Source organism: Leptosomus discolor, chromosome 9 (assembly GCF_034619465.1).
Source record: "Leptosomus discolor isolate bLepDis1 chromosome 9, bLepDis1.hap2, whole genome shotgun sequence".
Taxonomy (NCBI): domain Eukaryota; kingdom Metazoa; phylum Chordata; class Aves; order Leptosomiformes; family Leptosomidae; genus Leptosomus; species Leptosomus discolor.
The window spans coordinates 13,238,431-13,349,899 of record NC_141399.1 but is presented as its reverse complement, the minus strand read 5'-3'; the positions used below and the strand labels follow the sequence as shown (position 1 = coordinate 13,349,899).

The following is a 111,469-nucleotide window of genomic DNA, read 5'->3' as shown; positions in this document are numbered from 1 at the left end:
GCGTCTGAAGTGGACTGCAGAGGGAGGATCTGGACTCGTGCAGACATTGCCAGATTGGTTTCACCCCTGTCTCATTTCAGACTGAGACCCACGGTGCCAAAGCCTAGGAGTTTGTTCTTTTAAACCAAAGCATAGATGCTGCTGTAATCCCATCCCTGCGGGTGCTGAGGCGCTGGGCACAGGTCTTGGGATGGGACTGAGGACACACGCATTGCTCAGCATAGCTCATAAGCACAGGAGCGGAAGAGATGCTGTGTGCTCTCTGGCTCAGGTGCTGAACGTTGTAGCCTTCCCTCTACTGTCCTCTTCCTCAAAACCTCCCAAGGTCTGGGAATGATGGAGTTTCATGCAGATATCTACACCCAGGAGCTGAGTGTTTCCTCTTGTGCCTAGAAGGGTAGCAACTCCAAACCTTAGATTTCCATTTACAAAGTTCAGAGGAGATTCAGTAATGTACTAGGAAAAGTCAACAAGTAAAAATAATAAACACATGCTGGTATCAAAGCATAGTACCGTGAACTGAAAGGTTTCTACATGCACAAGTTCAGGAAGCCCCACTGACAGGTCTGGAACAGGAATCTGAACTGACATTACCAGCCCACAGCAACTGCACGTGTTCATGACTCCAAAGCATAAACAAAACCACAGATACCTTTGCTACACAAGAATCAAAGACTGTAGCCAAGATATTACAGATATATCATGTTGAAGGAAACAGGATGAGTGCTGGGGGGCTAAATGGTCAGATACCATAACTTTCTGTTATTAACAGCACATGCTGCTAATTTACAATAAAATCAAATACAAAAGGTGTTAATGGCCTTGAGGATCGAAGATGTCCATTTCCAGAGCACATGAGCCTCTGGTAACAATCTTTTGTTGTCCTAAGATATAGCACTGTCATCTTATATAGGAAATACTTTACATATGGATGCTCTGTCCCCCTTTTCACTGCAATGAAAGCGCACTTTCATTTGACATCCCCTTTCGCAAAGTGTACTTCTGGGTTAATTATTACATGCATTAATTCAGCTTAGGAGGAAAACCAGTGAGTGTGTTTGCCTGCACTAGAAGGTATAAACTGTAGCAGAAACTGTAAGAATTAAATAACAGAAAACAATTACAAACCAGAGGCAAATAGTAATGAATGTGGTGCTTAGTACAGAAAGACCCACGTGAATCCATGGTATTAGGGTGCAACACTGTGCAGAACTGGGCCTTAATTTTGTTGGCCACTTGGTGCTACCACAGTATATATATATATATATATATATATATATATATATATATATATATATATATACATATATACATATATACAGGAGAACAGTCCCAGGAGGGAGCACGGTATTTGGTATAAGGTTTCTGTAAGACATGAAGGTACTGCCTAACACCTAAAGCAGGATGGCAGCGTATCTGCTAGAATTCTCTTGTTGTTCCATACCATAATGCTTACTTTTTCTTCAACGTGCATTTTGCACTAGGGATACTCTTTACTTTCTCTAGTACTATTCCTGATTTACTTCAGTGTGAACACAATCAGAATCAAGCCTCCAGTTAAATAACTAATGCAGCTGTTTTGCTGAACCAGCTTCCTGGCTGGGAATGAATCCAGTCAGCTGTGGATAACAAACACCAGTAATGGAGATTTCAAAGATTTCATACATTAATTTTTTTTCTTAATATTTGCAGAGTTACTTCTCTTACAAAATCTGTTAGGCAGATGTTAGGAAGTAATTATTGTACGTGAATCAGGAAGAAAACGCACATCTTACACTGAACATGTGTGAGCGGACTGAGTAAAGAAACCAAAGATAATTGAGAAAAAAGCTAAAATATATCTGAGCAGAATCTGCCAGAATTTGCCACGGGGTTATAAGGAAGAAATGGCACAAGGCAAGCTCTTCTCAAGAGCCATATATTCATTGCATACCCAAAACAACAAGCTGGCTACTTTTTCTAGCAATAGCAGAATTATGCTTACCATCCACGAATAGATGGAGTTAGCTGGGCAGGTACAGTCTTCACTTTTCCGGCAATTAAACCAGTAACCAATGTGGTGGACGGAACTAAAACGTTGCTACATACACCCTCATGCTCAAATATCCCAAAGTACCCTTAGATCACAGCACACATAGATGTAAATAAGACCGATCATATGAGCTAAAACTCTTACCTCTGTGTAGAGAATTATTGTAAATTTTGTATATAAGTACAATCAATCTTCAAGTGATGGTGGCAGCAGTAATAACATCCAGGAGATTAGCATAGAAAGCAAAACTGGAGAGAAAATTTTGCCCTGAAGAATGTAGTTATCCAGGCTGTAGTTTTGTCCAGGACACCACATCCCCTATACTTGCAAATCTGAGTAATCTTTAATGATGGAAAAAGTTACTGTTTCAGTTGTTGTCTGCATTTAGCCTGTACCTGGGGCTAAACTCTTAACAGTTGCTCTATCACCCGACAACCCCTCACCAGCCAGGAAGGGGAATCGGGAAAAAGGAGAGTGCCCATGGGTAGAAGTGAAACAACTTTAATGAAAACACCACCAATACCAACAGTGACATACAGAGCTATGCTCAGCCCAATCAATACCCAGTCATCACAATCAACAGGAGAGCAGTCCTCAGTAGAAGCCAGAGGAGGAGCAGGAGGGACCCCAGCAGGAATCTCCCAGGAGCTCCCCTTCCTCAGCAAACCTTCCCCCTTTACAATGACCATGACATTATGGGATGGGCTACCCCTGTAGCTCACTCAGGTCAGCTGCCCTGGCTGACCCAAAACTGCCAACAGCCTGCCTGGCATGGCTGGGCTGGGGTTCCGTCCCAGCCAAACCAGGCCAGTTATTCACAGTGCTCTGACAGACAGATTTTGAGATGAGATGGGAGTTAGTAATGGTGTAATTGGGTAAGCAAAATCAGGAGCATTAAGAATGGATTCTGCCCTTAGCTTGCCTCCAGCATTGAGCCCTACTTTCCTCTGCCCTGATTTCCTCTCCATAAAATAACAATTTTATCCTTCCTTTCCAAAGTACTTTGAAATCTCAGGTTCAAAGTACTAAATTAAAATTAAATAAAATATCTCAGTAAGTAATAATAAAAATACTGAGTGTCTTTTATGGCATTTTCTATCACTAGCAGTTAATGCACTTCATAGACGAGGTTGGTATAATTACCTTTACATTGCAGTGTGGCTGCACCAACTGAGGCCAAGTAAGGAAATGATTCACCTGTACCATGAAAGCTCCCTTAAGATGACTTTCAGGGCACAAAGTAGACCTCCAGATTATGCTGATTTTCACATATAACATCAATTTAATTCAAAAAATAAATTGCACGTCAGTAACTGTGGTCCTCTAAAATTCCATCTCAGTTTTTATGAACCTATAAACAGTATAAAAAGAAATGTTACAAAAGAAGCCTTTAAAATTACAAACCAGCCAGGATGTTTAATATTTCAAGTCTAAATTACAATATAAAACCTCATTTTGAGAAATGCTAGGAAAGCATCAGGGTTGGGTGCATTTTAGAACAGCATTTGTCATAAAAAAGAGCTTGAACATTTGGGTTGCCAAGGCAGAAACAACCATCACAGACACATTTTACCCTTATGGGGATTCATCAAGGTTGTGCAGTGCAGCTGTTGTCTTAGTAAAAGAAAGTATCGGCCCCTGGCTGGAAGAAACAGAAACATAATTATGTTATGATGAGCTGGAAAACATGCAAAGAAAAATTGGAATGCAAAGCATGATAAATGATGCTTTGTCAATTGCAAAGCAGCAAGAAAACCAGGCGGCACAATAATAACTCTTCTCCAGTCAACGCTTCCAGTTTGGCTACCAAAATAAAGCACCACTCTAACCACGACAGAATAGCTGTATCTTTTGGCTGTATTATTCAGCCTTGATAAAATGGTGCTGGTTTGTAAAGTGGATTTTGCAGTCATTCTTGGTAAATAGAAATGAGAAAAAGAATGGTCAGGTACTTCTCAAAATTGAGACCATAATTCCATCCAGAGAAAATGTATATGTTGTCTTATTCTTATTTTTATGCATATTAAAATTCAAAGCTTAGTACCTTTTCCTTTAAGATGCCTTTTAATTACATTTTCTACCACAAAAACCCTGTTTCTGCTGAGGTGACCAACATTTTATCATAGTAATAGGGCTACATGCAGTTGTATCACAGTAAAATAGGAAATGCCATCCCGTAACAGACTCATTAATCTGTCTGTCCTCACAGTGACAAGGACAGGATTTCCTTTTGAGTGCTGCAGCAATGGGCTTGTCCAGGGTATAAACCACTGAAGCCTAATGTAGTGATGTGAGCGAATCCAGAGGGAAAATTGGACTAAGTGTATACCAGCACAGGAAACTTTTATTTAGAAACCAATACTGGGCCGCAGAGATAAAAAGGTACAAGTGTTTAAAGAAAACCTTCTTATGATAAAGGGGAAAATGATTTTTAAAATAGTAATAATTCATGTGGAAGGGGAGTTTGGTAGGGCCGAGGCGCCCCCACGCTGTGGCTGTGCCCTCTTGTGCTCAGGACCTGCAACACATCACTGCCGTTGCCACAAGCTGGGGGCTTGTGCACCTGAGAAAATGCACCAGCGAGCTGTTTCCTGCAGCACCCAGTGCGGATCAGCTCCCTTGCTGGGACACTGCTAAGGTTACACAATTCCGCACTTTTATAAAAAAAACATATCTATTCCCAAGGCAGAGTTCTTCTCGAGCAAGAGGGTTGCTAGAATAACCATCAACTTCCCCTCTATAGACAAAACTGTACGGCAGAATTTCCACTTTTCGTTTTGAATTTCCTACCTTTGGAGGATGCCTTTTATGTATTTCATATTAAGAATGCCTCAGAATATGGTATTAATATTCTTGTGGGGTTTTTAATTTTAAAACTCAAATGAACCGCCAAACAAAATGTGTATTGCTTCTGTAATTAAAAACAACCAGCTCTCAAATTAGCATCTGAGTAGGATGGGTCATCTTCTATATATCAGTTTAAAGGACTGAAACCTATGTTCAAAGAGTGTATTTTTAAGTATGTATTTTTGGTCCTGTCAAATAAGGCGCACAGGCAACATACTAATCACTTCACTCATATAGCTACAGTTTGCAGTCACAGCTTTGTAAGCAACTTCTAATGACAGCATGATTTGCAGAATTTCTGTTACCTACAAAAAAATTAGGACTATATTTACCACTAATTATTTTCATTTACATGGTAAAAATACTTTATTACTTGACTGTAGTTTGCATCTAGGGGTATTAAACCACTTGTAGCTTAATCTAATAATTCTATTCCCACTGATTAGGGAAAGTAAAATTAGTGATGGGCAACAAATCAACAGAAGCCTGCAAACGATTTCTGTGATGCTCAGATACTCCTGCGCTAACCCTTCAACCTTTCTCCATTTCGCTCGGCACTAATTTGTGAAGAGGTACACGAGTCTGCAGAATCGCAGACCAGTGCCAAGCTGGTTATAATTTCTCCTGGTATTGTTACACTTAACCTGATCAATAAAATATTGCCCTTTAACATTTTCTTCCTCAATCCAGTTTGCCTGACACCAAGTTTATTTTTTGGCTGCAAGACTTTAAGATAGACATTTTACAGGAAAACAAAAGCGGTTTATCCTAGCCCTCGCTTCTGTCTCATCCCCATACATGTCTTATTCAGGAATACCAACAGGCAAGCAAAGGCAGGTTACACAAATAAGAAAAGGTGAATGACTGGACTCTGGCTAGAGATTAAAAAAAAAAAAAATAGCTGAAGAGAAGGGCAAATCCAAAATAATGACTCTAAAATGACAGCTTTAGTGGCATTGGCTTCTTTGCTTTTCACTTGATTTTAATTCTTCCTCTTCATGCTTCATCTCCCATTGTTTCCCATGTGCTCCCTTGCTTGTCTGGCTGTTGCTCTCTCCAGCTGCTCCCTGACTACTGTAACTTCAGCATTTTTCTGTTGGAGTAGATTCTTCCATAGCCACATGCTTCTCAGATATGTTATTATTGCGTCCTCCTCCTCTATTATTTTTTTCCTCCTTCTTGTCAGTAAAAGTTCTCTTTGTAGTCCTGGCGAGCAGAATCCCAAATGGTTTAGCACCCACACCCCATCAAATCCACTTCTCAAACAAAAATAATCCTTTGCAATTTAAGAGCATGGTATCGTCAACCAGAGCAGAAGGATTTCATACAGTCTGTTTGCCTTTGTATGCCAACAGGATATGATCCATTAAAAACTCATTTTGTGAATGAAAGCCCAACAACAAAGAAAATCCTATCTCATTCCCTTACCCCACCATCAGAATTACACACCAGCCCTCTATGCTGTCTCCTGTCCTTCCTACTCTCTCCCTTCTCTTCTGGGTAGCCTGTTCTCCTCTCTCCTTGCTGTGATAACAAGTTTTCATTATGTGTGTTTTCTCTGTCATTCCAGCAATTGATTCTTTTCCTAAATTTTGCCTTATTTGAGGGTTTAAACCTTTTCTCTCCTGTGGGTACCTTGCGGTCAACAGAGACACTTAAACTAAGCAGGGCTCAGACTTTAATAAACCAAACTCCTTTCCCTACAAGGCTTAAGCAATTACTGAATCAGTGTAAAGATTCACCAAGTGTATTTCTATTTTTTATTAAGAAGTTTATTTAGCTTAAACTGTATTTCCAAAAGTGTATTTCACTCCACTGAGACAGGAGAAGATGTTACAGTCTCATAAATACTGCATGCACAGACATCCCTTTGATTTCTCACAGGGAGCTAGTATGCAGTAATTGCTCTGCTAAAGCCCTGTATACTGTTTGGATATCAGCTAGGTGAATTCTTCAGACCCAATCCAGTTTTCTCAGGTAGCTTTTCATTCATGGCTTAAATTCCATAAAATAATAAGGTAACTAGTCAGCAGTTGCTTCTCATTCATTTTTAAGATGTTATCACGAGATGGGGGAGGATATGCTGCCTATGAGAAGAAACATCCTCAAATTCCTGGGGGCTCAGGGAAGGTGGGGAGAAGGGGAGGAAGGGATAGCTGATCCTCTGCTCCTGTGAGATGGTGAGAATCTGGGCCTGGCAGAGACTGTAGGTTGGACCACAGTCCTGCTGCCTCCAATATTAGCTACACAGAGGTTAATGGGGTATCAAGGGGATCATATATCTGGACTGACCAGGGCAGGTTCTCAAAGACAGGATCTCACCCTCATGTCCCAACAAAGGTCATTTTCTGTGAGGTGCTATTTTTATCCTGAATTTTAGGAAGAGATTTTTTCCTTGTCTCCCCCCACCTCTCTGTGGCCCTGGGAACTCAGACATTCCCAGCACCACAGCAGGAGAGAAGCCTGTTCCTGGCATCAGGTTTCATGGATGACTGTAGGGAAGCAGTAAAGTGTTCCTGGCAGATAAATTGTGAGCAGGGGAAGAGGCTTCTTCCCTTCTTTCTCTTTTTTTCTTAATCCATTGTTATCTGATCTGTATCCTTTAAATAAATATATATGCCCTTGCTTCTTCCAACTCTGGAGCTGGCTTGTGATAGCTCTTTAATTCCACCCATCCATGCTAGACGGCAGCTGGCCTGGCAAACTGTACACCTCCAAGTGCAGCTCCCAGAGCTTTGGTTAAGACCCCATCTGACCTAAATCTCACTCATTACAAACAAACATAAATGTTGGGTTTTGTGGTTTTTTTAAACAATAGCAGTTACAGGAATATGTAATTTTGCTTTTGCTGTTTATAACACAGCCCCCCCCGGGCACTTAATATAAATGACACCGTAAGAGGAAAAAATCTGGGTTTGATTTCCTTTTTATTTTTATATGGGTCATCTCTGAGGTTTGGCATTTATTGTTATTATCGTTAGCGTATATTTCTTTCCTTTCCTCAGCCTTTGTTCCCAGGTTGGGACTCAGTGAGTACATTGCCTAGCTTTAAAAAATATTAATAGCTGCCTCTTCTTAAAAAGGCCTGAGACCTTTAAGTATATGAAGGCATGTAAAAAATCAAGTTTATAATAATATCCTGATGAAACATAAAAGACCTGAATCTGTGCCCTTAATCTAAACAATTTAAAAGTGCTCCATAAATGCTAAGCACTTACCGGTATTAAATGACAAAACCCAGTATGGGGATGCCTTAAGGCTGGGAAGCTATTTTAACTTCGGGGAACCATGCTGTGACAATTTTTATAAGCAAGTATCATATACCATCAAACAGCTCTCCGATTACACTGTTTCATTGTATGTGTTGGATATCATCTGCAGTGATTAGCTGTGCTATTAGACTGTGTGTGTATAAATTATATACTGTATTTACAAACTGCCTTTACCACGAATGAGGGGCTTGGGGGCTCCTCGTCTGAAAGCCTCAATCTTTCCTTCGTGGCTCCCAAACCTGAGGAGCCGCGTACCCACCCGCGAACCGTGGAGTTAGGATTTGGGACTGTACAGCGAGCAGTTCGGAGCGGGGCAGCGCAGGCGGCAGCACGGCTCCACACCTCCCCCCCCCCCCCCCGTCCGTCCGTCCGTTCCGCCGGTAAAAGCCACCCACCCACCTGTGCGGCCCCTCCTGCGGCCACCGCCCGGCACCGCGGCTCTGCCGGCGGGGAACTCGCGGAGGCTGGGCCGGTGCGGACCCACCCGCGGGCCGGGCAGCCTCGCACCGCCATCGCCGCCGCCGCGGGGAGGGGGCGCCGCCGCTTCGCCGCCCGCCCCCCTCCAGGCGGCTCGGGGGGTGGGGGCGGGGGGGGGGCACCGCGGGGCCCCTGCGCTCCCCGCCCCGCCCGCCGCTCCGCCCTCCCGCCGGGCACCGCCGCTCGCTCGGCGCCCAGCCCAGCTCCGCCGGGGGGGGCAGCAGCGACCGCGTCCCGGGCGCGGCACCGCCCGCCCTTCCGCCGGTGCGCACCGGGCGCCCGGCTTCGGCTGCGCCGGCGGGGCGAAGCGGGGAGGCTGCCCGCGGCGGGAGGATGCGTGTGCGACCTGGGACCGCGGCGGGGCTCGGATCCCTCCTCCTCCTCCCCCTCCCGCTCCCCGCCTGGCCGCGAGGGGCTGGGGAAGTTGCGCTCACAGGCGAGATGGCTTCGCAGCGGGGATCGCTCTGAGAGAAAGGTCTCCCCCTCCCTCGCCTCCCCCCGTCGCCGCGGCCTCCGAACAGTAAGTGGCAGGAAGGAAGTAAAGTTGCAAACAACCTGCAGCGGCAGGAACTTTCTGAGCTGCTCCAGCTGCATGTGTTCAAGGTGCCTTTGATGTGTGTGCAGCAGCTTCTGGAAAGTGGACTGCAGCTTTCCCACTCGTCAGCCCTCCCTCTCCCCCACCCTTCCCAACCTCCCCTCCCACCACCGCCACTTCAGCCCACACACGCAATTTGTTTGAGAAGGGAAAAAAAAAAAAAAAAAAAAAAAAGTGATGAACAAGAAGTGGTGAATTACCCAAGCGACTTTCCTCAAAGAGCGAGCGAGCGGGGAAGAGGAGCGGCGGCGAACCCCGCGCAGCCCGCCCGGTGCACCGGAGCCGCCCGGGAGGGACCCGCCGGGGGTCGTGGGGGCTGCGTGGTTGGCGGAGCGTGAACGCATCTCCGCAGCGAGATGCAAAAAGCCTTATCTGCTTGCATTTGACTTGTGATGCCGGCTCCTCACTAGAATGCAAACCCGTGCACAGGATGAAAACAGGTTTGTTGCAAATTCCCCTGGAAATGTTTCATTCCCCACCGCCGCCACCTTCCTGCTGGAGATGTCAGAGAAGATCTTAATGATGACACCTCTGCTGCGTACCCTCCGCTGTTCTTTGGAGATGTTAAGGCAGAGATAAATCTTTTATGCAGCTGTCTTTTCATATCTGTAGCGGTTGCTGCACAATCTGCACTTGATTGCAGCTAAAATATTCTTTTTAGGATCCGTTTCACAGAACGATGCAAAATAAACACAGATGGGAGAAGTCGGGGAGAGAAAGCTGTAATGAAGTAGTGATGGTGGATTGATCTTCCTTCCCCCCCCCCCCCCCCCCCCAATGCCCTCCCCCAAAATGTGATCTTTTTCTGAACACAAAATGCTACATTTCTGTTTTAAAGCAGTAAAGATTTGGGGGGCTCTTTGGCTGGGGTTTTGGAGGGACACTTCCATCAGTGACTTTCTTGAATGCCTGCACCTGCCAAGCCTCTGTCTTGCCTTCACCTGTTCTAAAGTATGTCTTGTTTCTTCCAACACCTTGCAGGTCATTCTTCCAGAATGCCAGAGGAAAGTTCACCAAAACGGAGTCCTCAAAACATCCCGTACAAGGACCTGCCCCATATCGTCAATGCTGACGGGCAGTATCTCTTCTGCAGGTATTGGAAGCCAGCAGCAGCTCCCAGGTGAGCACTTTCAAGCAAGTGTCCTTTTTTACTATCGGTGAATAAGATTCTATTTGTGTAATTATTATTTATAGCTTGAGTGGCATTACAGGGCTGTGTGCGCGGAGCTTTACAGAGCCACTAAGAGAGATTTCTCTCATCTGAGAGAGCCCCTACTGTAAAGACTATATTCTCCAGAGGTTTACTCACTCAAGTCAGCCATACAGATGTAAAACATGGATTACTGTCATGTCATGCACAGCTGGATTGGTTGGCAGTTCAGTGTGCTACCGAGTGGCACATGCAGGTGGCTGATGCCTATCAGCAATAAACAACTATCTTCAGACTAGTAGCACAGCCAGGATACAGGCTTAGGGGTGTCTACCCTTTTGTATTTTCTCAGTGTCCACAAATTAAACATCAGCATCTGACTTCAGTTTCAACGGTAGTAGCCAAAATCTCAGGGCAACAGGCGGAATATGGTTTGACTGCATTGCTTTTTGACTGTTGTTTGGGGTTTTTTTTTAATTATTTATAGTTAGTAAATGATTTAGGGAGCTCTTTCACCGGCAACTACAATTTCAGAACTGACCTCAGTCATAAACACGGACAAGGAACCAGATAGAGAAATTTCTGTAATGTTTTTGTCTTAATTCAAATAATCCCTTTACTGTAATAGCTTTCTATGCTGATTGTGTGCTGATTATGATCTGTTATAGAAAGCTATCTCTGTTCCTCTCGTAGTTATGGTCTTTCTTCTTCCTCCCAGTATTTGCTGGCTTGGCGTGTATTTATGCTACCACTAGTTATATAAGTAGCTACTTCATAAAAATCTGGATATTGTTTTGTTGTTTTCTTTTTCGGCAAGCCAACAGGAAAAGCTGTGTTGATTTTTTGCAGGAGAAAACAGTCACAGGAAAAAGTTGTTCAAGCTGTAGCAGGGAGTTAAACTTTTTCCTTGACCACCCAACAGGTTAGACATCACCCTGTGTCCAAATCAGCCTGCAACTGCTCTGAGGGATGGATATGGGTCCAGGTTAGCTGGCCTTGGGTTTTATGTCTGCCAAACTAAGAGGCAATGGGAATAACATAGAGCTGGGAGGTGGGCAAACACCAAAGTACGCTGTCCCCAGAGGGGAGGACAGTGCAGCCACCCCAGTATAACTCATTGCACTGGTTGAGCTGTAGGATGTGGGTCTTGGTTTAAGATCACCTGGTTCACAGAGCATTTTATAGTTACTTCTACTCACTGCCTTTCAGAAACAAGGAGGAAAGTTTTTGCTGATGATGCTTTACATAGTCTTTGCACCAGCCTGAAGATTTCCTCTACAAGAAAAAAAAATGCTATCGAAACAAGCTTCTCCTGTGAAACCAGGCTGTCTCGTATTATAATGCTAATTAATCATTAACTGCCCACAACGTTCTTCACCCAGTTGTGGAATGGCTTTCTTTTTTCTTGTTTAATTTCTTAGCTGATTAGTAGTGAGTTGATGGGTCTTTGATCCAGAAGTGAAAGGATGATAAAGAGCTGATAAAACTTGGTGTCTAAATCCTCTGGGTAGTTAAATTTTTAGGGCTCTATGCACCAAGCAGTTAATTGAGAGTGAGCTTGCCCTAGTTTTGTGACAACAAAAGTGGATGGGATCAGTGTTGCTCATTTACAAGTGGTTCCTAAGTGGGTGTGTGCGTGTTTGCGTTCGTGTGTTTGTATATAAGGAGGGGGCGTGCTGTTTATTATGAGCTCTTTTTGCATTGTTATGTATGAGAGAGATGGAAAGTGACTGAATAACAAGTTAGTGCCTGTATCCTACAGTCAAGAAAGCTCTTGAAGTGCTTTGATAGGCAAACCAAAAATACATTATTTTTTTTCCCCCCTCTCACTTCTCATAAGTAGCTAAGCTTTTTCTGCTTCATATGTAGAAGCTCAGCAACTTTCATCTAATTTTAAATGTTCAGCAAAAGTGGTCTATATATATATATATGTATAGTGAGAGAAAAAGACACACCTCAGGGGACTTTTACAGGCCTGTTACAATTTATTCTATTCCAAATACTGAAGGCGATTCTTTCAATCTTCCAACTCCATTGTTGATTCGGGTTCAAATCTTAACGCTAATGAATGACACTATAACGGTCAAACGGTGGGATCTTTCGTTGATCCATTATGCATCTAATCCCAGCTAGGGCTATAGCAATACCTCTTCACTGCAGATGCCCAAAGGTTATCATTGACTTGTCTTCTATTAGAATAGAACTTATCATCCCTGATCCCTCCCCCAGGGAGGGGAAAAAACGGGATATCTGCCAAAGGAAAAATTTAAAAAGTAACCCTAGCCTGGGGTTGAAGAGCATACAATGGCTAGGCAGTCTCTGAGAGTGGGGCTGACCGACAGACATCGCCCCTTGGAGCTGGTGCTTGTCTTTTTATCTCCTCAAACAGACCCGCAAAGGTGGATAAAGGCCGTGGCAGACTAATATACTGTAGCATTTTTATTTTTTTCAGAACGATTTGTTGGAAAGATGGGGAAATTTTGTGAGGCTCTTTTACTTTGTGCTGACAAATATCCAGCCTCTGATCCTGTGTGGTGTTGATCTGACTGATCAGCCCATACTGGTGCACATATGGAAGCTTTGTTGTAAGTGCCACCGAGGCCAAGGTTGTCCTGCGAGTGAAAGGCACCTATTGTGAGTTCCTCAGCAGGGTCCGCTTTGTTTCGAAGGGGGATTTAGGTGATTACTTCACAGGAAGCTGACACACAAAGGCACTCAGATGTCATAATGATTAGATGGGGTAGATAGAGTAGGTACTAATGGGACTAAGGAAGGAGAGCGACAGAGTTTTCCACTTGTTTTTCGGGTGGGAAGTCACTCCTAGCAGCAGAGCTGGGGACTGGATGTTGTCTTCTATTGCTGTCTGCTGGCAGCAATGCAGGTGCAACTTCCCCAGCCAGCAGCCCTGCAAGCTGCCCAACTTGTTGAGCCAGTTTCATCTTAAGATGTAATTAAGTGGTCTTGTTGAATGGAGCAGGGAAGAAAAAGCAGTATGTTCTGGTGTCGTTTTCATGTATTGTGCCAACAGCAGGATTTGTGGAGCATGAAAACAGGCAACTCTTTGGCACTGACTGCTCACTAGTGAGTGCAAAGCTTAAGATCTGGGCAAGGCAGCGTGTTTTCAGGACCATGTAATGTTGTTTGGAGGAAGTAAATTATTAGTGTCAAACCAGATTGATCTCGTGCTTATAGCATGTCCCAGTAGCCGAGGAATTCCTACTTAATGGGAAAGCAGTCTTTGTGTAAACAAAAACAGCGGCTCCATGCAAGGTTAAAACCTCTGCCACCACCCTGGGCGGTCTGAGTCAAAATAGGAGGTGAGGACTTAAGAAACCACGTTCTGTTCCCAGCTCTCAGACAAAGCTGCTAAGAATAGAGGTGGAATGAGGAAGGGGAAGGAAAGTTGGGAGGAGAAGTCAAGACATTTCCTTTGAGGCCCCTAAAGGGCCAGGAGAAGTATAGAGATGACCTTCTTTTCCTCTCTCTTCTGTATCCCCATAGCCTTTTCTGGAAGCTTCAGCTGTGCCTATCACTGCCCAGATAAGCAGAAACAGTTTGTTCCGGGGCACTTTCAGCCCTTTTGCTTTACCTCAAATAAACCCTGTGAGATTTATTGACCCAGAGGGGTTTTTTCAAAGGTGCTAATAGCCTGCAGCCACCATTGACTTCAGACAGAGAAAGTGATGCTCAACTCTCTCCCTGTAGATCAGCCACTCTAGGCTGGACACTTGAAGCTTGAGACACTTGTAGTTAGAGGATGCTTTTGAAAGTATGGGTTCCAGACATCCTTGTATCTGAGCTTCCTCATCTATCAAACAGAACTCATTATCTGGGTAGTTAGCATGACGCTTGTGTGTCTCTCCACATAGTGGTCTCCAGGTGCACTTAGATGATTACCAGCAACTGAAGTGGTCTGCCTGAGGAGGCTGCCTGAAGCAGAGATGCATGTGGGTCACAGATGTGTTCCTGCCTGATTGTTAATGTACGCTAAAATAGGTTGGCTCAACTTTAGACATCATGACCATGGTTTAAGTGAACAGAGTTGCAATTGTCTGAGTAAACAGTGCCTTTGTAGGAGTTCTCTCAGTTCTACACCTGACACGTGTGATTAAAACCACAAAATTAAACAAAAAGCACCCGCTTTTCTATTTACTTTTTAAAATTGTTTTACTCTTTGAAAAATGCCTGTCATTCATTCTGACTTGTTAGCAATGAAAGGCCAAGCCAATAAGGAGAAAATATATCTCTCCCTTCCCAGGGACTTTGCAGAAGTGCCTGTGGTGCAGAAATACAAACTGCTTTTATATTTGAACTGGCCCTTAAATTGTGAATATTGCTTGCTGATTTTGGCACCTCATTACCAGCATTTCCATGGCATTTCCAGAAGAACAGCACAGCTCCCAGCATGAGCAGATGACAAAGTTGAATTTGACTTTCAGAGCCTTCCAAAATGAATAAATAAATAAATAAACCAAAGTGAAGTCAAAGGAAAGGGAATCAAGTCACTAATTATAATGTCTTTAATTGTGCTGTGTGGTGTTAGTCTCTAGAAATACTTAGAGGAATTTCTAATTCAGTGTGACTCTTGAAGAACACTTTTGTTTGTACTAATGAGGTCACCTTCAAACTAATGCACAGGGGTGAGATTTGTATGGTGCAAAGTGACTTGTGTCAGCACAGTTTGTTGTAGGACAAATTCAGCTCCCTCTGTGTGTCTGATCACATCTTACCCAGTGCAAAGGGGAAATAAAAGTTATCATTGTCGAATCAACATTCCAGCCTTTGCTTGCTGCATTGCTATTGCCTGAGTTTCTAAAGCCTCCCTTCTATTCATCAGCCATGTATGTGTTCCTTTAATGCCTATGTTCTCTTTGCTCCATGTGACTGTCTTATTCACTGTGAATGGGGCCATGCTTTTATGATTTCTTATGCATTTCCAGAGGATGGGCAAATTAGCAAACCGGCTTCAAGTAGGAGAGACTCTGACAGACAGGAGAGCAGCTTGATTCTTGCTGTAGATATTTCCAACAGGCTTTTTTAGTAGGATAATTTTTTTTCAATCTCCACAGGAATGTTCAACAGAAGCAAATCTGCCTTTTATTCCACAGAACACAAGGAAAAAGGCAAATAACAAAGCGAGTAACAACGGTAATTAAACTCTTCCTTTTGCTCATTGCGCTGTTAGGATCAGCTTCTGAGCACAAGTGTACAACCGTGTGACATTGGGGTGTCAGAACAAGGTGACTTTAGGAGTTCCCTGTTGTGAATCTCAAAGCAGTAAAATTTCATCCTGGTCCTGAGACAGCAGCAAAGGAAGCAAAATCAGTGTTGGTTCTCAGTGTGCCACCTGATGAACTCTTGGAAATGGTGCTGTCCAACACGGTGGATATCAGAGGCAGAGGTAGAAATAAGAGAAAGGAAGAAAAATGGTCTTGAGATTGTGTTGAAAAACTCAATTTCTGCTCATGATTCTGCCAGAGACTGAAGGCTAAGCAAACCTTGCTTCTCTCGTGCAAATGGCTCATTTGCTTTTAATGGGATTACGGATGTGGTGATCAGTACTGGCTTTGTACCATGACCCTGATGGATCCCCTAGCTGGTCACTCAGCAGTTAGAGCCCTGCCTGTCCCTCCAGGTCTCTTTATCCTGAGCAGACCTTGCACCTGCTCTCCTCTCAGATTGGTGCTTAAGTTTTCTTCAGCTCATCAAACTGGGAGCACTCTAAACCAGTTATTTGTTGGCAGTGATGCAATAGTTGAAGCAGACAAACTCATCAACCTGATCAGGGTTCCAGATGCAAGAGCACTTTACTTCAGTAGCACAAGAAATGTGTAGATTTAGACAAAATAAGAAAGCGAGCTGCACACATTTCCTTGCCTCAATTTCTTCAGCACTCTTGAACATCCCTTGGGAACAGACAGCAGCTCTTTTTGATCACCATGAATACATCTACAAGAGTTGGCTGGTATAGTTGTACTGGCTAGAAGAGGGTATTTTTTCTAGATGCCTGTTGCAGAGGAGTTGGCCTGTGTTTCCTTGCAAGTTCCCTTCAAGCTGCTGTGGCTTTGGCTTTTCAGAGCCAGAGTGAACATCTGATCTCTTTGTTCTTCTAGGGAAACTGCATTGTTCTAAGAGCCGTCCCTACAGACACATTTGGCTGAGCTGCCTTTCCTAGGTTCAGGTGTGCCATTGTCCTACTGTGCTTCCACTTGAATGGAAGCCATCAGTGTTTTAAACCTCCTATTGTCCCTTATCCAAGAGATGTGACACAACCCTGATAGCAAATGGCTGAATCTCCTAAGTATCCAAGGAGATAATATTGCATCCTGACCATGAGATTCCTTAAGATATGCTTAGGCAGGTCCCTTACCTCATCACACCACAGTTATATTCTTAACTATACCCATATGTCCCTGCCCTGTACTCCACCAGTACAGACATTCTGGTGCTGTGTCAGTGTGGCTTATTACCCTATACGAAAGAAATTAGCAGCACCAGGGTAAGTAAAGTTTTTCATCATTAAAATAGGGTTTCTTCTTGCAGACCAATAAAATTTCACTTACGTTTGCTGGAACAGAAATACTGGTACAGCAACCCCAAATACCAACCTTGGGCTAGTCCCAACCATAAAGATCTCCTAAAGCAACCAGACCTGGCAGAGTCACTGAGTGGTGGTGTCAGGAAGGCATCTCAAAGCTGAGCAGACTCACTGTCCAGGAAGTGGCACCAAAGTGTGGCCTGGGGGACAGGCAGGGAGCAGCCAGTGGAAGCAGTCCTGGTGACCGGAGCACTCCAGTCAGATTTGCCTGCCTCTGAGCACACTCCTATGGGCTGTCCACATCAGCTAGGGCAGGAGAAGGGATGGGTCTTGGAGTGTGCTGTACTTGGGGATGTGTTTGTTTCTCCTAGACCGGTGCAGTATGTTTATGTCCAAAGGGATGCATTATTTCTGCAGTAGCAGCTGTGTAGCTAAGACCAATCTCCTAAGACCTTGAGTAACACCAAACTTTGTGAGTACTTCCACTGGAATGAAAGAAACTCCCCTTCTGCATGCCAGACACTTGCTCTCCAGCCAGGAGCTATCTTCATTTCTGTTTGGCAGGCGTTCACTTGGTGATGGGAGCCTTTGAATCCTCCCATACTATGTGATGGCAAAGGCAGCTTGCTGGACCTAGAAAATTTAGTGTCAGAAAACCCAATAAAGAAGCGAATGAGGAGCAGAGAACAGGCCAAACACATTGTCAAGACAGTCATTAGGCAGTGACACAATGACCAGTGATTTACAGAATTGGACCCTTAATTTCTCTGTGCTTTTGTTTCCTCATCTAAAATAAAGTGTAATCATCCAGGCAAGTGATATAAATTGGGTCTGGAGCCCCTAGATGAAAGTTGCCGGAGAAAGTAAGTTATTCCTTGAGGTTTGGTGGTTGAAGAGTGCTTGATGTTTGAAGAGAGATTTTTTAAAAATCTACTAAGTGGTGCATTAGTTGTTCTGTGCTGTTCAGCTGCAAGTAAATTGTGTCAGCAGCAATCTGTTTAAAGAAAGAAAAAAAGAGAGAGAGAAAAAAAAAAAAAGGAAACAAAATATTGACAACTGGGCTAAAGCCAAACATTCAGCAGTAGTAGTGTAGTAATCGTTTGCTCCAGTGTTGTGTATAGATGGGTAAGGAGAAAATGTACAAACTACTATAGATTTGGTAGTCAAGAAAGATTACTGATCTTTTTCAGCCATCTGACCAATGATAAAAACGGCTTGCTCTGTATGTTTTCTCTCTTCCTTGATCAAGCTTGAAGCTTGCAGAGTGAGGGAGTAAAACTTAAATCTTTGTCCTTTTTTTAGAAAAGAAAGTTGGTTTAATTTGCTGTAGGTGTCAGCAGGTTAGCTAATTCACCAGCTGGCAAGATGAGCTTATTTTTATAATTTTTCAACACATTTTTTACTTTTATTTTTCAAAACTATCGCAGTGAGGTTTCAAATTCAACTGTCAAATGCCAGAAACCTTCAGTGCCTTAATTTTCTGGGCTAAAGGCATGAGGAGTGATGAGGAAGCAGTAAGTAATTAAGTTGCTGTAGAGATAACATCTAGCTGACTTAATGGTTAAGCTTTTTATTCATTTTTTCAGTTTTGTGTGAGAACTAGTCTACAATATGTGGAGTATTAAAAAACTGCATTTTGAGCAGCATTCATAATCTCATTTTATTAAGAGGGTATTCAAGCAATCAGCATTCAGCCATCCTCTCATGATTTTAGCAAGGAGCACCAAGCATCTCAATCCAAGTTGTCCTGAAAATGCACAGATCATCTCTCTGACATTATTAGCTGCCCATAAATTCATTAGGACAGAAAACTTTTTAAAAATTTACTTTTTCTTTCCAGTTTTGCTGTGGCCCCATGTGCATAGCACAGGGCTGGAGCTCAGGGAACCCATGGTGACATTTTGACCCTGCTGTTAAACTCCGCCTGATTGCTGTAGGGTCAGGTTTTGCCTTATGCTGTGTGTCCATCCTTGCCTCTGGCATGCTGTGTTCTTATGGGCAAGGCATTTTACCTCTTGTGCTTCAGTTTGCGTGACAGTGGGAGGAAGAGTTGATCCTTGCTTGGGACAGGCTAATGGATCAGAGGACCTCTTGAGGTCCCATTCGTCTCTGCGTTGTGTGACTACAACAAGCCTAGTTGCACCCTTTGTAAAGCATTTCGGATTTTGTGAATGAGGAGCGTTGTACAAAAGCCAGCTGTTGTTATTATTTATGCTGTTTATTTACTGGCCACATTTCTCAGAGCTGGGGAATGGAAAAAAAAATCAGTCAGCAGATTCACTTTGTTTATGTTCAATTTCAGTTTCAGTGTTTGGGGAACGTTGATTTGTTAAACACTACTCCTTCCTCTAAAACCTCTAGTTTTACGTCGGTGGAAACATTGTCTCATTCTTAACATAGGTGTACATTTCTCTTTTGAAGCATCATTTAGGGGTTCTGACCGTCAAAGGTTTGCTTCCTACTGTGCGTGTCCTCCTGTTGCGTTATGAAAGATGGTCAGATCCCTCAGCAGAGCTAAATGTAGCCTCAAGGCTTATTTACACATTGCGAAGCCCAGGACCTTTTCAGCCGTGCCCCTGCTCAGGCTCCCCGCAGCTCTACAGGCAGTTAGCAAAGCTTTGCTGCCCCGTGTGCCCCTGCCAGCTCTCAGGCACCACGCAGGGCACAGCCAGGGGTGCTCCCAAGCCCCGTCCCTATCTCACAACTACAGAACTGAGGTCTCTCGTCCTCCCCGTGTCCCACATGGCACATGCAATGGTTCAGCCCTCATCTGGGAGCTCTATGTCTCTGGTGCTGTGAGCAGCCCCGGTGTTGCGCTGCAGTGATATAGCTGATGAAGCTCTTCCCATTCCTGCTGCAGGCTGTGACAGATGCACCCCTCACATGTGATCCAACAAATGGTGTCTTGTAAGTTGGCAGAAGAGAAACGCAGGAGGAAAGACAAAACATCTTCCCTGCTGCTAGCTCAGACATCAACTCTTGACTCTTTCTTTGCTGGCAGTCAGAGGAGCTGGAGTCAATCTGGCAGTGGCCAGGTTAATAACTGTGGTATTGAAAGCATTTGCTCTTGATATTGCTGAAGCTTTTTAAAAACGGTCAGAAATATGTGGTACTTCTCAGTTTCTGGTGAAGCACTCCACATAAAACACAGCGTTCCTGCAGCAGAATAACAGCTTGTGGTTTAAATAAATGTTGTTATTTCTGCTCTGCTGTAGGTGTACATGTATGTTTTGGTTCAGTGACTGCCAGATACTGTAAATGAGTATTGATTTCCTTTTCTATTTTAAGCATTTCTGCAGAAAAGGCATCCCACATGCCTTTAGCTTTCTCTGCCTATACTTAAAGTGATTGCAGCCAAGGATTTATCTAACTAAATACTCTTATTTTATTGTTACCACTCATCCTTGTTTTAGTAGTTGCACCCCAAGTTGGTCAGACCCACATTCACCTTTTGGAGTTTAAAGCTGTTAAATCTAGCCCTTTTTGAGAGCAAATCAACAAGACAGTGTTTAAAACTCATAGCAAGTAGTTCCTTATTCACATTAGTGTAACAACCCTCACTGCCATTGGTGAAGCTGCCTTGGTGTTAGAAATGAAAGAACGTTTTAGGAAGCAAGCCTGCCATAGCTAATCACTGAGTGAGATTAGCTCAGCGTGGCCAAGAAATAACACAGACCTGGATTTGGCAACTGTAGGCTGAAGTCTAAGTCATCTGTAGGTAAACCGTTGCACCTCAGCTGCAGTTCAAATTTACTTTGGTTTAAAATGTGAATAAACATTTCAGCCTTTAAAGCACATGTTGCAGCGATCACTGTCTTAACAGGATTCCTGTATCTCACCTTTAACTGCTTACACTCAACTTTCTTTCCTGCCTCAGGTCTACAGCAAACATGGAATAGTAAATTAATTGGAACATGCTCAAAGCTTTGGCAAATGCTTTGCCTGTGACATTACTGATTTCCCAGAGGAGTAGCTGCTGATATTGGTTTTGACAGAGCCTGTAAAGCTTCTCACTGCAAAGATTCCTCTCATAGCTGGGCAAGGCTGAAGTGCAGCTCTGGGATGTGCTGAGATAAGATTATTCATTGGAAATTAATGTGCTTAATCTCAAAGTATGTTAAAATATACATAAGTGGTTTATGATTTAGAAACCAATCCTTGAGTTTCTGTCTTTGGAATTATGGGATAATTCCACTCTGGATTTTGGAAAATCCCACAGAAAAAGATTGCCTACTTGGAGACTCAAGTCATCTGTGACACCTGAACTTTTTAGGAGTTCGTCAGTTGGTTAAAGATAACCAGTTAAGATCTCTGCCGACACAGAGGATTGCAGTCAAAAGTGGATCAGAAAGGTCAAAGTGTGGATGGGTAATCAACTCAGTGCAGGAAGTAACCGAGTGTTCCACATTATGGGTGGAATTGCCTGCTTACCAACCATACTATCAGGTCTAAGTATGTCAGGGAATTGAAGTTTTGTGTTTTGCTTTAAATCATCACCATAGAATTGGGAATTGCGGTCAGTGCTTTACTGAAAAGTAATAATATCATAGTCTCGAGTTCACAGAACAGGTAAAGTATCATCCCCTTTCTTGCTCCTTACTTATTCACAGCTCTCTTCCAAGCTAATGAAGATTTGCCCACATAAGCCTAAAATACCTGATCAAAATTGTGCTGTTTTTATTGCAAGGAATGACTTGGAAACACTCTGACCACCTTGTGCCAGATGTGTGCTTTTCAGCTTCTTCCCTGCAGAGGTGCTAGGGTGATGAGCTGAATTCTTCCTTTAATAAATTTTTCAATATTGCTTGTCATGAGTTGTCTGTGCCATCCACTCCCTGAAAAACCAGCTTGAGACTGGAGGTGATTAGAGCCATGGCTAGAGTCTAAAACGCGGACAATCCCGTTTTTAAGAAGCCTTGATTTTGTGGGGAGACTGTCCGTGGAGAACCCCTGGTGAGACCAGGTTCAGACCACTAGTGATGTCCAGCTCCTGCATGAAAAATACCTTGTGGAAAAATGTGAAGTCAGAAAAAGTCTGCAGGCTTGTCTTGGAGGACTGTAGGAAACACTGCTTAACATTTAGATGTAGTATCCTGTGCACCACTTTATGATTTGTCTCAAACTGTAAGCAAACATTTGAAAATAACCGAGCAGGCATATTACCAAGAATTAAAAGTCACCAAGTACTTGTGTGGACCTAACCAGAGGGATGGTTTTATTAAATAAAGTGATTTCTGTGATTTGAAACCTACAGAGCCTCAACTAGAACTCGTTACCTTGATACAGGGATACTGCTGGCTAATTCCAGCTTCTGTGCTATGCAGAAAGGTGAGATTAAATGGTCAAAATGGGGCTAGGATGCCATGTAGGGAACATTCTTGCATGGCTTGAGCTGATCCCTTATTAAGCACACCTCATTCATTTCTGGGAAGCCTGCTTGGTCTTTTAGCATTGAGTTGGGTTTGTCAGGCTATGAATTTATGGCAGCAATAAGCAGTGACTTGGCACTGGAACAGGTACCAGTGTTCTGAATATGCCGAGACTACAAGTGAACTCAGTAAGGAGGAACTGGTTTTGCACAGCAACTTTGAAACGGAGGGATACTTTTGTATAAAAAAACCTGCTTTGTTCAGTGAACAGGTTTAGTCCTGAACTAGTGAGTAGTGCTGAGTTTAAGTGATAGTGGCTGTGCAGAGGAAAGCTTCTGGCCCTTTAATTGCAGCTTTCTCATGCTTTCAAAGGACAGTCCATCTAATTACACAAGCCTTTCTTTTTTCCAAGGCTTTGGCTCACCAGGCAGTGCCTGCATTTTGATTTAAAGAAGAAACTGCTACACGACTGGCTAACCGGTTATTTTTGTCCCTTTGGAAATAATTAGAGGTTCAGTGCAAGTCCGTGAAAGAGGAGGGAGAGGTCTGCAAAAACTGTTTTTGCTCTTACTCCCCGTTCGTTGGTTCTCCATTGAGAATTGTGGTCCTGCAGCCATCTTCCATCTGCGGTGGCCTTGCTTCCAAGTGAAAATTAATTTTTAATAAAATTAACAAGAAGTATCTTATTTTTCCTGCTTTCCAAGGGGATCTATGCCAGAAACTCTTTTGCTTCTTTGAATATTCTCCCTCCAGACCTTAAAGCTAATCTAAAAATTTTGTGATTCTAGATCAACTTGAATTTTGCAGCTGATGTCTTCTGTTTAAATAATGCTTTGCACAGTTTTCTTAGAAAGACACTGACTTCTTAGTGCATTCATCCTTGTAGCTCCCCTTGAGAGATACAACCTCCATTTTGTCTCTCTTGTAGTCTTTATACCGAGGAAGGGCTGAATCAGAGCAAAGTACAGAACCGTGATGTCCAATTCCAGCCTTACTCCCAGCCAGGTCCAGGGGCAGTTCTGCCCGAGCTCCCCCCCAAGTCATCCCTGCCTCAGTCCTGTGTGTGTGGCAATGCCTACACCTTGCTTCTTTGGAAACAGAAGTCATAATTCTTCTTTCAAGGATTCCCGTGCTCTGTAGAAGGACAGCAGCAAGAGGAAAACGCAGCTCCAAATCCTTGAGCTGCCCATGTCTCCGGAGAGCTTGTCTGCCTTGCAGATTCAGAGCAGCAGGTTTGGCAGTCAGTTCTGCCGAGGAAAATCCCATCTCTGATATCAAAGAGGACGAGTGTCTCCCCGAGGCAGTCCCGTGTAACCCTAGAATCCCTCCTCCTCAGTTTTATCCAAGAAAGGGGTGGGAAGATCCAGCCCATGAATTTTAAGCTACACACCACACATTTCACCTCTGATCTTAGCCTTGTGTCCCCTAAAATATTACTTCAAAGCTTCCTTGAAACAATATACAGCTGGTCTCAGATGCTAACGTTGTAGAGATTTTTCCAGAGCTGTGCAGTTGCAAGGTTCCAATAATTCCTTCCCTCCCACCCCCACCTGATGTTTCCTTCAGCTCTTTTCCCTGTATTAGACCACTGATGAGTTATTCTTGGTGAGGGCTTGCTTTTCGAAGAGCTACAATAAATCACTGTAAGCTGTTTCTCTGCATTGTTTTGTGCTGGCTCTAGCTAGATCCTGTTGAACCTTTTGTCTTGAAATATATCTGTACTACCCAGTTCTGTCTCTGCTCCATTGATTTATGGTGTCTACACTTTCTGGTGTTGTTAATAACTTACCCATGTTACTCCTCCTGAAGGTCATGGCAGTTCTCAAATATCCTCCTAACTCTGTGCTGAAGAGGGATTGTGATTTTGAGATGTGTGATGAGACCAGGCTTGCAGACATGTTGCAAGAGAGTTGCTCATGGAAGCAAATGCAGATTTTAAGACTGAGCCCTAAGTCTCTGTGATGTTAGATGGTAGGATTAACAGCAGTTTAAACTAACAGCAGCCCCTTTGGACAGGCTTGAATGAGAACTTCCAAGCCTGAGTAAACAGGGAAAGAAAGTAGGAAGCAGAGTTTGCTGGAGAGGTTAATTTTTTAATTGTCAGTTTAGGATCCAGACAGGAATGAAGCTACTGATTCTACTAGACTAGACCGAACCACATCAAACACAAATGTGCAGAATCCTCAGTCCCCACAAGCTTTAGAAAATCAAGCAGAAATTTTGTAGTGTGAGCATAGTGCATGGTCCTTTGACATATTTTGTGGTGCTTAAAGGTTTTTCACAGGTTAAATTACTACATTCTTCAACTACTACTTACCTCAGTCTATCTGGAAGAGGTGAATTCCTCCAGATTTGGAGCTCTGTGAGATATTGATGCTACATAGTCTGTGATATTGAGAGAAAGTCGATAGAGTCTTGACTTTTTCTGAGTTACTTTTTCTCCTGAATTGGGAAAAATAGCTATAGAACTGCTAATTTAACATAATGTTGTTCAACTTCAATGATAGCTGAAAAAAGAGATGGCTACCCAGATTAGGGACCTGCCTGGCAAAGCTATGGGCCAGTAGAACAGAGGCTAAGAATGCATTTCTCAAAAAAACTGAGCAAGAGAGCAAGCAAAGCTCTTGGATGTAATGCCTCCTTGAAACATGGCTTGGAATTGGGAGCAAAGTCTTTGCTTCACGCACCTTCAGAGGGCCGTAACTCTGCATGTTTCCTAGAGACGGAAGGATGGCATGAGCGGACACACCTGACTCCACCATAAATATTCCTGTCTAACCAGAGTCCCCAGGCTGAACTCTTGTCTGACTCCATAGGTCACAAGCACGCACAACATGAGAGAAATAGCTGTAGTTTGTAATCCCTGCCCATTTGTAATCCCTGCCCACGGCCCAAATTTTGTCAGTGTTGCTACGGGACACAAATCAGCTCAGGGAAAAAAAAAAAAAAGTGCAAAAGCTGACTCAAAAAGCAGATACAGACACATCCCTCTTCAGGTCCCAAATTTCAGGTCTTACACTCAAAGCAAGAGGCTCAAGAGCCCTCCAGAGAAAAAGTCACCATTAGTGAGCAAAACAATTCGTTCTTCATTAAATGTTATTGGAAATGATTAGCTCAAAATTTAAAAAAAAAAAAAAAGGGTAATCTTGAACCAAATACCAAGGGTAGAAAATTGGAATGACAGTTAAAGCTCAACAAAGTTACAAGTTGCTTAATGCATAATGTTATTATATGAAAGATAACTAACCTTCATGATCAGCAAGGACCACTAACCCAGATAATACAAGCATGCATACCTTTAGTTGATTTTCCATTATAATATACTTTGGAAGCAAAATATACATACATGACATTATATTTTTAACAAGTTAAAAAAGTCTGTGAGCAACTATCCAGTTGCTTGTCCAAAAATGCCAGCAGTGAAATGTTTTGGATAAATAAAGGTTAATTGTTCACTGTGGTTCTAAGACCCAGGCTGGTGCCAACTACAAAGGAACTGATAAATCAGCTCAAACAACACAACAAAATGTAAACTTATTTTCAGCAAGGCAATCATTTTTCTGGCAGGCTACCTAACTCAGAGCTTTCCTGTCAGTTTTTAAAAATTACTTTAGGAGTTTAGTGTCAAGTATTCAAAACTCCTGAAGTCAGATGTTCTTTGTAAGAGCTGATCTGGTTCTGGTAATAGCATACATAAAAACAAATGAAAAGTTTAGTTGTCTTCCATAGGATAGCATGGTATTAGCTTAAGTTGCAAGGGCTTGATTCAGAAAGCCATTTCTGCATGTAATTAAGTCAGTCCTTATGCAGGACAGCATTTTGTAAATCCTTTTTAAACTTTCATCTTGTACGTTGTAAGTCCTACTGACTTTCATGAGTTGAAGAAAGTTTCCTGAGGTTAAACAAGTACTTAAATATTGTTCTGAAGAGGGATGCTTTTGAATGGGGTGGAAAAGATTGCATTTTTCATATATGCAGTCACAGGAAGCTTGTCTTCAGTTCTTTGGTCTACTCCCAGTGTTTTGAGTTATTTTCTGGCAATAAAAGAGCACGCACGGGGTCCCACAGATATAGCTCTGTCCCCCAAGGTCACAAGATGTTAAAATCATACCATCCCACTCACAACCTTCCTCGTCTAGTTCAATTTCAACATGATTTTTGTGGAAAATAAAGCAAGAACACGGATCATGCCCAGCAGGACCCGAGTCCTGAGTTGTGTTTCTGGCCTGCCAGATTTCATAGCGCAACAGCTTTCTGAGTGTCATTTCAAGGTATGTTTCTTCTAATGACAGAGCCCTGGTTTGAAAGGGCCCTTGCTCATTTGCGTAAGCCCAATGCTGCATTTATTTTCCTTACGGTTGTTCTCATGCAATTGATTGTGGAATTACATCTCTAAACAATTGTCCTGGCATGGCAGAGGTGGCAACACGTCCCCAGCAATAAAGACAGGGAGAACCTCTAAAACTGGCTCTTGCACCTGGAGCTGAATTCCTTCCCTGTGAAGCTGCTCCCCACACAAGGAGTGAAGTATTAAAGGCTGTGCAGTTACAGTGAGAAATATGGAAGGATTGTGAACAGATAAAGCTTAGATCATCGTGTGACCTCTCTGGCAGGACAGAAAGACAACGTGTTCATACGGGTTTGTGCACACCGCCTTTGCGCTGCAGCCTGGCCTCTGCCACTCCTGGCCTCCCTGATTCAGGAGAGGATCTGCACGTTCCTCGTACCAGCTGCGTGTGGCATCGCTGTGTATTGCTTGCTCAGCGAGCTGCAACTGCAACGCAGGAGGGACTGATACCAGTCATGGGTGACCAGCACGGTGGAGATGTGGGAGCAGGGACTGGTCACTGGTATATAGCATCACCTCCTGATGCGGGAAGCTGTGCAATACCAGGAGGCAGAAGCCTGCAGTGAGGCAGGAGGAGGAGGTGATGACAGCTATGGGAAGGGCAGGGATCTGTGAAAACTGTCTGTTGCTTTTGCAAACATCAGTGGATAAACTGGTTTCCTTTAATAGCCATAATTGTTGTTGCACTAGTTAGGTGACAGCAGGCACTGGGATGCTTACTTATGCTCAGCTCCCACCTTGGCTTTGTGTGGAGGCACACCTGCTGAGTGTGGGGAAATCATGCTGTTGTGTGATTAGGTGGTTTCCTGAGCAGATGCCAAAGCAATCCTATTTTGAGATGTTCAGCAATTACAGTTCCACCATCCAAAGCCAGCTGAAGTACCCGAAGATGCATCAGGTTTCCCTGCTTGCGGTTAGAGAGACCAGAGCCGGCATGGGTCCAAGGCACAGGTCAGTCTCCACCAGAAAGCTTTGCAGGCTGGGCACGATGTTTTCTACGTGAGATGTGTGAGTGTCCAAGGATTTCACCAGTGCAATTGCTAGAGCTGGAGGTGAAGAAGTTTCTCTCCAGGATCAATTTGATAACATGGCCAATACACAAACCTCATTTAAACAGGATTTCCACTGAGGTCGTGTACAGAGGCACAGCAGTCCTGCAAAATCTTAAAGCCTGCAGCGTTTCTGTATTAATTTTAAACGACTCTGTTGAAAGCACTCTCTGATACTCTGTTACTCCAGCCATTGTGGTAGGAAAGAGCAGGCTGCGATTTGAGAGCAGGGGTGTCTGCAAAAATGTTTACATACAGTAAAAAACTGCTGTCAGTCAATCTAATCACTCATATTTTCATGCCAGCTTACTAGTGAAAATATGTTGAACCATGTATTTGTTATACTGCCTTCAGGTATTATTTGCCAATTCTAAACTTGTTTTGTAATAGAAGATTGGAGATTAGGTGAAAGAGCCAGAAATCCTTCAATCCTTGCTTGGATGATACTCATACTAATTTCAATTTTTCAAGCTGTTCTGTTTACTGTATGGCCCCTGTGCTTAGACCCAAAAGCTGGAGCTAAAGGGCTAGTTTTTAGTCTGAGGCCACTCTCACTTTATGAAAAACAAAATCAGCTACTGCTGTTTCATCGTAACAGTTTGGAAATTTTACTCCTTATTTATGACTATTGATAGGACAAAACTTTCAAAAGTATGTGAGTCTTCTTGACAGCTACTGGCATTAGGGCTCTTAAGGCACAAACAGTCTCAGGAATCTTATTCAGTGTTTTGCAGACAAACAGTAACCCAGATCTCTTCCCTGTGGTGTCCAAAGGCTCAGTTCTGCAATGCCTGGCAATTGTGCTAGATGAGAGTAGAGGTTGTAGGAACACCTTGTGTCTCTGAAGCATTGAGGTTTTTTCTTTTCTCACTGGTTTCACAGAAGATGAGGGGTCTGAGCATCTAGCAGGATGCTGTCAGGCAAAGTCGTGGTCTGCATCAGTGTGAATGAAAGCAAAATTAGGGCTTTGCTGTCAGGGGGAATGAAATAACAGCAAGAATTTCCTGGCAGAGATCTCTTTGCTAGCTCCCCATTAGGTTTCATTCACTTGGTGTATTTCAGTGCATGCATTCAAATAATATTTCTCTAAGAAATGAAGGGCTGTATTTGGTCAGCTGAGTTTCACCTTAATCTCTGTGCCTAGTCAGCAGGAAAAAAATACATGTCTTCTGAAGAGTAACTGAGGGCTTAAGTAAGACACTGAGCAGGGAAGCTGTCAAGAGCCAGGTAGTAGGAGGTATATGGCAGAGAGACTTAGCCTGGCTGAGTCTGTTGCATATCAAGGTGCTGGGCACACAGGAATTTTCTCTCACATTTCCTTAGTTTCTGCTTCGGCATCCTGTGCATGCCGTTCACTGCTTGCTGTACTGCGGAGCCCGGAGCCTGCAGGTTAACAGCCTGGCTTTGCTTCACCCCCCACCTCCCTGCTGCATTTCTGAATGTTTGGCAGGTCTGCCAGCCCCAGACTTGGGGACTGTGGTGTCTCTTTAGGTGACCCAGGACGAGGGCTGAGGTGCCAGACTATTGCATGTAGGTGGAGGCAGAAGCATTTGGATGATGCCTTTGATTTTGAGGGCAAGTGTAGAACAATAACTCTCTCTTCCAGCACTGGCCACAGTGTCTCTGCTGGGCTGCCTACATCTAGGAGAGGTGGGGCACGTAAAGCTGTGATGCCTGTTCTGCAGAAAGTTAATATTTTCCACTGTGGAACGAGCAGTGTCTCCATTTCTTCAGTATTTGGAGCTATAATAATAGAACCTGCACTCTGAAAATCACGCTGTCTGGCAAGTGCATCGATAATTTGACAAATCTATTGATGGGGGAAGATGACAAGGAAGAAGTGACTGCTCCACACTGATTGTTTTGAAACCTTCAGTGATACTAAAGAACATTTGTAAGGCATAGCAAGTTAAATGTGCTACATGACCTAACCTCACCCTTGCTAATTAGTATTAGACAGATACCAGAGCATCTTTGCATTGCTGCTTTTGTGTTTACAGTGTGCTCTGTAAAATCCTTCTGGTTTCAATGGACGCTCTTTCAAGTTGTCTAGCATGAGCAAATACTTTGAAGCAGGTGCTAATGAAAGAGCTAGAGCAGGAGTTTCTGCATCATACAACATATTTTTTAAGTTTAAATATATTAAGATCAAAGCAGTTTATTGCAGTGAATACACTGTCTAAAAAGGTATTCAAAATCTCAATCAAAATAACGTTGAGGAATTCAGTGGATGTAAATGGCTGTAAATGGCTGTCATTATTTTATGCTGTCAGCTCATTTAATATTTTGCTGTTAATGCACTGAAAATGTCTAACTTGTAGCCTTCAAGCTGTTCTGTGGTTGCTGATGTTGCAATGACATGGTACTTTTAAATGAACAAGTTATGTTTACATTGCTAAAGCTGGATTTTACATAGTTACCTGTCAAATTCAGCAAAACAAATGTAATTTCATTGCTAGTTCTATAGTTCTAGTCTAATTCTGTACAAACTTTGCCCAGTAAAAACACTGGGAAGATTCATTGATTCATTCAACTTCAGTCACTCTCACCTTATGCCATTCCAGTAAAAGTAAAGTATCATTGGAATCTTGAAAAATAAGTATTTGCATGTCTTTCAAAAAGGAGTGTGTATTAGACTGGGCTTTTTTATGATCCCTGTCTGTAATCATACAATGGCTGTGTAAGAGTCACTTTAATCACCAAAGTGAAGCAACTGTTTTGGGGCAGAAACTGGAGTGGTAAAATTACCAGAATTGGGGTCAAAAGATAACATTCCAAACTCCAGCCAAAGTTCTGGACTCTGCTTGAGACCTGTCCTTTAGCTGAAATTTCATCTTTAAGAGTGCTCCATAGCACCAGACAATATTGCAAGTTATAAAGATGAGGACAATGTTTCTATTTGAAACCATGGAGAAATACCAGTCCCAAAAATAAATCAATAGCAACACTCACAGTGTAGGAGCAGTGTAGATGCCTCAAGCCCAAGACAGAGTTATCCAGCTCAAGGATTGATGCTGATGCCCATCTGCATCTTCAACTTGCAGCAGACCATGGTGACAGACAAATGGGAAATGGCAGTGTCTCTCCTATGAACAGCTGACTTCCATGTGGTCTGTGCTCCTACCACCTGGTGGAGACCAGGTCAATGGTAGTTCAGGATGGCAATTGCTTCCCCTCTGTTCAAGTCCACCTCAACCATTATATACTTGCCTTGTATTTTCTGATGTCTGAAATGCTGTTGCTAAATTGAATATGCTGTTTTTACTTGCAGCTCTGAAGCCTTTGTGGGTTGATTGCCAATTTAATGATTTATACCTTAATGCTCCATTTAGGGCCCTTGTGTTTATCGCTCATGGAGCTGGGGAACACTGCGGCCGCTATGATGACTTGGCCCAGAGGCTGACAGGACTTAACTTGTTTGTTTTTGCCCATGACCATGGTGAGTAGCCTAAAACAGTACTTGATTTACAGCAGCTCAGGACTTTACTGAAGTAAATGCCATTAAAGCTACTCAGCAGTGAGAGAAGAGTCAATAAAATATTTACACGTTGGCATAAATGAGGAAGAGATCATCTGTTGCTTTGTAAAGATCTGCATATTGAATCTGTAAAAAGCTATCCCTGTTTACCTTGAGTTTTCCTCAGCCTTGCCCTTGACATTACTGCTGGTGCTATTTTAACCTGTCTGTCAGGTTCTCTTTCACCTGTCTCTTGGGGGATGAAGAGGTATTGTCCACTGTGGAAGTGGGACTAGGAGCCATTTCTGGTGGCTTCATGGTTGATGTCCTAAGTGATGCCAGAGGGGAGGCTGAAATGACAGCATAGCTTTCATATTCCAATACAACTAGACAGCTGCACCATTGGAACGTGGAGAGGCATGGAGACATCACAGACCTTTCTTTGGACACATCTCCACAGTTCAGCAGAGACACCAGAGCTGGCTGTACACACCTCAGCTCTGATCAGAAAGCAGCCTGAGTGTATGCAAGGCTGTGATACCACAGCAACACCACTTCAGCCCTCAGCCAGTAGGTGTGGGAAATGCTGTGCCATGTAGACTTACTGTCCCAGCCTCTGGCTTGAAGATCACTGCTCTGTGCTCTGTTCTGTGGTGTAGATATGTTGGGTGTCACCAGATCTCTTGCAATGCATGAACTGGGACATGCCGATGACATATTTGAACCACCTATTCCTCATTCTTCGGTAGCCTCCTGTCAAACCTGACTCGTGAAACTTCATGATTTCTTGTGCTTGGAAGACTTTGCTTTGTTTTTATCATTGCAGATAGCTGCGTCCCTTCAAGAGTCACTCTAGATATTAGCAAAGTGAATCAATGGCATTAATGATGGCAGTGGTCAAAAGGAAAGGCCAAATTCTGAGCTGACAGGTTGAAATGAGATCAATCTCAGTTAGTGTAAATCTGATCTCCATTTGGCACACCATCCACTGACATTGGAAAGTATACTGCAATACATTGGAAAGTGTACTGCAATTTACTTAGCTGAAGCTGAGACTCAAACGTGCCCCTAGATCTCCTCAAAGTCTGAGCTTGAAGATGCTGAATGCATGCGAGGCATCGCACCATTTAGTCTGCAAGAGGAAAGGCAAAACCTTGTTGAGTCCAGGTAACCATGGCTTCCCCTTGCATTTGCTCTCAGGACTCCCTTTCAATCACAGCACTGCACTGATGTGCAAAAATGAACCCTGTATTTTCCCTGAAAGAGAGAATACATAGTCCTCAGGACAGCTTGCAATGAAAATAAATAAAACTCATGTGATTTTTCTGGACCACTGACCACATGCCATATTCAGCGCTGGCTTTACAAAGACAGTTGACCCATGGAGAAGTATCATTGCTGACCACATGAGTCTCTTTCTCCCTATATAGGCATAATATTTCTAAGTGATTATTTATTAATTTCTATAAACTTCCGAGTTGAACGTAGGCTAGCAGGAGTCTGCAGTAATCCCAGTAGAAAGTATCTCCATCCCTCTCTGTTTATCTGTATGGTGTAAAGTTCATGAGAAAAGCAATGGAATAGGCCACATGGTGTCCAGTCTGCAGCTGCTGTTTGTAGACTACAGGCAATATATACAAAAAGTTACTGAACTCTGGGACACACAAGCAATTTGTTCAGAGCCACTGTGAGCCTACGAGAGACTGTGGTTTCTCACTGTGCATGCTTAATGTCGTGCCTTAGTTTTAAGAAGCAGAGTTAAATAACAATATTTGAAGCAACAAACCTAGAAGAAATGATAAAACATTGTATTTATCGCGTGGATTTGATATGGAGAATGCCTCTTCTGTTGATGGAGAAGGGCCTTTGGGATGAAGGTTCCTGTCAGGCATGTTTTGTGCTGTATAATGAGACAGTAATTTGCTCTCTTTTTCCTTGAGTATCTTTTTGACTAGAGAAGCATAAATATTTCATATTTTTTTTTATAGACTGATGTTGCTGGATTAATTTGTTCAATTAGTACAAATCTGTTGGTCAGGCCAGTTAACAACTCCATTCTCCATGTTTTCTTATAAACTCAGTTTGGTTTTCTTCATCAGCAATGGGGAGAGGGTAGAGAGGAACATGAAAGCAGAACAGTGGAAACAGTTGTGTTACACAAAGAGCTAACTTAGCTGAGCCTAGATTCACTGTAAATTAGAAAGACAACAAACATATTTTAAGCTCAGTAAAATAATCTTTGCAACTAAAGAGGTAAGCCGTGTGGATAAACTTTGTTTGATGGAGTACAGGTTACAGCCTGAGCTGGATGCCGGTGAGAGCTGAAGGACATAAAACATTTCCATTGCCAAATTTGCTCAGATCAGACTGGGAAGTTTATAGCTTTCCTCCACCATTTTATATATTCCAAGTCACTGCAACAACGTGTTGCCCCTTGGCATCCCGTCCTTTGGATATCTTTGGGTAATAGTAATTATTCAATTGGTTAGCAAAATAATTCTTTTCTGTTCCCCATCTCTTAGCCTTATAAGCTTGGCGTAGATTTCCTGACCTGGACATTTGTTCTCGTTCTGGTATTCTCATGGATAAAATTCCCAATATAGATGCATTATCTGTGAGATTATTAATGCAGTTCCACAGCATGGCTAGCATGATTTCCCAAATGAGTTGGGAAGTTACTAGGGCTGTAGTATGAGTGCCTTGCCTGATTTATATTGTGTCTATCCTTCAGTCAAAAGAAGGAAAAATTATTTCCATTTATATTGCTGCATCCGTAGAAACTCACACACTGGCTCTAAATCTTGCCGAAGGCTGCTCTGCTGCACCGTTTCCTGTTATGCAAGGCTTCAGCAAAAAGGTTGGCACTTCACAGAGCAACAGTATTCACCCAAATTTGTGTCTTAGTATTGCCCTATATAAGGTATCACTGGCTCAGTTCTCTTAGTATGTCAGGATTCATACATTTACTCTTTGTGGTATTTCATAGTAATCCCAAGACTGCTGGACCTCATAGATATATATTAGAAATTTTCCACAGTGGTGGTAAAAATTTAATTCCAGAAGACCTCTTAACCCTATCTTACATCTAATATTATGAAATTGCTTTGTTTCATATCAATCCCATGAAAGAGGAAGATGGTATTTCTTTGTAATACAGCATTTTTTTTCTGTGGTCTCTTATATGGTGTTTGTAATGGGCAGGTAACTATTTCCCATGATTTCTGTGTTTATTTGGCATGCAGCTTCATGAAGGCAGAGTTAAGGCTGCTGGGATGACCTTGCTGTGCATTTCTGCAAGCTTTGGGTATTTTGAAATGACATCTCACTTTTTCAATTTCTTTTCTATATTACTATTATTTTATCATAGCAACATTCTGATGACAGAAAAAAGAGGCAGACAAACATATTAGGTTAGTTACAATCAATTTAGGGAAGTCCTCTTGGAAGGAATACCCATGGGAGAGTCATCAAACTGGAGTGATATTGTAATTCTTCAGTCAATCACAGGCAGATTGCAGCTCCTTTAGTTATAATGCTGTATTTTAGGGATCTGTGAAGCTGAGAGCCAAGGAGAATGAGAATAAAGGATAGAGAATGTGGCTTTGTTTTCTCGTACCAAGCATTTTCAGTTGGTAAAGCACATGATGTTCCAGCTATGATCATCTCTCTTCCTATAACATCTAATTTGCTGGGATCTTACTCTCTATGATTGCGTTACATGGCCAGAGCCCACAACAACCGCAATTTTGCCGTCAAAAGTACATGTCAACTTTAGTAGCAGTTGCAAGAGCATTTCCAAGATGCAAGGGCCACAAAATGTATTTACTTCTGTCTTACACTTTTTAACAGTAGTGACACTGGCCCTCTTTTTCACTTGGACTTGCTGGTGCTTCTTATGGGTAAAGTGTGTGTCTTATGTGAAGACGAGGAAGGTGAAATACTTAGCCCTAACCTGGCAGCAGTTCCTAGCCCTTAGATTTGCGTGAGGACAGTCCCTCCAACCTCCCTCTCTCTCCAGGCAGAATAAACCCTCTACCTGTCCTGGTACATGGAGACCTCCGACTCTTTGACCCACTTTGAAGCTGTTGAATTTCCCACTCTGGAGTTATGTGTAATGTCAGATCAAAGCAGAGAGAAAGGTTGCAGCTCCAACAGCTTATTTGTATTCCTTAGATGTTTCTAACTGAAGTTCAGCTTTCTTTTTCAGCCCTGCTGCTACTTTGTGTGTAGTGAGCATTTCTGATGGGTTAGCAGGTCCCTCTCAGACACCTACTAGTGCTCCCTATTAATTTTCTGTTTCCTCTATTTAGTCAAGCCCTGATTTCTAAAAAGTAGAAAATAGTTGGAGCAGAGATTTTTAAATGCATCAAATATTAGCTGGTTTTGTTTTGTTTTGTTTTTTTTCCAAGTGATTACTATGTTGTTCTTGCAACTGTTAAAAGACCATTTTGTTGATAAGAACAGAAGGCTTTTATTTATTCATAGCACTGGGAAGGATTGATCTACACAGAAAGGTTAAAAAGGACTAAACATGGTCAAACTGGGAGGGGGAAATGACTAAGAAGGATGTCAGCATTAATAAGAGCAAGAATTAGGGTAGCACTGCGAGTAAGAAGTAACAGCTCATGCACACCAGCATGAGGGAATGTTCCTGGAAAGCAGCGCTGCCTGATGATGTGATGAGGCAGGCTTCAGGGCAATCTCCAGGGATGGAGTCAGGAAAGCCTTGGCAAGCATTATTCGGAGCTGGTTTGCTCACAGAGCAGCACAACTGTTCCTTGGTGGCTGTAAGCAAGGCTGGGTGTGGGCCTGCTTACCCGTAGCAATCTGTTCTCTTTCTGCTTCCTCCGATTGAGTCTACCTCACTAGAGCAGGAAAAGTTTAAAGAGCTTTTCTGCAGAGACATAGGAAAGAATGGCACTTTTGTTTGCATTTCTTTTGACAGGAGGCTTACAGTGTGTTGTGGGCATTTTTATTATTTTTTCCCAGAGAAGGTCTCCTGGCCTTGAGCATAATACGTGAGCATTGCTGGGAAATAAAATCTTCCATATGCACTGCTAGAAATAACCACGGGTATGGACACATCAGCATTTTCAGGAGTGCAAAATGACTGTTCTCCCCAGGAATCCTGTTCTTATTCGTGCCCCCCCCAGCAGGAAGAACCTCCCACAGAACTGGGATTTGCTCGCACGTGAAGTTGCAGTACCTGAGTCGTAACAGCAGCCACGCTCTGAGCAGTTAGTCTACTGCTGATGCACTCATCCTTAGATGCTCTCCTTGGCTGGGAAAGACAACATAGCACTAGCTGTGTACCTGTACTAGTGCATCCTCTTTCGGACTTTTTCTGAGGTGATGAAATTCAGGAGAAATTCATAGTGCTGTCCAGCTCCATGCATAAATACAGGTCCTGAACCTACTGCATGCCGTAGGCAGAGCTCCTGTAGTAGGGTAGTGTGGCTGGCAGGCAGTGAGATCTGCAGTCGTGCAAAACCAGAGTGTTTCCTGCACACAAGTGTTGGGGGGCGGGGCGCAGAAAATGCTGTTATGATTCACAGACTGGAGTGGTGACTGCAAGGGCAGCAGGAGAGTCATAGCCCATCTCTCAGGTTGATTTCCCCTCTTTCCCAGTGTATTTCCTCTGTATAAAACCCCACTCTTCAAGAGTCAGAAAAACTCTTTCTTTTAATATTTTAACTAACAGTTCCAATCTGAAGATTCCTAGCCCATTTATGTTTGTCGGATGAAGACTGCTGCGGGGGCATTTGCTGCTGATAGTTTGTTAGAATTGCCAAGCAAAGGAGGAAGTTCTTCAGAGCTTCAGATTAAAATTTGCAAGTACATTCCCTATGGGGAAATTAGCCCTTTTGTTCTTCAAATTATGTCAACTTGCCTGTCTTTCAGTCTTTAATGCTAATTCGTTTGGAGTGGAGAGAGAGCTGCTCAGGGATGATTATTAATCTGTCCCACCATGAATACGAGTCTGTGGACATAAATCTTTGTACATATAGCTCTGACAACTGCTTGATTGAAAGTTCATGACAGAGCAAAAACAACGGGAATATAAGGGAACACTTAAATGATTCTTTGACCCTTGATCCGTGTTAAGTGTCATATGGACCCATGAGCCCTGTCTGGAATTCATCCATTCTCCCCTTCTAACCCAGGGGAAGATTGAGCCGTAAACATGGCTGCCATGTCAAAAGCAGGCAGTGATATCTGCTACATGGCATGTGGGCAGAGATAGAAACTGAGGGGATATATCAGTGAAGAACCATGCTGGTCTGCCCTACCTCTCATGTTCTCTCTTGTAAGCATCTGCTATAGGTTCCTCTTGAGAGGGGGATCCCGAAGGAGATCTTTGGCCTGGCTGGCAGAGCATTGCCAGTACTGTTTTATCCCTGTTTTGACTCCGTATTCAGTATGGTCCCAAGCCAGCCTAGCTGTCCCTTCTCCAGATGCTGGACGAAGGTAGCTGTCAGGCTTATCTGCCTTCCAGGGCAGTGGTGAGGAATGTTTAGCATGTGTGGGGCACACAGGAGGTGAAACCACAGTGCGTAATTACAGGGTGAGAGTTCAGACACTGCAGTACACCGTGTAATTCCTTAGGCAGTGAGAAAACTGTAAGAACCAGGAGCAAAGTCCTCCTATAAAACAAATAAGTAATGAGTAAACTTACTTCTGCCACCCTTTTCTAACTCTGTTTCAGTTGTGGGGATTCTCACGTAAAGTAGGGCTACGGTGCATGCTTCTCCCAACACAGACGTGAATTATAAACTTGAGGACCAAAAAGCAAGATTATCTCAAGATGAACTGGGAGACCAGCCTGCCTGCCACCAATGAGCTCCAGCCAAAGTGAAATCAGTCGCTTGTCACCTCCAGCTCTCCTGGAGTGACGACTGATCGTGTAGCACTGGATCTCAGAGCAGCAGTGTCAGCTTGCTAAGGAAAACAGGTCATTCAGTTTGAGCCTCTCTGAAATTATAGGCAAAATGATTCATACTGCTAAGATGCAGCTTACCCCATGCATTGGATGAGCTCTTGAACACGCTCTTTCAACTACACACTCTTTCAGTTGGACAGTGTATTTCCTCTTGCTTTCTCCCAGATTACTGCGTGGAGTTGGGCTCTGTTGGTGGTTGTGAGATAGTACCTCCCAGAGGGGCCACAGCTTGCGCAGGAAAAGGTGGTTTGGATACACCTCCTACAACACAAAGATGCTGAAATGTGCCTATAATTGTATCAGAATACAGTGTAGCCCAAGGGGAGTATCCTGTGGCACAACAGGCAATTGTAAGTACTTTGAGAGGAGTTTTATTAAACAGAGGTGTGCACACTATTATTGTTATTTTTGAGAAGCTCATTGCAGACTTCTGCAGCCCAGTCTTGCTCTGGTGCAGTCATCTCAGTGGTCATTCTGTCACTTTAGCGTTTGCGCTTCATTCACACTGTCCTGAATCTCTGCAAGCACCACCTGGCATCTTTCAGGGTAGTAACCATTGTTTCTGTTGGAGGAGAGCAACTACACAACAGCAAGAAAACACTAAGTGAATCATGAAAGCAAATACTTACAGTGTCTCATGCTCTAGAGGAAGCCACAAGCTGGGACTTGGAAATGCAAGTGTGGCTTTTATTTTGCGTGTCTTGTGAAGGCAGATGAAACAACGCTGTTGATCCAGGAAGCAGCTAAACCACACCAAACTAAAAGTAAAGAAACAGTAATGTTCAACACACAGCTGATGTGTCTGACAGTGCACACATAAGCTGCAGTGCAGTGTTTTGCTTAAAACGCCTGGGTTAGGAAAGGGGCAGGCGATGCTCAGAGGTGTTTCACCTCCACTCCACTCAGGGGGATGAGACTTTTTTTGTTTCATGGCCTTCCCAAGAGTAATACTGGAGCCACGCTGATGTAAAAGTGGGGAAAACATGGTCCTACACCTATCTTTTAAGAAAGGGGGTTCAGAAATTGTGAGGACTGGATACACCTTTAGCACAGACACATAGAAGCAGGAGCACCTGAAATCAGACATGTAGTGTCATCTAATTTGTGCTATGAAAACATGACAAACCAAACCTGGGCTGCTCAAAGCAATCTATTTGTTTATGTGACCAATTTTTTTTTTTTGAAGTCGGATTTAACTGTGGCATAATCAGTGATATAAGACAGGCAGACAAGTTCTGTGCTATGACCCAGAGCTGGATGCAGGCATTGTTGGGATGGGGTGGAAGAAAATGCAGATGCTCCTTCGCCACCACCGCTGTATGTGGACATCAGTAGATGATAATGTTGGACTGTGGTAAAGATTGCAAAAGAATGGTTATAGTTTCCTCAGTTCCCCTAATTACTCTGCTCCTTCCAACCGCTCAAATGTTTCCTCGCTGCTGTAGATCCATGCTGTAGTGACAGGTAATTGAATAAACAACAACATATGATCCAGTCGAACAAGATCTTTGGCTCAGGTCCTAGTTGAGCTGAGCTTGCTCTTCATGCAGCAAAGGTGTGGTTTGAGCTCTGAGTGAAGCAGAGCTGGGACATCCTTTACTTCAGCCTTGCCCTGTCCACCTTCTGGCACAAGCTGTTCTCTTTCCTCACTCCATCAGGTGATGAGAAGAAGGTGCTACAAAGCCAGCTCCCCTGGGTTTGCTGCAAGCCCACTTTTGAGGGAATCCCTTTTGGGGCATACTGGGATCTGAGGAGCTGGCGTTTTACTCTGAAAGAAATGGGCTGGGCAATCCGCCCTAGTTCTCCCAATTATTCACTGCTTACTGATGAGCAGAGGGAGAAATGTCAGTGGGTCATTCCATGAGATAGTACATCTCAGCAGCTGCTTCTTGAACAAAGCCTCGCTGTTGGACTTCACACAAGGAGGCGTGAGGCTGTAACAACGGGCCCCAGTGAGAGGGGACACAGCAGTAGAAGGAACAGAGTGCTCCCTTTTGAGCACAACGACTTTGAGCGTGGAGCTGTTGGCACTGGCCACTTTCCAGACCATGCTCCTCAACCTGTCTGTTAACTGTTAACAGACAGACTGCATGACAGAGGAAAGACATCATTCATTCAGGAAACTTAAAGGGCTTTCTTCTTCTCATGAGGGTTGAGTCCTCCTGGCTTCCCTTCCATGATTCTGCCTCTCAGATGAGAGATACCCTCCATGATAAAGAGGAGTGGGCCACTAAATTTGTGTGGAGTGCTGATAATGTTGGGACTAAGTGATGGGAATTTTGGACAAGTGATTTCTGATAATTGGGAATAAAACATCCCTTATTTGGACAGAGGATCCACTTTGGTGAATAAGAGAAACTAAAAAGGAAATATCCTTGACTGAACAAAGCTCATTTCATTTTACAACCTGTTGTTTTGCTTCTGTTTTCTCAAAGATCTGTACAATTTTCATCTGTACTCAGTTTTTATATGTATAATTTAATCCCCACATCAAGGGTGAAATTCTGCTTTCACAGCCGCTCAGATAAATCCAGGATAACTCTGTCACCATGTCAGAAAGCAGTATCAGGCATGTAGCTTGTAACTGCATTTCCTATTAGTGAAGGAGGGTTGTCAACCTTGTGTAATGTTTTCAACAGCTTACTTGCTCTCCCATAACCAGCTTTGCAAGCTGTAGGCATACGTCTGCATGCAAGATGGTTGAGGGTGGAAGGATGAGGACCAGATGGCTATTAAAGAGCTAAGGCTGAGAGATCAGATCATTTCGTTTTGCTAGCTCCGTCTATTATATGAGGCTACTGGACAGACATCAAACTGGTTTCAAACTTTCTTCCAGGGGTCATTTCCTTTTCTGACTTCTGTGGCAGGACATCATTAGTTCATATCAGCAAGGGCTTTGGCCTCAAGAAGTCAGAGGAATCTATATTCTTCAAGGGAAAAAATAATAAATAGACATTGCATTATACTATCAGTGGACTTCTTTCATTAATGGTGTGGATGATGGGATGGAGAGTACTTTCAGCCAGTTTACAGGGCTACCAAATTGTGGAAAGTGAGCATATGGTAGAAGGCTGCTATTCACAGGGGCCTTGACAGGCTGAAGAAATGGACTGGCAAGGACTTCATGAAGTTTCAGCAAAGGCACTTGTGAAGCGCTGTATTTGGGGTGGAGTAACCCCATTCACAATGGTTGGGCACTGAATGAATAGAAAGCAGCTTTGCAGAAAAGGACCTGGGGATCCTTGCAGACAAGTTGAACATGGGTCAACAGTGTGACATTGTGCTGAAGAAGGCTACCACATACTGAGCTGTATTGGAAAGATTATAGCCAGCAACTCAAGAGAAGTGATTATTCTCTTCCATTCAGCATTTTTGAAACCACATCTGAAGCGCCAGGTCCAATTTGCTCCCCAGTAAAAGGAAAACATTGACATACTGGAGCAAGGCCAGAGGAGGGCTGTCAAAACAATTAGGGTACTGGAGAACAAGATGTACGAGGAGAGGCTGATAAAATTGTGTTTATTTGGCCTTAGAAGAGAAGGCTAAGAGGGAATCTTGTTGCTGTCTACAAGTCCCCAGTGGGAGGGTGTGGAGACAGCAGAGCCAAACTCTTCATGGAGGTGCACAGTGATGGGATGAGAGGGAGCTGATGCAAGTCACAGCATGAGAAATCCCAATTATGTACAAGGAAAAATGTTTTCACCATGAGGGCAGTCAAATGCTGGAGCAGGACCCAGAGAGGTGGGGAAGTCTCTAGCCTTAGAGATATTTAAAGCTCAACTCAACAAGGCCCTGAACAACCTGATTGAATGGGAAAAGCTTTGAGTTGGGTCTTGAACTAGATAATCTCCATATGTCCCTTCCAGCCTCAATTATTCTTTATGAACTAAAAAGCATCCTAGCTGCTAGCATTTGGGATGCTGATTCCAAAATTAAAGCACAGTAGGTTTTGAAATGGATGAAGAAATGACCCTCTTAAAAGCAGACTTTAATGGTATCAGCAATTAGGAACAGTTTCATCTTCAGGAAGATGCTTTTTAATGTCTTTGCAAAATGAAAAAAAGGAAGCGTGTTTATTTTCAACTTTACAGGGGCAGTTTTCCCATAGCAACAGCATTTCATTAATGTGACTAGCTTTCCTATTGTTTATTTGTCAGATGTGTCTAATTTAGAGGAGGTTGTTTCAGAAGCTAATTACTGATGATTCTTCACCTGTAAATGTATCTTCATACAGATGTGGAGTTCGTCATTGTATTGAGTTACAAATGACTGTTCCAAGTTACTGAACATTTGAAAAGTACAGAAGAAAATATATTCTGTGTATATTACTCCTGTTGGATTAAAACATAATCTGGTTTCCTTCAGTACATTTTTAGATTGGTAACAGGAGTCGAAGGAGCTCAGTCCATCTCAGGTTAGTATCTAGTTCAGCACTAACCTGGAGGAACAGCCATATAAAGGAGCGCGGTATTCAAAGAGAGCACTTATTTGTGCTGAACAAAGGCAAAGGACAGGCAGCTTTACAAAGAGAAGTAAAACATATAACCAGCCAATAAATGGCCTAAAACTGCCATTTCATCTTAATTTTTAATGCACTTTGTGCCCTACCTACATTGGAAACTACTGACTAAAATTGCTGTTGCTGAACTGAACAGCTACGGTATTGGGAGAAATTATTCACTAAAAGAAGCAAAACTTTTCAAAACTTCAATTGAGAGAATTTTTTTTTCTTATAACCTAAGTAGCAGTCTGAAATCGTAGAATCATAGACTCACAGAATGGGTTGGGTTGGAAGGGACCTTAAAGAACATCTGCTTCCAACAAAGGAACTAAAGCTTAAGCTGCATGCATTTGTGTGTTTCGATCCAAACTGTGGCAGTGTCATTCTATTTTTTACCTTAAGTTGCTATTAACAGATTCCCTGGGCCTGCCCCAGGCAAACCTACTGCACTGTGTTTGTTAGCACAGTGTAAAATGCCATGAGCTGATGCAGGGTCTAAGCCAACAACAGGCTGCTTGCGAGTGAGGCATCAGCCCCCAACAGCTTCACGGTCCTTTCATGGGCCGTGCTCTTAGATCAGGTTGAGGGCTGGGGCCACAGTTAGGCTTGCCAAAATAAAGATGCAGAAGCAACCTGTATACTGCTTTTTATACTTCATAGTTCTAGTGTTCATTGTTTGATTGTTTATTTGCTCATTCATAAAGTGTGGCGTGTTGTTATAGAGCTGGTATGCCTGATTCAAATAGGTGGATTTCCTCCATAGATAGGTAGCCTTGTTGATTTTCCTGAGAGTAACTCTATCTGTTACAGACCATGAACCCTTTTAAGGGACTGTCTCACAAGTCCTGAAACTAATAGGTATCTTTCTTATTACAGAAGATGCAGGGCCTTTTTTAAAAAACAAAATGTTTTCTAGCAATGACTGCAAACAAGACATTGAATATTGCAGCAACAAGCCTCAGAAGCAAAATAGATAATAGACGAAGGGGAAATGCATCCTTTCTCGATTCACATACTCAGATTCTTCCCTCTTTAATCAGTCTGAATGTTGCAGAGAAACATATTTGGTTACAGTGTCTGGTGTTTTCAGCTAATCATGCTCCTCCTATTGCATATTCACTTTGAATGCGAAACAGGACATTTATTTGTTTATTAAAACATACTCTTACTAGCAGCACAGACAGGAAGACACTCCCTGGGTTATCTAGGCTTTTGTTCACACAAATAGCATCCCTCTGTCTTTTTCACAAATGGTCAAAGCTCAGGTTTTAACCAAGTTTGGTTGCTAGAAAACACTGTTCCAGCTGAGCAGGCTGTTCCAGGCTCTTGCTCCTCTCTTAGAAACTTCTCACTTTTTGTCCCAGTGTATTTCTGCCCACTTTAGGGCTGTGTATTTCAGTGCCAGAGTTTTTCTCATCTCCATCAATTAGTTATCCACAACATGTTAGTTAAGAGCATTTCTCTTTTGGTCTCACACATTGTCTGCACAGCCTGGCAGAGTGTTAACATTAACTAACGTCTCTCACTGATGTACCACATAGCCCTTGGACCTTTCCTGGTTCTGCCTTTCCTTCCCGCTTTGAGGCATCACGCCAATCTTGTATGTGCCAGAACACACTCAGCTTTGCATCTTGCTCCTTCAGGGATGGTGCCAGTGTGTGTGTGCTCAGCTCAGCACTGCAGCTTCTCTTTAATTTCAGAGTGACTTTAATTTAAAACCATAATGTGATTCTTAGGTGGTTAGGGGGTTTATTTCTTAATTCCTTGAGCTCTATGTCTCTACTCACAGAGTACATACTTGCACCCTCTGAAGGTGGCAGCTAAATGTCACTAACGTCAGTGGGGCCGGAATTTGACTCATGGATTTTGTTTTTTCTAATTTAGGAAGAAGCTAACATGTCTCGGACTATTATTTTAGAGAAGAAAAGATCATTTTACCTGATAAAAGGGTGTACAGGGAACTATGAGAATCATGGTTGGTGATTTGGGAAAATGCTTTCAGAATTTTAAAAAATTAATCTTCATAATTGAAAGCCTCTGGCAGTGTGATCCTCTTCATTTCTGAGCCTGTTAGTAAAGCAAAACATCTGGTTAGCCTCTCTCTCCAACCCAGATGAGATTTTCCAGCATCACAGTAATATTCCTTTCAGCCTTGAGCATCTTCCTTCTTTATAGTAAGAAAATGAGAATGCAAAAGATGTCATAAAATCTAAGGCTACCTGGAAGAAGTCTTACCCGAAAGGTAGTTGAGCCCACTTTGAAGTCTTCTGTGCATTCTGGCGGTCAGGGAGCCAGTTGCAGTGGAGGTGTTTCCATTTCATAATACACTAAGACATCAAGTGAGAACTTGTCAACCCATTTCTGTAAGCAACAGACAGTCCTCAAGTGATAGCATGTCTTGGTCTGTGCCAGCTGTGGCCAAGTTTTAGTGACCTGAACTAGAAAACCTCTTTTGCTTGGTATTCTGAAGACTTCCCTGGATTTCACATAGCTTTAAGTCTGGTCTGTTACGTTTCAGTAGAGCAGCAGTCTTAGTAGATGCAGATATCTCTTGCAGGTTGTCCTTCACATTAATGATATGATCAATCCTGTATGATTCAGATCAGGATGTGGCTCATCCTGTATTGCAGCAGTAGACTATGCAAGATGTTTGAAAACCCTGACTCGGCTCTGCCACAGGTTTGTCATGGATCTCAGGAAAAACACTTTACTATATTTCAGGTTACCCATGGCAAAATCCGTATGCGATACCAACCACTTCCAGAGAGCTTGCAGACAAAAAGCCCTGAGCTCCAAGAATGAAGAACTGTTACAGTGAGTGGCTCTTCACAGGCTGAGAGGGAGATTCAGCCAGTGAAGAGAGCAGCTTAGAATAAAATATCTTACCAATATTTAAAGGGATGAGGCAGAAAAATAAGAAGGGTTAAGTCACAACTGTATAGCAAGTGTATAGCATTTTATTATGTCAAAATACTAAGCATTTGCTTTCAGAACTGCTAAGGAGTGGGCTTGTGGATGGAAAACAAACAATCATATATCAGATAATTACATGCCAGTTGACTAGTTTGGTAGTTACATGCCCTTAGACTGAATTTGTATTCAGGATTGCACCTGGAAACTTGACCACTTGATAAACAATGCAGAAAAGTTGTTCTGTACCAGCTAAGCCTGTGCTTTACTCCACCGCCAGTATTGGCCTATGAATGGGAATAACCTGTTTTAACCACAAGATGAGATTTCTGAGGCCATTAAAACTGATGCCACAGAGCCTGTGCTGTGGCACTCAGGGGTTAATTTCTCTGAAGATACCGTCTGCATATTCAGTTCATGGGGAAAGCTGTTCTACCCACAGCATCTCTAATGCTGGGATTTATTCAGGACTTGGCAGTACTCTCCAATTTGAGAACCCTTGTTTAGCTTCAAAGCTAAAAAAAAAAAGTGCTGAATTGTAGATGGTACAAAGACTAGTGCTCTCAACCCAGGTCCCTTAAAACTGATGTCCTCCACACTGCACTTATTTTCTGGTTCTGAATTTATCAAAGACAAAGCGTGCTAGGAGACCCTGGCAGCTTGGCTAATGCTAAGGAGCAGGCAGCCCAATCCGTTGTGGTGCCAAGCTCATGCTTAGTTTGGCGGAGGGCTGGGGAAAGGGAGAGGAGGCTGGGGGCTTTTCTGAACCAAGATTGCCTGATACGACCTGTTATTTTGATTACAGCCCTGTGGCTTTTCATGAACCTTGCACCTGTCCTGCCCAGATTTTTAAGAGAGCTTTCTCTGAGCTGCAAATATGCCCTCACAGACTGATTGCAAAGTGGCTTGCATAGCCCGAAAGCAACATACAGGTCCGTAACCTGCAACAGCTCAACACTTGTACCTGTGCGTTGTTTACTGAAGTGCAGACCTGCCAGCTAGTATTCATTGTCTGCTGTCAACCAGCCAGAGTTTGAAATGAGTAATAGAGCACCTGCCTGTTTGATCCTGGCTTATTTGGTAAATATATATGTAGCAAGGATTTCAAAGTTGCAGGGTAGAGAGTTACAGAGAAAAGGCTATCAAGTGCTAAAAAGCAGCTGAAACAATAACACTGAAATCAATCTCTAGCAAGAAAGGACAACAGTTTTGCTGCAAGACGAATTTAGTAAAGCTATTTTCTGCCATGCTGCTTTCCCCGTGACTTTCTCCGTGCACCATCTAAATACCACCCATCCCACCGGCAGCTGTGAGTCTCTGCACTGGCACAGTGGGCAGGGTTGTCCCACCCAGGAATGCTCCCTGCCAGACCTGCTTAATCAGAAGGTTTTTTTCTTAGTTGTGTTGCCTCTGGTCAGGTCTGGTAGGGTTTGAGTGAGCTATAGCTCTGTGCGGATATACCCTGTTAAAAAATCAAACAGAAAAAGCCTACCATTATTTCAGATAATCTACCTGCTGCTCACCCATTGAGCTTGTGCAAAGTGGGTATAAAAAGCTGTCAGCTCTGGAAGAGTGGTATTTCCTTCATGCCTTGTCAGGAACGGGGACAAATCCAGTCTAATGAGGGTGGCACTGCCATGTGGCAACGCGAAGGAGCGAAGCAAAAAGTGAAAATCTCTTTAACTCTGTGGGAAAGCTCCCTTTGTACAGGTTGATTGAGAACTGGAAGTGCAGCCTGTGAGGAGAACTGACCCTGAATGCAAGAGTTTGGGAGCTGTGGTTTACTAATGACCTTTTGGCAGTTTAATTGGTAAAACACCTTGCTGGTGTCTTAGAACATGATTCTTACTTTTTAGAAATACTATTATTATTCATTTGCCGGTTGCTGGAAAAAATTATATAACCAATAAAAAATCTGTGCCAATATTGCTTTGGAATAGAGAAATGCTGTACTCTGGTGCCAAGAATCTCACAGACTAAACAGAACCCACTGGGAGCCCTTGCTCTATATGGGAACTGGTGTTTATTTTAACATGTAAATAAATTGGGTGAAAAATGGGTCTTTTAAATTCTTTTTTTTGTTATTGACATGTGTTCCCAATGGGTGGTCTGCATGGAGGGCCTTTTGAAGCTTTTGAAGATAGCTTGAAAGGAAGTTGTGTCTGTCCCCCAAGACATTCGTCGACAGCATGGAGGGAGTTCTTAACATGCTCCAGCTTTCATCTTCTTTTCTTCTTGATGCCTAATCTACTATTAGCAGGGAAGAATTAGGACTGTCTTTCCTGAGATGAATTGATTCGATTGTTTTCTCAAGCATAAAAATATTCAAGTCACACGTATGGATTTTGCGATGTAACTAGCTTGCTTGATGATGCTGCAGTGTGCTGGGCAAGGCTCCCTGCTCAGAGATCAAGAGGTGGGTCATTAACTTGCAGCGCTATTTGGAGGGGAACAATCAGGCGGGCTGTGCAAACTCTCAGGCGGGGCAAATGAAACCGTCTTTAAGCAAATAGAAGAGCAAGAAATGAATGGCCTTTGTTAAGGAAAAAATGGAAATGTTTTCTAGTTAAACAAGCTGTCATTTAGGACTTAATAGCATGTGCGTGTTGGAGAGCCAACCCACATGCCAGCCATGCTTTGGAATAAATGGGCAAGGAAGGGGAAGGGGAGTGTGCAGTTCCACTCTAGCGCTGGCTTTTTCATTGAAAACCCTGACATTTTGAATTGGTGCACTAGCTGTTTTAAAACTGGAACTTGGATTGGAAAGTTAATGCAAGTGACTTTCTTCTTTGTTTTCATCTGGGAAAAAATAAGGTTTGCATCCTTTTTTTTGGATTTTATGGTACTAAAACAAGAGAATAAAATTACATATATTTTTTAAAGGTAAATTAAAATAGCAGGGAAATTGTCTTTTTGGCTGCTCTCCTCTTCCAGCGAGTGTGAAACTCTAGCTACCATTAGTGGTACTTTAAGTCATATGTGGAGAGCAGAAAAGAGGCCCTTCTCTGTTCCTAAAAGATCAGCAGCCTATAGGTCAAGTGGACTAGTGAGACCGTGGATTAACTCCAGCAAAGTCCATGCAATTTTTTTCTACAGTATCTGAGCACTGATGCTGGTTCTATGGCACACCAGAATACTTCTTTGAAGACCAACTCTGGTGCTAAATGGAGTCACCTCAATGATACTTTAGGAAATTATCTGCTCTGCATAAAGGAGGGAAAAATCTCAGTGCAACACTGCAGGAATAACAGTTAAAAATTATTACAGGGCCTTAAATAAAATCACTTAGTGCTGGATTAGGAGACTCCTTCGAAGCACCTTAAATTGTACCTCACTGATTATGTATCTTACATTTATATTGTGATTTTCATCCCAATTAGAAAAGAGATTAGATAGGAATCGTTTCAGCCATCACCAAAAGAAACTCTTTTGCAGAGGAACTCAACAGCTGTTCAACCATCTACTCCAGCTTTGTGCAGCATTTTCAAATCATTGATCCCAGTAGCCTGGTAGAGAAGAGCATTCCTCTCAGCTGTCTTTTGCTTTAGTATTCTTGAGGGCTGGCTTGGGAGGTGGCATCACAGAAGGGGCTGAAGAAGAAAGTAGAATACTGTTGTGCACGAGCTTTGTGGAGAAGGACCTGGGCTCCATATTCCTCGTTCATGGGCCTTAGCTTCCACCAGCCATGCCACAGCAGCATCCTGATTTTGTGCTAGGAATGGCAAAGCTACCCTACTCCAGGCAGTATGGGAGGTGACTGTGGTATGTGCAGGTTTTCATACTGTCTTGCCCCCTTTCATTACATGACATCCCAGGAGACACTTACATTTCTAGTCTGGCCACAGTGACTGCTGTTTGTAGATGCAGCGTATGAAGAGTTCATTATTTTGCTACACAAACATGATGAGGTTTTTTCAGCATGTTTTCATGAGCAACATGGTGTTCCAGGAAGACTTTTAAGAAACTGTAATTCAGAGCCAAATTCAGCAACTGCATAAGAAATGGGCAAGTCTTCTAAAGCCAAAAGAACCGTGCTTGTATCCATTAGCGATGAATTGGCTCTTAACATTGACAGAAACAGTTTGCCTTGTCAGACAGAATTAACGACTGCTCCGATATGTACCAGGTCATTTTGTTTGTCATCTCTGGAGTACAGAAAAGATTTTAAATGTCTTTAGCAAGACGACTAGTTCTCTGCTCCCCAGCAACAAGGCACAAATAATTTTAGTATAGAAAATTGCCTGTTTCTTTTTTTTTCCTAACCAAGACAACAAACAATATAACTCTGTGTGTGCACTATTCTAAAAATATCTCAGCTCTGCAAATGTGTCTCCAATGTGGGAGGAAAAGGCTTTCAGTTTGCTGCACTCTCTGTGTGAGGCAAGTGTATAAAAACTATCCAGCAAATGCTGAAAGAAAAATTATTTTCCTAACATTGAGAAGGAAAAGGGAAGCTGATGGACTTGTGTGTTCAGGATGAGACTCCCTTTTGGTAAGAGAGAGGCAGAATCTATCTGTAATTCTTAGTTACATGCTCCATACATAAAACACTAAGGATGGGGAGATAATTCTGTTGGGTACCATATCTAGTGTTTTTACAATGTGCCTATTGTCATGGAAAACTCAGTGTACTCACTATGTCTGTACAGATGGTGTGAAAGAGGGAGCCCTCTCCTTTTAGTTCCTAATGCTTCCTATCTGACATGGAAGTAGTCCTTCTGGAAAAGCTTTAGACCATAGGCTTGTATCAAACATTCACAGTGTGAAGCTTGTCAATAATGCAGAGCGGGTTTACTCTGTAGTGTGCCCCAAGGTCCTGTTTCCTGATGGTCCAGATCACGGGCTTAGCTGGAGCATTCCACAGCTGCCGTCCAGCCGAAGCATTGCTTTTTGTTCTTGTGGAAACCAGAGCAGTCGGAGAGGATGGGAGAGAGATGGTGCACAGCTAAAGCTCGGTCAGATGGACACTGAAAGGCTCACCTCTAAGGTTTAGCTACCAAGTACACTGCAGCACAGCAGCTGATCTAGGTGGCAACTTGATCAGAGCCCAGGTAGCGTGACAAATCCTAGGACAGCTTACTCTACTTCTCCTAGCTCAGGTGCCTTTGCTCTCCACCCGCATGCAAAATGAAAAGCACGTACATATGGAGGGCAGACACTACTAAATGCCCTCTGTGCGTCAGACTTGATGTGGCTGGGGAGTGGAAAAAGATAGGGGAAATAAAACCAGTACAGGCTCCCTTGCTGTGATAAGTCTGTTATCAGGGCAAGGAAGCTGCTTTGTTGAGTCAGAATCTGAAGGATGAACTCGGAGGTGCTTCCTGTGTGTATTTGTTCTTGGAGTGGAACATTTTCTTTGCATGTTACTGTCAATACAGGCACAGTCTGTTGACTTTTCCAGATGTTGGTTATCCTGCTTTGAAGCTTCTTCCTCTTTTAGTTGTTTGTGTGTCTGAATGGTGAATTAGATGTACTGCCTGTTAAACAAATAATTAACCTTTGAGAGCTTTGAAATCTGGTATGTTTAATTAATGAGCTTTGCTTACTTGATGAAAAGGATGTGTACTTGATTCATTACAAAACAAGTATATTTTTTTCAGTAGTAAACTGTTATGACAGTTTGAAGTGTTTACTAGTTCATTAATCTTTTTTTTTCATTAAACCCTAAAAAACCACCCAAGCAGAAAATCAAGACTTCACACAACATTTGCTATGTAAACCCATTATTAGTGTCGCCTTGTGTATTGTCTCACCCACAGCCTCCATCTATGTTCTTTCTACCATCTCCTCCTCTGCAAAACTGCACTGCCTTACAGTCTGGGATTAGAGTTAATTGTTACTTTTAGATCTTGCAGTACCTTGGGCCAAGGTCTCTGATGACGCCCTGCAGTGCTGGGTGCTGTACAAGTGCAAAAAAAAAAAAAAAAATCCTTGCTCAGGCGAGTTTCAACAGATCTCCTAAATACGGACATCAGCCGTGATGCCTTGTGACACCACTTAATTAACTGCTGCACTGAGTTCCGAAACTGAAACACTCTTGAAAACTGTATCTGCTTCATCTTGTGCTTTAAGTACAAGTTTTACCTCCAAGCCTGAATGCATTTCATATAGGGCAGAGAGGAAAGCAGAGGCGGACAAGGGTCACTGTCTCCCGGTCTATGGGGTTTGGATATTAAAATGAGCTACCGAAGTGTTCCCTTCCTATAGCAGCAGGACCACAGGGTAGGTTGTGGATCACCACAGCGAGGTCCCCACCTGAGCAAGCTGCCACAAGCTCAGGAAGATCACGGGAGAGGGATTAGATTGGCATGTTTGCACCTTGTGCACCAGAAGAGCCATCCAAATTTCTGTCACTGGCATCTCCCTCCTGCAGGCTCAAGACCCAGCATTGCTCCTCCGTGTGGGCTACCTGCAGAGTGAAAACAGCTATGAGATCTTTTAATTATGGGGTTTTTTCCTAACTCGGTCCGTTTAGCAGCAGGGAGGACAGACTATTTTCACATCTCCAGCAGCATCACCTGCTAGGGGATGAGAACAAAAAAGGGTGAGGTGGGCTCACCTGCCCGTGTGCCACAATGTCCAACACCAATGAGGAGTCCATCCCATCTCCAATTTGGGGCAGAGAGCAGAGGCACAGGCCTTTAGGAATAAAACAAATCTTTCTGAAAGCTAATAAACTCATAATACTGATGTAACTACCTCGTTTTCCAAAAGGCATTTAGACATTTGCTTGAAACAGACTTGTCAGACTCCAATAAGCATATTGATGAAGGAGGTAGTGAAAGAAGAGGGTCTTCAGCCTGAACTTGATTGTGGGTTCTGACAAAATCCTTCCTTTGCACACCACTGTCTGTGCTGTGATGTGCTGCTGCTTGCTGCTGAAGCAGTAAAATCACCTTTTCTGGCCTTCAGCAGCTCCTTTGGGAGTTGAATGGCACCCATGCTCCAGCTTATTAAATCAGGTGCTACAGCACTGAGCTTTGTCAATGGCCCCCTCTGACATAATTAAGAAGTGGCCTTTCGATGTGGGACTCTGTGGTACAGTAGTGGCTCCTCAGCTGTGCCTGGTGAATCACTGACTTCGCAGTGGTGGCAGATCTCACCTTTAACTACTTCTGAAAACTCCTGGCGCCCCTGTGTTAGTGCTATGGCAATTCAAAATGTATTTATGCTGAGGGAGCAGTGAGCCTGGAGTGCCTGATCTTCTCCTAACTCTACCTGTTTCTAGTTCTCCCACTTCAAAATCTTGGAGTTAGGAATCTAGAGAGGAAAACAAATGCACAGTATGGTGGATCCTGAGGCAGAAGTCAAGCCCTGCGTTTCTCTTGATTGTTTCTACCATCAGTTGGTTAGGGAGAGCATTTCACCCCACAGATGCCTGTGATGGTGTCCTCGCTACAACAAAAATGGATCCAAACCATCCCCTTTCCCCTTTGGAAACATCAAAATATGTGAAAAGTCAAGATCCAGATTACTGCTCCCCAGGCAGATTTCTCATGTCCTCTCTCTATGTTTTATGGCTTTCCCATAGTTAATAGGGAGCAAAGGCTGAAAAAACAGCATAGCCCATAATTTCTGGTCTCCCATGGCTGTAAGCTTTAAGGAACAGCACTGAAATCGGTAAATTTACAGCAGCATAGCTGAAGTCAACATTTGACCTTGCACTTCCCCTGTCACCTCATCTTCCGTAGCAAAATGTTCCTGCTGAAGCTCTGAGGAGCAATTCAGTCCACACCTGAGCGAGCAGGGTGAGGCTGTGCCTTTGTCAGGAGGGTTTGGCACTAGGAAAGAGAAAGAAATATGTATAGTGCGTGGCTCATATAAAAGTTGGTGTTTAGAACAAAAATTGTGCAATATCTGAGGGCAGACAAGGTGTGCTGCTGTGCTCATCCATCCCCGCAGTACCTCAGAGGGCTGGGTGCCAATGCACCCTAGGCTGTGTGGAGACAGGCACTGCCAGGCTCTCCTCTTTGCCTAATGCTTCTTGGTCTTAATTAGTGTATTTAAGGATGAATTTCTTCAGCTATGATGTGGCCCCACAGCCCCAGTAAAAAAGCATCATGCCAGGGGAGACCCGGCACAGCTCCTCCCTACCCTCTGCCCAGCAAGCCCAGAGCTTGTGTGTGCGCATTTCTTCAGGCAGTTCCCATTTTACTGAAGAGGAGGGAGTGTCGAGTTGCACTATGCTTTTTATTTATATTTTTTTCAGTATATCTCAAATCTGACCAGGATGTAACATTTTTGGGGGCATGTGAGCCAATGTCAGCTGATGAGTCTGGCTGCTTTGGAGTGGTTTTCAAAAGCAAGCCCCACACTACAAGAGAATATGAGATCTGAGGAATGGAGGTACTTGTAGAAATACACATTTGCAGGACCACAGGATCCATTATGCAGGCACAGTGATACCTACGTGGTGATAACGCACTCCCCAGAACCCTCACACCCTCAAATATTTCATCACTGAACCCTCAACTTTGTCTTCCTGCGCAGCCAGTCAGTATTCTTCCATCCAGAGAGGTGTGTAGCTTTTGGGGGATCTATAATTGTAGGCGAAATCATGCTCTGAAGTCATGCTTTCTGACAGGATTGACTGATCTTGAGTTACTGTTCTTGTCTCTACGGTGGCAGAGCTGCAGTCTGAGCAAGCTCATGAAGAAAATACAGAGGGCAGAAATTAATAGCTATTACATATTGGGCCAGATCATTACAGCCTTTATTCAGTCTTTGAGCGAAGTATGTTATTTTGCAGTGGTGTGTTTGGTTGGAAATGGAGGCTTAGAACTCCTAATTCTAGATTTGCAATTTGAAAAGATGTGTTTTGAGGTTTTTTAAAGGCTCACGTCTCAGAAAGTGTGCCCACAATTATCCCAGTATATGCAACCTGAAACAGTGGATCACTGAGCCACTGCACATACATGATAGTAGCAGTGAACCACGCAAGCTGGATGTGAAGCCAGATAGATATGAAACCTGGTCGGCAGTTTTTGAAAACCAAGTGTGTCATGCGGGTGTGCACTGGCAATCACAACTCTTTACAGATGAGCACCTCGTGTTTATAACCTCACATTGCATCACAGTGTTGTGATGAGGAACTCATGGAGCTATGATTCTCATGACGCTTCTCTGGTGTCTCCCTTCGGTGCGTGTCACTTGGGTGTGAAGCAGCCTCTAGTAGTTCCAGTTCTGGGTGCAGGTGGTTCCCCTCCTCTTGCACCCCCTGTCTTGCCACTGGCAGGGTGGAACCATGACATCAGATTCATTCCCAGCAAAACTGAAAGCAAATAGCTGTACATCAAGAATGAACCTGACCTTTCATTCTTAATAGCTCTAAAGGTGAAAGATCAGAGAAAAACATGTCAATATTCTTGACTGTACTGATGTTTGGTTGTGCACATCTTTCATCTCACAGAAGAGGTCTTAGTTCCTCACCCTGAAGCTTTCTCAGCTGGGAGATTCAAACTTGCAATAAACCCATTCTCTGGTGGAGTGAGTTTGGTTTCTTGGAAGGAAGAGAGAAAAATAGTCAAATAAAAGAACACAGCAATGCCATCTGGCTAACTTTGTGCAAGGGGCAGGGATAGTATCAAAGCGAAGACTTGCACGGCCTTCCTTTACCATACATGCAGACAAACTGCACCCATCTGAGTGGGGAACAGTAGTTTAGTAGTTAAAAGCAGGGTCAGAAGGTGGGTTCATTAAGATATTAATAAAAAAGAATCCCAAACCCTGCAGAAATCCAGTGAGATGCTTGTCACAGCTATTGCACAGGTTATTTCTTGGCTTCAGCAATCATAACTCTGATTGTTATGAGCAGCATCATTTTTATGTGGTAGGACCAGGGGATTTTCTCCATGCTGAGGACAAAGAAGGCTTTCCAGACCTGCCTCTGTCTCATCCAAAAATAGAGCAAAGCCTTACAGCTCCAAAACAGGGAGTCATGGCCCATACACAAACTGGGCCACAGGGCTTTGCTGTTTCTGCTTGCTCAGCTGTCTTTCTTACACAGACACTGTAGAGAAAGAGATACTAGAAGCAAGTGCAAGCAGCACCAGAGAAAAAAGAAGTGGAAGTGCAGAGCTCTGCTAAGGGAAAATGTTCCTCTCTCTGGACTGTTCAACTCAAATTAACCTGCTAAATTTGAAGTTTAAGTAATAGGCAGGTAACGCATTTGATGTCCACAAAGTGAGTGGGCTGGACAGGTATAAAAGTTGGGAAAAGCTTGCTTTCCATCTGTAATAAAAGTCAGTTTAAAGTTAATGGATCCATTAGCCACACACATGGCTTTACTTCTGTAGATCATTGCAACTTTTATTTTAATTGGCTCTTCGATTTGTTTCTGGTCACTGATCCGCGGAGGATGCTTCCTGTATCATATTTTGGCAGGAACTGGAGTGTGTGCATGGAAAGCAGAATGGCAATATGTTATTTATAATTGACTAGCATGACATCTATGGGTTTATCTGGCAGACAGCACGGCTGGAGACTCAGCTCTGGAGAGCACGTGGCAGACAAAAGAACAAGTTTGGGGTTCAGTTTTTCTTAGATGGAGTGTATTGAGTCCAGCTTTTTATTAGAAGTTCTGCCTAATTTGCAAGGTGATTTTTTGGGTGGCTTACAGGAAAATTAAGTTTACACGTACTGATTTCTTCAGGTATGACTGTTGCCAGCAGATCTAACTGAAAAGCCTTTACCTTTCGGGCTGGGTGGGCAATGCTTTGCTTTGCTGATCACTAGAGGGGGGTGCCATACGGCACGTAAACAGTTATCAGGCACTTCGCATCCTTTGACAAGTCATTGCCCCTTTGTGCCTTTAAGTATGCCTAAGTGCCCACTGGAGAAGGCCTCAGGAGACACGCAGCAGGAGGGGTATGTTGTTTAAGACTCCCTGTAACCTATCCCATAGGGATGGGATGTGTTTTCCCCTTCACAGTTTTCCTTAACAACCTGCATGGAACAGAAACAAGCAAGACTGTTTTTAAGGAAGAGTCCTATTTGTGATAGATAATAACATGTATGTGTGGTCAGGTAAATATGCAAACTGCTTCCCCGAAGTGATATTAATTTCAAGCCTTTGCAAGCTCAAAACTGCCTGGGACTGTGTTTGTGGCAATGCTGGCTCCATCTCGGCCAGGGATGCCACTGTTCCCATAGCAACTCACCATCTCCCGTTTTAGTCTTTCCTTCCCTTTGATCAGACGAGGTAATTCCCAGATACAGAACGAGCTAACGTGGTCCAGGAGCAGTAGTTTGCATTAACACTTGTTTAGGAGGAGCATGCCACTTGACCCTTTCCCACTGCAGGCTGTTGCAACCGCCGTCACTTGGCCTCCTTTGCTGAGAGCTCTTCACCTCGTAGCAGGGGAGGTTTCCAGCCCACTTAGTGCTCCAGGGTATCAGTGAGAAAAGGCAGGACTCTGCAAAGCTTGTGCACACCCAGGCACTGGAAAAGGCTGTGTCCATGACCTGTTAAGTTTATAGCAACTATATCTAGTCTTCAGAATTTGTCTGTTTCTTGCCAAGACGCTACACAGCAGTCATTGCTGTACAGTGAGCGATCAGACCCCGGTAGCTATGATCCCTGAGGCAAAAACCCATTTCCGAGGATGCAGTGACCCGCCATCTCCACAGCAAGGCAAGACAGCCCCTCTGCTCTCCTCACCCTGATGTTGAAGGCTGCAAGAGATAGATTGGTACTCTTAGTTTTGAAGAGCAGGTGGAAACACAGGTGAATATAAGATTTTTTTTTAAATCCGCTTATGGACAGTATGGCACTTTTTAAGCAGCTCTGTGCAGCTTACTTTGTATTTCTGCAAAACTCTTCCTGTTAAGGGGTGACTGTAGGAGAATGCCAAGTTAGGACAGTAACTATCCAACAGGCGTGTTTCTGCTAAAGCCTTTCTCCATTGCAACCACTGCTTCGAATGACTTGGATCCATGCTCTCCTTTTCCCCTACAGTTGGCCATGGGCAGAGCGAGGGAGATCGTATGGTTGTCTCAGATTTCCACGTCTTCATCAGGGACAGCTTGCAGCACATTGACCTCATGAAGAAAGAGCACCCCGAGCTGCCCATTCTCATTCTGGGGCACTCCATGGTAAGCACCATCCCCTACCCCTCCCAGCAGCACCCAGGACATGTGCCATAGCACAGTGGTACTCTTGTGGATGGCAGGAAATAACTCAGCCTACAGCAGGAAAAACAAAACTACAAGCAACCTTCCCTTCTGCTTCATTCACTGACTGATTTTCCAGCATGCCTTACCCCACGAGATCTGTCTTGAGTATAGTCACTCCTTAACTTTTCTACCTGGATCATGGCCCTAATTAGTGTCATTTGCAACAATGGGCCTACTTTTAATAAAACTGTTCATTCACACTGGGCACGTGGTAAGTCCCACCACCTCCCTGCAGCATTGGGCTTCTCCTTTCATTTCAACCACTAACCAGGAGGTTAAGCCCTCCAAAGCTTTGTGAGTGGCTGGGGGTTGAAGCACAGAAATACCCTGTAGCCCCATTCTGTTAAACAACCTAACAGGAAAATGTACCAGGGATTAGGGCTGCAAAAACAAAGGCAATGATTTTGTGAACAGATCTGAAGTCTGATTCTGACAGCATGGGCCAAATCCCTTTATTCAAACTAGCAATATTCCCACTGATGGCATTGATCTGTTCTCCCTGCCTTCCCAGAGGAGAGGAAAATGAATAAGTACTTTGGGATTCAGCCCATGCTCAGATAAACAAGTGTTCTTGCATAAGAAGGCATGGCATGCTCTGAAGTGCTCGCTGCGCTCCTAAGCCAGTGTGACAAGGAGCTAATTTCCCAGTGAGGTCTTTGAGATGCTTCTCGCTGCTACTCCGTTTAACAAGCCCCTGGTTCTCCAGCAGCATGGAAGTTCACCAAATATTTCCCTTGGCAACTAATCCTCTGCAAACTTTCCCAAGCAAGTCAGCCAGATCCCTTCTGTCCCTGACCCCTCACACCATCAGCCCCTGTCCTGGTGCAGGAGGGCTCAGCCTGGCTGGCGTTCAGCTCTAAACCATGGGCTGGGTGTTCGCTGGCTGGCCCTGGGCACAGCACTACAGAGCTGGAGGGGCTGGGGACACTGAAGAGGAGAATATTTAACTTCCAGTAATTAGTGAAGATCTTCACATGCCGGATGGCGGCATTGCTGTTGCCCAGGTTACCAATGCCATAAGCACTTGAGCGAGTCCCACTTCACCGTGTCTTCCCAATGCAGCACCGGTCTGTCACGCTGATAGGGCCTCAACTTATTTTTTGAGTCCCACCTGAAATACCACTTCAGACATTTTCTTCTTAGTCGTTTTAACTGAGGAGGACACAAGGCATCCTGGGCAGCTGACAGTCATTCCACGGAGAGATGAGTTCGGCATGATGTGAGGATTTATAGCATGAGAACAGAAACCAGGTCTCCTCCCCACAAAACCCAGACACTTCTAGTGCCCCTACTCCTCCAGCCTTTCTTGGTGACCACACTGCTCTCTGGGGCAGAGATAATTTGTTTGATTGGACTAAAACCCTTCCAGTAGCAGGATTACTATACAAACAAGATGTTGACACCTGTATTAAGCTGTGGGCTGTTATTTTGCATTGCAGGGGGGAGCCATCTCCATTCTGACAGCTAGTGAGAGACCCAGTGAGTTTTCAGGCATGCTGTTAATCTCTCCTTTAGTGGTAGCCAGCCCAGAAGTCGCCACTCCCATCAAGGTAAGAGCAAACCCGCGTTGCACCTAGTCACCTCGCTCTTCTGCTGAAGGAAACGCGTCAAGACCTCTAGCCTTAACATGCAAAACCCCGCTGAGATCTGTGCCACCTGGATGCCAGTCAAGACTTCTGAGTGCCTCCCCCACAGTCCCAGCTACTTTTCAGAGGGACAGTGAATCCTGAACTCGTTCAGAAAAACTTATTTGAATGAGAGTCGGATAATGATGCTACCTCGGGCAGTGGAACCAGACTGTGCTTTCTTCACCACACCCTGCGTGGCCCACACAGTGCCGTCCTTTCCCTTCCTCTCCTACCGTTTTCTTCCTGACTCATACAGAGTCTGGTATAGTTGCAACACAGGCTGCTGGCTAAGTCAGGCCATGGTTATTTTTGGCGTTTGGGGGATGACCAATTTCTAAAGCAAACTAGAGTCCTTGAGTCCCAGGAATCCTTTGTGAGCCTCAAAGGAGGCTTCCAGCTAAAGCATCACTGCCCCAGCAGCATCCCATCTGGCCCAGTACCATAGCTGGTTCTTGTCCAGACCATCTCCTTTGGCTTACATTTAGCCTTTATCCCCCTCCCATTCACACCTCCCTTCCAGAGCGGTTTGCACTGCCCAGTTTGCCCTTCCCCAGGGAGGCTCTGCAAGGCACCTGACCCTCAGCTCTCCCCTCCTTTCTGGATTTTTAAAAGAATAAACAACAATCCTAAAAGAAGTTGGAAGCAAAGGGAAGAACCGGCTAAGCCGGCAGGAATGACAGACCATCTCATTCCCACAGGACTCATTCCTTTATCCTTTCTCCCTAGACTCCTCTCCTAGGGCTAGCTGCTTCTTTTAATCTACTTCTAAGCCATTTCTGCTGCTTTTTTTTTTCTTCTAAGAGAAAGGAAACAGAGTGCCTCAGCTTTCAGTATAATCCTGTCGCACCTTCCGCTGTAGCCAAAGCCGTCTACTGACCTCACAAATCATTGCAAGCACCAAAGGGTGCTTTTTAATCACCTCACTCTTCCACTGAAGGAAATGCTCTAGACCTGCTGAGGTCTGCATCACCTGGATGCCAGTCAGTATTTTCCTTCTAAGTGCCTCCCCCACAGTCCCACCTACTTTTCAGAGGGGAAGTGAATCCTGAACTCATCCAGTCCAGGAAAACTTATTTAAATAGGAGTCAGAGCACCAAAGTGTGCTTTTAGGAGGCTAGTGGCTGATTCTTCACAGGCGAGGCTATACCTGACTCAGCATAAGGGTGCCATGAGCACCAATGCCACTGTTTTGTCTTACTTTGGAAAGGGAAAAAGAATAAATATTAAGAAAAAAAATATATGGGGTCTGAATCTGAAAGACACTGTTAGCATTCTTTTTCTAGTTGAATCAAGGGAAATATGGAAAGGTTTTCCTTCTTCTAGAGCAGTACCTTTTGCTTAGATGCTCAACCCTTTCTGAAATAAGGACTCACCAGTTCTGTGGGAACTAGTATTACTGTAGTCTGGTTCTTGCAGATCTGTACCAGATTGTTGCTTTATTTCAGTGTAGGAAATCTTAATCTCTAACTGAAGTATTTTGGAAGTGTTTATACAGTGTCTTTCTTAGAGAGTCTCTCGCATGCAGTAATACAAGTGCACAGTGAGTTTCTTTCTCTTTTAAATCTAAAGCTCAAAACTGATAAAAAGTTAATTATTCTTGAAATATCTCTGCTCTATCAAATTTAGTTGAAGTCAGTCCTGGAGTTAAAAAGGTATTTGCAAGAGGAAGGAGTGAAAACAGGCAGAGTATTCCTGCATTAGCCACATTTTCCCATAACGCTGAGCTGAGAACACTTGTGTTTTCACTTTTTTTTTTCCTCTGAGAGCCAAAAAACGTTTCATTGGTGTTTGTCCCTCTGAGGCACAAAGGCTTTGGTTTTCCCTTGGAACTGGTACGACTTCTCAGCCCTGGGCCATTTCCCAAGGACCATTGCATTCATCCCTTTGGTGGGGAAGTTTCCAGCTGAGCAAGAATTTACCTTGGCCTAAACAAACAGAGCTCAAGGCAACAATAGCAGTGGGCTAGATTACACACTGGGTCCTTCAGTCTGTTTTAGAAATACCTTCCCTTGCTGCACAACCAGCCCTGGCAGCAGCAGAAACGCGGCACATTTGCAGACTACATGTAGGAAAACCAAATTCTGCTCCTTGCAGAAACACAATTTCATCAATGCCCTATAAATCCTATGTCCTCATAGAAGCATCCAGTTGCAAATCCAGTGGAGAGAGAGGGATCTTATTGCCTTCCCCCTTTTCTTCTCAACTAATCTGGACAAAATTCATCTCTGAATCTTCAAAATTGAAAAGAGCCCAAAGTCACGTATGCTGGCAAAGAGCAGAGTAAGGGTAAAAGAGTGTCTCCCAGTACATTTCTGCTGTTGAATGCTTTGAAATTAGGTGAGCAGGACAACCTCTTAGGAAATGTTCCCTTAATCCTGTACTAACCCTCAGCCTATTCCTTAAGGACTCAGTACATGATATTCTCTCTTTACTTTCTGTGTTTTCCATTTGGCCGCTGCTGATCTATTGCTTTCCAACTTAACTGGACATCACGTTGTTCCAGTACCTGAGGGTCTCCCAGTCATTCAGCCTGAATCTGCACCCAGTATCAGTGCAGAGGGCTGTTTCTAAAGGTATAGGCAAACTGGAAAAAAGTACTGTATTGAAATACACTTACTCTGGCTTTGCTCTGATCTGTTCAGTTTAGCAGAGATGGTGGTCATGAGGTTCAGACAACATATATGAATTGGTTTGGTATCCAGGTATGGAGACACTGTATCTGATATATGTCATGTCATACCATACCATATCATATCATACCATATTATATCATATCATATCGCTGGTATGATATCTCCCTGATAACACTGTTCAGTTGCTCTGAACCTGATCTCTGTACCTCACCACAGTGTCTCTTCCAGAGACTTTTCAGCTCAATCAAATGAGCCTGGCTAGCTTAACCAGTTTAACCATCACGTTTTTGTAAATCCAGCTCATTTGTAGCTGAAATGAACTACAGGGCATTCACACAACAGTTTGGCAAGCAGAGGTCATGGGAGAGAGAAATAAGCACATTAAGGTGTGGAAGGAACAGGAATTGCTCCATTCAGAAGAAAAGTGTCTACACTGTGAAGCATCCATATAGTTAAACTAATGCAAAAAATGTGAAGTCAGCTTTAAGTTACACTTCCAGTCAAGATGTGTAACTTCTTCAATCTTACTCTGAGATTTTTTTCATAGACAGGGAAGGGCTGCATTTGAACACTGCTTGTATTTTGCACACCTGCAGTGGCCTTGAGCAGCTCTAGTATCCACTGCTCCAGTGACATCCTCAGCCCAACCAGTAATAGCCCCATCTTTGCATTACCCTTCTTGATCATTTGGGAGATATTCTTTCAAGAACCAACACTGCCACTTTGAACCAGCAGGGAGATAAACTCTTCATGTATCAAATATAGCCAGCATTTCAACCGCATGGCTTTTAATTAAAGACTGGTATGTCACAAACTGTATCACAGTGCTCACAAAATCAGTGAAGGCCCAGGGGAACCTTCTGAATTTTTTATTAGAACATAAAACTTGATTTTTCTGGACATGACCTTGCTTCCAAGAATAATCAAAATTACATCGTAATTTTGAGGGTGTACTACATGTTGGAGGGAATGGAGCATTTCCTGCAGGTGAGAAGACCCTGTGAAAATAGTGGCAGAGTCCTTTCACAATCAGTCCTATCGTTAGTTCTGTCTGTGCATAAATAAGTTTTTGTGCACACAGGGTGTGTATATATGTGTGCGTAAGTACATCCGACATGTCTATGTACAGGGCCTGGTGCTTCTCTTGTACAGCTGAACACCAGAAATGACTTCACTGACCTCACTAACCCAGGATGGTACATGCTGCTCTACTTGTGGTCAGAAGCCAGCCCTGTCTCTGTGGCAGTTTAGCAGTCAGCTTGTGACTCGGTTTGGCAAAACTCCAGGTATTCATGGAAACTTCAAGAACATTTCCAAAGCATGTCACGGAGGCAAGGTCATCAGCAGACTGTGGGGGTGGGATGATAAGCGTATATCATTCGAATAGAAAAAGGGCCATACTGAATCTGACAAAAGCCTGTCTAGCCTGTCTCCAACACGGAAGAGCCTGAGAAAGAGCATATATGTAGTTCTCCTTTCCTTGTCACACCTTCCCCACGTTCAACACATCATTAGGCTGCTGTATTGTTGCTCGTATGAGAGGAAGATTCAAATTTATACTGCTTCTGCAAAATCGCTATTGAAGATCCTTAGGAATATAAATATTCACACACGTACCAAGCAGACACAGAGCAGAATCCCCATCAAACTCATGGCTTCTTCTGGAATTTGAGAGTATGTCAACTAACTTCCTTCTTCAGGCAAATTTAAAAGTAAGCAAATCACCCATCTTCCAAAAGACGTGCCATCTTTTACTCTTTCATGTGTTGTCTTGGACCTAAATATCTGTGGCCTTAATACCAACATAATGATCTTGTGGCCAATAGTCTAGATCTTGAGAGAGCATCAGCTAACCTCTCATGCCAAGGTATTTGCTCTCAAATAAGCAATCATTAGGCATAAGAACTCACCCTAGCTCTTAATCCAGGCTCCAATTTTAGGGCAGCCTAATTGCCTGAGGTTGTCATGATAGTCTTTGGAGACAGCAACTTCCAGACCATTATTTGGATGTTAGAGGTGTTCTGGGGAGTTTCTCTCACTCCCCATACTCTGTAAAGGAAGCCTAGGACAATTACACTTCTTCTAAGTTAAATATCTCAGCTAGGTGTCTGAAGTTACTTGGCGTATATCTGGGTCATCATAAGTGGTTGGAGAGAAGCAAAACTGTTACAGAGTTGTCAGCACACGGAGTCCATAACCTTGCCTAGTATTCATGAAGGTGCGTTCCTCAAATCATCACTGCCTGGAGTTAACACAAAACAAAGATAACCCCATTCCTGCTTGTTTGGATCATAAGCTCATACTTGCATTGCTGTGGATATGTTATTTTACTAGTCTAACTCCGGAGACCTCAGTAGAGATTAGTTTTGCTGACCCATGTCATAGCCAGTGAGGGGCTCAGTATACTGGTAGACAGTGACACTGGTTCCTAGTCATATCCATGCCACGGTACACATGTGTTCCAAAATCTGCTGTGAGTCTTTACTGCTTTTCACTCCTGGATGACTTTGACTTCAACCTTGCGTTATTCCTCTAGTATCATAATTACTCTGTCATGTATCATCTGTGATCTAAAATGTCAGAGGGTGCTTCAGAAGTGATTAAATATCAGCAGAAACAGAGAACGTAGGTGACAGCCTACCTGCGGGTGTTAGCTGTGAACACGAAAGGGCCATAAAACAGACCAAGAAACACTAATTGCCTGTTTTCTGACTTAAGTGGTGATCACTTAATTAAAGACAGCTATCAAAGATCAGAGCAGAACCCTGGTATCAACGTGCTTGTAGTGCTATTGAAATGAAAGATGTTACTCTTTCTTCCGCCAGCAGTTTCGAGCCTGAGCTGCTGAATGCTTTTGTGTTTCATTCCCAGGAGACAAGTGAGCAATGGATTTCCTTAGCCCAATGCATGCATATTTTGCTGTTGTTTATTTACAGGTTCCCCGGAGAATATGCTTATTAAAAAGAGTGCAGCCTAGGCAACTACTGCAAATTGCAGCGAACATCACTTATATACTGCAGCCTGAAATCAGAGCTGTGGCAGCAAGGAAAGGGCAGTAAAACAACAAAACCCAGCCCTTCCAAGGGCTTGAAATGGCTTTTTCCTATCAAAGTGCTTAACTGAGACCTTTTTAGAAATTAACTTGAGAATGAGAAAAAGGCAAAGTACAATGAAGTTGTGATGTTGCATGTGGACGGACAGCTGATGGCATTTCATTCTAGCACACCCACTCCCTGATCCCAGGAGCAGTTTAAACACTTTAAGAGATATGTTTTAAATATATAACAGATCTTTCTCCAGTGTCAGTTGACATTTCTCAACTATTTAACTTCTGTGCTGATTCCCATCATCTCAGGATTTGGTCCTCCATGTTATCTCTCTTGCTCTAACTAGCTCTTTAACTCCTTACTTTCCTCTCCCACAGGTTTTTGCAGCGAAAGTGCTCAACTTTGTTCTCCCAAACCTGTCACTGGGCTCAATAGATCCAAATGCAATTTCCCGAAACAAGAAGGAGGTGAGAACCTTAATGCCATTTAAAGTCATTGCACAGTTGATATCTTGTCCCAGTCCTGCCATTTCTCTTCAAAAACCCCAAGTGTTTTGGTAAATCATGAGGGCAAGATCTATGCTGGTGTAAAAATGTGAAACATCTCTGAAGTCAGAGGGGCTGACTGCACATAGCAGAAAGCTGCAGGAAATCACTTGTTCTTCCCTTCGGTGTGCCTTGCACCCACAGCCGCTCTGGGTGCAAGATGTCACAGACCTGTGCTCTGGTTTGTGGTGGAAAGCACATAGGAACCATGTTTATCTCTGCTGCACCACCACCACTCATTACAGTAGCAAAAAACAACTTATACTGGTTACAAACATGCTGCTAAAGTCAATTTTTCCAGCCCTGCTCTTTGCAGTGAAACCATGCAAAACCCTACAGTCCTGGGGATTCGATTTCCCGCTTACAAACCAGCATCACATTGTGCCGAATGCATTCAAACAGAGGCAAAGAGCGTGCTTGCCCCAAAGACTTAGCTACAAGGTCTCCTGGATCACATACTGGCTCTGCTACAGCCTTTCCAAACAAATGACGTATTCTTGCTGCACCCGAGAATAATACCTAAGTGAGCTGCAATGGAAGCAGCCTTTGTTAAAAACCCAGTTCCAGCTCCACCACCGTGACTGTGCGTGGAATGTTCCAGGGTGAAGTTTTTGTAGTGTCACCATAGCTTGGGACTCTCCTCCCATTCATACCACTCCTAGTAATAACTGTTGCAGCTTATTGATGCCATCACTGGCAAAACCAGGTGTCGTTGCACCTGCTGCAACAACACATAACATGGTTTTTTCTTTCTCACTGTTGTGGAAGGAGGCAAAGGAGGGAGACACGAACTGTAAGTGAATGAAGGTGCTTTGGCTGGACCCAGAACTCAATGCATTTCAGAAACCGACTTGAATGATAGAAGATGGCACTTAAAAGCAGGACAGCTTTGCTGGTATAGTGGTCTGTTGTTCCTGTGCTCCCACATCAGCTCGCATCTCGCTGACAGATGCTGTGATTTCTCCTGCTGTTCATGCAATGGTTCATACTTAAGTAGAAGTTAATAAATTGCCTTCCTCTGGGGAGGCAGCTCCACTGGCATTAGAATTGAAGCTGAAAGGATCAGGAGCAAAGACAATGTCAGTGGCTGTGTGAGTGCAATGCGTTCAGCCTCAGTATATCCCACCTCTTTGACTCACCCATCCAGTTAACTGGAAAGCAAAGAATCTCCCAGAATAGCCTCAAGACTTTCAGGGTTGTTTCTTCGCTCTGCCAAAGAATTTTTTGGTCAAACGACTCAGTTCACTTATCTGTGAACAGAACATAACATTTCACTGGGTTGAAGGCAGAAAGATCCAAGGAGCTGAGAAAAGGAAGCCAGAATAGGTCCTAGGAAACTGTCATGCACTGTATGACATATGTTCTTAAGTACCATATGAGGCTGCACAAAATGTGTACTTGGGAGGAAGGCTGATTCCAGTCAAGCTGTAGAAACCCGTTCTTAATTACATTCAGCTGCCATAACTTGTTACATATAATTCAGAGGAAAGGTTTAAATTAGACAACCAATTCACTAAAATCACACAGAGGAAAGTTTCACTTTTGCATTTGTATTTAGACCATAAAAGTAATTGGCTCAGGAGGAACTTAGAAATTTGAGAGCATTACCTCCTACCTGAAGGGTGAGTGTGGCTGGAGCATGTAAGTCTTTGGCCGCTTCTACACTGATTTGTTACGTGCCACTTGAACTCTGTGCCGCAGCTGGTCCTTAAGGGTGGCAGTTTTAAATACATCTCTGACCATTGGATCTTCTGCTGGAAGATGCTAGTGCATCTAGCTTTACAGGAGAAAAGTGATGGTGCGGGGACATCCTGAATGGTAATGCATTTAGAAAAGTGTCAGTGAGCTCCTTTAATGAGGTGCACAATATTGACTGAGAATTTCCATGTTGGGGTGATATTAGGAATCACCACAGCAACCACTGGACATAGTTTATAATAAATTCTGTTGTGTTGTCTTTCTACCCAAATATTTGCTGCTGCTCCCTCTGCTCTATGATGCTCCAAGTCTCAAGAGCTTCCTCTGAGCATTGTTTTTCCTCTGCCCTTTCTCTTTCCATGTGGCAAGGGAAAGCCTTTTGCAGTGGATAGAAATGTAGGTCTGCTCCCTTACAGTCTGCTTATAATGGAGTAGTCTTCAAAATGAGACAACAAACCCTTCCTCACTGTGCTGCCTGCTCACCTGCAAGTGAACACACAGCTGACATAGCAGCTGTGGATTGTGATGTGCTTTCCTGACCATCTTCAAACACCAGGATTTGAGGCTTCAGGCACTTACTGAAGACAACACAGCATCTCCACCCTCTGCCTGCCTCTGACACACACTCCGGCCCTCCTTTTGGATTTAAGATGAGCAGCTTCAAAGCACACAATGTGCTGGAAACATCCATTATTTATATGTTAAACATGTTCTCCTGACATACCAACTTTCTATACTCTAGAAATATTTTTGGGACATCATCCAAGAATTTCCTGATGAGTTTGTGTTCCCAGCAGGCTATCCTCAGGGTGTAGGGACTGAAACACAGGACAGTATGGAGATGTTTGATCTGCTTGCTATATCAAATGCAAGAGACACAAAAGAGAGCAAGAAGCAACCTTAAAACCTAGTCATGTTATTCCAAGGAGAAATAACATCACAGGGGTGTGCACTCCTTTACCCCATTAATCTTTGTTAGCTGCCATTGATTTCAGTGGAATAGTCCCCCTGACTTTAGTCTGGTTCCTGAAGAGTCCACATAGGATGAGGCTGCAATTACCTTATAATGAATTTATTGCTCTGCAAAACGCTAAGGGAAGACACAGACCTCTAAGGAGGGGAACATGATGCAGCAGGAGCCCTGATGGTTACTTGCCTTAGAATTGCATAGAGAGAAAAAAGAGCTGTTGTGATGGAGTCTGCAGAGCCTTCGCTGGACGGCGGCTGGAAGCAGTTGCAGGCTGTCCCAGGGTCACCCTCACTCGCTTGCCACTGCTGTCTCAGAGCTCAGTGTGCCAACAGAAGCTCTGGGCTTGCAGGATTTGCTGTTCATAGCTTGCAGTATATAAAGCCCATTCCCTACCTTTCACTCTTTCCCCATGCACTGAGCATTAACGCTGACAGGGATTCCTGTTCATCAACTGGGAACAGGATCCTCCCTCTGCAGTCCTGATCGATCTGGGTTGGGATTGGGTTATTATTTTTTTTCCTCTCCCATCATCTACACAAAAATATTTGTTGGCTGCTCAGTAGCTAAAAAATCCCTGTTCTTTCAGAAAAGAACAAGAGAAAGAAAGAAACCCATTAGGTCATTCTCTTAGCATTTATGGGGCTGGGGAGGGGGCCAGCTCACATGAATTCATCAACATTGTTTTACTCCATGGGAAGGGAACTTCTGTCAATCCATCCACCCACCCCTCCTGACTCCTCCGCCCGTGAAGTTCCTCATTTGTTGCCTTCAATTAAAAAAAAAAAAAACCCTAAAAAATAAAAAGAAACCCATCTCAAAGCTGTGTTGCTTTAGTGCAGCTCTGTGACATAGAGCCAGACAAGTAGCTCCCAGATTAGGCTGAAGCCAGTTGCTAAGTAGCCAGTGCAACACAGTGGTTTTGCTCAAAATGCTGATGAAGTTTGGCTGAAAATATCAGGGTACACCCAGCTGTCAACAGGAGAGCTAGCAACATCACGCAGGGCGGCGGGTGTTTTGGAAGCGAAAGCTGAACTTATGAGCATGTTCACGAGAGGATGCTTCTTTCTAAACACGGGCAGGTCATTGCCCTTTTGAAGCACTTTTGCAGAGCAGGGAGGGTATGGCAGACAGGCTGAGCAGTGTAGGGGATGGAGGACATGGTTGGGCACTGGAAGGGTCCATGTGGAGCCAAGAGGACCACGTGCTGTTCAGCCTCTCTGCCTCCTAGGGCCTTTAGCAGGCGCAGAGAAGGCTCGGCATGTCTTAAGAGTGGATCCTTTCAGCTCGACCACAATCTCATCTTTGCAGTGGCCTCTTACAGTGTTTTCCAAACCCTCAGCGTGCATGGGCACTTGCCTCTTTGGAAGGGAGATACTATGCACGAGATCCTAGTATGAGCTGTGATGAGACCTCTATCTTTGTCTCCCTGCCAAAAACTACCCCTCACTTCAGAGTAGCCATGATCTTGCATAGAGGCCAAAACAAAATGACGGCCTTAATTAAGTACTAGAAACATCTGCTGCATCCAAGGGTCCCTAAATGAGTGCTACAAGAAGTTGAATTTCTTTGGTCCAACTCCAGCACAAATTAGAGTAGCTCTACAGCTGTCACTCCCTTGACTATCACCAACACTGTGGGCTGGGACTGAAGGGTGCCAGCTGCTGATAGTCCCAAATTCCCACCTCCTCCTTCTCCTTGCTGCACTTGGTGATAGGAGCTATGGGTTCAAGCAGCAGGAGATGGTGGGGATTGGAAGCAAGGTGATGGGGAAAGACTTGTGAGCACCAGCATGCCTCGCTGCCAGCTCCATTTCCAGTGCTTTGTGCTCCAACACGTTTGAGACAACAAGGAGGGAAACTGGCTTTATGCCCTCTGGCAAATTAGTGCCCTCAGCCAGGAAAGCCTCACCATGTAGTGTCCTTCTGCCACCTTGATAACCTCATCGCACAGGGAGATGAATGCAGAATCCACCCCAAAGCCTTTCTGGCTTCTCGGTGGGGACCAGGCAGGCCACGGTATCCTGCTAGAGTGCATGTCTGTGCCTACACCTATGCATAGTTACATGTCCCTGGGGTGGCCTTGTGGGTCACCCCACATTTGTGGTCCCCTCAGGGTAGGCACGTGCAGCAGCCTTTGAGGGCCTCAAATTTCTGCAAAGCGAGGGAGAATTTGAACAGACCCCACTGCCTGCAAGGAGAGGAGAGTTTCGGCTAACCTATAAATAACCATCATTTCTATAAACATCTGCCAGGGTTGGGAAAAACTGGAGGCTGTGCCAGAGACCAACCCGTAATCAAAGCATTCTGGCAAATATTGAGATGGCAGTGGCTGTGTGGGCCGTCTTCATGTACAGTATACAAATATTTACTGTAGATTTGCCTGCTGCAGTAACTACTCATTCCTAGCAACTTTCTGCACCAGCTCTTGTACATTTTTATCCTCTCATAGTCTGGCTGAGCAAGTTGTTGACTTTTTTTTTTTGCCTGTCACCTAATACCATCATTTGCTGTGTCGCCTGTGCACACTTTGCACCCAGAGGACCCGTCAGAGTGCTTTGCAGTCAGATGTGTCAGTTGTCTGTAGGTGATGGTCTTCGTCCCCAGAGAGGGAGGGTGAAAGAGAACATCTCAGCCCTCGGCAGAGAGGATAAGGACCCGGAGAACATCAGCTCTCAAGTAATGCAGTCTGAAGAACCCTCTGCAGAAGAGATTTCACGTTTGAGTGACAGAAGGACATGGCAGAGGAGGAAAAAAATGCAGGCAGTCCTTGTCCGACACTGGTTGTTTGCCTGCAGAAAGAGCTTTGGCTTGACTATTTTCTAGTGAGGTAAGAGAGAAACATACAGCAAGGAGCAAGCCAGGTGGCGTGAGCAGTTCTGAGTAGCCACAGTAAAGACCTTGACCTTGACTCTAATGGCAGAATATCCTGACAGAGTAGGAAATGGCTGTGCAAGCCAAAGGAAGAGACTCCTCACCGCCTGGCTGATCTGCTTTGTCTTTTCTGCATGAGATATTGCTAACCTTAAATTACCTCTTTCTGCCTGCCAGATGGAGTCTTACACATCCGATCCCTTGGTCTACCATGGTGGCATGAAGGTCTCCTTCGTCATCCAGCTGATGAACGCCATTGCCAGAATTGAGCGAGCTCTGCCCAAGCTGACTTTGCCCATCCTGGTGCTACATGGCTCTTCCGACAAGCTCTGTGATATCAAAGGGTCCTATTTACTGATGGACACAGTGCAGAGTCAGGACAAAACACTCAAGGTCATCTTGCTTTCTTGAGTTTTAGGGTTATTATCCTGTCAGTGTGTTAGCCTGAGCATGAGTGACTGTGAGGGGTAGGGACCCTGCTGAGCTCCAGAGAGCTGGAGGCAAAGCAGGGCTGATACATTGGTGAGATCAAGCAGGTTACAGCCCCTTTCACCAGGAGTTAGCCCAAGTGTCGCCCTTCCTGGGCATGGTGTGGGCTTTTCACCAGCTACAGCCAGACTGCGGGCAGAGGGTGGTGGGTGATGTCAAGACCTGACCCAGTGGTGGCTGTGTACCTAGAGGGTCTCTTGGACATGAAGCAGCTTGGTATAGAAGTAGAGCGAGGCTCATAAGCAGGTAAAGTGCTGACCCTTAAAGCTCTTCTGAACATTGCCAACTGTGTGAGCACCAACTTTACCTCATGCCCCAGCTCATAAAGGTACAGGGGGGGCTTTCCGAAGTGCTGCACAACAAAAGCTATTTCACATCTGCTCATTTCAAGAGAGCCACAGCTGATTAACCAATTGTTAGCACATGAATGAGCCTGAATGAGAGACAGGGAGACCAAGGGAAAGCTTTTGTCATTGGAAAAATAACTGGATAGTCTGGGCATAAAAGGAGTAAAATTGCACAAGGCATGATGGGAACATCCCCCTTGTCCATTAAACTCCAAGGGCATGGTAAGTATTTCCTCCTCTTAGTGGGATAAGAAGCAAGAAATGGATGGGGCTGGGACATGCATTGTGTTCCTAAAGGGCAGCAGGGTGCTTGGGTAACATGCAGATGTCAAGCTGCAATGCCAATGCCTTCCTGCTTGCACAGGGCCAGCACTGCCAAAGGCATCTCTTTGATTTCATAACCTGCCACATCTAGGGGAAAAAAACCTGACAATGTGTGGGCAGGACATGTTGGACCTGTGGGTGTTGACAAGAGGGGACTGAAGGCTGTTTTGTTCATGTGAATTTTTTTTTCCTGTGCTAATCTCTGCTCTCTCCCTGGTTGCAGGTGTATGAGGAAGCCTATCATGCCCTCCACAAAGAGCTGCCCGAGGTCTCTACCTCTGTCTTCACAGAAATCCTAACGTGGATTGGCCAGAAGGTCTCAGCAGCTGGGGAAACCAGCCATACTTAAGAGCCATTGGTTTTGCAGCTCTTACTGGGGTTTTCTGGGAATAGATAGATGCTTTTCTTAATAGAAGTCTCTCTGAAAAAGATCTAAGGTGGAGGGACTCTTGGGATATCATGCACAGCATAAGGGAGGGTGGGGGGAGAGGCACAGGGTGGGGCATTATTTGCTGGTGTAAATGGCCATCGCCCTAATCTGGAGAAAAATTGATAGCTGTGGGAGCAGCCATCAAAGCTTTCCAGGTCAGGTGACTTCACCGAAATGCCCCTCACCCACCAAACTTCCCCCACCACTTCTCGTTCTCTGCTTTTGCTGGGGTGACAGGGGTGTATTTATACTGCAATAATTTTTGGTATGTTAAAGAAGTCAGTATCTTCCACTTCATTGTTTTGATTCCAGGTGCATACAGTCTCTTCCCTGTCCCCACCATCCAGTACCTTAAAAGCCCCGGTCCTTGAGGGGAGAGGGGTAACAAAGGTGCTGGGTAACGAGGAGAGGCTAAAGATGGAGCTGACAGCTCCCTGAAGGTGAAAGGCTGGTTTTCAAGGTCAAACCCCTTTGGATACTGTCTTTATAAGCAGGCCAGGCCAGGGGAGAGCATAAAGACAGCCTCCCCCACCACCCTGCACATCCTCTGCGAGTTTGCACTAGGGCAAAGCATGTTGAACAGCTCTTTAATTTTCATCATCAGAGCAGGATCCCAGAGGGGAGAGAAGGAATGTGGAATCAAACACACTTAGCACATTCAAAACCCATGCTTTTCCCAATGCCAAACCTCATCTCCTCTGCAAAATGAACTATTCTGTAAATATTCCTGGGGGCTCCTTTTTTTCTTTCCTTTTTTTCTTTTGGAATTAATCACTTGTGCTACTGAAACTGAGAATGCAAAGTCAAAGTTATAAGAGAATATAGTAATATAATTTAAGATGTATATAGAGGTGGCTGTGAGCTGGGTAAGTAATGGGAAGAGAGTCTAAAGAAGGGGTTAATTGTTCCTTCTCTTGGCAAGGGATAATGTCCTACTGGGATCCAGTCTTCTCACCATAACTTTACAGTCATAATCTGTTGTTTTCCTTCATGGAAATGTTGTGAAAATAATGCTAGAGAGAAGTGCAGAGCATCTGGTGGGTGGGGATTAGCAGTGGGTGTCCTCATGGTCCACCGGTTTAGCAGGAGACCCGCAGCATGAACAGAGAGCCCATCCAAGCTCATCCCAATCTCCTCGTAATCAGCACAGCTGCCTCTGGGGCAGATCACTGAGCAGAGGGGCCAAGCTCACCCCTTTAGGCAATATGGGGAGCTGAAGGCAGAGTATAGGGTGCAGTCATCCATCCAACATCTACTTGCTGCACTGCGGGCATCCAGGGGCACTGGCGTACAAGCTGCTCTGGAGGAGCTTGTGGCCTGGTCCAGTGGTGCAGACAAGACAAATCCTAGAGTTGCCTGGGTCTCTGGTAGCAGCAGGGTGGAAGGAAAGACTTTAGACCCAGTTACAGAGCAGAGGCATTGTCTTGATACAGCAAAAGCTGCACAGTGATCGCAGCGTGGCTGTGAGGGTCAGTTTGTCCAGGGTGGTGGCCTGAATTATGAATACACTTTGTGGCAGTAGCCAAAGGGAAGAGGTTTAACTTGCACCTCTCCCTCCGCTTTTGCAAGAAGAAAATGCCTGCAAATGTTGCACTATGAGAGACTGGGGCATCTGTGCCCCAGCAGTGGGAGCCATCGCTGTGTCTTGAGCCGCCATCCCTGGGGCTGGATCCCACCTGCGACAGTCACGAGGGGTCACCGACCTCTCCTCCCTTTGAAACCAGTTTTGGCAAGATTCAGGAAAGGGACCTTTGTGCAATAACAGTCAGAATCAGGGCTTGGTCCCATTCGGTCCCAGCAGTGTGGATGGATGAAGGATGTGTGGATGCAGGTTATGTCCTTGTAATTGCCTGAAGGGGCCCAAATGAGGAAAGCTCTTTTATACAGGTTGATCCAGGCACTTTCACACTTGTATTTTGTTGCCTGTAAAGAGAGGAATGACCTGTAGTCCTCCCAGCAATGCCAGCTTTGGATTCAGATATTATTCCAGTGCAATCAGCTGTTCTCACCAACCCCTGCTAAACCTCTGGTGACACTTGCTAGGGGAAGGAGGCAATGCACAGGTCGCCTGCTCTGCATCTTCCAGCAGCCTGGCTTGTTGCAACATCTTTTCCCCGAGCAAGATCCCTCCTTGTCAGATGCTGATAGGGAAAGACAGCAAGAAGACAAACACTGCAGCGGTGATAAACCTCACCTGCTTCTTCAGCTGGAAAGAGAATTAGGTAGGCGTGATCCAGTGGTGACAGACACTGCGGGGGTAGTAGCAAGATGATGACTTAAGGATGGGATTTTTGAAAGCACTTTTCCCGAGGAAGTCAGGAGGAGTAAATCAATGCCCACATTCTTTACATCCCTTCCCAAATTGACAAGCACTTTGCGGGGTGGGGGAGGGAAGTGACCCTCCATCAGGAAGGTCAGAGCCTGTCTGCTCCCTCCAACCTGGCTTCAGGCAGGGGAAAGTCTGTGATCAGTGCCTTTGCTAAAATGTGTCCTTTCACCCAAGAAACATCTGCAGCTCAGCAGAAATAAAAGGAAACCAATTATGTTGATCTGGGGAAGACTTGTCCCTCTGTCTAGCTAAGCTCAGCAATGGCATGTGGCCTGGGGAAGCTGTATTTGAAAAATCAGTTAACAAACAAAAAGTTGAAAGAACAACAACAAAAGCAGCCAAATAAGCCCCAAACCCTGGCACAGCAAGGGTTGTCGCCACCCATAGCCAGTTTTCTGAAGAGTTATCTTCTGAGGAAATCAATACAGGGAAACCTACCCCAAAAAAAGCCCTGAAGGCTGCCTGCCCTGGGCAGTACGCACCTCTGGGCAGGCTGCTGGGCTGAGGGAGCAGGCCAATTTGCAGGTGAGGAAATGAGTGCGGAGGGAAGGAACCAGGAGCAAATCAGCCTGGGTCAGTTGAGATGCTGATTTGCACCAGCTGCAGCTCAGCCTGCGCGTTTCAGCTCTCACTGCTGTTGCTGATCCCTTACCCTGCCTGTGAGCTACTTTATATTAACCCAGTTAGGTTTCACCGTGCCTCGGAGGAATTCTTCCTTGGCTGACCAGATTAGTAATGAGCAGAGCTGCTGCCAAGGGAAATGTAATTAAACTCTATTTTCAAACGGCAGGTACCATTTGCAGGGAGCACAGCCGGCCTTATGAATGTTGCTGTGCGGAGCCACGCCAGAGACTGGTCTGCCTTTGAGAATAGGTGGCACTCGTGACTGAGCAATAGCAACGTGTAACTACTGTATATATTACCACCTGTAGCACTGAGAGACCATTCCCCACTGCCTAACCCATCACATTTTCTATTTGCCTGTTCTTTTTATACCACTTACCTTAGCACACTGCCAGCACAAACCCATCGAAATCACATTTACTTTTCCAAGTAATTTCTGAGCTTGTCTTTCTTGTTCTATTGTGTTCCAATTCAATAAAATACATTTATATATATATACATATATAAAACCATATATACATACACATGTATTTTCAGTGGGAAAAAAAACATATACAAGTTTAGGATTCTTAAAGGAATACAATGTATATTGCAACTAATAATAAAGTTATGTTTTCTGAACGGAGCGTGTTTGAGGGCATCATTGGTGACTGCCATCCCTCCAAAGGGAAAGACAGAGGGATATTAAATTACCCTTCATCTTGTGGAGGAGGGGGCTGCAGCCCCCAGGCACTGCCGAATTGCCAGCACCTGCTCCCCAGCCACTGTGGATGGGGGGTCTGGGGCAGCCCAGTCTCATAGAGGCCTGAGGTTCCCTTCCTGCTTCAAGGTCAGCTTTTCGAAGAGCCCTGAAATCCACAGCCTCATGCCATTATTTGCTATAGCCCAGGGCAGCACAATAAAAAATTATCTTGGAGCACTGCAGGTGTAAGATGTCTTTACATCTTTCTTTGACCTAGCAGGGCTCTCCGTCTGGGTAATCCCAAGGGAAGCTAGCTCTGCCCTCCCCAGAGTCAAAGGTGGTGGGGTTTTTTTGTTTGTTTTTTGGGGTTTTTTTTTGGTGGGTTTTTTGGTTTTTTAATTGTAGCAGAGGTGCTAGCTTCCCTGGCCCAAGTGCTTCCCCCACCCCAGACAAAACAGCAGTCTGGAGCTGGTGGAGGAGCCTGGAGTAACAGGCGAGCTCAGCCTGCTTTGGGACCTGGTTCCCATGCTTTTACAAGCCTGTTAAAATATTATGTTGGTCCTGAACCATACCCAGTTCAAACAGGAAGCATCTGCACCGTGGCCAGGACCAGCAGCCATTTAAATCCTAGCTTTTGCCCCCAGCTGCAACTACAGAGAGGGCTGGAGAGTGGGGTTTGTGGTGCTCTCAGCTCCCAGGCAGTGCCCAGGTGCTGACAGAGCCCCTGGTTTGTCCAGACCCAGGGCTGGTGCTGTCAGGGTGGCCCGTGCTGCAGAAATGTCCCTCCTGCCCAGAGAGCTGGGCTGGGGCACAGCCCAGCTGCAGGGTCCGCTCCTGCCTCCCTCCCCACGGAGACTTCAGGACAAGCCGCTGCATTTGCGAGGGCTCCCCAGCCACTGACTTGCACTCCAGAAAAGCAACAACTGGTGCAGCAGGGGACAGATGGGATGATGCATCCACATGCTGGAGCCATTAGCAGTGCCAGACCTGACCTGTAACCTCTGGCAACTCATTTCATCCTCCTCATGCCTCGAATCGCTATATCAAGAGAACAATATTCCCTTTCTGCAGCCCTACACAGGCTGTATGATCACACCCTGGCTTGCTGGTTCAGAAGCTCTGGCCAAGGACGTTGATGCACGTTGACACAGAGAGCAGAGCTGGGGCTTTTGGCCGAGGCAGCAGGCACGCCGTGGTGGTAAGGAACATCATTAGTAACAAGATTTGCCTTAACACTGGCAAGTGCCTGGTGCTTTCCCCCGGCATTTTAGTGGCTTGTTAAACTCCTCACAGCTTTGAGGGCCGCCACAGGGTGCACACCCCAGTGACTAGGACAGGGACAGACTCAGGGAGGGGACAGTCCTGCACGAGGCCAGGAGCAGCGCTGGCACGAAGGAGCCTTTTTGGCAGTGCAGTTTTCCCAGTATCACCACCCCATGGCCAGCCAGCTGTCACAACCATGAAGGGGTCTTTCTGTTTTTAGCATGTGCTCCTAGTCTGATCCTGCGAGTCTGCAAGAACCTGAAGCTTTTTGCCTTTTTCCCCCAGTCCATGCTCGGTCTTGTGTAATCCAAAGCTGGTTCTTGGTGTTGGTGCAAGGTGGGGAACTGGTGGTAAAGCAGGAGCCAGAGCAGTGCCAAGAGGGGAGAGAGCTCCAAGGGGTCCTCTCCAGCCACCCCAGCAGGGCTGGCAGAGACAGGCAGCCTGCTCCACCACTGGGGCATGGGATGAGAGGTGTCACACTCAGTCACATTGCTGCAGGGATCATGCCTCTATCAGCCTTCCAGGACCACAGACCCATCACCTGGGCCAGGCTCAGGCACAGGAGAAGAGCCAAGTGCTGTGGCTTCAGAGAGTGGCGAGTGAGATCAATTCAGATCTGCTCAGCACATAAACCAGCAGCACTTCGGTTGCATTTGCTGCTGGCCAACAGTTAAACATGGGATTTCTAGACCATCAGAAGAAGGAGAAGCGGGGCTGTAATTCACTTCAGACCTGCTGGTGGGTGCAAGTGGGGATTTGCCACTGTCCCTGTCTGGCCTCAGGCAGATCTCCATCAAGGGGAAGGGGGGTGTGGAAGTGCTACCGTACCATCAGAGACCACCACTACCACACACCGTGCTAGCAGCCTGACTGCCTGCCACCACCACTCCTGCTCACTCCAGGCTCTCAAAAGTGTGGTTTTTTAATCAGTCATTTGCTCTTCTCTCCATGTATGAGCACAAACCTCCTTCGCTCACAGAAACAGGGCATTGCTCTCCCAGCTTATCAGCCTGGGATTCTCTCTTTCTCCATCCAACGAGGAAGCTGCTGCTGCAGAGCTACCACATCTTACTCCTGCTCTCCTAACAAGTGCCTTATTAAAGCCAAACGGCCACATCTATGAACAAACACTGCAGAGCCCACATCTCCCACCAGGAGCAAGCCAAGCAACCAGCCTTCCCATGGCCACTGCTCCTCAGGAGGGAGGCACACAGGATTAATTTCCCTTCCCTCCAGAGGAAACTCTTCAGTGTACAGAAACATTCCAAGAATGCAGATGAAAAACAATTCCTAAGAGATCAATTAAGAATTTGGATGGCTTGCACAATATGTGCTGATGTCTAACCAGAGGGAACTGGGCAAAGCAAGCTGCTTGGCCTGGGGGGGGGGGGGGGGAGTGGCAAGGGGAGGGCACGATGTCCAGCATGGAAAATGCTTGTCTTGTAAGAAAACATGCAGAGATGAGAACAGTAGAGGTGAAGCAATGGCAGCTCAGGTGCAAAGGACAAGCGGTACCTTCCCTACGTCAGTTTAGGAAGGGTCCATGACCACAGGCAAGCAAGCCCTTGCCAGACCATGGTAAACCCTGCCACGAGGCAGGGCCTCAGGAAAAGCAGGGCTTTCCAGCCTTCCCAAGGTCAACAGCCTTCATATCAGAGTCATGCCTTCATTTAGATGAAAAACTATGCAATGGCAACACCAGCAAAGCTGTTCTCGGGCCACAGAGTGAACTCTGGAGCAGGAGATATCCACATGCTAGAAATAAACAACTCTGGTTCCCCACCCAGAGAAAAAATTCCGTTTTTCCCTCACGCTGGACTGCAGGGTCAGCTTCGTGCTGCAATGACATCAAGAAGCCCCCTGCCCGCTGCACAGGGCAGCCCTTGTGTTCGCTGTATCAAAAGCCCCGACGGAGCTTTCAGAGCTCACCCTGCACGCTTTTAACACCAAGTCCTCTCTTCCCCTGCCAAGCGTACGTACATCCCATGCTGCAGCTACTCTGCACCAAAACCCAGCCCGGGGGCACTTGCGTGACTGGCGAGCGCCCTGGATCCCCAGCAAACACTGAACGCTGCACGCAAGACTGATCTGCCCTGTTATCGCAGCTAGCACTGCGAGCACTGCAGACGGCAGAGCAAGAGAAATACTTACCCCTCGTGTGCTTTCAGACCTGGAAGACTGTTGTTTAATTGCATGAGTGAATAGAAAAGGTCACATAAAATCAGGAAACAAGAAATAGCATTTCCCACCATAGGAAGGGAAGGAGCAGTCACCCCAGGAGCAGCCTGGTCAGAGCCAGCGACTTGAAGGGCTTTGAAGATGCTGTGCCTGACAGGCACTCAGAGCTGAGAAGCAGCACAGCAGAAAAAGCTTTCTGGACAACTCACCTGAAGCCTTTTCAGCTTCTCAATGAGAGCCTTTGGGAAAGGGAAAAGATTGAACTTGCCACCAACAAATTTGTTTTAAAACTCCTGGATAGAAGTTCAGTTTTAGATCCAGGGAGGAGGAGGGTGGAAGGAGTTCTCGAGAGCAGATTGCTGGCTCCCGTTATGGAAGCAAGCTTAATAAAATTCATAGAAATATTGGTGGTTCTGCTATGCTGTGCCAAAAATGTGTTAGGATAAAACCTTCTGAGCAGAAGGGAGAGATATAATGTCATCTTAGCCTTGATATGAAAGATCAGCCTTCATCTCCTAAAGCATATCTCAAGGAGCAGCAACACATTCACTTTCCTTCCCTCCAGAGCAGGTCTCTGCACAGCCTCGCTCACACTGTTCATCACTGTTGCAGCCTTGCACAAATGGTACTGGGATGACCCTGGCTTGCATTTCTTACTGAGGTTTTAATGACATCCCAGTGCACCACAGACCAGCTCCGTTTCATCCATGGGAAAGCCTCATGTTACTTCGGATTTCTTTTAAAAGACTAACCCCATCCTACTCAGAGCCCATGAACTGATGCCTCTAGCCATGCCATAGAGCTCCCTTCATCTCACTCTTTCCTAACCCACCCTGCCAAAGCAACAGCCTTGTGTTTTGCCATACCAGCAACCAGAGCAGGGAGCAAACTGGGCTCAATGGCACACCTCCAGTCAGGGGGAAGCACATCTCACTCTCCAATCCTGCTCTCTTTCCCCTCGAGCTTGCTCTGCTGGTAACAGCAGGAGGGGAGAGGAAAGCTCTCACACTCATTTCTCACAGCTTATTTTGGGAACCAAGCAGCCAGACCTTTGGGACCAGAGCTAGCTCTTTGCATGGTACTGATCCTCTTCCAAGGCTTTCTTTAGTCTCCCGAAATGCCCTTCAAACCTTGCCCCGAACTTGCAGGCTTACAAACTTAACCACAACTAGGAAAAGCAAAAGGCATGTGCATGCTTGCCCCCTTCCCCAGATGCTATAGACACATAGCTTGAAGCTCAGCTTTGGTCTTAAAGGGTCTGCATGCCCATAGTTGCACCCAGATGCGGCTGCTGTCTCCTAATTAACATTCTGCCTCTCTGCAGCCCTTGCCTTGGTTATTGCCAATAACCCACCTCCAATTCCCAACCCAAAACCCTAGGAACCATTTGCAACCCTAGAAAAGAAGTCCTCTGCCCTTCTCCCTCAGCACTTCAAGGCAGGCAGCAACCCTGCCAGAGCCAGCACCTTTATTCAAAACAGGCCTTGACTCTAACAAATGGTTTGCCAGCATGGCCTCTCTTATCTTAATAAATTTGTTATGTCAAATCTCTTTTAGCTTATAAGGTAAAACAAAAAACTGCTCTGCCAGCACACCCACCCCCTGTGAGCAGAGAACCAAGCCAAGCCTCTGTTTCCCAGCCCTAGCAAGGCTGGTTCAGCCCTGGGAGCTGAGCACAGACAGACACAATCCAGCTCCCCAGGCTGTGACAGGCTTTGCCAGGCTCCCCACAGCAAGAGAGAAAAAAAACTCAGCGTCACCCTGAGCAGACAAGTCTGTCAATGCACACTGAGTGCGAGCTGTTACGTGGGAAGGTGCCATCTCCACAGTTTGACCATGACTGTACCAACATGAACAGCTCAAGCCTCAAAGAGGCTCATTACTTACTTTGGGCTCTCACAGCACAATGATACTCCTTGTAAGTACTGTTTGTTGAGTCCCAAAAGCCTGATTAGCACTTGAACTTTTCCAAGCTCAGTCCCCCCTTTAACGGCATTAGTCACTCAGATGCTATTATTATCCCCCCCACTGACAATTGCACGTTCCTACAAGGAGCCACAGGGACAAGTTTGGATCCTCGTTCAGAGCGTGACTGGCATTCAGGAGAGTCAACAGGGGCTGCACACAGGCAGCTCAGCTATGGCCACTGAAACTACTGCAGCCACCCAGACATAGGAGGCAGCAGACGAAAAAAGTGTCTGTGTCCTCAGAGAGGAAAGGCAGGACTGCCCAGGCACATCAGCAGACTCAAGGTTTTAGAGAAAACACACGCTTCAGAAGCTCGGTGAGTGCACTGAACAAGTCAGAAAAGTTAAGAACAGAGGCTGAGAAATCTCCATCCTTTGATTTAATGGACAGTCAGCAGTGACAGAGGCCCAGGGGACAACTTACCTTCCAGGGGCTGCCCAGAGCAACTTTCCAAGATAAAGATCACCTCCCTGGTACCACCACCACACTGACCAAGCCTGTGCCATGGTGCTGCCTATGAAACAGAATAATCCTGGAAGAAAGGAGACAGTAAAAACAAGTTGATGCTTCACACCCATATTCTGGCAGGACTGCATGAACAGGTCACCGAGAGAGGAGAGCAGTCACGCCTTCCTCACCACTTGGAAGCCAGGCAGTACAGAGCTAGCCCTTGGCCCGGGTGCAGGGAAATGAGCTGATGGAGCCCACCGAATCCTTCCAGAAATACAGCCACATTGATGTTGTCAGTTGGTAACAAAGAGGCCACAGCAGGAACAGCTATAGTGAAATATACTACTTTATTGCTGCACACATGCTTACATGTTTCTTCTTAAATATATCGCTGCTCTGATAAATTTTACAATCTTCTTAATTCAACAAGTGGCTAGGAGTAAATAAAAAGGACAGAGGCAACACAACACAAAAAGGACACTGGCAACAGAAGAAAAATCAAAAGGTTTTTATTTTGTGATAAAATTATTTGCAGCAAGAATAAAGTGAATTCAAATCTAAGTTTTGACCTGGTTCATCTTAATTAGAGAGCTTGCCTGCATGCTGATCATCTGCTTATGCATGCTCTTCGATAGCCCTATTTTGACAAAAGGGATGGGTAGGGTAACGGACCCCGAGTAATTGGACAATCTGACAGGCCTCACAGATGTGACCACTAAGTGCACACAGACAGATGAGGTGTTTGCTTGGCAGCCCACGTGGAACTGCGCTACTGGGGAGGCAGATCAAAAGGCCACACTGACCTTTCCTCCCACATGTACAACTGCAGCCTCACTTGCTCCACACTTAAGGAGGCAGGAATGGAATTATTCAAGAGCAGCCACACGGAAAACACTTCCCAGCACTGCTGCCCCTCCTCTGCCTTCCTCCTGCTTTGCCCACTACCAGTGTCCACTTGCTTTAGCAGCTGAGGCATCTGCAGAGAAAAGCATTAGCACACTCCTTGGTAATCCTGTTTCTGCATCTTGAGCAGTACAAGCAGAAGGCAAAGGCCACGGTCTGTTCTCTGGTGGCTCCGTGCAAGCCTTGTGCAGGGCTGTCACAACCACTGCTGTGGAAAGCCAACTACTAAGATGTCAGATGCGGAATTTATGCAGAAGGAGCAGAGGGGATGTGATAAACTAAACATCCTGCTTATGTTCAGTGTCATCTTCAGCCATATAGGGATGACAAACGCAGGGGAACTGAACCAGCTGGGTTAAGCTGTCAGTTTCTGTAGCAGGCTTTCATGAGCCTGACAGTCCACTGAGCAAGAAAACAGGTAGTTCTGCTTTCACCCTTCTTTCTCCAAAATATATGGGACTTCATATTAAAGCTTTCTCAATAGCCCTTCCCCTCAAGTTTACTGAGATGCCTTTATCAGCTCAAGTTGTGCAGGGCTCTTTGGTGATCTTGTCAAAGCCACACTAAGCGTAGAGACGGACACAGAGGTACACTCCACAAACCACGCAACAAACGCACAGCTCCTCTCCATGTCACTACCCCAAACAGAAACATGCTCCTGCTGCTCCCTGCTTCTATACAGCAATACACCCCTGCAGGGACACATCCTTTTCCCTTACCCTAATATGGCTGCAGTAAACAAACCACAAGAACTCCTTGCACTTCCTCACAAGCATTTTGAAACAGAAGAATTGAAGCACGCCCTGCTTGAATAGCCCTGCTGCCACCATCTGCTGCCCAGGAGATTTGTTCTGCAAGAGACACTAGTTCAAACACAGATGACAAAGCGCACAAGCATCCAGGGTTCAGTTATGCTCATGCACCTCATTCCTGTCCCTCGGCTCTGCCCCAGCTTCCGTTAAGTGCAACTCAACCCTGAGACATGATTTTGCCAAACTCCAGCTTCTCTCGAGTACAGCGGCCAAATCCCAGTACCCCCTTCTCACTGCAACCAAACCCACCTGCCTAGTGCAAGTGGTGCCCAAAGCCTGCCCATGTACCTACAAACACCTTCAACACATGCCAGATACAGGCAGAAGCTCTGAGCAGGGGCAGGGAGGCTGCAGTTCTCACACGGTGTGGGTGCACCAGTCTCTCGCCTCATAGGATTAGCAGAGAAGAGAAACTCATCCTCCCAGTACCATCCATATCAGAAGCAAGCCCCCTCCAAACCCTCTCCTTATCACATGAAGCACCACCACCACTACAGAAAACAACACCCTGAAGCTGTGGGGGATCCATGCCCAGTTCCCACCTCAAACAATAAAAGCACACCTGACAAGGATGATTTCAAGCTCTTGCCTCACAAAGTGACCAACACGATGATATGTGTTAGTAACGGCAGCCCACTGCCTGTGCAAGATTCTCTACGTGCTTCACACAACGCCTCTTCTCCCTCCCAACCCATAGCATGGCAAAGCATGCCCAGCCTGTGCCTCGGAGACCCAAGACTCTCGTAACACGCCGTTCTGGAGATGAACAGCTCTGAGGGCAGCCTATCTGGCAAGGCAAGCTTTATGCAGGGGTATTGCCTGCTGATTAGTGCCAAGGAGAAAGAACATCATTACCCTCATTAGGAGTCTAGGGAGACAACGCGAGATAACACGACCTACTGCAGAATACAGATTCAGAAACACTCATTAGTACAAACAGTGAATTTCCTGGAGAACAATGAGACTACAACGCTCAAGGCTAAGCAAAGCCAGAAAGTCGAAGAGTGGGGCAGCTGCCCTGCAAGAGACCCAAAAGGTCCCTTTTCCTTTAAAAAAAAATAAAATAAAATTTCTTGTGACACCTCTTCCCTGACCCATCAGCAAGTCAGTTTTACTCTACCACAGTGGACAAAAAGAAAGGGAAAAGTGCCGTTTCCAAGAAGGTGTTTCCTTCCCATTAGGAAGAAAAGGGGTGCTCTCTCTTTTTCTACATATTGAAAGCTATCGCCTTCCAAGAGCAGGACTCTAGTCTCTACTGTATTCCCAAAGATGTTTGTTCAGAAAGCAAAACTTCTACAAGCAATGAAAAGCTAGGGAAGACCTGAAAATCACTTTGGTGGGTTTTTTTTTTTTTTTTTCAGCTAAGAACTAGAATAGCAGGTGAGGTCACTGCCTTCCACACAGCCAAGTACTCCTACGTCCCTGTTAGGGAAGCACTGCCCATCTTTGCCAATCTTATAATGCTGACACTGAAAGAAAAGCCACCTACCTTCTGATATACTTATTTAGAGAGTTTAATCCAGTTTTCGTCCTCTGCTGATGGCAATTCAACAAATATCCTGGAATGAATCAGTTTCAGAAGTGTGGTGTTGGGCAACAGAACAGGATGGGTCCTAACACCAGGCAGTAGGCAAGAGCCCCAGAACAGGTCCCTCCCTTATGGCCCCCAACAGCTTGCAGTCTCCTATCCACATTGTATTGTATAAAGGAGCAGCTATCAATTTGGGTTGAGCTTTGGGAGCTACTTCTGAAAGGAGAAACAAAAAACAAAATAAAACCAAACACAAACCAGACATGCAAATGTCCAGATACATATAAATTAAAAAGAAACCATGCCTGAAAGTGGATGAGAAGGAGGACAAAGAAGGGCAAGAGAGACATTCAGAGACTTAGGTGGTCTTGCACTCCAAGCCAACCCAGTAGGGGCTACGCAGGCTGCATATGACAGGCAGGGTTTGCACACATCAGCATTCAAGCCCTATACTGGCCAGGAGGTTTTCCAGAGCTTCAAGTTTCTGGTTGGCTTCCTCAATGGCACTGTAAGTCTGCACGTTGCTGGTGATGTGGAAGCGGATGTCATCGACCAGAGGAATGGAGTCAGTCTCCTGCCGTTCCTCGACAGCCTCTGCATTCTCCTTCACAGCAGCCACAAACTCCTCCAACTCCACCAGCTGGACAGGGTGGACAAGAGAACCATTAGGAAGACAGGAAGACAGGTAAAGGGACGTAAATGGTTGGGATAATGGGCTCAGGCACTGTTGAGGGATTCCCACAGAAGAAATGGGAATGGTAAGGGTACATGGAGACCCAAATCTTCCTACGTCTCCTACAGATACTGCTCGGAGATGCATCCTGTCATTCATCCCAAGGAGGCACTAATATTTCAACAACAAACAGTTACAACTGTAAGCAATCCGCACCTCAAACAGTGCACTGTAACACCCACTAACTAAGCACCCATAGTTGTGGTACTGGGGCACATTAATATACACAATACTCCTTCCAGAAAGGCTCCCCAGCAGGAACCAGGAGATGCTGCCAGATACTTCTGGGAAATATCTTGCAACAGGCAAGACAGCAGGTGCTTGTGCCCAGTTTAGAACCAGGAGCCACAGATGACACTATCCCCACCACAGCTCTCAGCCCCACCACCACCAGCAGATCACAGCAAGGCAGCTGCTCTGTTCCGCACCCAACCTGACAGAATCAGGTCACCCATGAATGATTTTGTATCAAGTTCCCCAAGAACATGTGGTGTGCTGAAGGGTGAGAGGCAGCTTCCGTCTGTCTACGCTACTAAACTGTGCCTGAGCACGGCAGGTTGCTGAGCCCTGCTCTGTGCTACACAGTGCCAAAATTTCTCCCTGCTGCCATCACCAGCACACCTCCACAAGATGCTGGCAGCTGCTGATGTTTGAACAGCTGGCATGGCTCCATTTGTACCAACACCCTTAGGAAGGCACATTGCCAACGCTGGTTCTGAGGACTCCCACTCAGGCTAAAGAAAGAGAACGCAAGGGGAACACAAAAGCCTACCTTGACCAATTACTACTTGGGATATTCATCAGCTTTCAAACCAAATCCCTTTTTCAGAAGCCAGAAGCTGGGTGCATGTTGATGTGTCTATCATCCCCAAGCTATGCACTGAACAAAGTAACAGCCCCAGAATCATTTCCTTTACCGTTCTCACATGCCAAAAAGAATTTCCCACCTTTAAGCTTCAGGTGAAAATGTGACATTCCCATGTGAACTGTACAAGCCATTTATAAAGATCTGTCTCAGGATAAAAGCACCCCATAGATTCTAGTTTATCCTTCTGTATGGCAACTTTCTCCATCAGTCCTGAAACTTCAGGCTGTGAATAGCACTTAGGATAGCACTTAAATGAAGCCCCATAAAGAAAACTTCAATATTAGATTCATTACTTCTGGCTGTTCAACTGCCAAATTTCCACTGTGGAAACCCCCACTGTTAGATTTCTCATCCTGGAGAAGAGTAGAGACCACACTGATTTCTCCTTCCTATAGCATTATGCCAGGAAGAAATCCCCCCAGCAAACACTGAAACCCATTTCCTGCACAGAGCTCCCCTGCACACCCCATGTGGGTTCTCCAGGCTGCAGCTGGTGTATTCAGGCATTACGGTTGTTGCTCTGGGCTCAGTGGTTGAAAGCTCGCTGAAAGTGACCTGCCCATGGCATTTCAGAACTTTTTGGGAAGTTTTTCACAGTCCACAGGGATGTGCTGACAGCCACCACGCATTTGGCTTGCTGCGCTGACACCATGTACTGCCACACTCCTCATCCTCTGTCCTAACTCAACCTGTGCTTTGCTACTTAACTGCTGCTCATTTTCAGGAAGCCAGAGAGGGCAACCATTTCTTACAGACAAAAGTACAACCATTAAATCTGTTGTATCTATGGTTCATCATGCAGTCAGACTTAGGGGCAATGTGGCAAATGCAGCAGGGAATGTTTCTGCTACCTTCTCAATGATCTTTGCCATGTACTCCGTGCACTGGTCCTCCAGCCGGGTCAGCTGGAACAGCTTCGCGATCCTCCAGATGCTGACAATGTTGTCCTCATCGAGGATCTGAGCCAAGGTCCTGCCGCAAAGGCGCTTGAGCCCAGGCAGCAGGTACATGTCCGCCACACACAGCACGTCATAGGCGTTTTCCGGGGACAGCTGGCAATGGAAAGAGGAGAATTACTGTCCAGGCCTACCCACTTCACTTGTCTCTGGCAAACTGCTGCCTTCTCTTGTGTTTTAGCAGAGATTCCACAAAGTGTTGTTTGGCCCGTTACCGGACAAGTGTTAACAGCACTATGGACAGACGAGAGCTCAATCTTTCAGGGCTAGGTCTTCCACTCAGTTATCACGGAGGAGTTTAAAATGCTGCAGAGGCAGCTTGCTCAGCACAAAGCAAGAAGTTTGCCATGCTGCAGCTAACCCCTCCAGCTAAGCACACAGCAATGCTGAAACACTGAAGTGCACCTGAAAGCTGGCTGCTAAGAAACGTTCAGCGTGGCAGCAGAACGAGGTAGCTTTCACCAGAGGTACTGAAAGCCCTTCAAAAAGACAACGGAACAGGCTGGCAGAACAGAGCACTTTGTTCCCACTAGGACTTTTCCTCCCATTTTGTACTGCTGGACTCACATTTTGTGAAAAAGTTCCTTCCTCAGACTAGCTCTGCTAACTCAGCCAGCACAACCTCCCTAGCACAGGGATACATCCAAGGACAGAAAACTGTACACCAAATAAACTGTAGGTGAGGCCCAACTAGGTAAGGAACAGACTCTGCACATCAAATACTGCTGGAGCTTTAACAGGCATTCAAATTGAACGAAATTCATGCACCAGATGCTCAAGCTTACACTGTTGTGAATGGCCTTTAACACTCTCAGGCTCTTGAGCTAGAGAACCACCCTCCCATTTCCCTCTTGGGTACTTCTGTTCCTTGCAAGTGATTTGAGGATAAAAAAATACTGTAGATAATGTTGGAGACACCACCTCCAGCTTCACTCAAGTCTCTTTCCCCTGGCTGGGCAAATCCTATTTTAGTCAGCCATCTGCGTCACTAACCTGGAACTAGAGCCTCTCTCTGCACAGTTCTGTTCCTGCTAACATGAAGTGCAAAGAGCACAGTTACCCACATCCTTTTTAGCAGCGAACCCGCAGGATGCAGTATACCGTGGCTGTGGAGGAGGTAAGATCACTCGCATTTGGAGACCAAGCCACACTGGTCTAGACTGAGGAACGGTAACTCTGGTGCAGCATGGTCCACTGCCCTGATAACTGGTCAGCAGCAAAAACACTGCTGTCCACATCTACACATGTGGTTGCTCACTCTTAACAACTGCAAAATGCTGATTACTTCTTCCCCTACAGCTGTCCACACTGGCGCTTGGAGAGGCTACTCACAGCAAATGTCTCAGCTGCATAACACCCTGCAACAGCTGTGCAGAAGGATGCAAGACACATGGAGGCATGCCACAAGTGCTGTAGTGCCACAGTGGTGCAACAAAGCACTTGGGGTTATTAATCGAGTGCTGCTTTGTCCTTTCATAAGCTACAGGAACCTCACAAGCTGGAGGTGTTTGAGTCAGCAGTATTGATGGCAGCAGCTCCTAAGTGCTTGATCAAGGACAAACCTGGCAAACATTCCTCCAAAGGCTCCCCTTGAGCCCACACAAGTATTCTGATCAGCAACAACAACTGCCTGGAACCCTTTCTGTCCTCTGCACACACTCTTCCCTCCAACTGCAAACACTGTCACTATTACATGGCAGAGACACACCTAAATCCTTTGAGAAAAGAAAGGTGGAATTGGGAGTGCTGACACTTGGCTGGAGAAACCCACGGCAGGGAGAACACTCCACATACAAGTTTGGAACTTGAGCTACATTCATGTTTCCCTGACTATTTTTCCTGGTATTTTTTCATAACAGATGAACTCTCTGCAGAAGCTCACATCTTGGCTGCTCAGTTTGAAATCCAAGCCACGCACCATTCTGCACAGCAAACAGATGAGCAAGATCCTTTCAACTCTGACACACTGTTGTCCGTCTGTCCTCCTGCTCCAAGTCCAGACAGGGCAGCTGAGAGCTGAGGCACTCCTTGGAAAGGGACAGCTGCTTGGGAAACATCCTTCCTGTGAGCATCACAAGGAGGGCACGCAGACTGGAGAGGTGCAAGGGAACACGGTGACACTGCAGCGCAGTCGCAAGGTCAAGAGGATCTTCACAACCCCAACGTGCTTCTTTCCCTCGCTGCCTGCCCTTTCAGCACATGGCTGAGGGAAGAGTGCAGACAAGCAAAACATCTGCTCTCTGGCATACCAATGGCAAGCCTGCCCTTGCTGCCTGCTAAACACAGCTCTCCCTACCGCACATTCCCTGCCGCTACCCGGAGCTGACCAGATCAGCAGAAACAAGGTCACAGCTGCGTGCACTCTGCATGTGGCACCTAACCCAGAGCACAAACACTGCTTGGGAGAAGTGACACTGGCAGGTGCAGCAGTGCCTCGATCACTGCCCTAACACCAGAATGCGTCCTGGCATCTTGTAGCTAGACCTGCTGAAAGCACTTGCCACAAAAACAAAGCAGGAAGCTGCTTAAATGCTGAGATTTGCCGTACCTTCCATTAGGCTGAAACTAGGTGAGTTACAGACGTTTTGTTACTGCTTGTGATACTGAGCACAGCAAGGCATTGGTCTCCCAATGGAACCCTTGCCCACCCCAGCAATAAATAACAGTGGAAATAATGCCTTGCTACAAACAAAAAGTGGGCTATGATGCCAAGAGTAAATAAGCAGAATCCCTCGAGCTCCCCACATCTCCAAATGTGTTCAATCTGCCACCTACTGGCAGCTGCTCACCTTATCCTTCCACAGAGCCTAAGAGGGACATCTGCAAAGTCCCGCACTTATCACTCCAACATACAAACTATTTCCAAATTTTTATTATGAGATGAAAGACTAGGGATTTGCTTCCTGAATGTCATGCACATAAACTAGATCCCTGTCTGGCTAAGAACAAGTCCCAGTATGTGGGTTCCTGAGACACATGAGGTAGCAGAGTAAGGCAGTGAGATTTAAGAAACCCCCACCGCACCCTTCTCCAGATGCTGTAGGAAAACACTGCTGTGAACACCTCCAGAATTAACCAGCACAGAAAGAAAGGCTCCGTGGTTGGCCTCACCTCTGTATCATCACTGTAGATGTAGTAGAGGACCCGGACGAATATGTCTTCTGAGATGTTGTGGAGAGTCACCACAGGGATACTGGGCTGCGTCTGCAGCTCCTCACTCTCACTGAAATGGTCTTCAAGAAGGGCTTTGAAATAATCACTGCGACCACAGAAAAATGCCTGGATAGAGAAGAAAGATCAAAACACCAGCATCTTTCTCACTGTACCAGACCAAACAGCACTACCAACCAACTAACTGTCAGAGCAGCTCAAAGATATTTCAGAAGTTCAGACTCTTCCCTGTATTTTGAAGCTGCATCTCCCACATTTTTCATGTATTATGTCTATCCATGTCTACTCTCAGAACTAAAAAAACAATTTGTAAACTTAAGAGATTCGAAAGTAGCACAGCATTAGGGCAGGAGTTTGAGTTGAGGTTGGATCTCAACATCCATTCTTACTGCTGTTTACTTGCAGATCAAACATTCCGCCCTGCAGACACTGAACTCACAAGCCAACAGGAGGAGGTTTTGCAGCTGCAAATGCTGTAGCTCAATCCATAAATTTATCTCCTCACCTCTGCAAGAAAGGCAGGCTTTGCTGTTTTGTTAAACGCTTTAAACATAGTTTCCAGCTGCAATAAGACTTTTGGTTTTTCAGCTGAGGAGGCAATGCTGCTTCTGCAGTGTACCCAGCACTGGTAAGTGGGAGAGACAGGTAGACTAGACTCATTGCAAAAAGGAAGGAGAACAAAGTATAGCACAAGCACGTACCTTATGGCACAAAAAGCTGTAATCTGCCACCCGGAAACACACGTCAGGACAACTGTTAAAGTTGTCAGTGCTGTCAAAGGGCAACTCCCCAAAACCAACCTAGGAAGAGAAATGAGAAAACCCCATCTTTAGCATTTGTACTTTAAACGCCATCAGGGTCCCAAGTTTGGACTTCTTGGTCTTCCCAGAAGCAACGATCCTTTGATTCCCTCAGCACAAAGCAGAGCACCAGAGACGCTCTGAATGCAGATTTCAATGTGAGGTACTGAAGTCCTTGCACTCCTGATAGAGATATTCCTGGTACAAGTTACAGCTGCCTCCCTTATCCATGGAAACTCCCTGACTCTCCATACACTTCTGGAAAGCATTTTTGTGCCACCTAACAAGGCAGATAACCAAGTGGCAGTGAAGTTTACTTCATGTAGTGGGTATCATAAGCACAGCAGAGCTTAGGACTAGCCCTTTACTGTGTAGATCTACAGGTAGACATAGTAATGTATAGAGTACGTAGATGTATACACCAGTTTGAAATGGTTTCACTGCAATTACTGCCTCACTTGAATAATCCAACATTTCTAAAGCACATTTTAAATTTCTGATTTCATTTTCAGCCAAAGCTAGTGTTATTGCAGTATTAATACTCTAGTGAGTTATTTTAACACCAACACAGCTCCTCCCAGTCCCACATGCCAACAAAGACAGCATATACACACATACACACACACACACAAAAAATCTGTTGGCCTTATGTTATTTTACAGTGACACTTCCACGTATTTTCACTTTCACCTTACCCTATATACAAGCTAATTCAATTGTAAAAAAAAAAAGTTTATATTCACAGTCACATAACCAAGACAGTTAATCTCTGGAACAAAAGTTTCCCCTGGTTCTTGCTTTCTAAACACATGCCCCTGAGTTGCCTGGGCCAAGGAATTTAACGCCTCTGACTCATCCAGGAAAGTTACATCCCAAGTTTGCACCTGGGAAAACCCTGGGCTGACAGTGAAGATCAGTCTCCCAAACACAGACTACCTAAGCACCACTTCCAACATGCCTGCCTCCATCCTGACTGAAAGCAATTGACCTTCAGCTTTACTGAGGAGCCAGATGACTCCTCCCTCCCAAACCAAACAAAGAGACAGCCTGCACGCACGGGGTTGGTGCTCTCAGCCAAGCTCAGTTTGCATGCAGTGAGGTTTCTCTCACAAAACTGGTTCTAGGATGTGGCAAGGCACCAAGCTGGCAAAAGCTGACACTACCACTGAACATGGCAATCCGGACCCATTTGCCAAGCTCTTTGTCTGTCCACAGCAACATTTGGGCAGCTTCTGATTCCTAATCACAGGAGAGAAAGCCCAGTGACATTTGCATTGTGCACATGGCTGTCGCAGCAATGCTGCTTTTCCATAGCACCTCTCTCCTGTGAGTCCTTCCCCATCAGAGAACTCTCCCAGAAGAGATGCAGCAATTCAAGGAACACTCCCCACCTGATCTATTACTCACTCTTCATACAGCTGTAACACAAAGGGCACCTCCAGCACTGAAGATGTGGAAAATATCAATGTTGGTTTTATTGGTCAGTATAGAGCTGATGTGGCAGGAACTAAAACAATGAGCCTCAGCATTAAAATTAGTGAGAACTGGCTTTGTAGTCAATGATTAGGATGAACTGCTGAGCAGGGTTGAAATTTTACCGTAAGGGGAACAAACAAATAAAGGGGGTTGGGAGGTGACAACAGAATAGTGGGAGATGCAGACAGGGGTAGAAATTTACCCAAGCCGATCAGGCGATTCGGATAGACTGAGAACCTTGGAGCACCTAATCCGTAGGGGAAACAAGGGGGGGACCTTGCAGACAGGACTAGGGAATGAAAAGCTGAATTGTGCGTTCACCAGATGTGCCTACTAGCTAGGACACCCGCTCTTGCAAGCACACTGAATAAAGTGCTTCACTGCAGAGTCTGACCTGAGTCTTTCATGGGAGACATTGTTTTGTATTTCCCAAAGATGAGATCAGATTGTCCCATTTGTAGATTCCCCAGGCTGCTATTTCGCTGTTCTCCATCTCTCATGTTTCAAAGGCAACGAACTGCAGCCACACTCTCTGTGGCATCACATCACACACACTAGTAGGCATGATCCAGCTGCCCACGCTGTTTGCCTTGCTGCTATCCCCACCCTATGCCCACAGCTTCCATGTCCTCTCCTAGAAATTCTGACATGACTTTCAAGGCTACAACTTTGCACACACATTACAGTTAAAACAAACCTAGAAACACACTGATAAAATGCCACTCTTTGTAGCACAAGAATTTTAATCGAGACAAACTGCACATCTCCTACATGTATCCCTTCTTTGCTCCCCTTTCAAAGGTAAAGATTTAAGAGGAATCCATCCCTCTGGAATAGACATGGGAGATTTATTCGCATCAGAGTTTGTCTCCTGAATTACAAACTCCTCCAGGCTCAATTTCCCGCTTCTAGTCTTGCCTGGATCCCACTCCGATGCTCAGGTTTACAAGGTCATTTCCAATTCCTACTAGAAAAGCAGGTTCATGTCTTTGTCTCTCCTATTCAGCATGAAGTGGCTTTACAGAATTTCCCCTTACTCCCTTTTTAACTCTCTACTACTTCTACTCTCCTCCCTTGTCACACTCGAGGAATTTAATCTCCCTTTCAGGGTCTCCCTGCGGAAAACTGGTTTATTCCTCCCACCCCCCAATTCAGGCAACCTCTTTAGCACATCACTGTCCAGGCCAAGCACAGCTGCCAAAGTTAAGTACATTGCCCAAGAAAGCAGAGAACAGTCTAGCCTATGAGGTGCAAACACATTCACAGTAACTCATTCACCACACAGAAACATTTTCAACACCTCTATAGCATAAGACTCCTTGAACATTCATAGGATCTTCCACCCATCACACGCAGACCACCAAGTCTTTGCTGCTATGAATTTGCTATTAGCGCTTAAATGGAAATAGTGCTGGAGGCGAACACATACAAAACAAACCAGTGGCACCAATTTTTACCTTGGCCAGATTATCTCAGCAAGAAAACTGTAAATAAATTACAACACAAAATAAAGGGGTTAGTGATCCAAGAGAAGATTACCAGCCCATAACCAGATGCAAGTGGATTAGGGAAAAAAAAAAAAACAACAACACACAAACCAAACAAACTGGAAGCATGTCATAAATAGTTCAGCTAATCTGCCTCTGCCAACTAGGCAAAGCAAAGCACAGAGTAATTGCCATGGACAACCACACTACACAAGTGCAGAGACAGACAAGGTGGAACCGATCTACTTGTTTCAAACTGTTCTTTCTAGACATTACAAGATTCAGCTTTACCTCAAAATGAACAAGTAGTCACATTTTTTTGCAGCCACACTGAACATCAGTACAGATGGAGACAACAGTATTTATTTCACGTCAAACTGATCCTTTAAGTCTGATTTCATCTTGGTTTGGAAAATAAGATTTCAGTTAAAAGGTACTGAAAAGCCAGGTAGAAGGAAACGATGTGCTACAGTTTCATATACTGGAAGCCCTGGAGTCTCTAACTCAGAGGTCACCTGGCAGACACGAGATGTAGAGCTAGGCAGACAGACAATGGAAAGTCACATAGTTTTCGACAGTTGCCTGGCTTTTGATGGTATTTTACTTAAATCTGTCACTCGTAAATTTTATTGCAACAAACCAAAGCAGCAGCTGTTGTGGTCAGAAAAATTCTGTCCATTACTCATTTAAAACAAAATAGAGACAACATCCACACTTCTAAAAAACAAACACTGAAAGAGAAAAGGTTTTCAAGCATAAAAAGGAATGAGAAACAAGATACCAAGATTATGAATGTGTTTAAGAGTTCAAAGAATAGGCAGTTCTCATTCTAAAAACTAATAATGAACTGTAATTGGACAGCAAATATTAACTATTATTTTAGTCATATAACACATTACTGAACTACAAAATTGGGATGCATAGAGTTTGCTGCATTATTCAGGTATCGAAGACACTGCACATAAATTATTTGTTTATGGTGGAACCAAAAGTTGTACAGATCCCTATTGCAAGTAATACGGCATTACATGACATGCGCAGCTCAATGTCTCTTGCCAAATTCTAGAAATGCTGGCTTTTATCCAGAAGCCAAATACCTATTTTGTTCTGCATAGGCTAGGAAAAATGCATGTTTCTCTCCAGAACATGAATGTTTGTACGTGACTATTCAGTTGTCCCTGACATTTTCGGTTACACAGTTTGTACACTATTCCTTGAACGGCATCAAACCCTGTAAGAATAGAGATGTGCGATTCCTCTGTCCCAGAATGAAGATACCTAATTCACAGATTTTAACATTAGATTGAGATAGAAATGGCAAGAGGATGAAAAGCGTTGTTCATATAGCCTAAGTTAACCATAAAAAAACCCCACCACCTATGGAGAGAAAAATGGGAATCTTTTAGACTTTATCAGGCTTAAACAAAGCACCCACACTTGTGCATGGCATACAAATTCTCTAGTGAACAGGCACGTGCCCATGCCCTTTTCACTTTTAAAGCTGTAACAAGTCTAACGCTGCTCTAACTGCCTTCGTTGTGATCTATGAAGTTAGGAAGAAAACCACAGCTCACAGAGGCTTCACAGTGCTGTCAGCTGATTATATTATTCCAAATTTCATGTTTTCCTTCCAGCTCCTATTCTGCATGAAATAATTAAAAGGGAAGTGTTTCTAAACCTTGAGAAGAAAAGCTTAACCTGTCAGGAGCATGCCATCAAGGTCTGGGAACAAGCAAGCGAACAGAAAGCATTCTTTTTATTTGTGAAGTGACTTAAAATTTATGCAAATCTCACTGTTTTGGGGCCCATGATCCGTTTTTTAATTCTTGGGGAGGTAAATCTGAGGCTTACTTGTAGTATCACCTCCCTTTAAAGCCTGCAAACATATAGCAAAGCATACTGACAGCCACAAATAAATGCACAGTTATTTCGGGGAGGCAGGTTACATAGGAAAGATTTCTGCATTGGTAGATGGAAACCTGATGGAGGAAACTCCCTCTATAAAGTGCTCAGTACTCCAAGAAATACGTCTGCCAAAAGCCAGCACAAAACATGCTGGCTTATTAAAGTAAGAAACCTTATCCACGCATGCACACATACACACACACAGACTCTCTGCACCAGGCAGGTCTATGCAGCAGGAGACAAAAAGAAAAGAGGCAATAAACTTTGCTACATCACTCAGTCATGCAACCTCTGGGCACAGCAGCCACCTAAAAGGAGTTCATGTTATTAAATTCAGTGGTTGGTACTAGAAAGAAGAAAAAAGGACAGACATAAGAACAAAGTGAATCTGCTGATATTACAGAAAACAATAAATGCAGGGAGAATCAAGACCACTAGTATTTATCCTGTTCTGGAACTGGCAGCAAAGATCCACATATGCAAGCCTAACTAATAATACTGATGATACTTTAACATAGTGATCATCCACCTGTGGTCTGTTGGCCATTTCTAAGGATCAACAAGACTTAGTTATGAAAAGCAAATCTATTGTCAGTCAGGTTAAATACACTTCAGAGGGACACACATTTCTGCTGAAAATATTTTCAGGGTTTGAAAGCACCTCTCCACTGCAGGGTGTCAGTTCCTAGTAAGCAGGCCCAGCAAGCAGTCTTCCACCTACACATCCCTTCAGGTACCTTTTCTGATACTCAAGAAGGACAGCAAAGAGAAGGAAAAAGAGCTGTGGGCCAACTCTTGTCCCATTGTAGTCAATGGGGAAATCACCACCAGCTACACGTCAAGGGTTTTGTTTACCAAGATTCCTGCTGGGGGAAAAATCCAAGGGAAAGGACCAGCATTGACAGCCACATTAAACAATTTTACAGCATTTCCAAGCAATAAAAGGCTTTCAGCATTTGGAGCACCAGTGAACAAGCAAGCACTAAACTCAAATGGAGAGAACACAACTGAACATATGGGAACACATATCACAGCCCCACAGAGACCAGAAGTAGTATGAATGCTCCCTACCCGCAGTTCGGCTGGCAGGGCGCAGTCTGCTAGAAGAGCCAGATCTTCCTGCAGCTGGCAGTTACCTGTGGGCTCAATCGTCAGCACTTTCACACAGGTCCCTGGCTTGGAAGAGACTGGAAGAAGCAAAAAACAGAAAAGCAGAGATGCCTGAATTCCTCTACAAACATTCTCTCCTGTTTAGAGAAAAGAGACACTCCAGGAAAAAAATCAGTATTATTGCTGTTTACCTTTTACTGCAAAACACACATGATTCTTCTACATAAACACGCATACAGCACCTCTCAGTACAGCTGGTGAGCAGGGCTGGAAGGGGATTCACGTATAGTCTCTCCCCAAACCTCCACTTAATTCCTTGTGCTGGAATATCGATTGTGGCGAACACAAAGTTTCCACAGGCATATTTCAAGCTCAACTTGCTCTCTGCAGTCCTTGTCATCAATTACAGTTGAGGATCATCGATCAGGCTGCCCCGATACCTGCAGAAGCCACACATACAATGCCTTCCCCAGCTGACCACCCCTACCACTTACAGCATCACCTAAGGTGACGCCTATGCCAGGGAGTATTTAGTCAAAACAAAGCTGCTTCCATGCCTCTCTGCTCTGTCACATGTTCTCACGAGTCCCATTTCAGTTGTGCCATTGTAACTTCACTGCAAGGAACAAAAGGATTTATTCTTGTTTAGGTAGTAAGTTCTGTGCACCTGAGTCTGTCCTCTATTCCATATCTGTAGATCCCCAAAGCACAAAAAACCCTCAAAACACCTGGACTCAGGAGTGTGCCTATGTTCTCTGCAAACATTAAATAAGCATTGCTACCACCAAAGAGATCAAATAAATCATACAGAGATGGCAACTTCATTTGCCTTTTTCAGACCCAGTGTGTCTTCCTGTCTTGCCCTGCCAGCCTACGCAACCAAACAGCCTAAAAAAAAGTGGAAGCAAAATACACGATTATGCTTTTGTGGTCCTGCTATGACCAAAGTTTCTGTGGAGCTCACTGAAGACAACTCTCCTACTCTCCTAACTTCAATTGAGCAGCAGCCCAAAGTTCACACAGCTGTTGTGCTACAATACCACTGCCAGTGCAGCCTTTCCTCTTTCTGGCCACATCCCTCCCAGAGTTCGCTGCCTTAGGTTTGTTTCCAGCTCAGTAGGCTTTGAGGTGAGGACTGGAGCACGTAAGACATTCAAGAGTCCCTAGCGTATAGGGAAGCATGTGAAAAAACATGGAACACCATTGGAAAATTCAAAGGTGCACTGAGGAAGGCTCGAGATGCTGTAGAGAGACAGAGAGCAGAGTTAACTCTCAATGACAAAACAGTTAAGTGGCCCCACACTGAAGCACTCCGAATTTCTGACAGGCATGATTCACCACATTAAAACCCCTCACAGGTGAATCACGCCACCTTGAGACCTCATTTTTCCTGACGTTTTGTGCAGCATTACATGAGCTCCATCAGATGACTCCACTGGGCCGTGGGCGAAACAAGACCACGATGTGCCACAAAACAAGTTCTCCACCCCCTCCTCCACATTACTGCTGCACCCTTCAGATACACCATGACTGTACCTCAAATAGGCTGAATATCCCAGAAAGATACTGGAAAGAGAAGAATAATCTACCAATACAAGACAGTCAGGTACCATCATTGCTACGCACAGAGCACATCAGCAAGGAGACAGGCTGCTCTACTGGCACTAAATGCTGCCTTCAGATAGATGACTTCCAGGGTAAATAAGCCAAGAGGAGACCTGGCAGCAACACAAACAAGATCGAGTGCATTTTCTCAAAAAGCCTTAACTTACAGACCAATGTGAGAGAAGGAAATTTCTCACTGTGCAATTAGAAATTTTTGTGGCAGAGAGAATCATTTATATTTGTATAGTGCCCATTATAATAGTCACCAAACCAGTTACGCTCTGTAAGCACTAATGGATCCTGCAGGTTTTAAGCAGCAGTCAAGGGAAAGAGTTCTTCTCTTGGGATCTACAAAGCATCTATGCACTTTCACAGTGACATGAGAGAACAGTGATTTACCCCAGAAGCAAATCTATCGTGAGACATTTCAGACGCTGTATCTCTCAAATCCAAGAGCACAGCATCTGGTATCACAAGGAACTCTCTCCTAACAGAAACCATAAAAATAAAAGTGACTGAACAGGAATAAGCTGTTGGCTGCAAGCAAGCAGCAGAGACCATCACCTTCTTGCAAGAAGTAGGAATGAAGGGTTTTCTGAAGCAACCAACATAAACAATGCAAGGATCTGTAGGGAATAACCCAACTACGGTTGAGAATGGAGGATCTTCTCTTTCTTCCCAGTCTAGCCCATAGCACTTAAGGTCACCTAAAATTCATCAGCTGCCTCTGTTTTACTGCTCAACACTTCTTTGTAGTCTTTTGTTTCAATTGAGCCAATGTACCACAAAAAAATAAGAGCCTAAAAAAACCCCAAACTCCCAAACCTTTCCAAAACGATGCCACACTCAAGACACCTGCCTTATACATGCTTCTCCCAATGCCACAACTAACTATAACCAGAGATTCTGTACATCCAGTGCCTCCACTATGAAGGCAAGCATCACAAACCTTGCTCTCAATGGTTTTGCCCTAAAACTTACAGAAATAACTACCGAATATTTATTTTCAAATACCCCTATCTCTAAAGGAAGGATTACAGCTTAATCTGGACAAAACCTGTCTGAGCTCTTCCAAACACTGCACCAGTTTTTTTCTTATTATAGCCACAATATGCACGTGGGGGAAAATATGCAAGCATTCCCACTGAAGTCTGTCTCAGGTGCAGCAGAAGGCACTGGGTCATCCTCTTCAGGGTTTTCCTCAACTATTGTCTGCGCACGCTAAGATACTAAGTGTTTTTGAACTGCTGATTAACCCTAGATAATGAGATTGCAGAGACTGTAATTATCCACTGGAGCTGCACAGGCTTGAGTTCATGTTGCTTTATTAGGCACATTTCAACTTTATAATCCAGATGCAAGACACGACCCTGCTCTGCAGACCTGAATCAGATGTCTATTCCACACAAAGCACTTTGAACAAGGAGATTCCTAACACACTAGAAGGAACAGTAATGCTTTGGCAAGTGCCAGGCATGATGCAATTTAAGAACATTCTAGTTTTTAACTTCTAGAATTCTTGTATGTATTAGTTGCTCCTGGCTTCCACATGAGATCTGACATGAGAAACAAACTTTTAAAACAGACCTAATCAACAGTTCTGTCTATTCATTTGAAACCAACTTGTCATAAATAAAAGTCAAGCCTAGTCTTTCCATCAGTGCTTTACATCACCCATTGGTTGTCTTCCGTCAGGCCTTAGAAACGAAGAACAACTGTTTCCTCCCAAAGATGACAGAAATTAAATTATTTGTCTGGTGCCATCCAGGAAGTTTGTATTACATTTCCAAGTGGAGCTTGCATTTGAAACTCCCAACCAACCTGAAATGCTACTTCACCATTTGCCACTTTTAAACCTTACCGAGAAGTCAGCTTTTTTGCAGTTCACAAATTTAACCACTGGACCTCATGATCATTAAGCTGCCAATGACATACTATGCAGAGGCTTCAGACAGCTAGCAAGCTATTCACCTGATTGTCCTCCCACAATCTAATATAAGATTTTAACCTGATGTATTAAGATGGAATGGCTGCCTCCAGGGTCTCAGCTAGACCCTGGGAGAAAAAGATAAAAAGGAAAAAGATAAAAAGGAAAAAATGGGGCAGGAGGGAGATCTCCAGTATTTCACTGGATTACTCTGATATCAAAAAATGCCACAAGATACTTTTGTTACCCGATTGTCTGAGTAGGTTTTATTTTCTATTCGCTGTGATCACAACCATGCCCCTTTTCCACCACTTATTTTATACACGAACTGGTATCTTACAGTATTTGTAGCAAGAAACCAAGAAATGCATTTCTAATCTCTTCAGTTGCATGTTTACACTTGTGTTTACACAGCTGAGATAAGACTTATGATACAGCTTCCACAAGGACTTGCACCCTGGGCTACATGGGAACAGCTGTACCTTGGTAACCTTGTACCCCACCACCACCAAACAACTGCACGTGCCTAGGGGGAGACATACACATGGTAATATCTGTGTGATTTGCAGATGAGGAATGTCTTGAGCCAGAAGTACTGGCTCTATCTGTTAAGCCCTGCAACTTCAGGAGGCTGAATAATCAGAACTCATAATTCAAAAGGGAAAGGTGGAATAGCTACGTCATTATCTCTTAGATCAAGGAAGGAGATGCTATTGACTTAAAAGCTATGGAGTAGATTCTCCTCTCAAACCAAAATTAACTTGACTGAAGTAAAGGAGTTAACCCAGAGCATGAAATGTGAATCAGATGTTTTCAGCCTGGAGGTTTTGTTACCAGGTAGTTTTTTTTTTACTTAATGACTAACATTGCTTTGCCCTACTTGTGCTGTTTTGATTCTTCTTCATGCGTCCTTTAACTCGAACTAAGGAGATGAACGATAAACTCCAATTGTTGGCTTTCATGCAACAAGCTGATGTCATGATTAGATCACAAGCTCTCTGGATAACAAAAAGCCCTTAAATAGAGGATTGCATCATTTAAGGTTTGGCACGTATATGTGTTATAAATGTGTTTGTGCTTTGAGAAATACTTCTCTGCTTTTTAAAAAGTGTTATATCTCTCTGCATCCATTGTGAGCCAATTATCAAATGTTTTACTTTGGTTAGGGGTCAGACAGATGCAGAAAAGGACTTCTAATAGTACGTATTTTATAGGGATTTATACAAGCTCTCTGCTGAAAGGCACTTCCCAGTACACCCCACAGTGCTCCACCGAATGTCTGGCAACCACAGCAAAGTCCTGCTGCCATGGCTGCTCTACTATAGTGAAAAGATTCAATACAAATTATAAACATGCATGTATCAGAAACCACTACAGCTGCCCTACAGAGAGTCCATGACCAAAAACTATCACACAAACATGGGAGTTCCACAACAGAATCATCTTCTAGAAGCCCAAAGGGCACCATGAAACATCCACCATCACACTTTCCTCTTTCTCCCTGAAAGGGCACACAGGCACCACAGAGACAACAGCAAGTAAAATGCTTACCAAATTCATAGACCTTTTTACATTTGGTCTCCAAATCATCTATGAGGTCCTGCAGCCGACACTGCTTGGCTAACCTCTTGCAGTCATTTACATATTCTACGTCGATATCAAGGCGACCTGCCAAGAAGAAATGCAGCCAGCTCTTTTAAACCATACCATTTAGGTGTAAAAATGGCAAGAATTAAGGACTGAAGACTTGACGGCACAGAAATTCAGTAATTAGACCCATCACCTCACTTTTCAGCACCCAGTTACAACTCAGTCCAAGCAGCTAAGACAAGGTACCTCACAGCCCACCACTTTGTTGAATCTCAGTTTGGCATCTAATTCACATTCCCACTTTCTGGCATCTACTTTAATAGATTCATTCAAGAGGCCAAAGATCAAACAGGCTTATACAAAAGATGTCTAATTCCCTCAGAAAAGAAAAAATAGCAGCACAACAGCAGCATGCATGACTGCCACCATTGGCTACCTGGCTTTGGGTAAGAAAAGGCTTCAGGCTCACAAGCTGTCACCCCAGAATCTTTTACCATCACCGAAAACGTGGCAAGGAACATTTCTGAAGACACCAGACTGGGGAAGGACAGCCTTGAAGTTATTTTCTGGCACCACCTCCTGGCCTGAAATAGTTCAGCACTTTGCATGGCTATAACACAACATTTAGCATTTTCATAGAAGGTTTAGGATCAACTTCTGTTTAGAAAAAATATTAGAAAGTAGTCAAAGCATTCAGCACACACTGCTCAGGTCTGCCAGACTGAAAATGTCCCATGTGGGAACCTGGCTTTTCACCCCCTCAGGGGATTGTTATCCCAGACAACAGATTTACCTTCCTTAAATTAAAAATACATTCTCCACACTCATCCAACCAATCAATCTAAGCTGATTTTTTTTTTTTTTTAATTGACTGCATAATTATTGGCAGGACAACAACTGGCAAAAGGTACAGACAACTTGGAAGAGCTGGGGATTGCTCACATTCTCCCCTTCTGCCAGCAAAGAGGATGTGTTGGCAACTCACACACCCAAACACGGCTGTCTGTAAGCCTGTGCCACCCAACCAGTGCTATGGCAGAGGCACAGGCAGCTGGCCACCACCCATGTGTACATACACTAAACAATAAGTCATTACCTGTGTACAGATATTGCAGAAGAGAGACAAAGGCTGCCGGATTAATCTAAAATAAAACATGAGAAAGTTACCTTTAGAATTCCTAGGAACTTAACAACAAGCTTGATAGTTGCCTGGATACAAACATGATGCCGAACAAGTCAAAAAAAAAACACTTAAATGGCAACTCACACACTGCACCCAATTTCCTTGCTCCTCATGTAACTAATGCTGCCACTCCACCTGGCTTACATAGCTGTTTAAATATATCAACTGATACTAATCCCTGTGCCTACCGGCACAGGACCTGACTAATGGAGGTGCTTCAAAGAGACAGCTGTAATACAGGCTCTGTAAAATCCAGTCTTTCACTGGTTGCAAACATTTCCAACTCTTCCTAATTTGAGAGGAAAGACACATTCTTGTACAAAGAGAAAAGAGAAGCATTAAGTAATGCCCTGAGAAACTGGAAGTATGTTTGTCATGAGAGGTTTTGCACAGCCATAATCAAGCTACAGAAACATATGCCAGAGTATTGGCGATTAATGGATGGAATGCACTTACGGCCTATTTAGTTCTTGCTGCAAAGGCAACAATAGGGACTCAATTAGTGCCAATTATGGAGGCGACCTCTTCACTACAGACCACCTGTCCACCAGGAATTAGACAGACTCGACTCATCCCACAGAGGAGTCTTGACGCAGGTGGCAGATGGTAACAGCTACCTGCTATTGCAATTAATTAAGATACGTTTGAGCCCGTGACAGGGAACAAAGGGGAAGTCTACAGTCTACAGCCCTTTGTTACCCAAATAAGATGCTATTTTACTGCATCAAGTGCCTCAACAAGTCCCTCTCCTTTACTAGGGTCATTCTGAGCTCCAGAAGCTACTATTCACTGTGGAAGTTAACCCTCAATCTGTCCTTCCTACTCACTTTTCTCACCCAGTTGAAACAGGAAAAGAAAGGAAAGAGCTGGAAGCAGAGCCTTGCTCACCAGTGGATGTTTCAACACTATCATGTTCTTCCCTTTCCATTTGGTCTCAAACATCTCTGCAAAGTAGGCGCTGCGAGCGCTGAGAATGCAGCGGTGGGCACAGAAGGATTTGCCATGAACAATGAAAACAATGTCGCTTTGGTAACCCTGCTCCAGCAACCTGTAAGGAACAAAGACATGGAAATTCACTGTAGAATGAGAAAGGAGAGAACAGACTAAAGCTAGGGGGACATGGTACAAATAGGTCTAAACGAACAAATACCTCTGGACATTGCCAGCTCTCCCTGCCCAGTTAGAAGGCCAGCACACGGGCTGGTACTTTACATACTAGACTGGGATCTCTCACTCCCTCCAATGACTCAAAGAAGTTTTGTTAGTGCAAGAGGGAGGCTGGAAGAGTGAAACCTTCCTGCCTCAGGTGAACCCCTGAAAACAGCGAACAGCTTTTAAAGAGGAACTAGTTGCCCCCAAACACATCTCTAAAGGTTAATCCCACTTTTAAATTGTCAGATGACAAAAAGCCCTACAGAAGCACACACTTTCAAGAAGAATTACCCCACTACAAAGTAAGGTGCAACTTTCCTGCTCTCTGGACACTGTCAGCGTGGACATTTTAACCATACAGCAAATAGGAGATGACCCGATGTCACTCACCCTCAGAAGTAGGAAGGATGTTACAGGCATGAAATGCAGGCAATTACCACATCAGAGATGAAGCCTTGTCTACGATTGCATGCCCATACCCTCATTCTTTAAAGGGGAAAAAAACCCAAGACTGCTACTTCTAGAGTTTACGGCAACCATCGCCATTGTTTCCTAACGCCCATCACCCCTTGCATATACATATATATATCCTCACAAACATCCCCAAGAGGTCAAACAAGCAGATATCAGGGATCGTAGTGCTGCTGTAGACCAGGACTGGTGCACAGAAAGGTGCAGGGTCACACAAGGAGATGATGTCAGAGCAGGGTCTTGAATGCTGATCTCAATCTCCTGCCACTAGAACATCCTTCCTACTACTGCCTTGCCCAAAACAAAATAGCAGCAGTTAGGTGTTTATTTTTTGCCCCTTACTGTTGCCCTTTGTTTCAATTTTACCCCAAGATCTGTTTGAAATGAAAAGCAGAAAACGGCACATTTTAGTTTTTATGTGCACTCAACCCTGCATCATCTGAGCCACAAACTCACCAGGAGAAAGATAAATCACCCTGCAAAATTCTACTTCCCTGAAAGGCAGAATCTGAATTTATTCAGATAAATTAGTTGCCTTCCTCCCCTCTTTCCCCACAGTTTCAGAAATTAGGACTCTGGAGTAATGGGAAGACTGTCAGGTCTTTTTAGGACTTATTTGCTTTCCAATTTTGAAGATACAGATGCTGAAACTTTGTTGGTTTGGAGGGTTTTTTGTTGTTTGGTTTTGGGTGGGTTTTTTTTTTAAGTCAGTCCAATACGAATCAAAAAAAAAAGCAAAAAAAACAAGTCTGTGTAAAAACATCAGAATTACCAGGGTAGAAAAACAGTGAGAAGATTGAGACTATTCCTCTACTCCTGGAGCAAGTCAGGCTTCTTATCAACCTCTAGGCTAAGACCACAAGGTATGACAGGCAACTTACAGAAACATCTTAAAATTAACGCACTTCAGTGAACAACAGGGAAGAACTGAGCACTGTATAAGTCAGTTTAAGGCTTCTTAAGGTGCTCTGTCTCAGAAATGAGATGCCTATTAGCACTGCTGGAAACCTCAGCTCACAGGCTATGGCACTTCAGGACTGAAACTTAATGTCAGGTGACGTATTATCCTATATTGCTGATGTGGTTTTAGCGATCTGATTTTGGTTTGATAGTCAAGGATGACAGTCTGATGCTTCTGCATTATAAAGATCAGCTTTCTGGTGGCTCTGGAGTCTGTACCTAAGTCACTGGAGGCCATATTTCAAATGCACACATACCTGGAAGCCATCCTTTAAGGAACATCCCTTAGGAAGCTCTACATGCCCAGGAATGAGATAGGGTACTGACCAGTTGCCTTTCAAATCTGCTCTTAACAGATGGCTTGAATATGCAGGGGGACAGCTAAGGAAGGACGACAGCATGCATTGCACATGGAGCTGCCTCATCGGCTTACCGCTGCAGGAAGACATCATAGTAGTCTCTCTTCATGCACTTGGCCGTGATCTGTTTGTACTCCTTCAGCAGACGTCGGATGGCATCACTCAAAGCTCCGTACAAACAACGTTCCCCATCAAAAGTGTTTGCCTCACATTTCGCTCCTGTAGATCACCACAGGTACATCTTTCTCAAGTGTCCTCGAATGGTCGCTAAACAAGTATGACTTTTGGCTGGTGACATATTTCACTGTGATCCCCTATACTACTGAGCATATTTACAAAAACTAAGTTCCCCTTACATGTGTATAACTAAAGCTGTTCTTCCACAGCAAAATTATTTCCTGAAGAAGTCATGACCCATTTAAACTGACCCTGGTAATAAGCCTCTCAGCATGGCTCCAGCAGTGTCCTGGGAAGAAGAATCTCACTGTACAAAGAGTACGATCACTTATGGGACTTTACCAAGCAAGTCTATCAGAAGAGTACAAGAAAGTTTTACACAGACAGTTCTTCAGATGAAGTACAATTCTTACATCAGCATACTCCCAACAGCAATGCACCCTCCCAAAACATCAGCTGTGATTTCAGAAAGTCATGCTACCTCGAGTCATTACAGAAGGTTTCCCTCTAGCAAATTCAAGCAGCAAATTGCCTGCAAAAGGTACCCAAAATCATGTCCAGGACTCCCATTGCAGCCTGAGATCACTGATTAGATGGTTGGTTGTAACAGAAATTTCCACAAGGGACAGCTAGAAGGATATACAATCCCCACGGACCAGTATGGAGAAAGATACTGCACACAAAACCAGGACACACTTGCTCACCGTTGGCTAGAAGATAGCGTACAAGCTCCTCATGTCCACAGAGGCAAGCATAATACCTGACAATAACAAGAGAAAGAAAATTAGAGATGCAGTGGGAAGCAAAACTCAGTGTTTGGGCACACCACAGCACGCAGACCTCAGCACTGAGCCATCCCTGATAAGCTTAGAGGATGACTCCTCACAGGAGTGAGGAATTGCTACTAAATAGCACAGAGGTCTGACCCCAGCCACAGACTAAGCAGGATCTGTTCCCAGCACTCCTAGGCGCTGCTGTCCTGCAAGGAGATCTCAAGGTCCCAGTCTGGGTTCATCATCTTGTACTGCACCACCAGCTGCCAAATCCAGCCTCATTTTAGTGGAGCTCATTTCACAGGCACTCAGCAATTCCACTGAATTCTCAGAACCACTCCTTGCTCCTTCTGTTGTCAGTCTGACTGCTGCACACTGTGATAACAAGGGACCAGCACCCACACCGGATGCACAGCAAATTCGCCCCATAAAGTCCCACTTACAGTGAGTTTTGTTTTCTCTTTCACAACCTAAGCCTTTCATGATTCTCTTTCACAAGTACCTCAAATTGTCCTACAAACTAGGGGAACCCTGTAACGTGCATTGCAGCAAGTAAATGTTAAGTCTACCTTTACTTTGGAAAGTTATTCCATACTCTAAATGCACGTTGGAATTGGTACATGGAGAGGTACATCACCCTCCTCAGCGCCAGCATGGGGATTCCTCCCTACCTACTGCATGTTTACAGCCTTGCCAGACAGACTGTGATCCCACAGTCACTCTGCATTTCACCAAGCCAAGTCCTCACCTGAAAAGAAATGCCAGAATGGCATTGCAGGCTAGAAAAGCCTAATCAGGCCAAGAACAGATTGCTTAATCCAGGTAATTTGGTCACAAAATTAACCACCCTTCTGAGCACTACTATAGCAAGTATCAGTCAGATGGGGAGACAAAGGCATATTTAGCACAGCACCCACAGAGAAGAGAAGCAGAAATACATAACCACATCTCCCAAAAAGCAGAACCTGAGACATTTTGTAACAGTGCTCTTAGCTGCTAATGCAAAGACAGCAGAAGAGCTCTGAAAGCCCTCCCCTCCCGCCCAGACAGCGCTCTAGGCTGTAGGACTCACAGAGGTGTACTGTCCCATTTATCACGGACATTAATTTCCACATCTCGCTGTTCAAGAAGGTATCTGGAAGAAAAGGGAGAGTAAAATTACAATTTCATGAAGCTGCTCACTCAGTCACATTCTCCTCTTTAAAAGATGCAACTTCGAGTGCGTACAGTAACTTCTGAAGGCACGACAAGATCTTGCATTCAACTTGGGGAGCTATCAGCTATGGCTGAAGGAGCATCAGTCAAATCTTCAATCCAAGGAACAGTGTTCTGCAGCACAGCTTGACCTCTCCCTTAAGATTAAGTGGTGCACAGGGGGAGAGGAGGATCAAACCCACCTCCAGCTGACCCCTAACAGGGCAGCAATCACAAAAGAAGCCTCAGCACTTCAGCAGTACCTTCACATTCTCCTACAACACCCACAACCTGGATGCTCACAAATAAGCGGCCAAGTTTATAACACTAAGGCTGGACTCCCATCCTGCCTGTGGCTTTTCTTGCCACAAGTAACATCAGTGTCACTCCAGACTGCTCTTAATTTCTGCCACTTCCTCCTTCTGCACATTTAGACTACATCAAATGCTGCAAACTCTCACTCTCTGGCACCTCTAGAAGCCAGCTTTTGCCTTGCACAAAAATCTTCTACACAGCCTGGCTCTTGTTATAGCCTGTCCCCAACTACTGCAACAACCATCTCTCCTAACCACATGCAAAAGATCCTCTCAGCCTTCACAAAGATTCTCAAGTTTTTGGTTTTTTCTTGTCCACCATATTAGTGCCCCCTTTCGCTCCCTCCATCTTTCCTGTCTCAAACGTCAGCTTCCTCTGACCACATACAAAATCCCAAGCAACTCAGCTCCTCTATATTCAGTCTCATGTGGTCAACTTGTCCCCTGTGCTTTAACAGCTTTCCCATAATGATAATTTCTCCTATATCGTTCCTGTGCGGGTCATTTTAAACCTCTACAAGGCCACCTGCAGGTCCCCTCCTTCTACAGTAAAGCTGCAATTTACCGCTTGAAATAAATTAACGTGAACACACAACCAAAAACAATGTTCCCCAGACCTCATCTGTCTGCCTATTTATCCTTCGTTAGTGAGCACCTTGAAACAGAAGCTCCTTCTGATTGTCCGCATGTTGGGAGCTGGAAGAATCAAGTAGGATCAAAAGGCAAAAAGCAATCTTGGACTCAACCCACAAGATGCAGCAGAACAGTCTGTTGCAAACTCTGGGCCTTTGCTTTACAGCATCCATTCACCCTGCAGACAACAAGCCCATTTGACTCCTGATCTGAAATCCCTGCAGCTGAGCTACGCTGCTTCAATATGAGCAAGGAGACTTGACCTGAAATTTAGCAGACCGGTATTTCTTAGAGATACTACCACAGCCTACAGCACAAGGTGTCTGAATATCTCCGTGATGATTACCTCCTGGAGATCTTGCTGCCTACCAATGCAAACAGAGTTTCCAAGAGACAGAGCAACTGAAGAGACTTTTGCAAGGACATTTGCCACAGACAGCACTCACACCAACGAAGTATCCAACAACCATCTGCTATTTGGATACCTGAATTTTAAGAAAACAAACAAACCTCATCCAAACCTAAGAACGCCAGCAACGGCTCAGTGTACCCTCAAACGCCTTGGGAGAAGAGCAAGGCACGTTTATTTACGAAGAAATAAACTTTCCCTTCCACACCCCAGGTATCTCCTGGCACCGCCGCTGGCCTAGAGAGACCCCAGGCTGCGAGAGCCCGTCGGTTCAGCGGCCAGGGGAAGGCCGGGCAGGGCTGCTGGTAAACACGACCCGCGGCGCGTCCCGGGCCGGCCACAAGACGACACCGCGGCCCGGCAAGGCCAGGCTGCCCCCCCGCCAGGACCGGCCCAGCCCGGCCCCGCTTCCCCTGGGTGACTGAAGCGGTTAAAGGCAGCGGGTGGTACGGGGGGACGCCGGGAACCGCTCCCCTCCCCGGCCCAGCCCGCCTCACCGCACGCGGCTCACGTCCCCCTTCTTGCAGCTGGTGAACAGGTCGCTGGTGTCCATGGCCGGGGCAGGCCGCGGGGCGGCGGCGCCGCATTGACGCGGAGAGCGGAGGGCAGCCGCAAGAGACCGGGCCGGGCCGGGCCGAGCCGGGGGAAGGGGCCGGAGAGGCAGCGGCGGCGGGACGGAAGCGGCGGCGGATGTAAACACGGCGGCGGGCGGGACGGGGCGGGGCCGGGCGGGGCGGCGGGAGCGGAGCGGCCCCGCGGCCGGCACGGCCGAGCGGCGCCACGCACAGCGACCCCCTGCGGGCCGGAGGAGCAACTAGAGCCCGGGTGGGCTGCTC

General features: G+C 44.8%; 2 protein-coding genes across 3 annotated transcripts; one reads left to right on the top strand and one right to left on the bottom strand.

Moving 5' to 3' along the window:
• Nucleotides 1–9,653: 9,653 nt before the first annotated feature.
• On the top strand, nucleotides 9,654–72,559 carry MGLL (monoglyceride lipase). Its single transcript, XM_009961440.2, has 8 exons — nucleotides 9,654–9,663; nucleotides 10,205–10,343; nucleotides 31,010–31,116; nucleotides 57,442–57,578; nucleotides 59,099–59,209; nucleotides 65,345–65,434; nucleotides 71,228–71,443; nucleotides 72,434–72,559. Exons 1-8 carry the CDS (start codon nucleotides 9,654–9,656, stop codon nucleotides 72,557–72,559), a joined length of 936 nt encoding a protein of 311 aa, XP_009959742.1.
• Nucleotides 72,560–82,462: 9,903 nt separating this feature from the next.
• Nucleotides 82,463–111,198, bottom strand: ABTB1 (ankyrin repeat and BTB domain containing 1). 2 transcript variants are annotated; one of them, XM_086470193.1, is made up of 12 exons: nucleotides 111,131–111,198; nucleotides 109,156–109,218; nucleotides 108,015–108,070; nucleotides 107,208–107,352; nucleotides 105,080–105,239; nucleotides 104,105–104,150; nucleotides 102,970–103,086; nucleotides 97,848–97,963; nucleotides 91,810–91,908; nucleotides 91,049–91,216; nucleotides 87,833–88,033; nucleotides 82,463–86,020 (listed from the first exon to the last, which is right to left on the bottom strand). In XM_086470193.1, exons 1-12 carry the CDS (start codon nucleotides 111,184–111,186, stop codon nucleotides 85,814–85,816), a joined length of 1,434 nt encoding a protein of 477 aa, XP_086326319.1. In that variant the 5' UTR covers nucleotides 111,187–111,198; the 3' UTR covers nucleotides 82,463–85,813. The 2 variants fall into 2 exon arrangements, with proteins under 2 accessions (XP_086326319.1, XP_086326320.1); XM_086470194.1 differs by lacking the exon at nucleotides 111,131–111,198 and adding an exon at nucleotides 109,311–109,330.
• Between the last annotated feature and the right edge of the window lie 271 nt (nucleotides 111,199–111,469).

Bases quoted from the DNA above. Each gene is read 5' to 3' on its own strand.
- MGLL (XM_009961440.2), top strand. The intron at 31,117-57,441 runs GTGAGTAGCCTA...TTTCCCCTACAG, and splicing joins TGTTTTTGCCCATGACCATG to TTGGCCATGGGCAGAGCGAG. The intron at 71,444-72,433 runs GTCATCTTGCTT...CCCTGGTTGCAG, and splicing joins GTCAGGACAAAACACTCAAG to GTGTATGAGGAAGCCTATCA.
- ABTB1 (XM_086470193.1), bottom strand. From the start codon at position 111,186: ATGGACACCAGCGACCTGTTCACCAGCTGCAAGAAGGGGGACGTGAGC. The intron at 107,353-108,014 runs GTGAGCAAGTGT...GGTGATCTACAG, and splicing joins ACGCTATCTTCTAGCCAACG to GAGCGAAATGTGAGGCAAAC. The intron at 105,240-107,207 runs GTAAGCCGATGA...TGTTCCTTACAG, and splicing joins TATGATGTCTTCCTGCAGCG to GTTGCTGGAGCAGGGTTACC.